The sequence below is a fragment of the Prinia subflava genome, chromosome 17 (genome assembly GCF_021018805.1).
Source record: "Prinia subflava isolate CZ2003 ecotype Zambia chromosome 17, Cam_Psub_1.2, whole genome shotgun sequence".
Taxonomy (NCBI): Eukaryota; Metazoa; Chordata; class Aves; order Passeriformes; family Cisticolidae; genus Prinia; species Prinia subflava.
Genome location: NC_086263.1, coordinates 6,828,958 through 6,973,136, shown reverse-complemented (window position 1 = coordinate 6,973,136; position 144,179 = coordinate 6,828,958). Strand labels below are relative to the sequence as shown.

The 144,179-nt window shown below is 39.9% G+C and overlaps 2 protein-coding genes and 1 non-coding gene across 5 annotated transcripts; all 3 read left to right on the top strand.

Moving 5' to 3' along the window:
- The first annotated feature begins 44,831 nt into the window (after positions 1–44,831).
- ERCC4 (ERCC excision repair 4, endonuclease catalytic subunit) lies at positions 44,832–60,253 on the top strand. Its single transcript, XM_063414320.1, has 11 exons — positions 44,832–45,054; positions 46,494–46,674; positions 49,122–49,317; positions 50,619–50,826; positions 51,911–52,091; positions 52,440–52,574; positions 53,150–53,260; positions 54,367–54,958; positions 55,678–55,770; positions 56,398–56,510; positions 57,548–60,253. Exons 1-11 carry the CDS (start codon positions 44,881–44,883, stop codon positions 58,279–58,281), a joined length of 2,718 nt encoding a protein of 905 aa, XP_063270390.1. The 5' UTR covers positions 44,832–44,880; the 3' UTR covers positions 58,282–60,253.
- Positions 60,254–69,870: 9,617 nt separating this feature from the next.
- Positions 69,871–139,167, top strand: MRTFB (myocardin related transcription factor B). 3 transcript variants are annotated; one of them, XM_063414834.1, is made up of 17 exons: positions 69,882–70,786; positions 73,798–73,842; positions 88,220–88,393; positions 112,215–112,280; positions 113,241–113,296; positions 113,855–113,930; positions 114,428–114,589; positions 115,118–115,302; positions 119,789–119,929; positions 121,386–121,633; positions 123,154–123,307; positions 125,446–126,468; positions 127,824–127,979; positions 130,292–130,450; positions 130,737–130,874; positions 132,024–132,084; positions 133,743–139,167. In XM_063414834.1, the coding sequence occupies exons 3-17, from the start codon at positions 88,240–88,242 to the stop codon at positions 134,279–134,281; spliced, it is 3,318 nt and encodes a 1,105-aa protein (XP_063270904.1). In that variant the 5' UTR covers positions 69,882–70,786; positions 73,798–73,842; positions 88,220–88,239; the 3' UTR covers positions 134,282–139,167. The 3 variants fall into 3 exon arrangements, with proteins under 3 accessions (XP_063270906.1, XP_063270904.1, XP_063270905.1); XM_063414836.1 differs by lacking the exon at positions 127,824–127,979 and having other exon boundaries at positions 69,871–70,786; XM_063414835.1 differs by lacking the exons at positions 69,882–70,786; positions 73,798–73,842; positions 88,220–88,393 and adding an exon at positions 98,530–98,867.
- A 4,216-nt stretch (positions 139,168–143,383) lies between these two features.
- TRNAT-CGU (transfer RNA threonine (anticodon CGU)) lies at positions 143,384–143,455 on the top strand. Its single transcript has one exon. It is a non-coding gene; the product is annotated as a tRNA-Thr (tRNA).
- The last annotated feature ends 724 nt before the right edge of the window (positions 143,456–144,179 follow it).

Below are 144,179 nucleotides of genomic sequence, written 5' to 3'. Positions count from 1 at the left end.
GTTTAGGACTCAGTTTTTCCATTTCTATGCTCCATAAGAATGGGGCAGATAATGTATAACACAAGCAAGGGAACCTCACAAGAGAAATGCATCATCATCAAGGAACAGTCACTGTTTGAGCCTGGGTTCTCACCTCGGCATAAACATAGTTCATCCTCAAAAAGTGCATTCAGTGTTGGAAACTGCTCTTTTCTTCCTGCCAAACACTCAGACTAAAGCTCACTGGGGGAAGTTTAACCAGTGCCCTGCACACAATCTGCCAAGTCCCCGTCCCCATTTGCTGAACACAGAAAATGGGGTTTGCACAACAGCTGTAGCACTGCAGCCAGTCTGGCAGTGCCATAACCATTGAGCTGTGCTCTCACAGGAAGGATGCAGAGCTCAGTGTCAGAACATTAAGACCATAATCATGCACTAAAGGAACCAAAGGGACTCTGGGTTCCTGTGTCATAATAAAATTGTTCAAAGTTACATCCATGCTGAGCTCTTTTCCAACTTAAAGTGAAATTTAAAATGGGACAGAGCAAGAATGAAACAACATATTAGTGTGGAAAAGTAGGGCACATCCCATGAAGAACTGTATTCAGTGCAACTGCTGCCCATGACCAGGAACTACAGCCCAGTGACAAGGCAATCACTCCCTTATGCCAAACCTGGATAGAGTGCATTCTCTTAGAGCATAGCACCTGAATTTTTAAAATATATAAGAGGAACTCTGCACTATATATTTCTGTGTAAAGAATTTTTTCCAGGTGAGAGAAACGTGAACACACCATGGTCAGAACCAAGTTGCATCCTATTCCTTCACAAGGGATATCATTATCTATTATTGGATTAGCTACTGCTAGATTACACCACGGATTAAAAAAAAGGCCTCCAAATTAAAGAAAAATTTTGTTCAATATATTTAGAAAAATGTGATTCCTTTGACTTCATCAGTGTGAAAATTCCTACTTATACATACTGGTTTGGCTAAGTTCTTCTACAGTTCAGGTACTGAAGAAGCCAATTTCAAAGCAAAAAAAAAAAAAAGAGTTTACACATTCAAAGCTCATTTGAGCCTACGTCCCTCCAGGTGGCAGTGGCATAAAAATCCCAAACTTTGGAAAGAAGTTAAAGTCTCTTTATGCCAGATATTCTGGTCACCATCTTCTTACTAAAATCATGGCTGGAATTTAAGTCTGTCTTGCAGGGACAGAAACAGGCCTGGCCTAAGTGGCCAGAAACCAACCCACAGCTGCCAAGGCAGGCCTGCCACAGCCACAGAACTCAGGGCAGCACTCGGAATGGCCGTGGAAACACAAACTCCTCACCTCACCTGCTCAGCTGCCCACAGTGCAGAGATCTGAGTAACACCAGAACTCTTTATATAACATTCAACTAAATACACAAAGGATCAATTTGTTTATCTCTTCTCTTGCTAGAAAAGAAACTTTTCCTAGGTTTTTTATCTGTGGCAACGGTAAGCCAAGAAATTTTGCAGATGTAAGGATTCCATTTATTTACACAGAACAGGATCTATTTTCCACAATAATATACACTTTTCTGCCATTTTTATCAGTTTATGCTGCCTCTACAAAACCAGAGTTAAAAAATATACCCTGTTCAGTTCAAATCTCAGTGTGTTGCTCCATCACAAAAATATTCCTTCTACATGTCGTTTAGAAATATGAGTCCCAGTGTATCCAGATATATTAAATGGTAATACCAGAGACTGATGAAGTGATTCAGTAGATTTTCAGTCATCTCTCCCTTTCTCCTTTGCAGCAAAAGGATTTTAGCACTTCTTTTTGCCTTTGGTCATGGTGGTGAGGAATAGCTTGAACAATTACACCAAAATTAAATGCAATTTTTCTATCTGATCTTAGTGCCAGAGACAAAAGAGTTATTGTCGCCCACTTTTTACATCATGTTATTGTGGCAAGGTTATAAGAGGACTTAGTCTGGTCAGCACTTACCTTAAATACAGAACTGTTTTCTCAACCCTGAAAGAAGTAAAAAAAAAAAACCAAAACACAGGAACTCTACTTATCACTGAAAGTGGTAAATACATAAAAGGGGTATCTTCTTTAAGAGGATTTTGCAATTTTGATATTAGAAATCTTGATTAAAGAGTATGTAATCATTCTAATCCAGGGACTGCCTGATACGAGGGCAGATGGGATTTGTTAGACAGGACAATTTTCTGTTATTGTTTTGGGATTACAACAAACCTGCAGCTAAACTAATTGTGCCAGGATGGTTAAGGTTGTGTCAGCACTTTCCTTGTAAACCCCTTATCCAATGGATTTATTACTAAATAAAACGTTTTTCAGGGGCTGAAACCTGGCATGAGAGACTGCATTTATCTTGAGAGACTTGAAAAAGAAATTCAGCTTGTCTTAATGGAAGGAAGAAAATTGCTAATTTAGGATACATAACTTTCCACTGCTAATCTTACCAGCACCATGCATATTCTCCATGCTTTAAAAAATAAAGGGAAAAATACTCCACTGGTGTAGCTTCATTTCAATGTAGAAAAAACCAAAAATCCCATGTAAGCCACCTTCTCTTTTTATGGAGATTTTGAATTTTATACAACACATGTAATGGTTTTTCCCTGACTATCTAACACAGTGCCACAAACAGGCCCCAATTATACCCACTGGTCACACAAAAGACAAACATAGTCTATGAATAACCCAACACATATTTATTTTTTAAAAAACCCTCTTGTGATATGCATTTATTTTTCAATGGCAGCAATCACAGCTAGAAAGAAAGCCACCCTAAAAAGAATTTTTTAAAAGAACTGTTAAATGGCAATGAGAACAAAAAAGTATGAAGTCACAGGAAGGTTCCTGAATTAGACTAGGAAGTATCATGAGGCCCTTTAACTGTAATATCCCAGGATGGCCAAAGCAAGGGCCTGGCTCCCAACCACAATGGCAAAACCCAGTGCAGAAACAAGAGGCTGGAAGCCCAGAACTTCAAATACAGAACAAGCTCTAAAACATCCATTCTGCTACTCATCACACCTGCTCTTCAGGCAGTAGCTAAGGCAAATTGAATTTCATATACAGGTGAAGAACCTCTGACAAAGATTAGACAATGACAATTAGACACCATCCTTTAACATATCACATTATCTGAAGTTTGTGATCTTTGTACTTCACAGGATTTATTGTGCACTGGACTTTCAAAGGTAGTCAGGAGAGCAGCTCATCTTTTAAATAATTTTGCTGTTCTACAGGTATTTGACAGTAATATTGAATCATATCCCATACAAGCCTCACATGAACATTTTATCTGAAATTAGATTCAAAACATCTTAGATTCAAACACACTCTACACTGGAGACCTCAAATTTAGCTGTATTTTGTCTTTTTTTACAAATACCTATTGCCAGCCAACTCATATTGGATTAAACAGCCACTCTGGCTTTTCTCTCATACCCCCATCACCACCTGCAAAGGTCTGAGCCTCAACAAGGCACTCCTGGAAATTCATTATCTTTAAGGAATACACATGAAATGACAGTTTTCTCAGTATTGCTCCTTATGGGCAGGCTTAGTGCTTTCTATGCAGTGCAGAGTTGCAATAAACACCGATTCACCCTTCTGCATTGTGCCTCAGGAGGAGGAATCAGGTACGAGTAATCAAAAAGCTCTGGTCAGCACTTCTGCAGCTTTATCACTTCTGTATGCCAAGAAAAGTAAAAATAAAGTCATTTTAAAAATCAGCTACTTGAGTCAGTAATTCAGCAGATATAAACAAACAAAAGATCTGAAATGCAGGAGTTCAGTTTTAATAAAGACACCTCTTTTAAAAAGAAGTTGAATGCCGAGATCACCCATTTCAGCCTTGTGACCCATCTATTGGAACACAGAGAGGAGATCACAGCCCTTCAAATGGTTCAGCAAAGGCTTCGCACAGCCCCTTTTCCTTCAGTGAAATTCCTTTCTTAAAGCTTTATTCTTGTTCAACTAGATACAGGCTTGGCCTTTTTCTTTCTAACTTTTTTCTCCTCTCCTCCTTCCGTTGCTGTAAACACACATTTCAGAGAAAAGAAGACATTAAAGAGGGCCAACGGAGCTCACTACCTGAGCATTGCTTCATGTGAAATGATTTTACGAAGTCAGACAGTGCCTGTTCTCCTGAGTAAATAACTGGACCCACGCCACAGCACACAGGATATTAATGTTCTTTATGAAGTGGAAAAAGACTCAGATGAGGCAGACACAGTGCTACCAAAAGGAACATGCATTAGTTTTGCTTGAGGACAGCATGTCAGAATCTGTAAACTCCTTCCACCTCAAAGGGCATTCACCCTTCCCAGTCAGGACATGTGTGTTCAAGTCTTTGTTCAAATGCAATGTCTCACACTGTCTCTCCTCAGCCTTGTTTACCTACCTGGTGAGTCTCCTTTCTGCTCCATGCCCTTTTGCTGTACAGCATCTGCTCCCTACACCAAATTAAGCTTAAGCCTGTGAGTCTGCTCAACGAAGCTTGGCTCAGCTTCTCAAAACCTTCATACTGTACTCTTGTGCAATTATTAAAAAGTGTGTGCCCACACACATGCAGGAGCATGTCCAAGCAGAAGCACAGAGATGTCCAGCACAGCTTCACACTGGTCCTCCCACAGCACCCGAGCTAAAGGTTCACAACTACCCCTCAGCAACGCTGCCTTTGAGTGCAGGCAGCAAAGCCTGATTAGGGGCAGGGGTTGCAATTAACGCCTGACACTACTAATTGAAAGCAGGGGTGTTGTGGAATCCAACTTGAATTGGCAGCACCAAGTCATTGGCTATTACTGCACCTACTTACCTAATTCTTAACTACCTTGAGCTTCTGGAAGAATGCAAATTTTGAAATGCTTTTGTAGCACTGTGAACATCAAAATGACTGATAAGATGCAGGGAGTTATGAAGCCATGTGTAATGAGGCTCTGAAGATCATGAGAAACTGATTTAAGCTGCACCGTTTAAATGTCATTGGATTGTTTTTGACAGTTCTTTCTGATCTGACATGGTGAATTTGGGAGACACATTCATAATGGAGAAAATGTATGCATTATATATAAACACAGAGAGACCTTCCTACATATATAGATTGTAGTGCTCCCAGCTTTCTCTTGCTACTATTAGTTGTAGATGTATATCATTAGGATAATTTCTGTCTTTCAGTTTATACTGGTTTGCTAGGGGTGTAGAAAAAGCTTTTGCAGATACAGGACATCAGTATGGCACCCCAAAACATTAGCCTGGCATGTTAAAAGTGTGAGGATTACGGTTAGCACTTATAGCATGTTTGTTCTGCCACCACTGCTTCCATTAGAAAACAAAACACTGTTCTTGAGTTCGAGTGGGTGCTTATTACTGAGTTACAACCTTTGCATCCGATGTGCAAGACTATTACTGCTACAGGGTACTGTATCGGCTGTGGCTCAGTGAATAAGTGAAACTGTAGTTACTGTAAACCACATCATCTATCTATACAGTTGAAATGTGAGCAAGAGAATGTTGAGATGATATTTCACACATTTTTGAGAAGAGAGATACAGGTGTTTTCCCCTTACAGTTGAATTTGCCAGGAGTAATGATAGAGAGGGAACACCTTGCTGTACTCTGCCTTTGGATTTCTGCTCTGAAGAAAATATATCTTTCATTTTTAACATGCCACAATCTCAGACAAAGTTACTTTACACTGGAAGTATTCATACTTCGCTAACTGCTTTAAAAAGTCACTCAGTATTATTAAGTGCTCATTTAAAGTAATATTTGTGATCTGCCAAACCACTTAACAGCATGTAGTAAGAAGTTTTGAGCCATTATCAAGCTTGCAGTTATATATAATAAGGAGGATGGGTTTAAATAAAAATCACTTTCAAGTAAAGGAATGATTAATCATTGCTGTTCTCTCCTCCGTTTGTATTCTTAGCAAAAGCTGTCAACCTTTGTCCCAGCATTAATGGTGAGTTTTATGTGACTGTACGTGGTATTCTTAAACTTGATTAATTAGCAAGGCCACTTTTTATTTGAAAGTGCAGAATGGAGTCACATTTTTGTTCAGTTCCCTAGGGAACTAATTATAAGGTCTGCTCCACATACATCACAACAATATCTCCTATATGGCACAAGTAATTATTTAGATACTGTAAATATCCTTCCAAATACTTAAAACAGAACTGCTTCAGCTATTTTAAAGTTTCAGTAGAAACTGGTGCTAGCCTCTACTGGGAAGTTCCAAATATTTCCTGCTCAGGAAAAACAGCAGGTACTCAGCATCATGAAAAAAAGTAAACCCTCTAACAGGAATTTATCTGAACCAGTACAAAAGAAAATGAAGAAAAGGAAAACATAGTAGTTAAGACTACACAAATCTCCAAAAAAAATGAACATAAATGTTTAACAACTCAATAATGTTGTTTTTTCTCCCTTAACTCCAAGGCAGCAATCAATTCTTTCTATTCTCCACCCCCAGTACACTGACAGTTTTGCTGCATTAAAAATCAGAGTAGAATATGCAAAAGCCAATCTTTTAGACAAGGAAAAATCCTTCTCTCCCATCTTGCATTAGAATTGGGGCAGTGGCAGTGGGCTAAGGAGTGGGAAAGGCTGATTAGTCATATTCCAGAAGCTTTGGGAAAGAATCCCATCATACTAGATGTACAAAGACATCAAAAGAAGTTTTGCAATAGCACAAGATGTCTCCTAAACTCTACACCAGAACTGGAAACTCAGCTGCTACAAAACCACAATTCACCACTCGGAACACACACAGGGAACACAAACGCTGCCTTGGAAAGGGGCAGAGTGGCTGCAAAGTAGCTGAGGAGCTACACCAAGCATCAGTTCACTTCTTTTTTGGCTTGTGGAATTCTCGACTTTCTCAGGCTGTGCTCCAATTCCCAGGATTTGCCCCTAAAGGCAAATTTTGGGGGGGAAAAAAAAAGAAGGCTATTTGATTGGCTCCAAAGCTCTTCTAAATTGGATGATACAGTGCACATCAAGCAGTAGAACAGCTTCCATAGCAACACACACTCTCTGCTTAGTTATTTCTAGGGCATCTGTCAGTGACTCTGCTCCCTGCACACAGAGGCAGGGAGGGAAGGTTGCTTGCAGCCTTGTAAACAGCCGCCGTTATTTTCCAAGTGTATCTGTGTTATTATCAGAGTGCTCCTTGTGAGGGCAGGCAGCAGCAAACTGCTCTTCCAAATTGATTGTAATACAGATTTATATTAGCCAGCATCTCCCAAACAAAGACTTCAGTGCAGTCTACATAGACTGTAAAAAACACTCTGCAAGAGACCAGAATTCTAGATTAAACTTTCTGAAGCCAGAAAAAGAAATTAGACAAGATCATGCTATCTAGAAATACACTCCAGCTATGCTGAAGCAGGTGACAAGTGTTTCCACACAGGACAACAGTCTTAAATATTTCTAAACTTTTGCCCAAATCCACTTTTTCTGAAGGTATATCAAACAGGTGAAAGTATCAATTTATCTCACCTTCACAATATGGCAAAACCAACTAAGAGTATGCTGAAGTCCAACATGCACATCAAATCACAAAAATTTGTGCCATTATAATGTTTTAGTTCAAATTACTCTATTTCGTCTTTGAAGATTTTTTTGTATTAGGTCACAACTTACACAGTATCAGTATCTCTCCTTATTTCCATCACCTTGGAAACACCATTACATGCAGGAAAACAAATACCAGGAAAATAAATATGGATTTATTATTTATAATGCAAGAAATTTTTAATCCCAGATCTTCTATTTGATATTCTTAAAGAATTTTACAATAACTGAGACATTTTGTATCCAAGTAATTCCCTTCTGTAGCTGAGTAATAACAGTTGTGACCACAATTTTGAAGATTATGAGTATAGATAAATAAATGAGGGCTGATAAGCAACTACCATTTCCCTCAACAACAAAACCACAGGACTTCTGAAAAAAAATTGACCGAGTTCAAGAGAAGTGTACTTTTAATGTTGGATATTGCTTATTTTTAAAATGTGTGAAATGGAAATATAGGTGAAAAGAACAGGTACTACTGTTCTAAGTAACAGCTCTAGAAAATGTCAGCAGCTACTGAAATCATTAACAATTAACACTATAATTCACAGGAAGAAAATGTAATTGCTCTCTTATTATTTAAGATTTTGCTAAAATAAACTGATAGCTGGATTAGAAGGAGTTTGGTCTAGTTTTTAGTAAACACCGAACAAATCACCAAGAATATACATCAAGCACACAGTTAGTAGTTAAAAGCTTTTGTCCTTGGGGTATTTTGGAGTCCACTACCATATTCACTGAACAATGAGTCAGTGGAGAAGATACAAAATGCAGCAAACTTTATTTAGTTTTATTTGGCATTTATAAATATATTCTGTGGCATTTGGTAAGAGACAGAATTTGATGGGACTTGAAGACAGCAAAACTTTGTAGCTAAACTCTTCACCAATCTTTACTATTGCAATTAGTAATTTAATTTTTTACTCTTGCTTATGCCAGGATTGCTTCTATCCTTGGAAATGGTATTCAGGGTTCAGTAAAAGGGAGAACACCTGCAGAGCTAAGGAAAGTGGAGGACACCAAGTTTGGGGACCAGAGGGAAGTGTCAGGGAGAGAGACACATAAAGTAGTTCAGATTAGTCTTATTATGGTACCCACTAGTAAAAGAGTCTCTGAGTTAATATTATTTTGCCATCAATAATAACTGATGAAATCAGCTATAAAATGCAAGTCTCATCTCATTAGATTTCTGGCCAATTAAACCATTGCTTACTGCTCCTTCATCAGCTCCAGATGCAGAGGGTGTTGCAATGCCCTCTAATACATGGTAAATTAAATAGGTACTTAATCGAATTTGCGTGGTTAAAAAGGAGCACCTTCTGAAGTATTGGAAAATATAATCAAAGAGATCCTAGGGGGAAAGAAGGCTGTGAAAGCCACGCTTGTACAACTGTATGCCACCTTCATTCTCTGTACAACAGTATGCCAGCTCTATCAGCTTCCTGCATCACATAATATTCCAAGGCATCTGCTCCAGAGGTTTTTCCAGAAGACCAAATTTCCAAATGGCATTCAAGGCATGAGGTCACACAATGCTGATAATAATGAAGTCTGACACAGAATAGTTTGCTCACCATGTAAGCTTCATTCAGCCTCAGCACTGGCAAAATCAAGGTGGAAACTGTCTCTGATGAGGTCACTTGAGTGATTTATAAAGTGTTTTAGCAGCACTGCACAAACTCAGCCCAGGTCACTACTTGGATCTGTGCAAAGCAGTCCTGCATGTCCTCTGAATGTGTGCAGTGCAGAGCCATGGAAGTGGTTGCATCATCTGAGAATCCTACAAAACTCGCACCTTCTGGCTTAGCCTGAACCCTTACCTGGGGTCACATAGTTGTTAGGTGAAATAACGAAGAATTATTGCTATTATCTACCCTGGTTTGTAAGCACAGGCCAGCAGTATTGCATGTCCAGCTCTAAGCTTCCAGCAATCAGCTAGAGTCAGTGAGAGGAGCTACTGCAGAAGTGGGTAAAAGCTGGAAAATTGTGAGTCATATTTCAACCACAATATAGATGGTATAGAACCACAGCAGATTTGAAAGGCTAAATCGGTATCTGTTAGCTATTATTACACTCTGATTGCTATGAGGAAGAAAGTTCCTATTTCTCCTTTGCCTGTACCTTTTGCTGTTCCCTGTGCAAAGGCTTTGCAGCAAAAGCAGCTCACTGGTTCAGAGGAGGGGATCAGGACAATCAGTGTCAGTGGGGTGAGATCTGTCACTGTGCTCCTCTGCACACTCAGGGCACTGGGCAGCACAGCCAGCCCGAGGAAAGGGGCAGGACAGGGCAGCAGGCACTGCCTCAGCTCAGCTCCAACATCACATTCACAGCAGAACTCTACCAGAACTGACTTCTATCAAAAATAGTGTGATAGCACCAGAGAGCACATCAGAAGCATTCTGTTTCTTTGGGAAGAAAACAGGCAGCTCTTTCAAATGCCTACCAGTGACTTTAGTATTGAAATATTTTCCTTACAAAATCCAGCATGTAATTCTTTAGATCATGGCAGAGAGAGAAGCAGTAGAAGAACAAACCAACATCAATAACTAACGGGAATGTTTAATGAAAGTGCCATTTTCATTAACTGAGAGTCAGTCTCTGCTCTTTGTAGCTTAGTTTTCACTGCTAAGTTTCTGCAAACTAAGACACATTCTAAATTCACTCATAATTCAATACAAAGTTTCCACAGCAGGAAATTCTTCATGTAGTCTCTACATATTTTTTCTTAAATCTCTCTCAAGCTCTAAAATAATGCTTACAATGCAGCATTTTTGAGAGAATCAGAAAAGAAAGCCTTATATTATTTTTAAAAAATTGTATACTTAGAATGAACCAAATTATCTCATGGAAACTCTAATATTTCTTTTCTGTAGCTTCACCAGACATGTCAGAATCAGAAAGCATGCCAGCAGAATCAGATTCAGAATTGGTACCTCTCATCTAAAACTGATGAATCTGTATCATTTTATTCACCAAGACCCTCTATGTAAGGGGGTTTAGTCGATATACTTGAACTTAATAGGTATCAGGTGGTTAATGGATTATTTAACAAGTGTTTTTGTAAGAAGAATGTTAAAAAATAAAAATCAGCTGCTCCAGCTGACATTAGTTATCCAAAGCAGTAGTCAGGTTTTGCCATATCTTTTAAGATATTTTAATATATCAGAAATTCCTATTTCAGCAACCCAAGTGCACTAAGCTATCTAAAATACATCCAAAGTATTCTCTTTGTCATTAAATGTATGTCCTAATATATAATTTAGGATGATGGCCAAACTCTCATGGATGTAAGGTGATGAATATATTCTGTCATGAATTGTTATGCAGCAATTAAGCCTGCCCACATTTAAGCATTTATTGAAGGCTCTCCAGGATACTGGACATTGTCCTCGTGAGAGCAGAAAACATCATTACAGCAATCCAACAATGAGGCTTCCATGTAAAGGAAAATATTTTTAATAAAGTCACCCACAACACCTTTATGCAGTCAGTTACCAGCCCAAAGCCAAGATAAAGTGTAAGTGCAATAAATCAATACTTTAAAATATAGCAAAAGTGTTATGAAAAGAATTGTCACCTCTCTAATTCAGTTGAAATTTAAACCTAGAGAAACATACCAACAAAACTGGTCCTGGTGCAAGACTGACTGGGGAAAATAAACATATTTAGCTGCTACTCAAGTAGAGACAATAATTGCTCAGTAGCATTGTTTATAATCAGCTGCAAAGACATTAAAACCATCAGGGAACAAAAACAGCCAAGGAGAAACACTGCCCCAAACAATAAAACAGCACTTCAACCTGCACTGTTATATTTGTGTTTCAATAATTTTTGTACCTCACTTTGATTTAGAAGCATCATACACACAGGAACAGAGTCAATCAAACGACAACATTTAGAGGACATGAAACCACAGAAAAACCAAGTTACATGAATTTAGGATTTGGGTCACCAGTACGAAATGGAAACAGCAGCAAATGTCATCAATAACCAAAAAAATTGTCAGGCAAACAATGAAACTAAGAAAGGACGGCCTTAAAGCATCTTTCAAAGAAATTTCTTGTAACCAGACTGCAAAGATGAAAAGATTTTTTTCCTCCAATTAACTTGAACTGAGAGAGATGAAGGGGAATGACTTGAAATGAAAAAAAAGAGGGATAGAGTTCAGAGACAGACTCTGCTGGATACCAGTAACAGCGGAACAAGTCACAGACATTCCAAATGATCGGAAAATTGGATTTAGAAATAAGAGAATTTGTACTTGTGTTGCAAGTATTTCTGAACAGAAAGAAGCAGGATAAGGAGGAAATACAAGGAGAATTGACATTTTCATGATTCTTTCTCCAAGACTAAGTTTCTTAGTTATTTTGAGAAATGAAAAGTTCAATAAACATCAATTAGAACCTTTTAGCAAAGCTGTCCAGAAATAATCACTGTTTCTTGTGAGCAACTAGACATACCAAAATGGTCCCTGATATTCACTAAGTCTTCAGTACCCTAAATAAACAATTTTTATATTTTTACTCAAATACAGGCCACAGTCTCCAGGAGTGATCTTTATTTTTCCAGACTAAAAATCCAGTTGTAAAACAATTCTCCATCTATCAATAAGAGACAAGAAAAAATACAAATTTCCTGTGCTTATTTGAAGTGAACTAAATGACCTTGCTATTGAAAACAATTTGGCACATATATCCTGCAATTTATAACACCCCCCATCCACAAAACAAAGTCGAGGTGCTCCCAGCCATGGGTCTAGTCAGCAGTCTGTAAGTGACGTTACCCTGTCACCTCTCAGGGCCGTGGGGACACTCAGCACTGCCCCACAGGAGCAGCTGTGCAGCCACAAACTCCATCACTTACCCTGTAAATGCCCAGGGCTGGAGCATTTCCCGTCCTGTTTCAGCTGCAGTTCAGCCGACAATGGAATATTTTTACCTATCATGAGAGGAGACAGAACCTGCTGGTAATTTAAAGAAAAATTCATACAACACTTAAAAATCTTTAGATGATCAAAATGTCTAAAACTATTTTACAAAGGAAGTATTTAGAGAGTAGGAATGAAAGAAACTGGAAAGAGTCTGGCATTGTGATCTCACATTGCAGGCCATGGGATGTACCTTCCCTTCACTTTTGAACATCCACAGAAAAAGAACTCTTGAGACCAAGTGGCAGAAGATTAAAAAGTCATATTGAAAGAAGACATTTGACACTATCCCAAAATAAAGAAATAAAAGGCAGTTTCTTAACATGCTCTCTGATTTAATATTTCCCTTCTGCAATGTTCTGCTTCCCTGCTGCTGAGTGACAGAAAAGGAAATAACAAAAAGTCTTTTTGTGTCCATATCTTGCTTTTTTCCTACGTATTGTAGAAGAAATTATAGAGCTGATCATTAAAAATGTTACAATTAAGTCCTGCACTCACCAGATGTACAGCTGAAAAGTGCGATCAATCCCACTTTTATCACAGGTAAAATTACATCACAGGTAAAGAGAAAGAAAAACTGATGAATAAACTGAAGAAACCAATAGAAAAAACCCTGTAGCCTCTTCTGCTAGATTGGAGGGTGAAGAGGGAGGAAAAAATGCAGTATCATGTTTTTGGAGTAATTTCTGTTATGCCCTTTTCCTACGAAGATGTAACTGCAGGTTTAATGCAGGCTGTGACATAACTGATTGCTAATAATCAATTTGCTATTTATCCTGCACCTGATTAAACAATATAATAGCAGGAAATGTGTAAAATCAGAAAAATAGATCCTGACTGGGCACTCACATGTTTGACAGCAGACACTATGCTAGATCCATGGGAAGTGCTTGCTGCTCAGGAGATGTGAAAGCTCCCAGATAAACGAGGAGATGAATGGAGGCATCAGGTGCCACATGGTTTGGGGCTTTCTTGGTTTGTTACAGAGCAATTAAATAACATTTCTAGTACCCTCCATGAAGTGGTTACCATAGTTATTGAGTGGCTGCAAATGCAAATTCAGGTAGAGAGCACCGGCCTCTCCCCTCTCATGTGGAAAGTGAATGAGGCTTTCCCCAGCCCACCACCCCTCTCCTCTTATTTACTGTATTTCTTCATGTACTTTGAATTTTAAGTTGTTGTTTTGGAGTTTTGGAGTTACTGTTCTAGATTCCAGACCCTTATAAAATACATGGGGGAAAAGTACAGATAATTTTTGTTTGTTTGGTTGGTTGTGGTTGTTTTGGTTGTTTTTTTTTGTTTGTTTGTTTTTGGTTTTTTTTTTTTTTTTTTTGTTATCTTTCTATACTCTCTTTCTATACTGTACTATATATTGTCATTGATTTTTTCTCATATTTATATCATCTATTTAATTAATAAATTATTAAAAATGCCTTTTTGATAGGTAGAAATAGACAACTTTAACCAACTGAAAAGACAGAAAGATTCTAGAGTCAGAGCTGTGGTAAAGATCCAAACAGAAATCAAAATTCTCAGTAACTTGGTTTTGTAAATGTTTGGAATTTTGACTTCAAAAGTAGATCAAAAATAAATAAAAGAATTCCACACAGACTAGGGTGGGATAGAGGGACAGGGCACAGCGGGCTCCATCAACACAATGGAACCTTTTAGAAACCTTTCTTTAAATAACAACTAAAATGCAGAGCAGAGGGAAATACAACACACAATTATTCAAGGATGGGAAACTAAATTGCATACATTTTTCCAGCAAAAGGTTTCACCAGGAAGAAGTTATTCTAACTAAATGCAGATCTTTCAAAGTTATCAAAGAAATTATAACCAAAACAGGCTAACTTTGGGGTTTATTTTAGAGAAAGGTAAGAAGACAATAAACCAGGAGTCACATTTTCTTTAGCAAAGACTTCTTTTGTCATTTATCTTATTCTGAACTCAGTGAAGAAGCACAGAGGCTGCTGTGAACTACAGCCAACCAGATCAGAGGGAGCAAGGAGCAGAGGGAGGACTGCGAGCTGCGAACAGATGGAGCGATTAACTACACTGGGGGAATCCAGTCAAAGTAACCAGGAATGACTAGCAGGGAGCAGGGCTTTCAAGGGCATCTAACGGGACTTTTTTCTGCTTTTCTAACTTGGCATTTTATTGTAGTTTCTTTCTGTTGCCTGTTGCGCCTCAACTGTTTCAAATCCTCACCTTACTATAGCAAATCTGGAAAAAATGGTTATTTTTCAGCTGCAAGAAAATGGAAAATCCCCTGTGTTTCTGGGCAGGGGTTCAAAATTATATTAAATATTTTAATAAGGAGCCCTAAAACTTGAAGTGGTTCCCGTGTTGCTCTCAGTCAAGACCCTGATTTGTCTGACCATCTGCTTATTTTCCTGGTCTTACTGTCTTTCATCTATCAAACAAAAACCATGATCTTTTGAGGCACTGTCTGCATCTCCTGCTAATTTCAGGCTACATTTATGGAGCTTATGTGTTTTGGAGATCAGATAGAAATGTGTCCTAGAATTGATAACTGAGCAAACATGAACATTCACAAATACAGCATTTCATACACGTTTTCTGGCAATTTTTTTCAATAATGCTCAAACAGTATACAATGCAATAATTGCATACAATTACCTAGAGTGGACTCAAATGTATCTCAACATTTTCCAGACATGCAGAAAAATATACAAAGATATCAAAGTTTCCCAAATACAAACATTCAGCTCCTGGAATAATAATCAAGTTTAGCCAGATTTTAAAAGCATGAGAAACTTCTGCAGAAGTGTATTTCATAGAAATATTTGTGTTGTGCAATTTTTCAGTGGACTATGTGAACAAAATGTTGAAGTCATGCAAGAATCCATCAAAACAGATGCTGCACTGGGAAGAAGAATGCTTGGATTCTATGTCTTGGGTTAGGCAAGATCTCAGATAAATCCTAAATCTCTTCTTTTATGCTCATCATCTGTTTTGCCTGCTACAATTGCAGTCATCATATTTCTGCAATGACAACAGACCCTCAAACTGGCCAGAGTCTCTATTTTCTAGTTTGACATTAATTGCAGCAGTAAACCAGGTATCAAGTGCTGATGCAAAGGCAAAAATCTGTAGCTGCCTGGCCATCAAAAACCAATCTGAGTGTGAGCAATATTTTTTAACTTGCTGTGCTGCAAGTCTTGGTGAGATACTTGTGTGCACAATATGCAACACAGAATAATCTTCCATCTTACACATTTACAGGCTCCTTAATTCAAAAAGTTCCAAGTTTTTCAATTCTTTTTGCTATGTCAGTTTTACTGTGCGGAAAGATGGAAATTATAGTCTTACATAGAAAAGGTTTTTACTGAAGAGATAAAATATGCTTTATAGAACAAAACAGACTCATATGAGCTTTGTCTACTATTTTCTAATTAGATGTCAAAGCAATAACTGAAAGAACCATCTCAAGAGATAACTGAGGTTTGGACAGTGAAATGGTGAGGACAGACAATGGTTCACTAGGTACACGTTTTGTCAGCATTTTGTGTTCCTTTGATCAGATGTTGAAACAAAGCAACCCAGAGATTGATCAAGAGGGGAAATACTGTCCCAATAAATAAATTCCAGTGTCGGCAGGTTATCACATGTCTGAGAAACTATGTCATATGCAAAATCATCGCATATGAGGAACAGTGAACCTCACATTAAAAAAAATGAGATGACTCTTCTTAATTTGAGCAAGAACCCTCCAAATAATGGTATAGATGGCAGTGTGTATTGGGTTGGCAGATACCATAAGGATCTCTTTACACTGCAAGATTTCCCATTCTCCTGCCCGGGAAGAACCAATCAGAACAATTCACAGAATCTTTCATAATTTTTTTTATGATTAATGATCTTTTCTGAGGTTCCTCAGACCCAAGTGTTTGTTTTCCAGAGAGTGGGTGCTGTGACCCATTGTGAGGTGTATTTCTAAGTGACTATAGGGCTACATAACAAATATACACATCTTTTTCATCTCATGAGGAAATGTAAAACAGTTTGTTTTGCAGGATAACCATTATCAGCTAGCATGGTAACAAGGAAAAGACTTGAAGTTGTCCAGGGCAAGAGCTGGATACCCTGGGGCATCCCCAGCACAGCAGTAGAACAGTAAATATACTTCAATCACACCAAGTGATAGAACCGAGCTTTCTGTGGGACTAGAGTCACTAAAGGGTACTACAATAAAAAGTAAAGTTGAAGAAAGTTGTAAAGAGCAGGAGCTCGTTACAGGAGTCTGTCTTCTTGAATATGCATCCCTCCTACTACAAGCTGGCAAGTGCATTTTTTCTCACAATATGGTGCACCACATGCATGTTTTTCACTGCTGTAGTTTCCTGGAATAGCTCAGTGTACAGTAAGATATGGGCCATTGGCAAGGGAAGAGAGGAAAGAGGTCACATTCATAGGAATCCCAAAGTACCTTCACTTCTGTTTAAAATGCTTCAATCTATATTTCTGGAACTGGTCCTGCTAATTAGAAAAGAAAAGATAGCATAAAATCCACTTCGTATTTTTTAAATAACCCTTCTTTACCGTAGCACAAATTAATGCTCTTTAATACAGCAGACACTGCAAGTCCTTTAGATTATGTTATCAGGCAGACATAAATTTAAGGAGTTGATAAAATGTCCCCATTTCTTGGCCAGTTTACTACTGAATCCTGATCTCTTAACACATAAGATACTGTGTAACATTCAATTACACATGACATCGGTGGTACACATTAGCAAAAACTACGTATTGTCTTTCTTTTTTCTGTGAAAATGTCTTTATTTTTTCAGTTAAAATAAAAACATTATCATGACTCAAAGAATAATTTAATCTGAGAAATTTAGATCTAAACACACAATATTTAATAAACAGTGTATGGCTGTCTATAGTTCAGACATTATATCAACTCAAACTTTTGTTTCTCATATGATCATCATTTCTGCAGAGGAAATTGCACAGAGAGAAGGTAGCTCCCTGGAGGATTTCCTCATTTCTAGGAAGAGATTATATCTTTCTTTGAGAATAATATAAATATCACACAAAATTCATCTGAAAGAAACTTTGAAATTAAGTTGACACCAATGTCTGGGAAATTGATGTCTTACATGCTGTACCAAACACACCAAGGAAGTTCCAGCAGCCTAAAATGCCAGTCAAACCCATCTCAAGGCTACTTTCTATTTCAGGCCTATATTCTTGTTACATATATTTTGTAGATATATTTTGTCCTGGTTTAGATTGTGAAGGTGCTGAAGCATCCCACTGTGTGGCAAATGGCTTGCAAACCAGTAAAACTAACAATGGCTGCTAGAGCTAAGTTGGGGCTGACAGGTTATGTGGGGAATTGTACCTTTAAAACATTTATAGAAGGAGCCAGTACTTGACACCAAAGGAAGCAGGTGTTTCCATTATTAGCTCGGATTGGTTTAACAGGATCCTTTTGGGGCAGTTGTTTGGCTAAAACTGGAAAAGTTTAAGTTCTTCCAAGTTCCCTGCTGAGGGAGAAGCAGAGCACAGACACTAAACAGGAAGAGGGAACAGAACTGACAAAGAGGTTTGACAGAACACAGTAGGAGAAAAAGACCTGGTGCTTTGAAGGAACACTAAGGAAGAAGAAGCAGAATGATCAGAAAAGTGATCAGAAGTGATGATCAGAAGAGAAGTTCCTCTAGAGCAGTCTGATCAGTGTCCACCTGAAAACTGTACTTCCTACAGCTGCCTTATTTGAAGCCTTCCCTTCATTTATGTACATCATCACTGGTGCAATTAATGTATCCCCATTCCAACATACAAAATACATTGAAAGCACCCTAAATAAAAGTCAGTTAATAGGAAGGTTATAAAAAAATCTTATCCTAAAAGAAGCTGTCAAGCATAAATAGAGAATATAAATTCTAGGTGAAGTTATAAAGCTTTTGGATAATGGATCAGTTTGCAACAAGTAAAATTTCTCAGGTAAATTACAGAAGAAATGTAATAACTAATACATAAGCACTCACACAGACAAGCCTTAGAATGCACACACTAAGAACAAATATAACCAGCAAAGAAAACAACTGCTGATCTTAAATCTTGTTTTATTTTTTGCCAATAGCAGAATAATATGAAGGTGGTGACAGTCTACGAAGGTGTTGGGGGTTAGATTTGGTTTTTTTCTTCTCACAGAATTTTTTCCCATAAGTTTCCAAGAAGCCTTAATGACTACTTAGTCAGAACAAAAAGAGTGCTTGAGGGATATGGCAGCACGAAGCTACACCTATTGTTTTTGAGTCCCTGGGAGTGTCCTTCAGAGGGGAGAGATGATGAGCCTTGGGGAAGGCAAAAAAGACAGATCTGGGGGAGGGGGAGGCAGTCTTGCTCTCAGCGCCGAGGAGGACGGTCAGGCTGCACTCTGCCTCTGCCTCGTCCTGGGAAATCTATCGTCATCTGCTGTGTACCCGGGAATCCTGAACTCGCTTTCTCCAGCCTCTCCCCCCACCGCCGCTGCTTCTTCGGACCTTTGAGACCCTCCTGCTACTCTGTAGCCCTGCACTGCCCAGCCCTGCCGGGACACCCCTGCTGTTCCAGCTGCCAGCGCAGAGCTCCTCATCTGATCCACCAGCCCGGGACTTTTCCTTCCTTCCAGTTCGGCCTCTCGGAGTCCTGCAGGGGCATCCAGATCAAACTGCTCTGGGCTTTTGTAAAAGAAAGCCCTCAAGGTTCTTGGTTCTGTTTATTATTGATGCTGTAGTTGTTGTTTGTTTGTCGTTTTGTCATATATATATTAGTAAAGAACTGTTATTCCTACCCCCATAACTCTGCCTGAAAGCTCCTTTAATTTTCCTTTTAATTGGAATAATTTGGAGGGAGGGGATTTGAATTCTCCATCTCTAGGGAGGTCCTGTCCCTTCCTAGCAGATATCTGTCTTTAAACCAAGACAGATTATTGGCGCCCACTGTGGGGCTTGAGGGCATTGAGAGGAAAAGGAATAACAGTTCTTAAGTGACCTTGTGCACTGGGTATAGAAACCTCCCTAAATAGCATCATGTGGTCTAGCTTACCTTGGTTTGGGTGGCATGTGGTTGTGGCTGTGTTTCTCCCATTTGCAGGCCCTTATTTAAACATGGGCCCTATAACTAAGGCTACTGTGGCTGTTATCCAGTTTGCAGTATGGGTTAATAAGGTGAGGAATTCATGGATTTTTAACTTCCTCTGGAAGGCAGGCACATGGATACATGGCTATCACACTCTAAGTGTTTGTTTGTGGGGTTACTTTAACAATGGTACCTATTGTGAGGAAATGACACCAGGGGAAATTTTTTCCCAACCCTTTACTCAGCTCTTTGGGTCTATTCCACCAGTTTTTGAAGGGTTTAAATCTTCTCTGAATGCTAATGATATCATACAATGGCTAGTATTGCTCACAGGCCTATTCTATTTAATATTCCGAGATAAGGGGAGATTGGCCTGGATAACCACCCTGATACCTACCCCAGAGAATAAAGATACTGCCCTAGAGACTGAGGGTGCTGCCATGGAGCCTGACACTGCCCCACAGACTAAAGATGCTGCCCCACCACCTGACCCTGACATAAAGCCCACCTCAGGAATGAACCACCCAGATTGGGTGGGAGTTCTGGTGAAGGAGATGGGCAAGATGCTGAAGGAGCACACTTCCCTAGTGGTGGCCTCATTAGCCCCAGCTGCTGGCAAACCCTCCCCCTGCCCTGAAGAGGAAGAGTCTGAAGGTGCAGCAGTGGAACCCACTGACGTTACAACTGTCCAGGTTCCAGCTGAACCACAGGGGCAGTCACAGCCAGCAGCAGTTGCCCCTGTGGAAAGGAAGAAATATAAGGTGAAATCAGAGCACCCAAGTGATAAGGATAAAAAAGGAAGGCCCTCACAGCCCACAGGGGAGCCAGAAGTTGAGATCATCACCGAGTCCCTGTCATATGAAAATCTCCGTACTCTGCAAAAAGATGTTGCACGACGGGGACGTGAGCCTTATACAGCCTGGTTACTTAGGGTCTGGGACCTTATGGGTAGAGGTGTGCAACTGGATGGTGGCGAGGCAAGGAATATGGGACCCTTGACCCAAGACTCAGGTGTGAATCAGGTATTTGTAAAAGAGCAAGGACCCCTTCACCTCTGGGACCGGCTTTTAATGAGTGTAAGGGAGAGGTTTGTCCACAGAGACAGAATGCAGGAGCACCACCTTAGCATGCGCTGGAAGACTGTTGAGGAAGGGATCCAACAGCTGAGAGAAGTGGCAATACTGGAGGTGGTTTTTGGGAGGGATGGACAGCATAACAATGACCCCGACAATGTCAGGTGCACAGGGCAAATGTTGTGGAATCTAGCAACTAAAGGGCCATCTGAATATAAAACATTCATGTCAATGATTAATGCTGATACCAGCCGAGTGACTGTAGGTTCTGTAGTCAGCAAGCTTAGAAATTTTGACAGTATGATCAGTGGCCCAATACAGACTCAGGTCTCTGCCGTGGTTAAAGAACTCCAAGAGGAGATAAGGGAGGTGAGGGAGGAGATGAGGAGGAACAGTTCCCATGTGGCACCGGTGCGAGCCACAGGCCCCAGAGTCAGAACCCAACGTCCTTCAGCTAGAGAGAGAGAGTACATCCCAAGAGCTGACCTGTGGTCCTTCCTGCGTGACCATGGGGAAGACATGGGAAGGTGGGATGGGAAACCCACTTCTGCCCTAGCAGCACGGGTGCGTGAGCTCAAAGAGAGAAACACTAACCGAGGGGGTTCCACTAGAATGAAGGTAGCCTCAGCCTCCCATGACCAGGCTGTCAGGTATTACAGAAATGAGGATGCTCTGTCAGACCCCCTTGAAGGAACCTCTACTATGTATACACAGGAAGAGAGTAGTAACCGGTGCTAGAGGGGCCCTGCCTCTAGCCAGGAAGAGGCACGGGAAAACCGAGTCTTTTGGACTGTGTGGGTTCTATGGCCTGGCACATCAGAGCCACAGAAATATAAATCTTTGGTTGACACCGGTTCTCAGTGTACCCTAATGCCGTCAGAACATGAGGGAGCAGAACCTATTTCCATTGCCGGGGTGACAGGGGGATCACAAGAATTGACTCAGTTAGAAGCCGAGGTGAGCCTGAGCGGGAAGGAGTGGCAGAAACATCCGGTTGTGACTGGCCCAAAGGCTCCGTGTATTCTGGGCATAGACTATCTCAGGAATGGCTATTACAAAGACCCTAAGGGGTTCAGATGGGCTTTTGGAATAGCTGCTGTGGAGGCAGAGGGCATTAAGAAATTGAACACCTTGCCTGGATTATCAGAGAACCCATCTGCAGTAGGACTCCTGAAGGTAGAAGAGCAACGAGTACCTGTTGCCACCTCGACAGTGCATCGCCGGCAGTATCGGACGAATCGAGATGCTGTGATCCCCATTCACAAGATGATCCGAGAGCTGGAGAGCCAAGGGGTGGTCAGTAAAACCCACTCACCCTTCAACAGCCCCATTTGGCCTGTGCGCAAGTCTGACGGAGAATGGAGACTGACTGTGGACTATCGTGGCTTGAATGAAGTGACTCCACCGCTGAGCGCCGCTGTGCCGGACATGCTGGAACTCCAGTACGAGCTGGAGTCCAAAGCAGCGAAGTGGTACGCCACAATCGACATTGCTAATGCATTTTTCTCCATTCCTCTGGCTGCAGAATGTAGGCCTCAGTTTGCTTTCACCTGGAGGGGCGTGCAGTACACCTGGAACCGACTGCCCCAGGGGTGGAAGCACAGTCCCACCATCTGCCATGGACTGATCCAGGCTGCACTGGAAAAGGGTGAAGCTCCAGAACACCTACAGTACATTGATGACATCATTGTGTGGGGGAACACGGCAAGGGAAGTGTTTGAGAAAGGAGAGAAGATCATCCAGATTCTCCTGGAAGCTGGTTTTGCCATCAAAAAGAGCAAAGTCAAGGGACCTGCCAAGGAGATCCAGTTCCTGGGAGTAAAGTGGGAAGATGGGCGGCGTCAGATTCCCATTGAGGTCATCAACAAGATCACTGCGATGTCTCCACCGACCAGCAAGAAGGAAACGCAAGCTTTCCTAGGCGCCATAGGCTTTTGGAGAATGCACATTCCTGAGTACAGCCAGATTGTGAGCCCTCTCTACCGGGTAACCCGCAAGAAGAACGATTTCCATTGGGGCCCTGAACAGCAACAAGCCTTTGCCCAGATCAAGCAGGAGATCGCTCATGCAGTGGCCCTTGGCCCAGTCAGGACAGGACCAGAAGTGAAGAACGTGCTCTACTCTGCAGCCGGGAACCATGGCCTGTCCTGGAGCCTTTGGCAGAAGGTGCCTGGTGAGACTCGGGGTCGACCACTGGGATTCTGGAGTCGGAGCTACAGAGGGTCTGAAGCCAACTACACCCCAACAGAGAAAGAAATCTTGGCTGCCTATGAAGGAGTCCAGGCTGCCTCAGAAGTGATTGGCACAGAAGCCCAACTCCTCCTGGCACCCCGACTACCTGTGCTGGGGTGGATGTTCAAAGGAAAGGTTCCCTCTACCCACCATGCCACCGATGCCACATGGAGCAAATGGACTGCCCTCATCACTCAGCGTGCCCGTATCGGAAACCCAAATCGCCCTGGGATTTTGGAGATAATCACAAACTGGCCAGAAAGTGAAAACTTTGATCTCACAGATGGAGAGGAACAAGAGCAAGTGACACGTGCCGAAGAAGCTCCACCGTATAATCAGCTGCCAGCAGAAGAAACGTGCTACGCTCTTTTCACTGATGGTTCCTGTCGCATCGTAGGGATGAACCGCAAGTGGAAAGCAGCTGTATGGAGCCCCACACGACAGGTTGCACAAGCCACTGAAGGAGAAGGTGGATCAAGTCAACTTGCAGAACTCAAGGCTGTTCAGTTGGCCCTGGACATTGCTGAAAGAGAGAAGTGGCCAAAGCTCTACCTCTACACTGATTCATGGATGGTAGCCAATGCTCTGTGGGGTTGGCTGGAAAGGTGGAAAAAGGCCAACTGGCAGCGTGGGGGAAAACCAATCTGGGCTGCTGATGAGTGGAAAGACATTGCTGCTCGGGTAGTCAAGCTACCTGTAAAAGTCCGCCATGTAGATGCCCACGTCCCCAAGAGTCGGGCTAATGAGGAGCACCGAAACAACGAGCAAGTAGATCAAGCCGCCAAGATAGAAGTGTCAAAGATAGACCTAGATTGGGAACACAAGGGAGAGTTGTTCCTAGCTCGATGGGCCCACGACGCCTCAGGTCATCAGGGCAGAGATGCCACCTATAAGTGGGCACGAGACCGAGGGGTGGATCTAACCATGGACAGCATTTCCCAGGTTATTCATGACTGTGAGACGTGTGCTGCAATCAAGCAGGCTAAGCGAGTGAAGCCCCTATGGTATGGCGGGCGATGGTCCAAATACAGGTATGGGGAAGCCTGGCAAATTGACTACATCACCCTTCCCCAAACCCGCCAAGGCAAGCGCTACGTGCTGACCATGGTGGAAGCCACCACTGGATGGCTGGAAACCTACCCTGTGCCTCACGCTACTGCCAGGAACACCATCCTGGGCCTGGAAAAGCAAGTCCTGTGGAGACATGGCACCCCTGAGAGAATCGAGTCAGACAATGGGACCCATTTCAAGAACAGCCTTATAGCAGCCTGGGCTAGGGAACATGGCGTTGAGTGGGTGTACCATATTCCTTATCACGCACCAGCAGCCGGGAAAGTTGAACGGTGCAATGGCCTGCTTAAAACCACCTTGAAGGCATTGGGTGGGGGGACTTTCAAAAACTGGGAGATTAATTTAGCAAAGGCCACATGGTTAGTGAACACTCGAGGTTCCACCAACCGAGCAGGCCCTGCCCAATCTGAGCCCCTGAGAACAACAGATGGAGATAAGGTTCCAGTAGTACACATGAGAGGTATGCTGGGAAAAACTGTTTGGATTAATTCTGCCTCCAGCAAAGACAATCCCGTCCGTGGGGTTGTCTTCGCTCAGGGACCAGGATGCACCTGGTGGGTGATGCAAAGGGATGGAGAGACCCGATGCATACCTCAAGGAGACCTTGTTTTAGGATGAACTACCCACATCATGTGTCTGTACCCATATCTGTATGTATAGATGTATATAATTTAGGTCATGCATGTGTATATATATATATATATTTTAAAGGTTTAAATTCAATGTAATAGGTTGGTATGGAAAAAAATTCGGGGTGGATGATGTTGGGGGTTAGATTTGGTTTTTTTTCTTCTCACAGAATTTTTTCCCATAAGTTTCCAAGAAGCCTTAATGACTACTTAGTCAGAACAAAAAGAGTGCTTGAGGGATATGGCAGCACGAAGCTACACCTATTGTTTTTGAGTCCCTGGGAGTGTCCTTCAGAGGGGAGAGATGATGAGCCTTGGGGAAGGCAAAAAAGACAGATCTGGGGGAGGGGGAGGCACTCTTGCTCTCAGCGCCGAGGAGGACGGTCAGGCTGCACTCTGCCTCTGCCTCGTCCTGGGAAATCTATCGTCATCTGCTGTGTACCCGGGAATCCTGAACTCGCTTTCTCCAGCCTCTCCCCCCACCGCCGCTGCTTCTTCGGACCTTTGAGACCCTCCTGCTACTCTGTAGCCCTGCACTGCCCAGCCCTGCCGGGACACCCCTGCTGTTCCAGCTGCCAGCGCAGAGCTCCTCATCTGATCCACCAGCCCGGGACTTTTCCTTCCTTCCAGTTCGGCCTCTCGGAGTCCTGCAGGGGCATCCAGATCAAACTGCTCTGGGCTTTTGTAAAAGAAAGCCCTCAAGGTTCTTGGTTCTGTTTATTATTGATGCTGTAGTTGTTGTTTGTTTGTCGTTTTGTCATATATATATTAGTAAAGAACTGTTATTCCTACCCCCATAACTCTGCCTGAAAGCTCCTTTAATTTTCCTTTTAATTGGAATAATTTGGAGGGAGGGGATTTGAATTCTCCATCTCTAGGGAGGTCCTGTCCCTTCCTAGCAGATATCTGTCTTTAAACCAAGACAGAAGGACATCTCTTAGCAAATATAACAGAAAGAACAGGCTCAAACAGATGAAAAAGGAAAAGGTACACACCCTGTACCATGATTTTTGAGGAATGCTTTCTGTCATTTACTTCCAGAGCCATTTTCCACACATGCCCATGATAATATTCCCTAAATAGATAACGATGTAACTTTATAGGTAAATAACTTCAAGACATTTAGGAGACAAAATGGTTTGAGCCATTTTATATAAATGAGTGGAAGAATGCTTAGAAGTATTAGTTTCCTTCAGTAAAGTTCCAGCCTAAAACAACAGAAAATGGCACCTACATTATAAAAATTATAAAAGCGAGTATTTGACAGTAGCAAATTTATTAAATCACAGAGAACACTTTTCCTGATATATTATTCTCCTGGCTTTTTTGCCTATTTAATAAGGCAGACATTAGCAAATTCAAACAACACAAGATTTGGTTGGGTGGAAGCTGTTTCTGGGGGGGTTCCTTTTGTGGCTTGTGCATTATTTTTCTCAAACCTGTTACAAATATAAGCATTTTATGAATTTCCAAATGATTTGCATGCTAACATTACTGGAAGAAAACACTGATGACAAAAGGAATTTTCAAACAAAACCACATTGAGGTTAATCCTGAAGTACAAACACATTCATGTGCATCTCAGCAAATCCCTGTTCTGTTCTGAACAATTTGAGTGCAGCTTCTACAGTACCGTGTTTCATACAAAACTGTATTCTAATGCAGAAGGGTTGACAATCCTGTTTGTTTGTTTACCTGTTCCATCAGCTTCTCTTCTGATCATCTGCAGAGACTCAGCTTAAAATTCACAGTAAGGAAGAGGTAAGTTTAGAAACAACAGATCACACCCTTCTGTAAAGAGAGGAACCTAAAACCAGGCAAGGTGTTTAGGAGATAGACTTTCAAAACCAAGAGGTACCTGGATATGAAAGTAGCAAACTTACCAGTCACTCAGCTGAAACAAAAGAGCTAAACCAAAACCAACTCTGCCAGATGAACATTTGAGGACAAAGAAGCTGAAGAAAATTTAGGAGACCTAGTGTGGTGGCAACAGGAATTGAATACATAAGCAATGTCTGAGTGAGCTCAAGGATGATTTGCATTATCAGTTGCTGGTTAAAGTGTTTTCCACATTATTCTTTGATGACTGAACTATCAATAATTAAAAGACACAAATAGCCAAATCAATCTGAATGCTGCTCTTTCCCATTCCCTTCATATCAAGAATCACATACCACCACTGCAGAGGCCACTTTTCAGATCTGCAGTTCACCTGTGCTCACCTGCAGCAGTACACCTGCACTGTAAGAGAAAAACAGGTGCAGAAGTTAGAACATATCACAAAAGAGATTTAGGTTTCAGATTCATGAATGTTCCTGATTTTGTCCTTTCCCACACCCTAATTTCTTACCAGGAAAAAACATTAATAGTGACCATCATTGCCATTTCTCTACATGGATGAGGAAAATGTTCTTTCAAGAACAAATACATAGTAGATAGAAATAATATTTTTACTCTGTAAAATCATAAACTTTGTGTAGGTCCTTTATGAATTTTCATCATATTTAAAGAACTGAAAGTCACAGCAAACTGTGAGTGATTGAATCAGAAAAGAATTGAAATATTATTTGTTATATGATGTAATAAGAAGCACTGTCCATGTTTATGGGTAGCTTCAAATATTTTTACTAATAGTATTTATAAAGTAGACAAAAACAGAGCTTCTAGAGCTAGCATTAAAAAAACAAGGAAGAAAAAAAATCAAGTATTCCATTTTCTGAAATATTTGGATTATCAAAGCAATCTAGTAGCTGGTGGTTTTAATTCCTCATGTGAGAATTTAGAACCATGGAAATTATTTCATGTTTATTGACTTAGAATAATTGATATTCCTTTCTTCTGGAATCTGTGAAACAGGCTCTATTCACTTGTTTTGTTCCTAATCCCCTTTTTCAGGTGGCACCATTTAAACAGTGCATGTTTCACTGATATGTTCCTTCATGCTGTCAAGGAAGAAAGTTTCAGTTTTACTTTTTATTTTTCAGGTCTCCTTATGCTTATTTAATGAGGCATAAATATGGATGGCACCTTTTTCCTTACAGCAGCTGAAAACACAAAAATACATTCAGCTGCAAAAGCACCTCATTTTTAGCCAGTCTTTATATAGTTCCCTGGGTTTCCATTATTTTTACAGAGGCCTTTACTTCCCTCACACATGTGAGCCACACCATCTCCAAAACAACTGTCCACATAAACTCATCATACTGATGTCAGGAAAAGAAAAAAATATGTGGAAGGAACAGTCAGAACAAGAAAATCCTTTCACACAGAGGATCCGTATTACTATTAACTTCATTTTCACTTCTTACCAGCTGAGTGCTCAGTACTAAAGTCTATATGTCATTCTTTCCTCTTTAACTGTAATTAACCATACAAAGAGTCTGTCAGAAGTATTTTAAAGTACTTATTACTTAAAATACTGATCGCTGATAAGTTCTTGTCAAAATATACCTTGAAGTGCCAGAATTTTGTGTATGTGCTATTTTCTATTTCTGGATTAAAATCATTGGGTTTTGTCAGAAATATCTTGCCAAGCATTTCCTGTGCCAGTGCTATAGTTCAAAAACTGAGGCCACCACTGAAAAGTCAGAAAAGATTTTCTCAAAATACACAGCTGAAATGTCTGCAGGAGACAGACTGCGCATGTTTGGTTGTTTTTTGGTTTTTTTTCCCTTTAGTTTTCTAGACCTCTAGCTCTTGTTTGGTAAACATGTTATCTGAATGAGCTATTTCTTATTCTCCTTTTTCTTCATATTCTCCCTCCTGTTCTGTACCTCATGGCCATCATTTGTCTATATGCGAGGAGATTTTTCAGCAAAGAGGAGGACAAAATACAGAAAGGAGGGAGAGAAAATAAAGCTCCAATTAATTCATCTTGAGTGAACAGGCAAACAGGTGCAGCTGAGCAGGGATCACCCCTCGAAAAAAGTCATATATTCTTTTGGTGACATTTAATTATACTTTTCAAAATATCTCAGCTGTAAAAAACAGGCATTTCATTTCAAAGGAGAATGTAGCAACATTCTCTTATACAGAGATGAGAAAGCACATCTATGAATCATAGCAGAAAGCCAGCTAACCCTGCAGCAGATTCTTCTGCCAACCAAATCTAGGAAGGACAGAGTTTGAAGGATTTTTGCATTTACTCAAACTAAAACATTCATGAGCCTGCAATCTTAACACAAGCCCGCACTGATTCCCAGAGACAGAGCCCTGGTCCTCAGCCGGGACACTCCACTCCAAGCTGACACATTTCATTATGGCTTTGTTGTATTTCCAGACCCTTTTGGGGCACACCAGGGGCTCAACTACCAAGCTGATCAAGAATCCACTGTAGGGTAATGTATATTTTACAGCTGGGCTTTGTGAAAGATGATAGATTTTGTACACTACATGGATTCTAAAGAGTTCTATGAAGTGTGAAAGAGTGAATTCTAGAACCAGAGGAACAGGTTGTAGGACAGAGCTGTCCTCCAAGTCTCAGCCAGCAGAAAAGGAACACAGTGTTCAGAGTTCACAGTGGTAAGTGTAAAAAAAAATAGAGAGGAGAGATCCTAAGAAGTTATTTCATCCATTAGGCTGCAAATTGCACCATTTCTGTGGGAATATAAGAAATAATTAGTCCTGAGAAAATATTCCTCCTATTGAAGGACAACAGAAAAATTACAGGCTCTAGAATATATGTAACAATTAAAAATGTGTCACTTTATTCTTTCTCAATGCTTCCTTCTTCCTTTAGTATTTACCCCAGCCCAGACATTTTCATTACAGCTAATGTTAAGAACAGTAACCCAATCTCAATACTCACTGAGCAGGATGTTGTAAATCAAGTACATTGCTTCTCAAAAAAACCCAACCCAAACAACAGAACAAAATAGGAATAAAATAACCAGACTTCAGGCAAAAGCTCCCTGAAAGTTCTGGAAGAAGACAGAAAATCACTGACTCTATTTTTCTGTGCCACAGCATTTACTCTAATGCTACTTTTGGAGTAAAAGAGATTTCTCTCTTCACATGAAAGGTGTGTTCCTCGGTGACAACACACATCCCTGGAGAACCTACAAAGAGCACAGCAGGCACTACTCAGTTATGCTTTTATTGCAGGTGGAGCCTGACTGCAGAAAAAAAAATAGCTGCTCCACAACACATCAGACTTGCCTTAACTTAATTAGGAATGCCTTCAGTCTTGTCTTGGATAGGGAGTTATTGCAGATTAGTTACATTCAGACTAGGAGCTCTTTGCCTCTGTTCATTTCTACAGAATTTCAGGAACAATCTACATTGAACAAGTTGAGATGGGCCAGGGAGACTGAAATATAACTTTACATAAGAACATATCATCAGATCTCAAAGGTATAGGACCCAAAATTAACTTTCATTTACAACTGAATGAGCAAACCTCTTCATTCTACTTAGACAAACCATTATATTCCAATACACCATTTTTAGGCCCTTTGTGTACTTTTAATTATACAGCCTGATAACTGCTGAGATACCTGCAAAGCACCTTATAAAACACATGAATACTTTATTTAGGTGGATTATCATAGTTGATGTTTTCTACCCTTGAACTTTGCCATTCCCCATGGAAAATGCAAGTTTCAGCTTGAAGTGAGCCCATGGATAACGATTTGTTTGGGTGCCATAGTGCAAGGCAGCACAGTGGGTCTATTTTGGTGTGTTTGCTGCATGTATAAATACAAGCAGGAAGTACAAGCATTTTTCCATCCTCCTAACAAAAACAGCTTTCACAATTTATTATCTCTTACTAAAGCCTACTGTTGGCTTGATTGAAGTGTGTAGGTTGCACTGTACTTACCTGCAAATAAAGCACCTTCTTTTGGTTCTTAAGTTACTTCAGAAGCTCTCCCTGTTATTACATGCCTCCTTTTCAAATTATGAATTTCACACACTTCACTGCTTTTGTGTTTCATTTAAAGCCGTGTTTATTGGTGGCACAAAAGTAAAGCTTGACTAGTAATGCCTGCCTTTTTCTTTTCATGCTTTTCCTCATGGGATGCAATTCAACTCACATTATTGATGTGAATTATTCAGTTCTGAAGACTTTCAAGTAGGTCTGAAACAAGCAGGTTCCTATTTTTTCTACCCTCAGAAAGAGGGAAGAATCAAATTAAAGAGTTTCCATCTTCTCATACATATGATTTAATGACAGAACATACATAATCATCTTTCTCAGCAGATACTATTGAAATTAAAATCTATATCTAGACAGACAGCTGTGCCCAGCCAAAATTAGGTTTTCTGTTACAGGACCACAGGATTGCTTCTTATGACTTCTTCAAATGTAAGGTGGTCTTTACAAACTAAAGACTGCTACACCTCAAAAGGCTAAAGACAAACATGTAAAAAAGTAAAGTAGGTAAGCCAAATTACCTCTATGGTTGATCTTATTTAATATAAAATCAAAACGCATGGATTTGTTTTATTACTACTGAAACAGTTTTATATTCTTTAAAAAATAAACCACTCACTTTACCTACATTCAGAAATGTATAATTAAAGAAGAGACAATTCTACTAAGTTGTTTAATACCAAACTCTGTAAAAGAGTTTTTACCCACAGACTGCAAACTCCATAACTATATGATCCCCCTTGTTCATATAATGTTCAGACAAGCAATATTTATCTTTAGTCATATTTTCAAAATTAAATAGGTCGGTTTACTGTAACAGAGAGGACATCAGATCTTCAGATTGTGTGAAAACATGGTTGTCATCTGCTATCAGCTATTTCCTTCAGCTTTTCTCTTTTGGTAACATTTTTGCTACAGGTCAAAAAAAAAAAAAAAAAAAAAAAAAGAAGGGGGTAGAAAATCAACCCTGCTGGAGCTGGAACAAGGGGTGGATTTGGATTTGGGGTTTTTTTCAAAATTGGCTTGAGTTAGGAAAACAAACTGAAAAACTGCTAGATGGTCTGGTTTTTATCCTCAGGTACTCCAGGAGTGAACGTGATTTATATATCAGTTTCTATATATCCATATGCACACAAACCCAGAATGATGAGGACTCTCAACACTGTGACTCAGACACTAAGTTGTGCACATTGACTTAGATATGTGAATTTCTGTAAGTTCAGTTAAATGCAGGTTACTGAATTCCGACCGCTTATTTTGAAAATGACAAAATTTTGCTTTCCATGCTAGTTTTGCAAGGAAATAAATTACACAGATGCACTGCCAGCCTGTGTCTCATCCCCTCGCTCATAACTTTTGAATGAATTGGCTAATTTTGATCAAATTTGACAAGAGGACCCGGTCTAAAAGATTTGAAGTTCCAACAAGTTTCCATGAGAACTGACAGCTGAGTAGGAGATAAAGACTGACATGAGTCTTCCCAGTGAGGAAAATATTGCTGTGTAAGCTCAGCAATTATCTATTATGCTTGACATACCCACCAGTCGATGATTGTGTATCTCTCAGCCACACAATCTTCTTGCATGGAATTTGGAAGCAATTATAGGTCTCCCATTTCTCTGCCAGCCACAGGCTGGGAAGCAGAGGAGTGGTGGGCAGTATCTTTTGTAGGTTTTAGCAATGAAAAGTGAATGAAGAAGGGAGCTGTAATTTGACTGGACATAACCTCATCTGAAACCAAGCTTCAGCATATACACTATAATCAGACAAATTTTTTAAGTTTCCAAAGTGTTTATAATCATGATCCAAATCACTAGATCCAAAACAGTAAAAGCCAGTAACAGGTTGGAAACAGCCTCTGTACACTTACTGTGAGTTAACAAAGCTGCACACAAGTTGCTGTTTGCATTCTCCAGGGCAAATTCAAGGAGTACCTCGGGGTGCCAGCACTTGCTCCAGGAGGCCACAGGCAATCACAGCCAGTTTTGGCTGGATCCACAGAAGCCCTGCTGGGAATTGCCCAGTTGGCACTGGGGTTGTTGGTGACACATCCTGTGATAAAACTTGAGTAACCTGAATCTTTTAGAATGCTCAATACATTGTGAAAGAACTCTTGTACCTTTCCAAACCTTTGTCTGGATGTTTCTTGGCTCACATCTAGAGATTCCCAGTGATGTGCTGGTTCCTCGCCTCTGCCCAGTTCTGCTGATGGCAGCCCCTGGCTCCAAAGGTTATGCTGTGTTTCTTTCCTGTCTTCTCAGCCAGTCTCACCAAAGCCACCTAACAAGGAAAAACAAGCTCCCCTCAGTCCTTACTCCTGTTTAGCTCCCCTGCTTATTCAGAAAAAGATTGCATTACGTTTGTATGCAAAGGCATCACACCACGACTTGGTATTCTGTTATTTTTCTACTACTATGAATCCTTGATCTTTTCCAGTCATTGCTTCCAAAGACAGGATTGCATTCTGCTGATGAAGTACTTCACTTACATCTGCTCAGACCTAATAAACACTCCACAACTGGAGGTCCATCAGTGTTACTCAAAATACTTGTTTGAATTATCATTTAGGCAGTCATATCCCTCCCTCATTCAGATGTTGCAGAGCATAAATGATAAGAAACCATTCTAAAGAAATCTGCATTGCAGTCATCATCAAAGTGAGTAAATAAAGAAAAGCTGACAGGCCCTCACACAGTAGGCAAATTGCTGTGATCTTCACAGAGAAAGGTAATGGTTTTCTTTTTCTTATTTTCTTTTTAATACAGGTTTTCTTCTAGATTCAGAGGCCTTCATGTTAAATGAAATAATTTTAGCACCCACACGACCATCTAGAATTAAACTGCCGCAGTTCCTTAGCATCTGAGAAGGAAAGCAATGATAGATCACTGTGATTCTCCTGTCCTTGTACAGAATCAAAGACTCATTTACTGATAGACTGAATTGCTTCCAGAACCAGAAATCACACAGCTCCATCTTGTGGAACATGAGATTCCTTGTGAAATGTCAGCTCAGTTCAACTTCTGCCTTTGGTAATGATTTAGCCTTAGATGTTTTAACATATAAGTTTTACTGATCACAGATATTTCCTTTCATATTTGCTTTGCACAACTTCACCAAGAGCAGGAACAATCTGCCCAGCGTTTTTATTTATATTCTCGTTTTATTTTATTTACCCATAGCATTCTCCCAAATTGGTCCATACTTCACCAGTTTGCATTTGTACCAAGTGGTGCAGAATCAGCTATTTAATTTTCTTTCTATCCTCTTTCTTTGTCCTGTAAGAGCTTGAATACCTTACAGAAGCGTCCTCAGTGAACACACCATACGTAAGTACTGAATATATTTGATTTTCAGCCTAGTGGTACTTCTTAGCAGGAAACATTTTCAATACAGTTTGGATGACATAAAAATGCAGAGCAGCAGAGTTTGTCTCATTCATGTAACACAGAACTCAGACCTGTAATGTTGCCATAATCTAATGCCACTAGAGTAAACCAAGTCAGAATTATTTTTAGGTCAGAGGAACCAGGTAACTTTTTCACAACACTACAAGAAATGTCTTCCTGAATTCTGGAGACAACTGTGGAATTGATACTTATTTCCTTGTTACAGAATCTTTGTCCTCTTGAGATCTTTGGAATAGTTTGGACATCAAAAACCAGCACCAAAAACATGTACTCCATGTAAATCTCTGTGCCACATTATCAAGAAAAATGGAATGTTTATATTTTTGACTGTACATTTTACTTTGGGATAGCATACTAAACCACATGTACAATACAGGTCTACAAACTGAAATCCACCAAGGTAAAAGCTCCTTAGGCATTAGTATGGAACTCATTGTAAAACTTCACAACGTCTTTAGATGTTTCCAAAAATCCTTGGTGTTTGAAGAAGGTATTTGTCATAAGCTACAGTAAAATGTAAAACTTCTCTATCAGATTATCCCAGCCCACATTCACTAAAGTTTTCAGAAAAAGCAGCAGTGATGTGACTCATGGGACTACTCACAGATGATTCTGGGAACTTATTTCCCATTAATTTTCAACTGAAATGCATGAGTGGTCAAAAATGACCACAAACTTCCCTCAAGCCTTTTATGTTAATTAAAAGTATAAGTGATCCTAAGTATTTTCATCTTTTTAATTAGTTTTAAATTTATTTTCAGTATGAGAGCCAGAAGTCCTAAGAGGAAAGTAAGGAATTGCTCATAGAAACTTCTATCCAAATCTGCATGATGAATGTCAACACGATAAGTAAAACCAGCTGCTTATTAAAATACTGGTTTGCACTACAACAGTCTGAGGCTGTCTCAATTAATATGTATAGGCAAAAGAAAAAATTAAGTAGAGAAAAATCTCCTAAAAATCATCAAAAATACATATTTTTATCTAGCATTCTGGGGCCTAGGGGGGAAAAAATAAAATAGCATCCTGATTGTTTCCCTACAAAGGATATTCCATTGCCCTATTGAGATGATTCACCACCACTTCACTCCCCTGAATTCATCTTTCATACTGAGAAACATTATGGCATTCCTCGCTCCTGGTAGAAGTCAAAATAGCAACTTTCCAGATATGACTGACAAGAAAAATACCTGATCTCTTCTGCTAACCTTTTTTCTTGTATGAAATTTCAGGAAGACTATCAAATTGATTTCATTTTGTTAAGTCTTTAAGTGATCTTTGTTTCTCTCAGAAGTATTTGTATTACTGTGAAACACTAAAAACCAAAATCCACAAAACGTATGAAGAAGAAAGGCCAAAGGAAAAGACCTTCCAAGGTTCATACCCCACGCAGTAACAGCTGTCAATCCTGACAAAACCAGCTGCCTCTGAATGTGGGTGGGTGAGAGAGTTCATCTTTGTCCAAGCACTCTTTGGCCAATATTTCAGAATCTGACAAGAAAGTTGGCAATTAGTGCCAATCATGATATGTGATGTGGACACCTATTTAAGAGAAATTGGACTTACACGATCGAACTACTTTGCATCTGTATCTAAAGACCCTCTGTATGACTTTGCAGCCTTCAGTTACTACCAAGATTAGCCATGGAGGTATTGAAACCATTTCCCTCCATCATAAAAAGACTACATTGTGCAGTTTACAGCCAGAAGTTCTCTTAGGCTTTTTGAGAAGGTGCAAACAAACAACTACTAGAAAGACTAAGTAATTTGTCCAATACAGGCACAATTATTTCATTCCCCAAAAGCAGAGGATTAGAAATTATGTTAATTAGGATAAATACTGAGAAAGTATTAAAGTATTATTACAAGACAAACCAAACAACAAAAGGGTTGCTGACTATTACAACTGCTACAATTAATATTTAATAGTGATACACTGTGTTGCCTATGTTGCTTAGAAACCACATAATTACACACACTTAATCAGACTTAACCTATGTATTTTCATTACTTCGATGCATACCATTAAAATTAAAATATTATCAAAATATGGAATTAGACATAATTTGGTATTTCCCATTTTATATTGAAAAAAAATATGTGATTAAATGCTATCTATGAGGCAGGTCATTCTAGCTAAAAATAGGACAAAAGACAATATAAACAACTGAATCTGCTTGTTTCCCACTTTATCTATTCCTTTCCTAATCCAGGTGCATTTTGAAAAAGGCATTGAAAGTGTAATCCAAATTTCCCTGGTAAATGGGAGATTTGGCTGCAGGAGAAATCAAACATCAGCCTTAGAGCAGAGGGAAATAAAATGTAAAAAGCCTATAATACTTTGCAGGTAACCATTTTAATACAAAGGCCCTTGTTTTATTATGCATGAATAGGAGTATGATTCTTTGGATTCTAAAGTACTTCAATCAATGTTCAAGGGTTTTTAAGAGCTTCATTATGTATCTCTTTTATGGGATTATGAATATTTGCAAATGGGGTCATGTAGTAAAGCTTCAAAGGCTAAAAAGTTAGATCAAGATATATTTTCTAAAACTCTTCAAAATATTCCAAAATCAGATGAGCTGCCCAATATATATTGCCACATTCAAAGTATCAACCTTCTCTTTGAATTTTAGCAACATCTATGTTTCATATATATATATATATATTTATATTTATATATAAAACTGTTCTCCTCCCTCACTTTCCTCACAGGAAATTGTCACTTTCCTGTGACAACTATGATGTCTGCATCATTTTATCCAATAGTAGTAAGAGTTTCATTCAAATTTAAAAAAAAGGTACAAAATTAAAGCTCCATATACTAAAGACTGGGTTGATTAATTTAATTTACTTAGCAACAGTGTGCAAGGATTAATAAACTTATATTATGAGTGAGCACCTCTATGGCAGTTTTATAACTATTTCTTCTGAGGAGTTTTCTGCTCATTAGAGGAACAAAAAAAGTCAAAATGAAATAATTAGGATAGGTCTGCAAAGCCAGAATGGGGTTTGAGCAGCAGCACTGCTGAAAAAAGGATGTAAATGGACTCAGGACAGATTTTTTTCCATCTTCAGCTCTCTGTCTGTAAGTGGCACTACTGGAGGCTCTCTAGGAAGGCAAGAATCAGCGTTAAGCACATGGCCTGACAGCACAGGAGGGGCACATTGTAACATACTGCAGCCAAAAAAGCTTTAATAAGGGGGCACAGTGGAATCTAGAAAAAAAAATTTCAAACTTCCCTAAAGATATTTTTAAATTGCATCCATCTGTAAGGGGTGTCAGTCCCACCAGCTCTTACCTTTGTCAGCCCCTGGAGAAGGTCTGGCCTCTGTCTCTCAGCCCATGGGCATTCTCCTGTCCTGAGAGGAGCCCTGCTAGGCGTTGTGTTCAGAAGTGAAATGGATTTTGTACAGGGTGGAGAGCATTGAGGTCTGTGAGAAACCTCCAGAGGGGAGACAGTGGTTGATAACAGCACAAAGAAAGAACAGAAGGCAGATTTCGTACACCTAGAGTTTGTTAAAGGAGGCATAACAGAAGAAATAATACTCATAATGAGTTATTAATTGTACTGAAATTGTACCATTCATTTGCTAAAATGAATATGTTTGACTGTAGATTTTCTTGTCAGTCTATATATTTTGATTTTATGCACCACACAGCTCAGCAGTAAATTACTGCAATTAACTTTGATTCCTTAGGATCCACAGCAGTAGCATTTCCACATCTCGTGACTGAGTCTGGAATTCAATTCTAAATTCTTGTGTAAAGGGCTTGTACAAAGTAAGTGGTTACTTTATAAAGTACTGACAAACTTCAGCAGAAATTCTACACAGATCTATTTCTTATAAGAAATATATTTCTATAAAAATCCAAAATTTAGTTTATCCATTGCAGTAAAGTTTGAAAAATATCTGAACAGCTTGAGTTAATTCCTTAACAAACACCTTACGTATTCAGTCACCAGTTTTGGATTCCAAAGACAGACATTTCAATGAGAATCTTCGCTGACAGATAAGATGTTTTTCATGCTGTTCCTTTTAAATTTTAGTAGCACATCCACTGTGAAAGTAGCACCGTTCCATCTGTGCCACTCTAGAGAGTCAGACACTTTATTTCATAACAAATCTGCGTAGCTCGCTGGTTTTTGGCTGTATGAGTACAAAAGAACTTGACACAAAACAAACTGCAAATAATCAGACACAAGGTATAACTCTCTAGAAGAAAGTTAGAGCCCGACCTTGGTTAGGAGAAATCACAAATCCTGTGTCGATAGAGGGTGAGCAAGGGGAGACCAAATATTAGAACTAGGGGAGCTAAGAGATTACACAGTAAAAGATCTGCCAGGAAATAGTAAGTGATGGAACAACCTGTCCTCTGAATCAAATTTGACAAAGTGTAAGAAGTATTAGAATTTTTCACCTTTCTGATGAAAAACTCTAATAGTTTCCATGTATGACACATGCTCTTCTGGTTTTGTTTCCGCAACTTCTCAGTGAGCTACTGAATTCCTAGTGCTGAGTTATTTTCACTTCCAAAAGAAGTGATCTTCTTTGATTTGTAAAAGTCACTGTGTGAAATAATTAATTGCTGCTGTATCACTAGAGTATAATTCAGAAAATGATACATAGATAGTAGACGTAATGGAGAATTTTGTCATAACTTGGAAATCCTGTCAAGGGATCATGATCAAAAGGGCAAAAGCCAGCACAGAACTGGACCAAGTCTACTTATCAATACTTTCTTTTTATATCACAGCAGTCTTCAGGGGCTACATAGAGCATCTGATCCTCTTTTGGTAGTGCACAAACAAAAAGGATTCTACTACAAGCTAAGACACCACTTGCTCCATTTGACTCCACTCTGAAGCAGGAAAATTAAGCATGGGCACACAACCACTCACAGCTCAAACTGTGACTTAGCTGCATGAAGTCAATGCCCAGTGAGGTAAAATGGCTGTGGCATTCTCACATATTCCATTAGGCTACAAATGTGGGGAGATAATAAAGGTAGTTTTTAATTGCCAAATTATTCACTATGTTTTTGACAAATACCATGGCTAACGTAGCCAGTCCCTTTCCCAAAAGCACTCAACAAATCCCCTTGCAGCTCTCTAATAAAATTACCTTGCACCATTCACCTGGTAAATAAAAATCCTTGAAAAAATGGAAACAATGAGAAAGCAGTTCTGAACATATTCAGATAGTTGTAATTACTATGGAAACCATCTCTAGTAATAGTCTTCTCCTTCAGAGCATCAGAGGCAAATCATAATAAACTGACAGCAAAACAAAGTGTAATACTGCCTAAGACTTCAGAGTTCAAGATTGAGGAGAAAATTAAACCTCTGCGTAGGAGAAGCGTTCATGTCCTCCCATCTTTCAGGCTCCTTTTGCAGCACATCTCTGTGGATGAGCACTTTGGGATTGATTTCTGCCCGGGCTTCCCAAACTGCAGTTTAGGCAGCCCCTGGGGCTGGCAGCATCGCTACAGTCATCACAAAATACAAAGATACACTTTCTTTAGCCTAGAAGTGATCCTAATTTTATCGCTTGAAATTTTGGGAAACTTGAAAACATGTAACTCCGTTCAAGCAATGCCATTTTTTTTTTTTCAAACTCCAAAGAGACTGATAATAGGGTCAAAGAGGGTAATGGGTCTTGGATTCAGAGATCATCAACTATAGCAATTAGCTTTAATGGTTCACCCACCTAAACTAAGGTAGGTAAAATAAGAAGCTACTAATCTTAGACTAAAAAAAACCCAATTAGTTTAGAATATTGTATGCCTTGCTTTCATTTCTGTATATGAAATATTCTCAGTTTGATTGTATTTGTACTACACTAATGTGTTAATGGATAGTTCAGAATATTTTCAACATTTCATCTCCTTTCCTTGCAGCAGCCTACCTGCTCATACACCAGAGGTTATCTCCCTACTCTTCCTAATCAACCCCAACACCTCTTTCTGAGTTTCATCAGACCAACTCTCAAATTTGTTTGCTGAATAAAATTAGCCAATGCAATATGCATACATCTCCAAATTATGTCCAAAAGTCATCACTGCTGATGTGCCAGCCTTGATTCTCTCTAGGTACATCATTCCCAGAAAGGATACCAGCTCAAATATTACTGCAGAAGAGCACTACACTTTAAACACTCCCTTTCCTTCCTTCAGGTACATCCCATTTCAAAGTCAGCAAGCAAAATTCCACAAAAGTTTCATTTATCAACAGCTCACAGTAATAAGTCATTATTGTAGTTGTTTATAAGCAACAACTTCTGCTTTTTAAAAAGTTACTTTGGAAATTCCACACAGGTGCCTATAAATGGTATTTGTGTAATTAGGGTTTATGATAATCTGAACCTTGCCTTTCCCACCCTTTTTTTTTTTTTTTTAATTAAGGTCTTCTAAGCAATAGAAACCAACCAACTTCCCACAAAAAAAAAAAAGTCTAGGAAACGCCCACTTTCAATGCTACAATCAGTTAGATGGGAGCAAAAAACTCTATTTTGTCAAGTGAAGCACAGGATGCAAATTTGTGCTAACATTATTCTGAAAATCAGAAGGCAAACAATAACTATTCTCACCTAATGCCATTTGTTTTAGCACTAAACCACCACCATGTTCACATAGATGTGAACAGGCAGGACGTGAACCTTACAGACAGTTCTGTCCTGTGGTCACACCCTTTTCACGACAGCTACTGACAGTCGTAAAGGTGGATTTATCCAACCACCAAACCACACCCTGGGCTTTCAGAATAAAGAGTGACCAAAATATACAGCAAGTTACACAAACTGCTACACACAAACACTTAAACTCTTGTTCACAAAATAATGTTTGGTTCTAATAATTAGTTAAATAAAAAAATCCCTTTTGTTTATAAAACATAAAGCAATGTAACACCAATATAGCAAGGACATTGATTTGGCTTCTTTAAAATCTACCACTGGGATATCATCAGTTACCAAACTAATGTATAAAAAAAATGGCAGGAAAAAAATGACGTTTCTAATAGCACTCAGAACATTATGTTGTCATCATTTTTTTTTTCATTTAGCATCAGAAAACACAAAATCTCAACTAAAATTGAAAAAGCAGATTTGTATTCGCACTACCAAACAACAACTCTACACTGGTCACAGTGGGGCAAATGTTCCCCTTTGTATCATCAACTGCTTCTGCTTTTTTTAAAAACAAAGTAGGTTATTTGTAAAATTACTTCTATTAAATGGGCAGCTAAACATCAAGTGAATATGCCTATGGCCCTCAGAAATGTGTGAGAGACTCGAACATAAGTAATATATTAAAACATTTAATCTATCTGTCATTTCTATATATTGCTACAATAAAGAAACCTCACTGTATTTCATGACTTTTTAAACTAGAAATTACTAAGTTGGATATTCTACACAGTCACCATACATTATTTACATAAAACACAGAAATAGAAGGGGAAAAAGTCAAGGTTGTTGAGGATACTGAAGTACAAACAATATGTATCTTTAAACTTTTAAATCTAGGTTTGTTATTGTGGAGAAAAGTCCAGGTAATTCCAGGGTCTCCTGGTCTGGCAGCGCCAGTGCAGGATGAGAACTCACCTTTCCCTTGCTAATGTTCTCTGTCCATCAGACCACAGCACAAATCAGGGATTTTATTGCAGTTCATTTTTTACCCAGCAAAAATATGTCATATTTAATTTTTACAATAGCTTCATTGAAAAAGAATAATTAGATTTTCTTTTCTAGGGATAATATTTTTTAACTTATAAAGAATGCTCTGTATGTAGATTGCTGGAGAAAAATCTACTTCAGCCAATTACAGATCACAGGAAGTGCCCCCCTCAAAACCACATATTCTAAGAATATGAATAAATGAGGCTAAAACACAGGTTTTAATAAATTTCCAGATTATGGAACACAATTTTTTCAATTTCCAATGTATATTTAAACATAAAGACAAATACCAATACTTCTCAATCCAAACAACAAACCAAATCAAAGACACAATAAAAAGAGTTGGTAATCTCACCATGCTTTTACAGCTGAAAATACGGAATTTTACTTAAATACAAAAGTTTTACGTAAGTTACATAAATATTGTTTTGCTTCTCACAGAGAGTCCTCTTCAGCTCTTTACATGACCAGTAGTAAAAGCTGATGAATATGACACAAAAGTTACTCTGTTACTGTCTTCAGACAAAGCTGTTGTTGTTACCCAAATGTGCAGATTAGTGACTTAGTCATGATTTTTGCATTTTCCTCTTTTGCAGTAATGAGCAAGAACTTCTAAAAATTAAAATTTAAAAACAAATTAGTTGTCAAAAGTGCATCATAAAGATTAATATTATTGCTGATCCAAATAACAAGGAATGATACAAATACTAATCCCCTCTCCAGGGATGTGTTCTATTGCACTACCAGGTAATCAGCCCAAGTTTCATTCAGTGTTAATATGATGAAATAAAAGATCTGTTAATGCATTTTTAAAATACACAAGTAAATGTCTTTCTTGGGAGGTTGATAATGAGCTGTACTGATCATCTCATATCATCTATCAGTTTGAAAGTAACTTATAATTTGTGTGTGCTTACTATTTTATATGGAATGAAACTCCTAAAGTTACTCCAAATGTTTATTACACACATATATAAAACATAAGTTTTAATATGTTTAAAATTAAAAACAAACCTTGACTGCTGGATATAGAAATGTGTCCATGCACTACCCAGAATAACATTCTTCCAGCCTATTATTCCCAACTTTAAAACTACATAGTAATTCTCAGACAAATTTTATTTATCCTGTTTCTAGTCAAATTATTTCTTGTGTGTTTATGATTTTTTTCAATATTAATCTAGTGTTTTGCAAAGAAAAATTGCACAAAAATAAATTGCAAGATTTGGGCCTAAGTTCTGGTTTCCTAAGGTAAGAAATGACAGCCCTCTGCTGGCTACTAACTATGTACCCAAATGAAGGACATCTCCCAACAGCTTTACATTAATACTACATTTAGCAAAGTAAAAATATACTAAAATACATAGGAGTAAAAATAAAATTGTAATACAGGGGTGCCTAAAATATTTTATCTGGACTATTAGGAAACATTCTGTCTACTGCCTGTAGGAAACAGTAAGGCAAGGAAACGGCTGGTTCCTAAATTATATGGACAATTCTACAGAATACTTGATATTCCTCAAAGTAACCTTATTGGGTTTCAGTTTTCCATTCAGTATTTAAAAACAGTAATAAATGTTAATGGTAATCGTGTTACTGTGTAAGGCTTTGCTTTGTTCAACTAAATGGTCTGCAGTCCACAAAAATGAAAAGTTGTCAAAAATATATTGATTTTCTGACACTTTTATGGTCTAAAATAAGTTTTAAATGCAAACATCAGAGAGCTCATTGGCAGCCAGATAAAAATGAGAACCAAAACATGGTATTTAGCACAACAGTTAGCAATGTGATCTAACTTGCAAAGAAAGTATTCTTTAAGTATCAGCATAAAATTTTATAAACATGAGGATGTGTATGAAAAAAATCAAGACTAGTCTCCAAATTTTATTAAATTTTGCCTGTTTTCAAAGACTTGTTTTCTGCTTTGCCCTGAGGACCTGTACTGCATTTTAAAATACAAAGGTACATATTGTAAATAATCTGTACTTTTCCTACACTAATTTAAAATGTTCCACAGCATAATTCTGACTGTGTGGAAAATTTACAAATAATGCTTTGCAAAGTGCCTCTTCATTAACTGTGCCGGCTGGAACAAGTGTGCAGTAAAGGAACACCATGGCAGCGTACACTTTATTTTCCCGCATCAGAAAAGCACCGAAACCCAAAGGAACGCCCACTGCAGCTGCCCACAGGTGTCAGTGTGAAACAGAGAACTGAAAGTGTTTATTTGAATATATTTGCCCGTTAACTCAGCGCCCTGATAACAGCATTTTACCCAACGAAGACAATATTTACAGGGATACCTGGAATCAGCAGCCAGCACAAAGAGAAGTGATGGAACATTGTGCACAGGTTCCCAGGGTGGAAGGGGCGGGTGGTGCGCTGCCCCTCTGCCCCGCAGCCCCGCACACAGAGCTGCAGCCTTCTCCTTCCCTTTCCAGAGGGGGATTTTGACCCGCCCGAACCGGGCCACCCCGGGGCTCTGAGCAGCCTAGGCAGATGTCCCTGCCACGGCAGGCGTGGAACAGGGAGATGTGAGGGTCATTTCCATCCCAAACCCTTCCGTGATTCCATGATGCTCGGCAGAATGGCAGGGAAAGACTGAGGAGTGCCCTGCATTTCCAGCTGTTTGTGGAAGCAGTCTGAGGAGTGTCTTCACCCCTGGGGGCACAAACAGCCTTTGGGGCACTGACCGGGACAGGCACCAAAACAGCGAGGTACGATGCCTTGTGAGAGGAGTGATCAGGAGAGTTTGGGTTTGGTGCTTAAAAAATGCAACTACCCAGTAAAAAATAACGGAATCACAGAATACGCTGAGTAGGAAGGACCCACAAGAATCATCGACCCAACTCCTGCCCCTGCGCAGGACACTCCAACAATCCCGCCCTGTGCCTCACAGCGGTGTCCAAATGCTCCTAGAGCTCTGTCAGCCTTGGAGCCGTGATCCCTGCCCTGGGGAGCCTATTCAGTGCCCACCCTACAGATGAAAAACCTTTTCCTAGTGTTAAACCCAAACCTCGCCTGAGAGGACGTCAGGCCGCTCCCTTAGGGAGTGGGGCCGAGGGAACGGCCCTGACGTGTTTCGATGAACACGAAACAATTGGAGAAGACCGGCTACCTCGCATTATCACTTGGCACACACGCCCCGCTCGGGGAGAAGCGGAAGCTCATCTGGCCGCGGCAGGAGCCGTGTGTGGGGTCGCGTCCCGGCCCGCTGTGGGTACCCATGAGGGGACGGACATTCCCTGAGGGAGGCCTGGAGGACCGCGCGCGGGCCCGGCAGGGGGCGCTGTGGGGGCGCGCGCGTGCGCGGGAGCGGTGCCGCGATGGCGGCGCTGCTGGAGCACGAGAGCCAGATCTTCCTGGAGCTGTTCCACCGCGACGGGCTCGCCGTGTGCGCCCGCGGGCTGGGCATCGACCGCCTGCTGCTGCGCTTCCTGCGCCTCTACTGCGAGCCCGCCAGCCTCGTGCTCGTGCTCAACACCAGCCCCGCCGAGGAGGTGAGGGCAGCAGCCAGCGCTCGTCCCTTCCCCTCCCGGCTGCAGCGGGCGCATCCCGGGGGCGGCCGGCCGCTCTGTCGCTGCCCCGGCCGGCGGAGCGGCTCCCCGGGCTGGCGGGAGGGTGTGCGGGCTCCGTGAGGGCAGCGCGGGGGGCGGGCCGGGCGCTGTGCACCGGCCCCGGCACAGAACCACAGAATGGGTCAGGTTGGTAATGTTATAAATGCATACTACAGTGGCTTCCACCTCCCTGCTCAGGCAGGGTCATTCCAGAGCACACGGCACAGGGTTGTGTCCAGACTGCTCTGGAGTATCTCCAGCAAGGAAGGCTCCCCAGCCTCTCTGCACAGTCTGTCCCAGTGCTCACAGGGAAGAAGTTCTCCTCGTGTTCAGGTGGAACTTGCTGGGCATCAGCTCCTGCCCGTTCCTGCTGTGCCATTGCTGGGCCGCAGGGAGCAGGGCCCGTCCTTGCTCTGAGCCCTCCCTGCTTACACTGACAGACAGGGACAGACAGACAGACAGGGACAGACAGACAGACAGGGACAGACAGCCTCTCCTCTGGAGCCTGAGCAGCCCCAGCTCCCTCAGCCTTTCCTCACAAGAGAGATGCTCGGGTCCCTCCCTGACCTGCTGCCAGAGCTCTTCCTAATACACCTCAGGATCCCCTTGGCCTTCTTGGCCACAAGCACTGCTGGCTCAGCTTGTTGTTCCTCCCAGGTCCTGGGGAAGCTGTCAAAGCACACACATTCAGGATCATGGCACTTGAATTTCTATTCCTGCAGCACAATGAAGTCTTAGTAACACTAATGAGCTAAGGCAAGTACATAACGTATAAGTAATCAGTGAGGAGAAGTGAAACACGTATGTGGGGCTTGACAGGTTTGCCCCTAATTGTCGCTAAAGCTGCTCATTTTCTCTGGAATCTGGCAAATTTCCCATCATCAGTAAGGGGAGATTTTGGGGGACCTTTTTTAGCAACCATAGCTGAATAAAGATAACAGCTGTAGTTTTTAAGATTAAGCTTGGTGTATATGATCTACCTGCCGTAGTCATCTAATGACAGGTGAGGGCACTAGTTGATCTCTTCCCAATTCTCTGTTCTTATGGCAGTATTAAAATTGAATTTCCTCTGAAAATGAGATATTGAAATATAAGAAAATATAAGCTCCTTGAAGTGTCAGTTGCTCATTTTTATGTAAGTATTGTCTAATTACTACTGACTATGTAGATTTTTTAAAATCACCCAGATGTGTTTGAAACTGAAGAAAGTGTGTCAAAGAATTGATAATAATTCTGACTTCTTCTAGTATGTTCTACTATAATGTCTTAATCTGTTTTCAACAGCTCCTCAAAATTACCACAGTATATGTAATAAGGGGCTTTTTGGATCCCTTTCCCTGGATACCACAATAATGTCTTGTGTTTTATTGTATTTGGCTTAGGAGTATTTTATTGATCAGCTGAGGTCAGATGGAGTTGTTCATCTCCCTCGACGGGTTACCAATGAAGTTGCAAATAATACTCGATATGAATTTTATACACAAGGAGGAGTGATCTTTGCAACAAGCCGGATCCTTGTGGTAGATTTCCTCACTGACAGAATTCCTGCCAACCTCATTACCGGTAAGACTTAATGAACTAAACTTCTTACCTTTAGTTCATGGTGTTCTGTTTGAAAATACACAAAGCTTAATTCCATATGAAGAGTTCTACTAACAGATATTGAGGTTGAAGAATTATTCCTTTTTTTCTCCCACCAAGACTGAGCTAAAAGGAACAAATATGTAGTTCTTTCATATTTTTAATTTTTTTCCTCTCTCAACTTGTTTGCCTTATTTAATCATACAGTTTAAAAAGGCTTTCAAAGAAGAATAGACAATTGCACTTGGTGAAATAGTGTTCTGTGGTCTGTTGGACACTGGCCTATCATTAAAACTGATTTTAGATGTCATGCTTTATGAGCCATGCACACTACCTAGATTTTTGCATTAACAAATTACTCCAGATGACTTCTCATCAAAAAATACCTCACTAATCTTTGTATTGACACACTTGGGCACTATGCAAATAGCAGTATTACAAAGTAACATTGTTACTGTGGTTGTAAAGATTTGGGGAATAGCTTGCAACCTTTTTTTGTAGTTATATAGAAACTCATGGACGATGTGAGAGGTACCCTTCTCTTGTCAGTTCATTAATGCTGGAGGCAAAGAACACCAGATTTGTCAACTCTGATATTTCTAAGTTCAAAAGAAGTAAATAGGTTTTCTGGGCAACCTGTGGTAATTTCTCTCTTTGCCTTGACTTCTTCCTCTCTACCTTTCTACCTGACCAAACAAGAAAAGAAAAAAAAAAAGACGAAAAGAAGAAATACAGTAAAGTTTTAAAACTGGTGCTGTCCCACAGAGCTGTGACAGGTTTTGTATTGCCACCAGAGGGTGTGACAGCAGCTGCCATTGACTGGTGCCTTCACCTGGGTCTGTGTGCCTTGTCTGTGGGTATGGTTGTACAACAAAATCTTGTAATGTTTCACGAGGACATAACAGCAAAAACCTTTTTAGGTGTTAACGATGTTATTTGTAAAATTAATGTGGATTAACACCCGATGAACTCATAAATCCAGCTAAATGAGGATAAGAAATTATCATTGCAGTAAAGAAGAATTATTCCTAGTGGTTTCAGCTGAGTAGAAATGATGTACTTGACAGCACAGGGAAACTGATGCAAGTTGGTGTAATAAAAAGTGACAAGTTGTTTCTACCAAGGCTTACAGAGCAGGTGAGAGCTCCCTTCATAAGCAGATATATGTTGACTAAAAGGTGTTATAATAAACACACTCTTACTGACCTGTTAGAAATACTGTCTTTCCTGTCATGTCCATCTGGGGTCACATCTTGATAAACTGGAAGTTGCTCAAGATTACTATGATCATTATCACGTACTGAAACATTTCCTTCATAGGACAGGTCTAACAATACTTAGATAGAAAAATACCTTGTAGTGGATTATTTCAGGACTTAATCATGAATGGAAAGCAGTTATATGGAAGTCTTTTTTTGGATGGTTTTTCATTTAGCAAGCAAAGTCATGTTACGATCAATGGCTGGGTGCTGAGTTGAGGAGACTTGTCACAGAAATTAAATGCTCTGTAAGTTTTTTAGCTGATGTAGGCACAAGGTAAAACCTGTGATGTTTGATGTCCTTTGGTTCCATTTTAGAAAGTCATTTATGATTCCACTAGAAGCTGTGAACAGATACACATAGGCCTTACTTCAGTAGGGGAGAGGGAAAACAATGCAATGTGCTGTTTAACATGATGAGCGTGAGGGGAAAACAAGCCTTGGTTTAGCAGGTCTTGGCTGAGAGAACTGTGAACTCCAGAAGTGTTCGTCTCAAACACGTAATTAAGTTAAACTCTTGTTTAATTTCTCTTTATTGAATGTGCTTGATAGGTTTTATTCCTACTACACCCATAGCCATAAAGAAAATTGGTGGTGTACTCATATATGTGATAATACTTGCTGTTCTTGAGTGTGAATATGACTGTCAGATGGGAGAGAAAAGCAAAATAAATGTTTTCAGAAGTTCTTTGATTATGGAAACACTTGAACTGTTACCAATGAAAGTTACTCAACAAGTCTGTAATTCCAGAATTTCTCTTAGTAGAAGAATCCATCACAGCCTCAAACACATCAAACTTACTTTGTTGTAACAGTGTGTTATGTCGTGCATTTACTTTTTCTGCTTTTAAAAGGCTCAAGTTCAACTTATGCCTCAGGAGTAAAGACTTTTCCAAGCTAGTAAGTCCTGCCACCCATGCACAAGTTTGTTTTTTTTCTGTTGAAGATGCATTATTAACCCAGTTCTGTTATATGGCAATTCCATGGTATTGAAAATGTGGAATCACTCGTTTCAACCCCAGAAAGTTTGTTCAACCTTCATTTTAGAAGACTGACATTCCTGTAATTAAAAGAACAGTAGAAGAGTAAGACAGTTGTGAGGAAAAATCTGTACAAATCTGGACCTTTCTGTATTTTTTTTAACTTGATTTTTTTTTTTTTTTTTGCCAGGCATTTTGGTGTACAAAGCACACAGAATCATTGAGTCCTGTCAGGAAGCATTCATCCTGCGGCTTTATCGCCAGAAGAACAAGCAAGGCTTCATTAAAGCTTTCACAGACAATGCAGTTGCATTTAACACTGGCTTTTGTCACGTGGAAAGAGTGATGAAAAATCTTTTTGTTGGGAAGCTTTATCTGTGGCCAAGGTGAGGCCCTTCTTTCCTTCACTGGAGAGTTAAACTTAGAGGAAAGATGAAGGATGTTAAGTGGGTCCCTAGGAAAACAAGGTGTATTTAGTCACACTCTAATCTGTGTTACCTCCTGTATTCCCAAACAAATTTCTTTTTCAGTTTTTGACAGAAGTGGTCTTAAAGATACAGAATTTCTGAGAGTATTTTTGAAAATAGACTCAAATTGACTCTGTTGAGGGGATGAAACTTATGTTAGAGCTGTCCTTTTAGTCAAGAGAAATCACAGCAAAAAGTGACACTTCTCTTACCAAACACAAGAGTATTTAAGCCATGTAATGACAGGGAAACAGTCTCTCAGTTCTGCTATTCATGGAGGTGTTTGTTTCCAGCTGAGATGAAACTCCATGCATCTCTTTCTACATGTCAGGTTTTTTTAAACTTATACAGTCAGTTGTGTATGAAGAACATTTCTTGATGAGTGTTAAAAAGAAATTTCCCAAGATGTGGCATGCACTGAGTCTTCCAGGAGCAGATCCACAAATGGAACTGGACACTCTCTGATGACCCAGGCAGTGCCCTTGCCCATTTGTTCTCTTAGTCTGGGCTGGGAACTGCTTCTTACTGAACTGTTCCTCTGCATTGTAAATTCCTTAACAGTCTTTCTTTCAGTATCCCTGGGAAGTAGAACTGGACATACCTAGGGTAGGAAAGGTTGAGTAGAAGCTCCCTGGATTTCCTTCCTTGTCTTCCATGAAAGGACCTGGGGCTGCAGGCTGCAGGGAAATGTCCGTGGGGTTGCAGAGTCAGCAGCCATCGTGTTCTCTGAGCCTCATCCTGACAGGAACAGTCGGGTGACATCTCTGGATCTGTGCAGTCAGAGTGGCTCCAAGGGCAGGGTTCCAACAAGGACCTGCAGGTTGTCATTGCAAGCTGGGAATGTCACAAAATCTGCTGGTGCAGCTGTGTGATTTCAGAGAATTTATGAACTCCTTCCAGTTTCTCCCTTATAGGATTTTTGGGCTTATTTTAAAATTTGCTATGTGTGATGATGATGCAGAATCCAGTGCAGTAATTTTCCATGGATCATTCACCAGCACTACAGGCTCACATGACTAGAATGACTACAGTCATAATTGTGGAACAGATGGTTTTCCAAGGCTGTTCATAAGATTGCAGTCTTCACATCAGTAGAAACTAATTTTGGAATTAACTTATGTGTTTACATTTAAAACAATTGTATTTTATACAGACTTCTGAGTAATTCTAAGTTAAATAAAACTATCCATGTAGATCTTACAAAGCTGTTTTTCTCTTAGATTTCATATAGCAGTGCACTCCTTTTTAGAGAAGCATAAACCTGAAGTGGTGGAAATACACGTGGCCATGACCCCTGCTATGCTTGCTATCCAGACTGCAATCCTGGACATTCTGAACGCGTGTCTGAGGGAACTCAAGCGTTACAACCCAGCTCTGGAAGTAGAGGATCTGTCTTTAGAGAATGCTATTGCTAAACCTTTTGACAAGGTAACTATTTTGATTGTTCTGCAGTGTCTGAGTAATGGGATATAGATCTCCAAAGTGCCTGCCATGCAAACAGAAATGTTTGCAGAATAAATAACCAGCAGCAGCTGAGTGGTGTTCTCCCATGACATGTTTATTACTGGTACAAAGGGGTGTAATGGTGATGTAACAGTTTCCAGGAGGGGTTTTGATGTATAGGTATTATTGTTTTTCCTTTATTTCCAAAGTCCCAACAGTAAGAACACTCCAATTCATGGTTACAATAATAATTGTTGCTGCTGTTATTAAAAAGACAGTTGCAACTTCAGCTCAGAATACTTTGGAGATAAGCATCAGTAATCGCCACACACGTACTCCCCTTTCCCTTTTGAGTTTCTTGCTTTTATTTTTTATTTTCTCTAGTAGGAGAAGCACTGTACATAATAGACAATATGCACATGCACGCATCTGCTGTATGTTTAATCATTATGTATGTCAATAACTTTGTGTTCATTGTTATTTTTGACAGATCTGTTTGGCACACATACACTTTTGTTATGGTGAAATCAACTGTCATAGTGCAACACAGTTAGTGGTTAACTATGATTTAATCTGGATGAGAGGCCTTCTGTACTTTAAATATTTGAAGGCTTTTTCTTGGTCTCTATAAGTTGCACATCTTCATGGTACCTATCTGATTTTGGAAACTATATGACATGATAATGGTTTTTGCTGTACCTGAGTAAAGGACACTAGATACTAAATACAACAGGCCAGTACCAGTAAAATAAGGATGATTTTTTATAATTTTACCAGGATTTTTTTTATTGGATGGAAAGGAAAAAATTTCTGAAAGTATTGAATTATATACATCTGCTAATTGCTGAGATGTTTTTCATAAAGACATCTATGTTATGTTAACTTTGCTAAAATATGGTCACTTATATCAAAACAAATACTTCACCAGTACATCTTTATTTTGGTATCTGTAATAACTTTGGGAAACCAGAGCGTCCCCTGTAAAGTTGAAGTGCATTCTCAGCTTGGCTAGAAGCTATAATGCAGTACTGTATGTTTGACACTCCAACTTTCCAATTTTGATTTCCAGACAATACGTCACTATTTAGATCCTCTCTGGCACCAGCTTGGAGCTAAGACAAAGTCTCTGGTCCAGGATTTGAAGATCCTACGTACTTTGCTGCTGTATCTAACCCAGTATGATTGTGTGACTTTCCTTAATCTCCTGGAGTCACTGAAAGCAACTGAAAAAGCTTTTGGTGAGAATTCAGGTAAACACAGAATAACCATACAAGTTAATGCATGAAACAATGTAGTGTTGATGTTTTTAATTATCATTCCCAAACATATGAAGGTATCTAATTAGGTTTTACACAACCAGCCATAAGGACGTAGGTTTTTATTGACAGATAATTCTTTCATCTTCCCACTTAACTGCTGTTACTTAACAGTGTGAGATTTGCATCACATTTCTGTCTTTTATTAAGCTGGTGATTACACAGCAAGCAGGTAGGGCAGGTATTCCAGCTGAAGGTCTGGGGCTTTTACTGCAGAGTGTTGGAGCACATGCACATTGCAGATGTCAAACTATTACTGCTTCCTTCTCATTTCCTCTCCAGGCTGGCTGTTCCTTGACTCCAGTACCTCAATGTTTGTGAATGCTCGAGCTCGAGTTTATCGCATTGCAGATGAGAAACTGAATCAGAAAGGCAAAGCCTCAGGCTCTGAAAAACGTGATGTAAAAAAGGAAAACGGTACTGATCATTCCTAATTTTAAGTTTCAGAGTGTCACACGATTCCAAATGCTTTGCATATTATTACTTGTGCTGTGGTTCCCTGCATGAACTTCCACAGCTCAGGATCTCAGTCTGTTAGCTGGGATAAATTGAGACATAATCTTAGTTCCAAAAGAACATAATAAACAACATATAAGAGTCACGAAGTAGGGGATTCTCCTAAGCTTGCCCAGCTGATTATTGGGAGAGCTTTTGTGGAATTGTTCTTGCATTACATTGATGTTTAGCTTCATCTTTATTATGGTATGTGAAAGTGTAGGAGGCTGTGGTTGCTTTTATTAAAAAATATATTCAGGAGTTTCAGAACTGAAGAATGAGTGAATATTTCAGGGTTTTGCTTCACAAAAGCACTTATCTCCATTTTTAAATTTAAGAGTGTTCTCCAGCTCATTAGCATAACAAGTTGCATGTGTAGGCTGTTGAATATCATATGTGACAACAACCATCACACTATTGACATCTAACCACTGATTTAAAGTCTGAAGGATATTTTGGCTGCAAGAGCTGCTATGTTCAATCTTACTTTGTTTCAGAACTTAAAAGGGAATTGGTTCTAGAAAGTAACCCGAAATGGGAAGCTTTGAGAGAAGTACTGAAAGAGATTGAAGATGAGAATAAGAACAGTGACAACCTTGGTGGCCCAGGTGAGAGAATACTAAATGATGTAAGTTTTCCAGTACTGCTACTGGTTTGTACTTCTGCTTGACCTTGGAGAGGAGGAACTAACTGTTCTGTAGTTTTATCAAAGAGCTGGTTTAAATTTAGTAATTTGTGGCCTTAAGATGAGGAATTTATGTATATTATGTACATAAGCTATGTAAATTTAGATAGTTTTACATAAACTCTTATTAGATCTTGCTCTAAAAGAGAAATGCTGTTCATTCCTACAGTGCAATACTTTTTAGGAAAGAGCCTGCATTATTCTGAAAAAACAATTTAAGTTGCATTTCAGTACTGACTGATAGCTTAGTTCCAAGCCAAATAAAACTGATGTGGAAATTTATCATGATCAAGGGACCATTTACTCATTTCTGAAGTTTGGGGTTCCGTCTTACACCCTTTTTAAATTGCGCATTCTTCTCATCCGCCTGAAAATTTGCTTCTCATGAGTTGCATATAAATGAGGTAAAGATTAGGAGGCAGGGAGGGGAGTCTAACTGCTTTGCTGCCTTTCCTATTTTAGGGCTTTTCATTCCCTTAAAATTTAGCAAGTTTTATTTTCAGATATAGTAAGGGTAAAAAAGCGCTCTTTTCTCCCACCCACAATGTTCTGACTCTGGGTAAGAACTGGCTCTCTCACCTAGTGCTGTAGGAGTTTATCTGAGTCAGCTTGCAGAGAATTGTTATTCACAAACGTCAATAATACCATGTGAAACGTGTTTTGTGGACTCTCGAACACAGCTGACAAATTGGAATGGTTAAATTAAGTTCTCTCTTATTCCACATCTTAAAAATGAGTAGTTGTTCAAATATGTTTCCACACATGGTCAGAAGAAAAACTTTACAAATTTAGATATTGTAAGAAAAAGGAATGTTGAACTTCCATTAATCTTCTCTAATTTTATTTGGTACAAAAAGCCGTGCAGTTTAAATTCTTTCAAAGTGCAAAGTGACTGTGGCAGCCAATGTGAAGGCATTTGGCAGGCACAGTGCTGGGACCAGTGCAAGCCATGGGCTCGGGAGGTGCTGGTAGCTGGGTAAGACGCACAGCATTACAGGCTGTAAACATGGGATTGTTTCTTGACTGCAGGGCAAGTGCTCATTTGTGCCAGTGATGACCGAGCCTGTGCACAGCTCAGGGAGTATATTATTGCTGGAGCAGAAGCTTTCCTAACAAGACTATATAACAAAACCTTTGGAAAGGACGAGAAAGCTGGAGAAGTGTGGATTAAGGACAGAAAAGCCATCAAGGCCAAAGGAAATGCCAAACCAGACACAGGGCCTCAAGCCAAAAAAGCCAAACTAACAGCTTCTTCAAAACAAAATAAACTCAAGAAACAGCAAGACCGGACTATACTCCAGATGATAGGGAAAACTGAGGAGGAAAAGAGAGAGGAAGTCGAGGTGGAAGACAACGAAGAATTAAGTGGTAGCCAAGAAAGCAACACTGAAGAGACCATTCCTGAGGATTTTGATGTGAACCTGCCCTCAGACTGTTACTATGGCATTTTCAAGGACCCGCTGACCATCATCCACCCGCTGCAGGGGTGTGGGGACCCCTATGCGCTCACTCGGGTGCTGCACGAGGTGGAGCCCAGATACGTTGTGCTGTACGATGCAGAACTCACTTTTGTTCGGCAGCTGGAGATCTACAAGGCAAGCAGGCCTGGGAAGCCTTTGAGGCAAGTTGACCTGGCCAGGGTAATTCTGGTCTGATTGGAAAAATTAAAAGTGCACTGTCAGCAGGCAATGCAGAACATGCTGCTGTTCATTTTCAACAGCTGCCTTTCAGTTCCTGTTGAGCCCTTAAGTTTAAACAAAAGCATAATGTCTGGTGTAATCAAAAGATATTTTTTACTTTCCAGCAGGTATTTAGACCCTTAACAGCAGAAGCATATCTTTTAAAAAGAAAAACAACCAACAAAAAACAATTCCAAGACCTCTGCTTCAATCATTTGTGGCAGTAGATCATTTTGAGGTGGTGTGGTCTCATTTTAAATCACCTCTGAAGATACGATTTTTAAACAAATGGATTCAATTTGGGTTTAATTTTCACATTTCCTGGAGTTCATCATGCTGAAGACCAGGAATTCAGAAACTGTAACAGAGAAGCAAGTAAAGGAAACACCATAAAAAATTAGTATTTGCAGTTATAGCATTTGCTGACAGAAATATCACCACATTGGGTATATATATTTAATACACCTGAAAATTGCAAAACTCAGTTCTATGAATAAATGTCACATACTAATTACAAATATAGAAAACTTAAAATTTAATATACTGTTAATTAACTTGTCAGGCACTTACTGCTACTAATCTTAAATTTATTGGTTGTGGATTTTTAAAACTTAATAGAAAGTTTTGTGACCTCTTTTTTTTTCCTCTTTTATACCTCCAGAGTTTATTTCCTGATATATGGGGGCTCCACAGAGGAGCAGCGCTACCTCACAGCTCTGAGGAAAGAGAAGGAGGCCTTTGAAAAACTCATTCGGTAACACAATTAGTTTAGCTGCCTTTATAATTAGTGTTTCATGTAATTCCCCAATATGCTTACATTTTAAATAAAGTTCTTAACTGTGTGAAGGCTTTAAATAAACTTTTAATTCAATTCTTTGTCATATGTAAAGACTGCTTTCCTACTGAGAATCACCAAAAAGTCAAAACTTTCCTTTTCAAAGCACCTGGTAATTTGTTTAATAATTTTAGCAGGATTTATTATTAACGTAAAGGCTAATCAGCATCACTTGAATTTTTTCCTCATTGTCTATGAAGATCATTTGTGTAATTGTGTTTTTGCAGGTAACATTTCTTGTAGGATAATTTTGAAGGCTTCTATAACCTAAGTCAATTGGAGAAAGAAAACAATTATTTCCTTAGGCTGTATAAGATTATTTTTACTGACAGTGCCTTCTCAGTGGGTTACAGTACTATTACTACTCATTACTTCCTTTGTAAAAGGAAAAACCAAGAAAAACCCAGTAAATTGCATTTCTGATCGGGTTTGCTTTTAGTATTAAACTATATATAATTTTACATCTGGATGAAGGGTATTGAGGTATTTCAATCTTCTTTACTTCTGCATTTGCGGTTTTTAATGTGTTTGTTGGTGGTTCCTTAGAGAGAAGGCCAGCATGGTTGTTCCTGAAGAAAGAGAAGGAAGAGATGAAACAAACCTAGACCTCCTCAGAGACGCCAGACCTGCCTCTGTCTCTGCTGACACACGCAAAGCAGGTGAGCAGCTCCTGGAGCTTTCCAGAAGTCCCATAACCATTGCACTTTAAATCCCCCTCAAAGCCTCTGGGGCAGAGACGTGTTGAACATTGGCTCTGCGGTCTTTGTGCTAAAGAAACATTATTTCCCAGTGACAATGAACTGTGGTTTCCTTTGAAAATACGGGTTAATGAAGTATTTGACCGATAAGACAGGTGCCATTTGAATTGTTTCTGGTGAGATCATTGAGTATGAGGCTGTCTAGTGATGCTTGTAGGAAGAGAAATTAAAACATAGAAACTGAAGTTTACAGTTGGTCAAAGGCAGTGTTGTTCTTGAGACAGTAAATGTTGTGGACTTCTTTTCATCTTTGCAAAACGTGCTGCCTGGGAAAGCAACTGCACAGTATGGGTTTGATCACTCCTTTGCAATAAAGTATCCTTTTCCTTGTGTTGCAGTTCTAACCATATTTTTGTTCTTTTTCTCGGACATGTATGCTGTGCTCCTGCCTGGTTTTCTTTGCTGTCGTTTCTGTAATCCTGCTCTCCTTTGCCATATGCTCTCTAATCTTTGCTATTACATCTTTTGTGGCCTTGGTGCTGCAGTCTCTATGTGTCCTGCAGATCTGTAGAGGTCAATACATAATTCCTGCAATAAAGTGCTGTATTTCTGTGGGAAACAGCTGGAAATAAAAGGGATCAGCTTCATTATCTTGTTTTGCTGGCAGCCTTTTAAAGATTTCCCTGATTCATTTAAGGAATTTTCATCTACAGCATAATGTATTTCATTGTCACCTACACAAAGCTTACAGCAAGTAGCATGGTAGTTCAATCAAGCTCCACAGCATGCTCTATAAACTACAGTATATATTTAGGCAAGAAATGTTTTTCTCCAACAGTTAAAACTCAAATGGAGTCTGGATTTATTGTACTGCTGAATTTGAGGTATAACTTAAGATGAGGAGTCCATCCAATGCAGAGGTCTTGGCAACACACAGGAAAACAAGCAGAGCAGGAGGCGCTGAGTATGGAGGTGACTGTGTTTGTTTTGCTCTTTAGGGGGACAGGAGCAGAAGGGTGTTCAGCAAACCGTAATCGTGGATATGCGGGAATTCCGCAGTGAGCTTCCATCTCTGATCCACCGCCGCGGGATCGACATTGAGCCTGTGACCTTGGAAGTCGGGGATTACATTCTAACCCCTGACATCTGTGTGGAGAGGAAGAGCACCAGCGACCTCATCGGCTCCCTGAACAACGGCAGGCTGTACGCGCAGTGCGTGGCCATGTGCCGTTACTACAAGCGGCCCGTTCTCCTCATTGAATTCGATCCTAACAAACCCTTCTCCCTGATCCCGCGAGGCTCTTTACAGCCAGAGATTTCCAGCAATGATGTCACTTCTAAACTGACCCTCCTCACTCTGCACTTCCCAAAGTTACGAATCCTGTGGTGCCCCTCTCCCCACGCTACTGCCGAGCTGTTTGAAGAGCTGAAACAAAACCGTCCCCAGCCCGACGCAGAAACAGCGATGGCCGTCACCGCCGATTCCGAAATTCTCCCCGAGTCAGACAAGTACAACCCTGGGCCTCAGGACTTCCTGCTGAAAATGCCAGGGGTTAATACAAAAAACTGCCGTGCCTTAATGACCCACGTTAAAAGCATTGCAGAGCTGGTGACACTGTCCAAGGATGAGCTGTCCAAGATTTTGGGTAATGCTGCCAATGCCACACAACTCTTCGACTTCATTCATCTGACCTATGCAGAGGCACTAGCCAAAGGAAAAAGCAAAAGATGACTCATGAGGTTGTTCAACATGCAGCACAGATAAGCTTTTATGGCACAGTACTTTGGCAAATACATGAAATATTTTAATAAAGGCTTCCTCTAAGGTAACCAGCTGTTTCTTGCTAATGCTGTTTCATCAGTTCTAACATGTGAGTTAATTATTACTGAGGGCAAGTTTCAAGAGGAAAAAATATTTTTAATAGAGAAATGTGATTTTTTTAAATTCCTTTTAAAGCACTTTAACCAATTCTGTAATACCACTGAATTAACTAAATGAAGTTTTTCACCAAGACCATAAGAATTAAGTGCTAAGACTAACTGATAAAGGCGTTTTCTTGTGAAAGTTATGATGCCTTGTTCAAGCTAAAAATGTGCTGTGTTTTGGTTAGTCTGTGTGACCTGTTGCATGAGACAACACTGCTCTTACCATTTTTAATGTCTCACTCTCTGGCAGCTGCCTGTTTTCAATTGACAGTGATGGAGCTATTTGAAACACTTCTTGGTCTTTGCTCAGGAGTTTGTTCAGAATATACTGGGACTGAATCCTGAGTTTTAGAACATGACCATAAGCTTTTGGCACAGTAAAATCCATGTATGCTATACTCTACATTTGCTTGCTTACCTTACTACCAGTTACACTTTTACCATTCCAAAGCTAGTACAGCTCTGCCTTGCTAGATTTTGCAAATTTTCCTTTGGTGTGACTGGGTAGAAATTCTGTGGTGCCACAGTGCAACCTAATTTCAAGTGTGCCTTACTTATACTTTTAAGAGGCTTCATTTTTTACTCAGTTTTGATAGCTCTTTCACTTGAAAGTGAAAACTTTGGGTATACCATTGGCACTGTGCCTTTATACCAAAGAATATTTCCTCTTGTAAAATGCAGTTGTTTTCTAAGCAAGGTTTTCCAAAAATGTTGAAATTTCTTCCAATATTGGCTTCTTTTGTGTCCTATTGCTCTTGTATTTTTATGTCTCAAATCAATTGTCTGCCAATTAACTCAGTAAAGCCATTGTCATGTAGAAGATAATAATTTTAGCATTTTGTGTAGCAGAAAAGAGGGAAAAGTTTGTGAAGTGAATGTGTGCATTGTTAAATTATATATTGTACATTGAACTTTGATACAACAGTGTACCAAACTGCCTTTGCCAAAAGGGTTGGTCCAGTGTTATTCCATGCTAATGTATTTACATTTGCTATTTACAAAACGTATATCTATTACTTGTACATGTATTTATATGATTCTAATAGGAACAACAGACCAATATTATCTCCTTCGTGAAGGGAGAAAATATTTTTTGTGTCCAGTAAAAACTGTACTCTGCACTTTCAGGTAAAATGTTTGTTGTGCATTTTAAGTGTGCATTATGAATTGCTAACTTTAATCTATGGCTGAGCTGTGACAAATTTCAAAGGGAACATTTTTCTGCAGATGCAAATTTTAGTATTTAATGCACCCATAATAAGATTAAAAATTGTTAATTATCTTGGTTTTCTTTTGGCTGTATTGATAGCAGAACATTTTTATTTTTAGTGTGTGGTTTACAATCCAGATCTTAGGGTTTCTATTGCCCTAGATTCTAGTTTATTTGAGAAATCTTTCCATGAGACTTTTGCTTATTCAGACTATTGTTATCAGGTGTGCAGAGTGTGGAGAATGTTGTAAAGTGGTGCTAAGAGAATTGAAAATCAGAGGAAGATCGAACTGTCCTGAGTGCATGGCTTGTAGAGCCTGATTCAGAAAAGGGCAGCTGAGCAGCCTTTGAGAACACACTTTGCTTGTGCACTGGGCATTAGGGTGCTCCATGAAATGTGGGTTTGGGGTTTTCACAGAGCTCCTCAGCTCTTCAGTGAGATCTGGAGTTTTTGCATTGATGTGTATGGGGTGAAAATGAAGGGTATAGTAACAGGTGATGAAGTTGTAGCTTTGTGTTGTATGCTAGATCAAAGTTACATCATGCAATTAAATAATTATTTGCTAAATATTTTGATGAAATTGCATTTTGCTTTTACATGTGGAGTTTCCGTAAAGCTTTTTCCTTTTTCTTTCTCCATGCAGGATTTGCCCTTTTTTTCTAGAACAGGCAAAAGTGGCATTGTTGCATGTTATTATTGCTCCTGTGCTTTGGCATTTTACTCTATTAGGCTCGATTGCCAGTTAGAGCTGTGGACTGTGCTTCCAGGTGGGAGAGCCCCGTGTCTGAAACCACTTATCCCTGGAATAACAGAGCCAAAGGCTCTGCCTGAATGCAGTCACAACACAAGGCTGGGTGAACGATGAAAATCCTCTCTTTGATCAACAGTCATGGAATTTGTACACCTTGTCATTTCTGATGTTTTCAATTTGGGCTATTTTATTTTGAGTACAAAATGTTAGGAGCTCATCTCCCAGACTTTTCAGTATAAATAGGCTGGCCATTTTTTACTTGAGTTTTTATCTGTATTTTGAAAGCCTCTCCTCAATAAATTAAAGGGAAGAAATATCCTCAGTCACAGTCTTGAAAACAGGAAAGAACTGTTAAGTAGCTTTGCTAGCCAAGACTTAGCTGAGAGATGAATTCTTCCTGAAGTTAGTGAGGGTAACCAGGGCTGCCACACTGCTATGGTGATTTGTTGTCTAAACAGAAGATGTTGCTGCAATATATCAAAATGGGCCTGTGTATGTTCTAATTTTAGTGTCTTTTTTTTAAAAGCATGCCAAAATGACCTTAATCCACAACTGCTATAAAGCAGTCTTCCTAGGAATATTTAATCAGGTCTAAATAGATACCGTTTTCTCAGCTTGCATTTTACCCTAGTTCTGTCTGTGAGAGCTTCCCACTATAAATAAAAGCATAGTTTTCATTTCTAGGGTCCTCAGTTCATCACTGTTACTTCTTTTTTCTTTCACCTTGATCATCTCCATCAAAGAGCAGGAGCCTGGAGTTATTAAACAGCTGACATTGCTTCCAAGCTGGCATTATTAGTCAGCAGTGCAATCTTGTTCTTGCACTCTCAGCTTCTTCCTCAGCTCTCAAAATGCCACTTAGACCATGCTTATTTTTATTCTTGTTTGTTTAGGGTAACACAGTGGCTATGTGGCAAAAATTTTTGGAACGGACTTGCCTTTTTTAATGTAACCTTTCTCCTTTCTCGTGTAAGTTCATATCACTATCAATAGTGGAAGTAAAACCACACATGAGATGCTAAGGTTTACCATGAGCTAGGCCCAGAGTTTCAGAAACTGTTAAGCTGGGACTGCTGATTAAAGGATTTTAGCCAGGAGCCAGAGAGTAAGTTTATAATTTTGAGGGTAGAATTTTCAGAATCGCTACTAAATCTATCACATATGTACAATACATTTATAAGGGTTTTATTTTAAAAACACCATTCATATCCTTAGCTGCACTTTGATAAAAATTTCATCCACCCGAACTTAGAAAACTTGGAATTTTACATAATTGAATTAGCAAGAAGAGAAACAAATTCCCACAGGTAAATTCAGTGCAATAGTTCTGGTTTCTGTCCCCTTAGTGGCTATTACCATTTGTCCACAGAAAATGCTAACCTTCCAATTTCAAGCACGTACAAAACCATCTTCCAAGGGATTCAAAGCCCAAGAGTATTCCCAGCGAAATTGGCACATGAAGCCTAAACTTGACAAGGCTGCATTTCAGCCCCCTAAAAATAGGCAGCATGGTTCTAATTTGGGCGCTTTGCACAGAGTCCTGCAGTCCCCTGAGGATGCACAGTGGGACGTGTGCATTATCCCTCCTCTGAACATCCTCTTGGGGAATGGAATATCCCAGCAGTGTCCCAGCTGTGCAGCTGCAGTGCAGATCTGTGTGTCCTGGATGTGGAGGGGTGTGTGTCTGTCATAGCATCATTTAACACTGAATTAAGTAACATTTTACAGTTTCTTCATCACTTTTTTCTTGTGAAAATGTAAATTCTTGTGAATTTACATTATTCTTGGATTCTCTATTCAACTCATCTTTCTTCTATTTTTCCTCTGGAATTTTCTGATTTATTTCTTTTTCACATCCCCTATCCTAACCATGACTGTATGTATTCTTTTCCTTTTGTTTCCCTTCAAGAATGCTGCCTAAGTATTGTGGCAATTTGTGATGTCTGTTGAGCACAAACAACACTGAATTCTTTGCAAGACTGGCTGCACTGGAGCCTTGTCCAGTACTTACTATCTAAGGGCTTACATCAAAAAAGGATTGTACTTTGTTTTCATTTTGGTCCCAGACTTGAGGCATGTCACACTTGGAAAGCTGACACTCAGAGAAAAGGGAGCAGCAGGTTGGAAGTTCTTGCAACATTTAATTGTTGGTTTTGTCTTCGATTTCTTTTTTAAAGCAGTCCAAAGACACAATAAAATCATAATCAGTTGATTTTATAAATTTTTCCCACCCTGGCAAAATTTCAAAATATATTTTATGTGTCACAAAATTCTTGGAATCTTTTGCATAGATAGCAGAAGTTGCAAATTTTCTTGTGGCATTTATATATCCCACGACCATTTTTACATATTGCAGTACTACAACTGGCAAGTTCTCAGATCCTGCAAAAACTCTCATTACATGCTTAAGCATTTACATTAGGATGTGGGAGATCTGCAACAGCAAAAATATTAACTGCATGTCCTCTACTTTTGTCTAATTTTTCTTTATTGAAATCCCCCTCTCTATCTCTTCTCATTGTTAAAATATACTTTGTTTCTGCATCATCTTAAATCTCCGAATGTTAAGTGTTGGGAAGAACTACAGTCTTTAAAATCAACATATATTTGTGTTAAACTATCACACGATTCTAACTTTTGAAGTCTCTGTAGTGCTCTTGTTTCATTTGTTACAGATGCGTTTAGAAATCTATCAATCCACTTTCTCTACAGCTTACACAGTGGCTTTCCAACACTTGCAATGTGGTGGCAAGGACAGCAGACCCTCCTAACAAAAGCTGGCCAGGGTGTAAATGTTCAGATCACCTGCAGCAATAGCACAGCTGCAAAATCTAGAGATCCTTCAAGAGAGGTCCTGCCCATACTACATATGAAAAAATACTTCAGATCTTCAAGGCATGTCCTGTGCACACCTTGGTGCATGAGGTACTGTCTGTACACAGTCATTCAGATAATGAAGATGTCTCAGCCAAGCCTTGAGCTGCAGCAATAAATCTGCTGTACTACAGTTCATATAACTGTTATAGTAAGTTACTGTTTTCTTAAATATTTGCATTATACTGCACACCACTCACTGACAGAAGGCATAATCAAGTTTTTCTTGTTCGCTTTAATATTTATTTGACAGAAGGTCGGAATCACATACTAAGTTATCTGAGTTCTTTTACACAAAGTGCTATTGGTATTAAAATGTAGAGATTTGGGTTTTTTTCTGGTCAGCCCCACCAACTCCTTAGGGATCACTGACGTATTTCTAGTGGCTAAATAACTCTTGTGTTATTACGCAAACAGAGGAATTTCACTGGTGTCCACCAGGAATGTCTGCCTTTCCTTGGGCCGCTCCAGCTCCAGCCTGTGCTGTCCCACACCAACACCTGCACTCACACACAGAGTTCCTGCAGGGGGGTGAACGAGCCTGCAAATCTGCAGTGACCCTGAAAACGCCAGCTAAGCCCATCCCTGCTGCTATATTTAAAACTGTTTGTTTAATTGGTGGAGTGCACCAAGAATAAATAATGAGCTAATTCTGAAGATCATTCCCAGAACAGCCAGCTCGGGGTTTTTTTCTGCAAGTTAGAACTCTCTCCTCTCCTTTTTCTGGGTTTTCTGGATTTTGGTGTTTTTTATGGTTTCATTATCTGACAGTGAACAGCTTTATCTAAATGCAATTGTAGGAACAGTGCAATATTTCAAGCATGAAGCACTCTACATGGGTGAGGTTTTGAAATGTTTGTTTACTGAATATAAAAATAGTTAAAAGTTCAAATTCTAAAACTGGATCAAGGATCCTAACTAGATTGGAGATTAAGTTTCTTCCATTAAAAAAAAAAAAAGGGTCACTTAAGTAATACTAAAATACTAACACCAGTTTTTCCAATTTATTGTAGACCTTCTTTACCTTCCTTGATAACAGTTAAAACAAGGAACTTAACTACACATTTTATCATAGAAAAGAAGAATTTAAGAAGATTTAAACAGATACAGTAATTCCTTTTTCAAAATTTTCACTAACTTTTTAGCTGTAATAGGTTATAAAGATTTGATAATAATTTTTAAAAAACCAACCTCTTCACGTATTTTGTTTTGTTCTAATGTACCAGCAGTGTCCACAGGTCTCTTGTGTCTGGGTGAGTGCACAGGAAGAGAGATGAGATACAAAGTAACATGCAAAGTTCAGAGTGCAGTGAAATGACTGTCCAGTAACAGAATAGAATTGCTCATGGACTTGATAATTAATAATATTAATACAGCAATTGTCCTTTTTAATGACTATGGACATAAGTGGATCTCATGTGTCTTACTGTGGTTGAAAGAATACAAGTTTTAGTCAAATCCCAGCCACACCCTGTGAGAAGAGTGCTGTGTCTCTTTGCTAGGTTATAAAATAACAAACTTAATTCTGTCATGCACTCGGTGTTGCATTCATTTTAGCTCACAAGTAGGGAGCCAGAAAAACCCAGCTAGCTAAAGGTAAAGGGTTATGCCCAAGCTGATAAAGCAAGTCCATGATGAAGTGTGAAACTCAAACTCACCACTGACTCACAGGTCAGTTTAAACCTTAAAATATTATCTTTCATATATTTCCATATGCTTTTTCAGCTCTCATATGCTGTTGTTTATTACCAGTTTCAGATGAAATACTTATTTCAGTAGGAGTGGATTGATACTCTGAGCAGCTTACACTGCAGTTTCTCTTGATTCCGAGCACTGATGCACCGATTCATCCTGTCACATGAAAAACATTCTGCCACCTCCAGTACAGCTTTGGGACCAAATCAAGAACCTATCCCATGGCACGAGCTCACCAAGAACATGTCTAGAAGCCAGTTGAATCTTCCCTTCTGGGCTGTGTCTAACTAGCCAAGACAGGAAAGCTGGGGATTAAGTGGTAGCGTGGAGTCAAGAACCAAGAAGTTAGTGTTTGTTGCTAGAATTTTTCAGTTCAAATCCTTTTTCTAAGAGTGGGGTTTAAATACTCAAGAATACCAAGAAATTCAAGCTGGCAGGCAGAACCTAGTTCAGACCTGGAAAATCTGGATTTCTGAGCAACTGTAATTAGCTTGACCCTTATTTTTAGGGTCACACTGCTTAAACTGGCAGATATCAAAATAGGCTGAGGGCCAAATCAGTTATGATCTGGTTTTATTTATCTAAGTCTCATATGGACCTAATTTGCTATTTTGTGTTAAGAAATAATAAGTAGAAAGGATTATGAACACATGTTTGGCATAGAGAGGAAGAGAGAATGCAGCCGTAAGTTCAATTTTGGAATGCCTTACTTCATCGTAAGCTTAAGTTTTAAGGCTGACACAGGGATTTTGGTACATAATGCCTCATTTTCAACTAATTGCATCTTAACTGAACATTGAAACCTTCAATTTGGAAGCTCAAATTAGCAGCTATATGATGGTAGTTTTTTCCTCAGCTCTGTGCAGATGCCAACTACAGGATCTAGGCATATGATCAAGTCTTCAAATGCTGTTTTATTAAGTGATAAACATAATCAATATATGGTGACAATTTTTACAACTTCTTATAGTCTGCTGTCTTATCCCCAATCAATATCTTGAATAATTCACCCTGCAGTTTTCTCAGCACTCTCTGTAGAGTAAGCCAGTACCCTTCCTTGAAAGTGCCTTGTTTTTCAGCTAAATTAAAAAAACAAACAAAAAAATGTAACTGTTCTAGGTAATAACCTATGCTACATTGTGTAAAAACTGCATTTGAGAAGTTGAAGTTCCCCCAGGGAAAAGTAAATACATCTCTGGTGGCATATACTGGTTAAATATGAATGCAAATCACTGCTTCTTTAACTATTTACGTAAATGAATCTTTCAGTTGGGTTTGAGAGGTTTATACTTTACCCCTACCAAGCTGATTAATGACTTGGTCAACATAAGCCTTAGTTCACAGGGAAGGCGTCTGCAGATAAATAAATCAAATACTACTTGTCAATTATAATATTATGTTTATACTTCTACCCTGTGAATGCTGACTGATGGCAGTGGCACATGAGTCAAATGGCTACTTCACAGCTTTGCAAATGCCACAATCTGCCAATTTCATTAGCAATACCATAAATTAAATTTTTCAATCTGGGAAATTTCTTAAGGAAATCCAATTTAAAAGAGAAAAGCCACCCTGTGCTCTTTAAAGTATGAAAAATACATATGAAGTCAAACTGTTGGAGAAAAGGTGTGAGGAGCTGCAGAGGAGGAGTTGCACCAAGGGTTGGTGGTGAGTGGCACTCATAGAGACAGATGTGTGTGCTTAGTGACACAGCCATTCCCAGACACTCCTCATGTGGTGCTCGTCCTTCCTTCCTCCCCAGACACCTCGGGGCCCTCTGCCCTGGGGACCAAGAGGCGTTGTGGACAGCACAGTGGGACAGAACTGGAGAGCCCTGAGCCAGAGCTCTGCAGCTGCATCACTGCTGCGTCTGCATGAGAACCGGGGATGACAAAACTGGGTTACGTGGCTGAGCCATCTCACAGTCCTCATCCCAAGGAACAAGCAGAACAGAGGAATGAAAAGGATGGAACTTAAAAGGTAGAATGAATATGTATAATTAATTTTCAGGGACTGCAAGATGATGTGATCACCTTCAGATTTTTCCCATCTGTTGCTAAGCAGCACTCTTAAATCACAAGCTTTGCCTTACAAAATGAACAGCAGTCTCCTCACATTTTGCTATTTTTCCATTTTACGCTGTTCTTTTGCCAAGCTTGCATTATAACTATATTTCAAGATATAACTCTACCTGGCCCCACCCATAGTTATACACCCCAAACTTGAAACAGTTGCACTGTTCTGCCACTAATTATGCCATCACTGTTTTGGCAACATTGGCAACAAGTATTGCTTATTGAAAAAGATTTTTGTTGCATGTAGGATACCATAATGATTTATATTGCTTATTTAACCTGCTAATTTAACCTGTAATCTGGTAAGAGGTTTTATCTCTTTTTTTTTTTTTTTCCTTAGCTATAATGCTGGTAAATGCTGTCTTTTCCTCTTTCAATTTTCTTGTCAAATAAGAACTGGTTCTGTGGTTTACACTAAAGGTCCGTCTAGTCCTGCATGTTCCCTTGAAGAGCAGCCACAACAGGATACCTCACAAAGACGTTCCGCTCCTTTGATTTCTGCTGAACTCAAGGAGTTGTTCCTCTGTGAGAGAACCACCCCTTGTTAACCACACTGCCATTTTGTAACTAGAGTGTTTAAAGCTTGTACAAATCCAAGTAACTCTGTATCAACAACTTATCCCCTTCCCCTTAACTTACACCCCTCTGGAGAAAGCTCTGTGGAGAAAGTAGTTATTTCTTCCTCGCATAACATGTTTTGTCAATCTTTTGATCTCAGGCCTTTAAAGAACATATTGAAACATAATAATTACAAATTATATGACTCTAGGAAAAGCTGCAGTAGTTCTTGCCCTAGTTTCAAAGTAGTTTGCTCAATGGTAAACCAACTGCACTATTCTGTAATCCTGCAAGTTAGGTGGCAAAATTGTCGTCTTTACTCAATGAATTTTATCTAGAAATTTAATACCCTCGTTGAATATGTAGTTGACACTACTACAGAATATATTATTGTATGTTTTAAATAATGAACTGTCTTTATTAACAAATCAAAACAGTGCTTGCATCTCCAGAATAATCAAATTCTTTATATAAAACCTATACTAGAACTGAAAAGCATAGGTAATTTCTGAATAATTCCTAAAAGATGTTTGTATTGTTTTATTAAACAACCCTTCCCTAAAATATACATCTTACAATTGCATGATTAAATACATATTCACTATAAATCACAACAAATATTTTTATTTGTGCATTAATTGGAATAATAAAATGCTGATATTGTGTCATTTATCTTCTTTTCATGTTCAGCACTTTTTAACAGCAGAACACTGGTTTGAAAGTGAGAGAGGGAGAGTTGGGTCCATCGTTTCACTGCAGATCATTGCATTGCTCTGACAGCTTTAGCCACTGTACCACTGCTTCTTATCCTTATCCTGTTATAAAAAAAAAGGGAATGTAGAATCCGTTGTCATTCTTGGAGGCACATGCCAGGAGCTCTTGTTGAACTATTCTGTAAGAAGAAGGAAGTGTTGTACATGTCCATGCCCAAGACAGGAAAGGTGGTGCTCAAAAGTCAAGAACAATTGTGTGGAGCTGGACAGTTTCCATAGAGGGATTTTATGGAAGAAACTGTTTTAAAGAGGCTATTTGCTGCTTTAAATGTGTCTTTTTCATCGACTCCTATCACCACGTGGTTTCATAAAGCACAAATGCCTTCAAGAAATGAGCACCATCTGTGTTTAATGTCAAACCCTTTAACACACCTTTGTCTCAGACATCTTTTTTCCAGGCTTTTCAAGTTCTAGAGTATTCTTTAGCAAGGAATACTCCACGAGTTCTGCAATATGAACCATGTCTATACCCTTCTAACCAATGACTGGGCAAAGCCCACTAATGCAGCCATTGGAACAACTAGAATTATCTAGGCTGCATTGTAACATGAAAGAGATTTACACCTCTTGCACAATGCTCTTGTACATTGTTGTTTTTAGTTTTCTTCTGGAATTGGATAAAATCTGATTAGCTAACTGTAATCTAGCAAAATATAAGAGAAATTTACTCTGTTTTACAAACCTTAAGAAAAAAACAACCTTCCAATCTATATAAAACAATTTGAACAAATAATTCTTTAAATGTCAAAGCATTAATTTGTAGTGAAGTGTATTGGGATGTTGTCTTAAAATTGTAAGGAATTAAAAACTGGCTCTTTTTTTGTGCCTGTGGTATCACTGCCAAACAAGTGCACTGAAAAATTCTTTTGGAGCAGGGAATCGTGTTTTGCTTGGTCAGCATGTAGCATAAGCTTGATGCAGTCTCTTAGCAAGATCCTGAACATCAGCAAATTGCAAATAATAAAAAAGCTCTATTAGACCATTGCACCAAGTGGCAGCTTAGTCCTTAAACTGTGAGCTAAAAAAAAAAAAAAAAATACAACCCAAAAGAAGAGTTGCATAATACTGGGCCTGATGCAGTCTGTGCTTACAGAACAGGACTGGCTCAGTATTAGTAAAAGTCAATTTATTAGATATTTGCTGTGAGCAGTGTTGCACAATATGTGCAATAAATTACTGAGTGCATGCATGATCATATTCTGATCACTGAATAAGTGCCTGTGTTCTCGATTGCACATTCTCAAGTGTAAATCATCAGCTTTCCAAAACTTCTTTGAAGAATATTTTTTCCCTCGTGATTGGTTTGATGTTGAATCAAGTTCAGTCACCTCAGACACTGACAGCTACGCCTGAAGGTGAAATACACGAGGTATGAGTCCCATCTTGTTTGTGAATGTTTGCACAGCCAACGTTTGAAACCATACCCAATCCATTGGCTTCGAATTCCAAACCCGTGTGAGTGCAGCACCCCGCGGAGAGCGCTGAGGGGCCGAGCGCTGCTCACCCGCCTCGGCCCCGCTCCGGCCCTCCCGCCACGCCCGGTGCCCCAGGGAGCGGCGGGGCCCCGAGGCACCGCTCTGAGGGACGGGGCCAATTGCCTGGGCCTGGGGAGGGACCCCAGAGAACTTTCCAAAATACCAGCAAGGACAGGGGTAATGACTGTCCTGTACTTGCACTGGTGAAGGCACAGCTCGACTGCTGAGTCCAGTTCTGCACCCCTCAGTTCAGGGAGGACATTGAGGTGCTGGAGTGTGTCCAGAGAAAGGCAACAAAGCTTGGGAAGGGTCTGAAGCACAACTGCTATGAGGAGCAGATGAGGGGGCTCAGCCGGGAGAACAGCAGGCTCAGAGGGGACCTTAAAGTACCTCAAAGGAGGTTGTAGGGGTAGGGGTCAAACTCTTCTCCCAACTACAGGACCCGAATACACAGTCTTAAACTGCGCCAGTGGAGGTTTAGGTTGGACGCAGGAGGAATTTCTTTTAAAGGGTGATTAGACATTGGAGCGGACTGCCCAGGGCTTAAACACCTCCGTCCCTGGAGGTGTTTAAGGACGGGCTGGACGTGGCCCTTAGTGCCATGGTCTGGTTGACACGGTGCTGTTCGGTCATAGGTTGGACTCGATGATCTCAGGTCTCTTTTCCACCCTTCCTGGCTCAGTGACCCCGCTCCGGAGGGAGCCCTGCCCCGGCCCCCTCAGCCTGGCTGTCTGAGGGAGCGAGTTCCCGGATGTGCCGCCCCGCCTCCCGCACGTGCGCGGCGCCAGCGCGCGCCGCTCCCCCGCCCCCGCCCGCGGGCCAACCGCCGGGGCGCGCGCCCGGGGAGGGCGGGCCCGGGCGCAGAGCTCGCGAGAGGAACATGGCCGCGGCGGGCCGGGGTGAGCGGGGCAGCGCGGGCGGGGGGCGCGGGGAGCGCGGCCGGCGCCGCCTCACGGGGTCCGCGCCTCACGGGACGGCCGCGCTGCAGCGCGCTGGAACGGGCCGGGCCGCGCCGCGCCGCTGCGCGGGACCGCCACCGCCGGCAGCCGTCGCCGCCCGGCCCCGGGGTGGGCTGCGCGCCGCCCCGCCCGCAGAGCCTTCTGAAGGAGGTTGAGGCGGGCGGGAGTGCCGAGAGCGGCGGCCGCCCCCTCTCTGCCGGGGGCGAGCAGGGTCCCCTCAGGGCCGCAGCCGGGGACGCGGGAGGGGCGGGCCCGCAGCCCTACCGGGCCGCTCTGGGCCCCGAGCAGGTGGAGGTGCCGGTGCCCGCACCGCGCCCTGGGACGCGGCTCGCAGCGGCCCGGCCGCTGGTGGTTGTGTCCTGTGTTATTATTTGCTAGTGAGGAACACTCGCTCCCGGGGGAGGTGCGGGGCTGTGGGCAGCAGGGCGGCGCTGCGGGCCCGGCCCGAACCCTGCGGGCGCTGATGGGAGCGCCTCGCCCGGGAGCCGCTCAGGGGAGACCCGAGCCCTCCGTGGCCACAGTCGTGCAGCTGCCTCGGAGGTCACTCGAGCTGCGACCCTTAGACCGGGGGCTATTAACGAGTTCGGCTCGTTTTCTGCGACATGCGGGGATTTAGATGGCACTTGGTTAATCCATTTTAGCGTGGTCAGGCATTAGAATAGGTTGGTGGAGTCACCATCCGTAAGGCGTTTAGAAGGCTGGATGTGGCGCTGGGTGATGTGGTTTAGAGGTTTCAGTGGCAGTGCTCGTTTGATGGTTGGACTGGACGGTATTAAAGGTCTCTTCCAAGCCTGAGGATTCCATGATTCCAGAATCAGCTTTGTTAACGTGTGTATCCACAGCGCCTGTGTGCACAGATCCCCATGGCGGGTGCGGGTCACTGGGCTGACACTCGCGGCAGTGACATTCTCTGGGACACGGGGAGCCAGGTGCAGAGCTGCCCTGCCGTGCCTTTCTGCCTTTGTTCCATTTATGCCGGTTTTGTATTTGCGTGCAAGTTGCAGCAAACTGCTGTTAGTCAGTCTCAGTGCAGTCGAGGGATACCAGGACTTCTGCCTGCCGCAGGCAATTAGCTGAAATAAAGACTGCAGGATTTAAAGTAACTTGTTTAGCTATGAAATAAATGTCAGGAAAACTGTTTTTATGAATGTTTTGAAAACACTCCCATGAAATCTGGTATGTCAGCATGTCTAAAATACTTAAAACTTAAACATCACTCACCTTTTAAGAAAAAAAGTCAAGCTTACACTGTTCTGTGAGTACAGCATGTTCTGAAGTTCTTGTTTATGGGAAGGTGTTCACACTTCTTCCTCACACTGCATCATTTCCTTTATGAGAGAAAAAATGCCCAGGTTTTGAATTAATCGAGGTTTTAAAGTTCTCAGCTAAAACACAGCTGGCATTTCATAAAATTATTCTCTTAATTTGTGACATTTTATCTTGTTCCTTCCTAAAGCTTTCTCTCCTGTGTAATTACTTAGGGCAGATGTGACTTTGTGGTATAACTTGCATTTAAAACTTGACAAGATTGCTGTCTGGTAGTGACATCAGTTGTTAAGCAAATAAAAACATCTGGAAGCTGAAGATCCTTAGTACATTATTGGCAGTGCAGAACATCTTTCAGGATTTGGCAGTATTTGGAGAAGTGTAGAAAACTGAACTTAATGCAAATGAGTTTTTAGATGCAGTCATACAATAATGTGGAAATCACCTTAATATTTACCTTTTCTATTTGTCAGATTCTGTTGAATGTGGTATTATAAAACACCTCTAATAGTGAGGGTTAATACATAGATATTCAGACAAATTTAGTGGTTTATGCACATAAAATACTTTAAACATTGGAAATTTTACTTGTTAGCCTAGCAATGAAATTAGGTAATTGATGACACAATGGATTAATGTAGTATTGGATAGGGAATATACTTAAGTTGAGGTTTGGGGTTTTTTAAACAGCGTTTAGATTACTGATGAAATTATTATTGAAAGGAAGAGGAAATATATTTTATCATAGGCCATTTTTTTGTGGGCCTTTTTGGCATTTCCGTCTTGTAACCTCTTCCTCTTGTGTTTTGCTTTGTTTTTTTACATGTTCAGCTTTTAACCTCTGTCACTGATATGTACAGAAACCATAACATCAGCTTCAGCCTTTAAAAGAATGAAAAATAATCTGTTAGGATTCATCGCTGGGATCAAAAGTAAAATTGTATGGCTGAGCAGTGTCTGGGACATTTTAAGTCTAGTTCAAAGCCAAAACTGGAAACCCCATTAGTGTTACTGGATGAAACAGCATTTGATAAATGCCAGACTTCAAAAATAACTGGGTTTTTTTTTAACTTTTCTAAATACAGTGTTGCAGTAGGCTTCTATTGACTTAATCATATGTGTCTGTATATGTATGTATGTACAACATACTCTAATATTCTAATAAATGAAATGCTTGTGTTGGAACAAGTTCACTTGAGTTGCTGACATAGCAAAAAGCAAATGCGGATGTGAACAGTTTTCTTTTTTTTTGTGAATGTTCCATTGTATTGGAATCTATAGAAAACTAAAATATATTTCTGTTGTATAATTGGCACTTCCAAGTGTGAAGACTTGAAGGAACTGAGGCTAGGTTTGTGTATTGCAGTTAAAAGGAGCAGATGATGCACCTCTGGTACTGCTGTTCTTGCCAGAGGTAATTGAAAGACAAATATCATCTTAGAATTTGGATAGGAATATGAAAGGTGTTAAAAGATGCACATAGTCTATTGAAATCACTTTACTCTCAGGATTTTAACCTAATAAAACACTTTAACGTCTGAAAACTGTAGAAACTGAGAAAGCTAGACTAGTATTCTTAAGGCTTTAATTTCTCAGATAGAACAAAATATCTAACTTTTAAAATAAAGAATCCTTGAGACATCTTTGTGATTGTTGTTTTTCCTTTTTACTTTCCAACCAACCAGGAATGTGCTGAAACAGATATTCTAGAAGGGTGCTAGAGATACAAGGTAAGTGCTATATCTTAAAAAATTTTAACTTTTTAAAAAAAAATTCTTTAATAAAGCTGCTGTGCTATTTTTTTTAGTGAGCAGTGTATCCCTTTAAGTTGTGCTGGTTTTATAATCCTGTTAAAATGGAAGGTTTTCCAAGAGATCTGTTCCTATACAAACAGAAATTTGGTTCTATGTAGTACTTGTGTTACATAAACTTAAGAGCAAGTTACTGTGATTTTATGCTTTGGCCTTTGATATGAGTGGGTTTTAATCACCTCTTAAGATTATGACTTAAATACTCATATGCTGATTAAACAATATTTTCTCTTTTTAAAGGACTGTCATGCTTGCAAGCCTTCACAGATGTTAGATGTTTTCCAAATGTGAATAGTTTTGATATTAAAACTTTGGCCTGTAGAGCATTTTGTTTATTTTTAACAGTTTTTCTGCAGTGACTCAGGCTTGTACCAGCACAGCATCTCCAGAGGGACTCCAGACCCCGTGTGGTTTGGTTAAATCAATCTGGTTATAGATGAGGAAAATTCTCTCTCAAAGGGAGTAACCAAAGGTGTTTAAAGGCTGCTGGAAGTGTTTCAGGGGGTGTTAGGAAGGGAAGTCAAGCAGCTTAGTGAAACAGGGAAACTGGGTTATACTGAGTAACAAATTCTCAGGTACTGCGTACTTCTGGTGTTCAGCTGGTCCTTAAATGGTGAAAACTCTCGTCCTGCTCTTCTGCATGGGAAAAAGAGGGTGGGAGAGGTTGCCTGATTTTCAGGATAACCAAGACAGAGCATCAAACTTAAAGCCTCTTGATAGTTTCCACTGAGGCCTCCTAGATGAACCGGAGCATTGGTTCCACCTCTACAGAAAAAGCAGACACTGCACACGACTCTCATGGCTAAGAGCTGCTCCAGGGACTGGAAGAACAAGATGTACAGAGCTGGATATACACAGACGGGGGTATGTATCTGTAGCATTGATGTATTCCAACAAACCCCAGAACTGTGTTAGGCAAGAAATCCCAACTAGAAACGCTTAAAGGTAGGGGAGCTTCCCCTAACCTGAGGGCGAGGTGTATTTAGGGTTGTGTGCAGGCTCCATGAGGAGCAGGTTTGATTAGACTTGGCAAACCAGTTCACTTTGTGTCTTCTTTTGATAAATCTGCAACCTTTGATTCTTACTGTGAATAAATCTGCTGTGTTTTTAGCTGCATGTCCAAAAAAATGGACAAACGACTGAAATTAAGACTACTTGCACTTGACAGGCGTGAATGTTTCATGTTTGCTTCTTTAAATGAAGTTAGTCCATGCAGTGCTGAGGACAGGGAACCAATATTTCTGGCATTGTTTTTAAACCTTTTAGCACCTAAAATTCAAGAGGCAAAATTGCCCAGTGTTAGTTACAGAATACTGTCTTTTTCAAACTTCCCTTCTGTGGCAAAGATTGATGTCTAGCACAAAAATCTTCCATATCCTGAAACTCCAAAGCAAATGCACATTACAGAATTTATCGAAATGTTCAGATTACTGTTATTAAATCCAGATGTTAATGTAACAGTTTTACACTTGTGCAATAAACTGGATCTCTTGATTGTTGACTCAGTAGAGAGTATTTTAAGATTTCATATTTGGTGCTTGGCTTAAGCCATTAATTAAATGTTTGAAAAGGGGCTTTTACCTGGGTATGGTGCCAAAAGCAACAAAGTGAGAGAGAAGTTCTAGTTACACTCGGTTTTGATCTTCGCACCAACTAGTGAAACACAAATTAACAAAACAAAACTAAAAGGAGAACCACTGGTTTTCTACCCTTTTAAGTGAATTTATGACATGGGTAGTCCTAGAGAAGGACTACTGCTTACCTGAGAAGGACATGTAGTTGTGTTCTTATTTCCACATTTTGTGTCTAATACTGGAAGCCTGCTGGAAGGCTAGGGAACAGTTGCTGAAAACTTGTTTACAAATTCTAGAGACATTAAAATTAGTTTCTTAGTCATTCTGTAAATGTAAAAGAGGTAGCTCATAAAAATTCAGCAGAGAAACTCATTGAGTACAAATTAATAGTGTATTCGGTAAAGTCCAATTAATACCCAAAAAAGGTTCTTACATCTCATGTAGAGGCAAATTTCTCAATATTTCCTACACAAAAAAGATAGAAGAGACATAGAGTTTCAGCTACTGAAATTCTTTTTAGCTACATTGCTGTAGTGCTTAATTTTGTTCCCCGTATTTTTCAAATTGAAAATGTATAGCCTGGTAAAGTTGAAATCCAGTAAAGCTTTAAGCGTGTGTTTCTGACACCAAATGGGTTGCACAGAGTTGAACACACACTTAAAGCTTTTCATGGTTTAGAAGCACATTTTGTAAAGCTTTAGGAAGGTAATGCTGTGGCACAGGCAGAGCAGTGTGTGTGAGTGTGGCTGTGGTGGCTGCACCCTCACAGGTGCAGCTCTGTGTGCGGGTCTGGCTCACATTGGCAGGGGTTTGGTGTAAGTTGGGAACCAGGGCTTTGTACCTGGGCATTATCTTAGAGAACACCTGATCTGATCTAAGATCACTGTTAATCTCACACTGTTAGAAAATGCTGCACGAGCTGTGTTATGGTTCTTTTGTACATTGTGCATTGGCATCTTGGCACATTCCCTTGTAAATGAGTGACTGGAAGTGTGAAAGCAAAGGAGCATTTGTGCTTTTATAATCTTCCCTTGGTGCTCAGGCAGGTGAGAGTCTCAGGATTGGTGTATTCTGAGAATGGAGCTTGCTGAGTATACGGAGATGGCTATACTGAAACTAATCCTGTTCATTATGGTTGGCCTGAATTGTACCATTTGTGTGTTATTTTAGGAGTTTTTGAATGGACTAATAAATCTCTCTGAACTATTTTTAAGTGTGTTTTTTCATTATATCACTTGATGCTCTATTTTTGGGGGATTTCATCTTTAAAAATAAAATTTTAAAAGCATTCTTCCATTGAAAGTACAACTAAGAGAGCTACCCAAAAAGAAAAGCCTTAATGTTTTGTTAATATTTTTCAGTGTGTAATTCGTACTCTTTGTACAGCTATACTCTTTATAAATAGTATATTTGTAAGGTTTTTGTTAAAGACTTGCAACCTGTGTAAATTAGGAATTTATAGAAACAACTGGAAACTTCACCATTTTCTGCTTAATGTTTTGAACACTAATTTAATTTGTAGTGTCTGGACTGCAGAAGGTTTTTTATACCCAGTTTATGAGGATAGAGCTCACTTACGGTGTTTCTAGTAAATGCTTAATTCAAGAGAAGTTACTGTTTTATTTTGCAGTCTTTATTATTTCTGAATTTTTATGGGTTAATTACAGTAATGCTTCTTTATGTTAATGTCAAACAATACAGCAGCACTCAAATACAAAGTAATGAGCAAATACTGTCAGTTTTTACAAAATATAAACCATTTTTATGGTTATGGGAATTGTAAGTCTTCCAATGTGAATCAAGCCCTAAATAATTGTCTCTACATCTCCAGACAGTTCTAACCAATTTCTTTGCTTCTATGAATAACAGAGTGTAGTTTATGAATTCTTCTGGAATCAGATCTTCCCTCCTCTGCCAGACGTTCCACCCTTCCTCTGTTCTGCCAGTTAAACCATTTGATGACTTTTACCAGGTCCTGCATCAGAAGCCTCATTTTAAAAACTTGTCATGCAGAATTGGTAAAAGAGGAAGGCGGAATCTCTTGGAAGGGGGCAGTGGAGGTGGTGAGATCCTGCTGTGGCCCATGGTTCATCCTTGCAGTCCTGGGAACGCTGTGGGCAGGAGCACAGGGGGAATGTGGAGCCAGCCCCGCCATCGGACACGGGGCACGGGTAAAACACTGGGGCTGCTTCCCTTTGCTGCAGAGTAAACCACACTCACAGAAGAGCCTTGGACACAGCTCTGTGCCACTCTTCCTCAAATACAAGGGCCAGTTGGGGGCTGGAGGTGTCAGAGGAGAATTCCATAGTGTCTCCCATCTGCCTGGGGGTTCTTGGCAACAGTGGTAGACTTTGGAAAGCCTAAGCCAAGCCTTGTGCTGGCTGGCTGAGAGCATGGTCAAGAGAAGGTTATCAAGGAAGGATGGTATACAGAGCATTTCTGATGGGTAAAGCTGAGTTGAGGTGATTTAGTGATACATGGAGGACAGAAAAAATAGAGAATTCAAGAATAGAAATCAGGAAAGTGACTATTAAAGTGATCTGGGGAAAAAATAACTATTGTCTGACACCAGAAAAAGAACAATGAAAATAAACCAAGAGGAAAAAACTCCTTGGCTACAGTATTTGTATCTGACCAGATTATATTTAATGAATATCTCGTTTTCATTAGATAATCAGAATTTTCCAACAGAGTTTCTAATAAAGCATTGTAGTATCTTTTTAAATATTTTGAGTGCTGCTCAAACGACAAGAACTACAGAAAATAGATGTGCGACAGCTGCAAAGTGCAGAAATTTGTAATCTACTGTAAACAATTTTATGTTACCATCTATTTCTTATTTATTTTTAAACAGGATCTTTGTATGGAATGAAATATTGGAACACAATAGTTTAACAGATAAGACTTCTTTGAAACTGGCCTTAGGCAACATAAACTCTCCTGACCCAGAGTTTCTGCCCTATTAGTCTTTAGCTAATTTCAGTAGGGAAAATGGAATTCAAGTTCATTTTAGCTCTGGAGATCGTGAGAAATTGGTTCTTAAAGCACTGAGGGCATGGACTGTGGATTATAGCATTAAACTGTTTAGAACATCAGAGTTTTCAGGCACCATACTAATAACATACTTTTTCTGATTATTTTAGAATATGGGTGTTGATCTGGAGATTAAGCTACATCAGTTACAATCTTGGATCTGTATTTGTAAAGAAGCAATAAGTGATATTGCTTCCTGTGGTCTTACCCTGTTCCTTGTTAGAAGAAATGTGTTTGATTAAAAAAGTACAAATTTTGCTTTTGTTTAATGAAGAGTGTAATTTTGTCTTTAACAAATTATTTATTATGCTGCTAGTAATAACACTATGTGTGTGGTATATCTTCATGCTTAATTTCCAATGTTAAGAAGTCTCAGGGCTGGGATTTTGTGGTTGTTGCGGGATTTTTCTTCCTGGAAGTGTGTTTAACTCCATGGAATTCATTCTTTCAATCTGCATCCTTGTTTTTTCTATTAAAAACTCCCCTGCTTTAATTCTTGGGAAGATGCTGTAAGGTGTAAATCTAGTATAAATGATATACTTGCATTCAGAATTTGACCTTTTGTGACTGCGGTATAAAAAATGAGGCCATGTATCAATGTGGGATTTGAAGTAAGAAACAGGAAAGAATATTGTAGATGGACTCTAAGCACTTGGTGTAAATCAGGTAAAGAATGCACAGTAATAGCTGCTGCTTAAGATGTGCTACAAATTGATTTTTGTATTTTTTTAATTAAACATTAACCTGTTACCACATAAGTTTTCCTTTTGTCCATTAGCAGATTAAATATTAAAAGTTTCGTTTTCAGAAGTTGGGAGCAACAAGTTGACTGGTTTCCAGGGGAGCTAATTCAAGTTACTGTTTGCATGGTTAGTACCTTGAAGCCTCTGTGTTGGTCCAAGGCAATACACAGCAAAAGGTTTGTGAGAGAGATTTTCTTAGCTGTCCTAAGGTTGTGAGTAGGGACTGCTTAACTGAGGGCCTTCTCACATGTCACTGAATGTCAGCTCAGACATAATCATTCTGATTTTTGCAAAATCCCCTAAATTGAAGTTGCTCGTAATCTCTAATTATGCTTACATTATTTTGAATTAATGTCTAATTAGCACTTAGTTTCTTGCTGAATGTAAATAATATGTTAAATTCTGTTCAATAGTTGATTGTATTTTTTAAGAGAACACCAAATATTACAATAACAAAACTTTGCTAATCTCTTTAAAGTGTGTAGATATAAAAAGAAGCAAAGTATAGATTTTTCTCATCTACTAGAAGTGGTTGTGCAATGTTCAGTCCCACTTCTGGTAGGAGGTAGAAAGCAGCACGTTCAACAGGAAGCAGTCCTGCAGTTCCTTCCTCTTTGATTTGAATCCTTGTACTTTCCTTGCTTTGTTCAGTTCAAGGGCTTGGTTTACAGGCAGTAAAATAAACAGAATAGCACCTGCAGCTTAGTCATAAATGGGAACATCTTGCAGTATCCAAGCAAACAAATGAAATCATGGAGTCATCTAACCTTTCCTGAAATGCCTTAAGAGCTTTACCAACATTCACTTGTAAGATGCACCACTGTTTGGGCTATCAAAGGTTTCTTAACACATAGAGGAATTGGGAAAGATTATGATCTAATTCATTGATAAAAGTTATTAATTATTGTCTGAGCTATCAAGTGCATCTATAATAGCAAAACAAAGACTTGGGTCTTGATTTTTTCCTATGCTGGCAACTTCAATTACAGAAATATATTCTGGCTACGCTTTATGTCTGCTGGCCACAGAAAATCATGGAGCACATGGGATCTTACTAATTCCTTCCACCAGAAGAACTGAACTTGCTTTTGGGGAGGTTGATCTGAGCTGATCTTGCAATTACTCAAACATTACTGCAAAGCACTTCATATTAAAACTGAAATTAAGAACTTTGGAATTTTTGTTAATTGGAATTCAAGTAAGTTGCTTCTGAAGTCACAAGTCACTATGCTTCACTGTAAAAAAAAATTATTTAAATATGTAGACATTTATGAGGGTGAGAAACTAGAAGCATTATTTCTTTGCACATCACACTTATGCACACAGCTTTTTGTGGTTGTTTGGTTTGTTTCTGTGCCGTACTAAATTTAGGTGTAAAACTGACCTTGTGTTGCTTTGTAAACTCAGCCTAAATGTATTTGTTGCCAATGTTAATGTCAGATTTTTAAATTAGAGTATTAAAGCAAATGTAGAATATTGACAACCAACATTTTCACACACTGAAAACTAGGAATGTCATATTTAGGTTTTTCTGACCATTTGCACACAGTATATACAGTAACATCTAAACAAGATACTACTTCATGTTTTGCGTGTTTAATTTTAAGTATTTTTATGAAGCTCTTTATTTTAATAGAACTAGTGAGGATATGTGCTCTCACAGCTCTGTATTTATTCAATCAAGTGGAACCATCTGAACAACTTAATGTTGCCTTAAGAGGAGCATTGTTCATTAAGAATATCTACAGAAAAGATGAAATTAAATCAAATTATATCTGCTTATATGGTGATAAAAAGTAAAAAGTTGTTGAGGACTGTGCCTGAAGTCCTTCACTTACAACAAGTTATGGGACTACATTTTCTACACTTCAGGTATCATGGCCAGAATTCTGGTTGCTGCTGAGTGCTCAGGCAGCAGCTTAGGGAAGATGAACATAGGTGTAGATGAAATATTTAAATCACCATCCTCTTGTGATTCAGAGTTTTCAGCACAAATCTTTATGAACTCTGCTGCAAACACTGCAAGTTAACACAGCGTAGCTTCTGCTTATGAGGCATTGTGTCAGTAGAAGCTAAGTTGAAAGCTGTCCTGGGTTATCAGGATGGGTTTGTGGATATTTGTTCCATGCCTGGTCTTTAACAGCTCTCTAGAAGTGAGCATCTCTTCTCACAGGGTGGAGTAGCAGAGGAGTTCAGACTTCTCCTTAAAGATGAGGTTGTTGACTGTGTGTTACCTTTAAGAGGCAGCTAATTTTAGACTTTACTGTTTGTTTGGTCCCTCAGACCGATTTATTGATTTTGGTGCACACTGCAGAGTTTCACAACTGTTTCTTAAAGGAAGATGACATTTTTGAGCAGTTTTATGTATTGGTAAACAATTTAAACTTCACTTTCATCTGAAGGTAAAGGGTTTATTTCATTGAAGAATATTGTGCATATTGAACCTTTGCTTGCTTTTCTTAAAATATCTAAGTTTAGCATTTTTAATAAATTCTATTATTATAATTTTAAAGCCCTTGAAATAGGAATACAGAAGATAGTTGTAATATTTACAGCTACTTAAAATATTTGTAGGAGACCTTAAGGTATTTAAACACTAAGCTTCACAACTTTGCTATGAGGTAGATTCTTCCCAGTGCAGGTTTATGTGTAGCCCAGATTTCACCAAGTCTTGTTTGAACAGGTTAGTTTGAGAAGGCAGTAATGTGAGAATAGATAAATCATCTCTATAGCCCTACACAGCGACAGGGTAGGCTTTAGTTTCCCCACACTTTAATGGAGCTGTGGGAGGCTGCCTTTATTCCTCACAGCCCCACACTGCCAGGTAATTCATTTGCACTTAGCAGGGCACAGTTCCCATTACCAATTACTGTAATTTTTTTTTCTCCTGCCTGGAGGTAGCAGTGGAGGGAATTTATCATCAAGGATTCTCCTGACTCATCCCCAGCCTCTGTCCAGATACAAGTAATTCTCTACACATTACCTCATTTATGATGTGCATTTGCCACTGTAGCTTATTCTGCATACCAAAATATGCAGAAGTGTTAAATGAGTTTCTGGAGGTCTTCTGGTGTCCGTTCAGTGGTATTAATTTAGAGCAGACAGTTACAAAAATTTGATCTCAGTTATGTAATAGAAGTGGACATTTTTCTGCAGTAGTGACCAGTCCAGTCCAGGAGGGCTCTGTGCTCCTGGAAGAAACATGTTATTCCAGGTACTGGAACAATGAGAAGCGTGACAGGACCTCAGTTTAGTCAGATACTTCTGCACACTGTTTTTAAAAGAAATGAATAGTAATAGTGAGTTTTTCATAATGCATAATCCAAGGTGATTACTCATGGTTAGTCAGCTGCTGATATTTCTCATCTTTTTCTGCTTTTGTATAATTATCTTTATTAAAATAGCTGTATGATTTAAATTCTTGTTGCTCTGTATTTGACCACAAAAGTTAATTAATTAAGTTTATCGACACTGTGTTTTAGCGATAAGATTGCAGTTTCTCTTTCAATATGGTAATAAATGTCAGTTTTCATGTCAAGGTTCAGCTGCTGCAGTAAGATGGTGTCTGTAGGAAGGGCGGCAGCACAGCAGAGGTGAGGCTTGGTCGGGGCTCATGCCCCCACAGCCCTTGCTGGGTGTCTGAGCTGTGGCTGGGCTGAGGAGCCTCACCCCCTTTGGGGCACAGCCTCCCTTTGGTGTTGCTCCAGGAGCTGGTGGAGATGGAGACTGCAGCCAAGGCCAGGGTTTGTTTCTGTGTTTCTCTTTACCCCTTGCTGATAGGCAGCATGCCGAGAGGAGCCATCCTTTCAAACCCTGTGTCTCTCCCTCTCCCTGGAGTGGGTGTTCCATCCCCAGGGCCTCCGGGAAGTGACTCCCGTAGCTTCCAGTTACCGGATCGTTCAGTGAGCTAAGTGTTCCCGACTACTTTGTTTATGTTCAAGCCTGATGTGTGCTGGTCCTTGCAAGGAAGGAGAGACTGAGCATTCCAAGGGTCTGACCACTGGACTGAACTAATCTGTAGCCTAGGAAGGAGGTTTGCTGTAGCCTTGTGCAGGCACAGGTAGGGTCTGCTGCATTCTGAAAGCACAGTCCTTGCCCTTCTTCATGAGAGGGGAAGGGGAATTGCCAAGTCAGTCTCAGATTGACTTTTCACATTCTCTCAGGTCCAACTCATTAATGCCCACTGCTCAAATAGAAGGAATATTTAAAACTCTAACAGCCCCCAAAGAGTTTTTTGGCCTCAGTGTCAGAAATCACTGTTCCCACTGCACAGATCTCCAAGTCTTTCCAAGCACTGACAGGGAGACTAAAAGCTTAATGCAATGGCCTGCCTTGGCAGCTGTGTAGTTAACCTACTGGATCTCACACTTTTTAAGGATCCTTTTTAATGTTTTCTGATACACTGAAGAAAAAGGTAAGAAAAAACGAACCCAACATTTTACATTTTGAGTACTCTTTCCTCTAAAGATTCTGGTCTATTACAAACTGCTAGAGTTTTAAATTTTACTGAGTTTTATAAATGGAGGAAATGAGTGCTCATGTTCACACCATGGTTCTGTAAATCCTGGAGCTGGTATTGCTAATATTTGATGACTGTTCAATACTGTACTGGGTACAGTGACCCAGGTTCTTTGCAGGTGTGAGTGAGTGAGCAGTGTTAACGTCAGCCAGTTGACTTGGCCAAAGCTTGAATGCATTGTGATTCTTGAACTGTTATTTTCTAGCAGATCGCTAAAATAAAAGCTGATTTACTACTGAAGTGTCATCCAGATTTCAGAGCTTGTGCCAAATAAAATACCAGTTCTGGTGTCTCAAGTAGCAGGGAAATATGTATTTCCCCCCCCTTTTAAGATTTTTCCAAGGAAATACATTTTGTCTTTTGAAGATAAAATGTTTAAAAATAAAAGGAGCGTTTGTCTTCAGCAGTTAAGAAGATAGCAACCACCTACAATCTGTGAGAACACTTACATAAGGTTCATACATTGTACAGGAGTTCTGGTTTGCCAGTGCTGGAACACTGTTCCTGTGTACTTGTCAGGGAAATGTGAACTGAAGCCTCCTAGCAGTGCTGGTGCAGATTCTATTTTGATAATGTATTCTAAAGGCTAAGTAGGAAAATAATTTTTTTCTAGTTTTCACTTTACTACTCTTAAACAGTTTGCTGCATTGTATGTTAAAAAACACAAACAACCACAAAAACCAGCCACCTGTAATCATTTAGGACTGTTGGAACAATGAGTAATTTTATTTTTAGTTTCTAGAAATAAATTGGTATTATGCTTTCCAACAGTTCATAAGCAGGAATGGTTTTCATACCTAGCAGAGCGATGGCTCACACAACTTTAACTTCGGATGTCTTTGTTTCAAGGAAGGGAGTGGAAACCCCCGGAGTGACAACTGATTTTTGTCAGATCAGCCTGGTATAAAAGGTGCTTTCTTGGATTATGCAAAGTAGAATTTTGAAACTTTAATGGAATGGATTTTTTAAAATTGTATTTTTCCTGTACATGTTTTTAGTGTTGAGTTTCAGTTATGTTATTAACATACTTTGTGTATAGGTCTGCTTCAATTCATGGGTTACACAGATAATGGTTACCATCTGTAAATGCAGATGGCAAATCTGAAATAATTCTTCAGGATCGAGGAGGCTTCAAACAAATGAGAAAGGGGAGGCAAATTGTTGTCTTTAATATAAAACAGAGTATCATGGGCTTTACATTCTAAATCAGAGGCTTCTCAGTTTTGCACATGGTTGCTGGCTAAAGCGTTTACTGTACAAGGTTTGATTTTAAACAAGGTGAGCAAATGTTTTCTACTATTCATTTTTGTGTTTGAATTGTTGATGTACAAACAATTGGTTATATTAGAAACATCAGAGTGAAATGGCTTTTGAAGACTGAAAATAGATGGGAGACATTCTGCATATCTTAATTGAGTTTTATGTGACGTGAATGCTGCTGGCTGTAGCCTGCACCTGATGCTGAAGCAGTTGTATTCATCTAGAGCGGTTAAAATGAGTGCTAGAAAATGGTAATGGTTTATTATACATGCAGCAGTGTAAAAAGATGTTTACAGAGATGTTTACAGGATTTATTTTTTCTGAATTTATTTCTTTTATGTTTGGAAAGATATTTATAAAAGTTATTTTTAAGTTTCCAAATTAGTTTTTCAATTGATAAGGAAAACCTTATGCCAAAGACAAACCAGTAATTTCATGGACACCAAGTTCAGGAGTTGTCTTCAGAAAGTTGAACAGCTGAATGAATTCTTTATTAGATTCTAATAAACAAATCAATTGTTTATATTTTATTATTGCAAGTCTTCAAATTTTCATATTTATAATTTTTTTGAAGTTCTGTTCATTGATTCAGTAAGGAGCAGTTAGGATCCGAGTGTGTCTAAGCCAGATGTTAATGATGTAGGTCACTGAATTTTTTCTCCCCCTACAAAAGAAACCCTGTAAATGTTGGATGGGGATGTGTGTTTTCCTTTTTGGGGAAGGTTAAGAGAATTTGTTGTTCTTAGTTCAGAAATATTTCTGTAGTCTGATACAGCAGCAATTCATAAGTACTAATGAAAAGAAATGGGAGCAAAATGTAATTTGAGATATGGGTAAAGAATTAGAAGAATTTAGACTTTCTGGGAATTCTAGAGTGTCTTTTGTTCACAGATTATGTAGCAACAGTAGCATTAGGATTGTTCTAGTGTTAAAGGATCATTTGAGAACATACCTGGGTTTTTAGCAGCCTATCTAAAAGATTCAGGAAAAGGGAAATGTAATGTCTGGGACTTTACTGTGAATTAGAAAGTTTAAAATGAGAGTTAGAGTTCTGCACTGGAGAACTTAGGATTTAGAGGTTTCCTGATGCTGACATTCATGTACTGTATGAAACCACGGTGAAAATGGGGATGTGAGAGTCATGATCAGCAGGAAAAGAAATTAGTGTGAAGAGAGTGGACGAAGCATTCATAGTGAGGTTACCCACAGGTGGTGAAATCACCTTCTTTGGAGATTTTCAGAAGCTGACAAGGCAAGTTCCTGAGAGCTGGTAATCCCATGGCACCGGGGAATGGACTGGATGACCCCCAGAAGGTCCCTTCCAACCTGACCTATTAATGTTCAAACCACTGATCAAGCACATTTTGTGTGGGAAGTCATACTTGTTTTGAGCTGTGCTGCTGTGCTGCAATCAACATCATTTAATTGCACGCTGTGTTCTCAGTTGGATCTGGACAATAAACCCACATTTCTGTACATTCCTGAAACACAGTTGAAGAGATGGACATGTTACCAATTCTGCAGGGCATTGTAGAAGTGGTGAAAGTCAAGCTGGTTTCATTCAAAGCATGATGTTTACTTATCTGACATGGGAAAACTTGCAGCATAACAAATGCTAAACCTTTAGTACAAGAAGGTGTTTCTATTAATTTCATCTGGTTTGAAAGCATGAGTACAGCTCATGTGGCTTAATCTCTTTGAAAAGTGGCTCCAAGGCAACCAATAACTAGTAAATTGTGGATAAAATGCTGTGAATATGAACAGATAAGCAGCTAAATTTTCACTTAAATTCTGCTCTGAAGAGACCTGCTTGGTTAATAATGTACTTAATTTGTATGGGTGAGTGGGAGTTTGAGGAGAGTGTAATGTCAGGAAATCGAGTGAGAGCTGAGTAAATTATGCTTCTAAAAGCTAAGAACAAAGAAAAAAATCTTGCATAACAGTAAGTTAATGTGTCTTCATTTAATGTGAAAGCACCAGTTGGTAACTAGGGAAAATAATGAAAAATATGCACTTAACCATGATAATTGTTCTATTTAGGTGCATATCAAGCAGTCCTTGCTTATATTTCTTATTTTTCAATTCACACTTTCGGAACATGATTCTCTAACCTTCTGTAGTGTAGGCTATTCTTTGGTGGTCATGATAAATTTTTGTCATGTTGGTTTTTTAAATATGATAACATTTGAAATATTTTGATATTGATCATTGAAACATTGCATTTTAAAAATTCTGAATACACACCCCAACACATGGTGTTTATACTCAGAATATTTGAAGTTTAAGGCTGAGTAGGGCAAGCAGTTTTGTTTCTTAAGAAAAGTAATGAAAAGTTAACAAAAAATCTGACAATAATATGACATTTCTTCATTTTTGTGTATCTTTCTGAGCTGTTAATATTTCATCTCATTCAAGTTTCCAAGAACCCAGAGGTAGGACTTCATTGAAGTCCATAATGATTTATTGAGACTTTAATGACTTAATAGTTCAGTGAGGTATAAAAAGCCTGTACCAGTAATTCATACTTCTGTCTCTCCGTACTGTAGATTAAGTACTACACTAATGGTAGAAAGGAAGGAAATAGTAAATTGGGAGTTTTATTCAACTATTCAATAAGTAGCTAGTGTGCAGTAAAGTTAATTTTAAAATATTCATGGCCAAAAATCTTCCTTGCTGGAGAGACTGAGGACTAACTCATTCTAATACAGTCCTTTGGTGGTGTGAAGTCCTGAATGAATACTGGCGTTGATTTGGGATCTGAAGGAGAGTTGTGCAGAGCTTCAAAATTTTATAAGCCATTTGTGTGTTAGCACAATATATTAATTCAGCATTCCCTGGTAGAGTATTGGAAAAAAGGGATATACGCGGGTGGGGGCACGGAGCTTCTGGACATCCATCATGAGTTTTAACTCTGGGTGATGTTTCTGTCGGTGTGAGCGGGGAAACTCTCTGCTTCTCTGTTAATTGCCTCTGAATCCATTCCCCGATTATATTTTTGCCAACCCGTAATATTTGTGGGAAATCAGTAGGTGATGTCCATAATTCTAAAGCCGAATTTCGCGCGCGAAGGAGCTGCCCGAAGCCCAGCTGTGAGGGCAGAGCAGTGTCCGCAGCGCCTGTGGGTGTTGGCGGAGCAGAGAGTGACCCGGGCCGCGTTGTTTCCGCAGAGCGCCGAGGCGTGCCCAGGATGGAGCCCGCGGGGCCGGCGGACGGCGAGGACGAGCCCGGGCCGCCGGCGCGGCTGGCGCCCAGCCCGCACAGCGAGGCCGTGGCACACGAGCTGCGGGGGCTGTCGCTGCAGCCCAGCCCCTGCCTGCCGCCCCTCACCGAGCGCAAGAATGGTGAGTGAGCGCCGGGGCCGCGGGGGCCGGGAGGGACGGGCCGTGCCCGCGGGGACTCTTCTCGCTCGCTCCTGTCACGCCCGGGTGCTGCGGGATGCTGGGGACGCTGTCCCGGGAGCTTCACCCGCCGGGCAGCCCTTGGAGCAGCAGCGGCCACTCTGGGACATAGACTGCAGCTGGGGAGATGTTAAAGTAGTTTTACAACTACAGCTGGTGTATACTACAAGTATTGATGAAATATTTTTGAGAGTTGTATTATTATCAGACAAAAAGGGATAATTTTCAAGATTTTTTTTCTGCATAAATAATATATAATTAATGTTTTGCATTCTATCTCACAAAGTTAAATTCAAAATGAGTATACTTCTGGAAATTTTGGGTTTTTTCATAATTTCCTGTAAAACCAAAATGGATGAGGTGGGTATGTTGTGTCCTGTCAAACCCCCAGAGCAGCCAAACTACTGCACATCTGTAAGTTCAGATTTAGTAATTTTGGTTAATTTGGTTAGAAACAATTTTCTGTAGAAATTATGAAAGTCAGAAGAAAATTTGTGAAAGTGAACTTTGAACTTGATGGATTCAAATTAAAAGTAGTTTTAATAATTTAATATTTTTACTTTTTACCAAAAATTGGGTATTTGCAAGAGTATTTTAGCATGTCACTACTGTATAAAGTCTATAAGCATAAGAGATTGCAGTTCACAGAAATACAGTGGCACTTAAAAAAATTCTGAAAATTTTAAGGGTATTTTTTTTGTAGGCTATTTTTCTGCAGGAAGCATTATGCTTACTGTGAGCTTTGGTAGTGATCCTTTAAACCTTTTGTTTACTTGAATGAGTCTTTGGCAGTAGTACTGTAGGAGGCTGAACTGTTCTAGTGTTGTTCTCAGTGTTGTTAAGTTGACTTGCACGAGTTAGTACAGAAACTGTGTTTCCAGCTTTTCCAATGTCACTGCAAGGGTAGAAGGCTTCTGCTCTGGTTTGGTTTTGTTTACCGTGGAGGTAATCACAGCATGCCTGGTGAGCCAACAGTCACTGGAGCTGTTACTACCTTCTCATTTTTCACATTTTCCTCCTCTCCCCTGCCCTCTGTTCCAGAGATCCCAGCCACAGAGCAAAACAGGCATAAGAGTTTGGGTGGGCAGAGCTCGGTGGGTTTGCTGCAAATTCTCATGGTTAGATTAAGCTCCAGTGGAATTATTGTCCCTTGAGTTTACAAAGGAACATTTATATGCTGTGCCAACTCTGTCGAAGAGGTTTTAACTTCCAGCAGAGGATCAATAACAAAACAGTTGGAGTGCATTAGGAGCTTAAGATTTTCTAGTCACTTATTACATGCAGGTATTTACTCCCTGAACAAAGAGAAATGGATAATTTTGGGAGGTGGATGTTGTCCTGGGCTGTCACAATTGTAAGGTTCTCCTGTTTCATTTGAGCTGTGTTCAAGTTCATGGCTGTGGGCAGTACTGTATTGCTAATGAAACTAATTTCAGGTTCCCATTAGTCTGCATCTTTCTGGATAATTAGGCAGTACTTAACAGTGCATTGATCATGTAAGCCTGTCCTCTCTTGTATTGTAGTGGTTTATCGTGCCTGTCCTCTGGAGGCCAACTCTTGCTCCACTTGCTAAAAAGCAGCAAAAGTTCCTATTTCGTTGGTTCTGCTCTTCATACTTGTCACCTCCTGGCTGATGACAGAGCTGTGTCTGTGATTCTGGCAGTCTCATGACAGCCACGGGTGTGCAGTCCCTCTCAGGAGCAGTGGGGCTGCACGCATCCGTGGAGTCTGGGAAACAGGCGCTGCGTTTGCATCCCTGCCTGAAGGATGCCACGTTGGGTCCAGTGCATGTGCTTCTTAGGCAGGATGCTGTGTCCTTAGGGAAGACAGTCTGGGGGAAAAGGGACCTGAATGAGGCTCTTGGGAAGCAGGAGGGAGAAGAGTGATGCCTGGGTATTGAGCTGGGCTGCGGTGGAGGAAGGCTGACAGGAGTAGCAGCAGCGTGGCACAGCCCAAGTACCAGTCAGAACAATGTGCTGCCCACACACTGCACCACAGTTTCACGAGCTTCTGTCTGAGAGCCAGGAGGTGGCAAGGGAGGGAAGGATAGGCTGTCTGCTGCTGACAGCAGGAGGGTGGATGGGAATGATGCTGCCTGCAGCTTTCCAAGCTGCTGTTTTAGAGCCAAATGATGGGAAGGGATTGCACATGTAGATACCATCAAAAAAAGGAAGCAGTGCATGACCAGAGCTTTTTGCATGCTGAATTAGTACTTTTCCAGAACTGGTGAGCATGTCACTTTGGCTGGAAGAGGGAGCTATGAAGGGCTGGGTGTGAGGAGCCACGCAATCATTATTTCAAGGTACATGTAAAATAGAAAGCTCCTAGCTTGTGTTTTACAGCAACCTCTCTTGACTCTGTAGTGGCTTCTTTGACTATTTTTGTGCCATTGTCACTCTTCTTGTGACAGTGGCTACTAGTTTCTGAAAAAGAGACATGCAAGTTGCTCTTGTGCAGTTGTCATCCACAGGTGGGAGCCTGGTGATATTCTTGTAAAATGGGTGGATGAGTGGCTGGCACCTGTCTGGGCCATTGACTGCCCTTCAGCTCTGCATTTTGGCCCTAAATCCTGTCAGAAGGGGAGTGTGCCCATTCCCTGCCCTTTGTGTGGTGTGGAGATGCAGTTCTGTTCCAGGCAGTGGGGGCTGTCAGGTGTCTGCTCCTCCAAACTCACAGCCAGTGAAGGAATGGGATTGCTTCTGCTTGTAGGAATGGGACTGCTGCTTCTCTTTGGGGTTGTGCATCATGAACTGGAGGAAGGTAGAGAAGGTGGTGCTGTTCCTCCCATGGCTGGCAGCAGATGCTCTCCAGCAGAACTGGGCTAATTGAGAGAAGAAGAGCCGAGAGTCTTGGATGTTTTGTAGGAAAAAAGCCTTGGGACAGTGAACATGTTAAAGTGAAAGCAAGACTGGTAAAATCTCATTAGGAGAAAGCAGCCCAAGGAAAGCAGTGCCCCTGGCTGGGTAAGAACAGGGACACTCTGGAGCAGAGACCCTGAGGTACCAAAGGCCCAGTGAGAATTGCAGCTTCCTGTGGGGCTGGAGAGTTTGTGGGGAACTGTGGGGAGTTCAGGAGAAGATGGAACACACAGACACGAAACCCAACCCAAACCCAAACAAAAACAAATACTCCAAATGGTGTATATTGAGTCCTCCTAAGGGACCAGTCGAGTCAGCTGGGAGGCACAGTTCTTAAAATAACTGAATGAAATCCACATCCCACTTAACCTAATGGCATTACTTAAATAAATTTGATGATCCAAGGGATTTTTTCTGGCATCTAAAAGGCTTGTGGTATATTACTTTGCCTGTTATCTCTTATCTTCCACTCCCTCAGTATGCAGCACTGGTAACATGCATTCTTGGCATAGTTTTATGGCTTCTGAACAAATTCTTAATCCTCTGTGCAATTAATAGATTTGAACTGCAAATTTGATATTAGGGAATCAGGTGAGATTTGGGACATTCTCCTTTTCTCCACTCCTCTAAGATCAGTAATTAGGTGTGGTTTTTTTTCCTCTTGTAACAATATATAGGTAGGTCACTGTGCTTAGAATTTATTTTCTTGAGAGAGCTAGGAGAGACACAGTGTAGAAAAGATGGCTAGTGGAAAGACTAGAGAACAACAAACGGAAACCTTAGTTCTGATTAAATAGCGTGGCAGGGAATAGAATTGAAGATGTTGTCTTAAATTCAGCAGTTTCATAATCACTAATCTGAAAGTGGTGAGATCTGGAAAACAGCATGCAAATATTCTGATTAACAGCACCAACAATAACATCAGCAAACCAAACATAAAAATCCCCCAAAAACCAGACCTCAAAGGAAGTGTATCCTGAACGACTTATCTAGATAAAGTGCACAATTTCTGTAAGTTTACAGTAGAAATGTGTGTGTGCATTTATGATGTAGGGCATAAATAATGTGTGTGTGTGCAGTGATGGCCCAGAGAGGCTGTGGAATCTCCACCCATGGAAATACTAAAAATCAGACCAGGCACTGTCCTGGGCAAGCCTGTTCCAGCTGACCCTGCTCCAGCAGGGGATCTCAGGAGGCTGCTGCCAGTCTCAGTGATTCTGGGGTTTGTAGTTCCATTAAGGTGTTAATAGCCCATGGAACATCCAGTGCAAATATTCTACTAAATAATCTTTGCTAAGAACACACAGCATATTGTAATTAGTATATATTTGTCTCTATGCTTTGTGGTTTTTGGGAATGCTCTGTTTTTTGGGTGAGTTTGTTTTTGGGGTTTTGTTTGGTATTTTTAACATGTCAATAGAAAAAACAAATGTCCCTTGGTCTCCCTGTAAATATTTGAATGTCGTCCTATCTGTTCCGGGAGGAGAGCACAAACTGAGTAGGTACTGCTTTCCCAGTAAGTCTGTCTTTGTCATTGGTACTGCCAGTTCCCACAATCCTAGCATTCCCAGGCCATCAGTCAGTGTCTACAAGGAACAATTTTCAAATATTAAAGCATGTGAAAAGACATACAAGCCAAAACTCAGAGATCTCTAGGGACTGTGACCTCTTAAATGGAATATATTCTGACATTTTCACAGGCTACATGAAAGAATTCCAGCAGGGTCATTCCATTTGGTAAACTTCTAAACAAACATTCCGTCATTTTAGTTTGATTTATAGACATTATTTTTTTTAATTATCTGCTTGTTGTGAAGAGATTAACACAGGAGACATGACCTGTGACTGACTCAATTCAAGGCATCTGGTATATATGAAATCCTGTTTGAGGGCCTGGCATTTGAGTGATTACAGGAGATACAGAAAGCATGTTTTCCTTTAAAGAGATCGCTTGATCAAACTTACTCAAATCTTATTCTGACCTTTTTCCTTGAAATTCTTTGTGCGTAACTTAATGCATAGCTAGAAAAGAATGTCAAGTTAATTTTAAATTTCATTGTGTAATTGTTTTAAGTTGTTAGAACGCAGTCCTAACTGCAGATGTTGAAGTGTCAGCTTGTGACAGAGCCACTACAAGAGGGTAACGCAGAGCAAGCAGAACTGGTAATTGGTGTGCAGCACTTATTTTAGGCACCTTTACAAATCAGAGGTAGCACAGTGGATGACTAAATATTGTCCTCTACAGGATATATATATGCAGTTAAATGTAGATCTGTGTAAACATATACAAAAATACATATTTTATGTACTTTACATACACATTTTAAAAATATTTATTAATTTACATGTGTATATGGGCAAGACCAAATGGAAGGTAGTTTTCATTTAAGCAGTGAACACTGCATATTCCTTGAAAGGAATTTGTGTGGGTTTTAGTGGGAGAAGTAGAACATGCAGACTTATAAATTTGATACCACTGTAAGTGTTTGTAAGTGTAATTTTTCTGGGAAGGGTGACTGAGGTAGATGGTGACCATTATTTCATTATTTGTGTTGTTTGGGTCTTTGTTGCCACACTGGTAGAGAATACAGGCAGAAGAGAAATCCCCCAAAACAAATCCCCTTAATTAATAATTTGAAGTAATGTTCTGAGTGTTTATGGAAATAATAGAATAAATTATAATAGGGGTTATATAAACTGATGCTTTAGTTTGTGTAGTCAGAGCACTATTTTCCTATGTGAAGAAATCATTACACCATGATCAAGAACTAGATTATCCTAACACAATATTAAGCACCAAGATATTCATCAAGGTGTTTGTGAAGCCAAGGTGAAATAGATATTTGAGTAATTAGGCTTTTTTCCCACTTGAAAATATTATTGTGGTAGTGAAAGAGTTTAAACACCCGAGGGCGTTTGGTTTGGTTTTGTTTTTCTTTTTGATGGGATTGCAAAGGAATGAGTTCCATATGATGTGAAGAGTTGGAATGCACTGTTAAAGCAGTTGTTGCTTAGTTACTTGATGTTTAATAAGGCTGGGAAGCAGCTCCCAGTCAGTGATGTCACTCAGCAGATCCCTGAGGCTTCACCCAGATAAGGGCTCTGTTGTGGGAGCACACAGGCAGACACTGGGACGGTGCCTGAGGCTGCACTGCTTCCTCCTGTACCCTGGAATTTTGGTGAATATCTGCTAGACACTTCCACTTTTTAAATAACACTTGTGCTGTAGGCTGAAGGTTGGCAGAGCACTGGGAAGTCTGTGTAGCAGGAGAATGGAAGGAACAAGCACTGATGACCTTAGGTGTAAAGCAAATGTTTATGAAAATCTTGTGCAATACATTGCTATTAAATGAGATGTTACTGGATTCTGGTTTATGGAACTAACATAGGTGCTCCATTCTGAGGCCTTTTTTCTTCATTTCACCCACTCTTGTGCAATATATTCAACTGAAATTGAAATTCAAATGAAAGATACTTCTGCCCTCTGAAAGTAATGCAAATTCTAACATTTAATTTTCACTGAAACCAAAAGTTTCTTGTGTGTCTTCTACTTCAGCCTCTGGTTTGGATACACTGATGCAGTTTGTAACAGAGTGTAAACCACCAATTCAAAAATACAACATGCAAAGACTCGAGATTTTCCCACCTGTAAAGTCACCATTTCTTTTAAGATAAATATGGAATTAGGGTTCTTTAAAACCAATAACAAAAGTAACTGAAATAAAAAGCAGTTTTTATCTGTCAAGACAATCTCCAAGGCAGATACTGCCCAAATATAGGTAGTGTGTTTATTGTATCAGTGTGGTGGTGATGGCTCATGACAGAACTTCTGTTATTTCATGAGAGCTTAAAAAATGACCATCAGATTTGAAAGGGAGTAAATCTGAGGAGTCATTGTGGTGCTTTAGCAAAGGTACGAACATATGGGAAGCATCCTAGAGGATTTCAAATGACAAATGAATTACAAATTTATTTCATTTGGCAGAGGAGAGGGAGTCTTTGGCAGGTGGGCATAACAGGCAGCTCTCTGCCTTGGTTCACATGGGGCCTGCTCAGGACACCTTTGAACACCTGGGTATTGGTAGTGAGCAGGTGAATTTAGTACTGGAACATGCTAACAGTGTTTCTGTTCCCTCTAGTACAGCTCTTAGGAATGTGGACAAAGTCCATCATAAGAACATGCACTTTTCCCACATTGCAGGGAGTTGTGAGATGCCCCTGGGTGCCTGTGGAACTGTCTCAGAGTTTTAGACTTTTCCAACAGACATGTTGGATGATGATTAGTTCTTCTTTGAAGCCTTATCACTAAAAATACAAGAACTATATTGTGGCACACTCAAGTAACCAGTAAAACCAAGTTATCAATTGAGCTTGGATTAATGTATATTCAAGACTGCTGGGAAAACAAGAGGTTGCTGGAATAGGAATATTTTTTCATGATGTGGGAGATAAATGTTATTCTTCACGCAGGGATTTAAGAGAAACTTTACCCTGAGCAGAATATCCAGATATTCTCAATATTCACAGGGTAACTGAATCTGGAGCAGAACTCTTTCCTTCTTCAAAGGCATCTTTTCTTTGTCTTCATTTATAATGTCTGCCCTCACCCAGCTATTCTGTGTTGTATAGCATTTATTGGCAACAGCAATATTGGTTACATGAGAAAATACACAGCATCATTTTGACCATTCATCTCTCCGAGTCTGTACAAGAATGTCCTCATTCTTATTTTTCATGAATTCAGTGATTCCTGCTTTTCTTACTAAAGATTTTGCATGCTACTTTTGAGATTTTGATCAGACCTCTTAAAGGTCTTTTAAAATTTTCATCTCTGTGTTAAGCTTGTATTGCACTGAGGTGAAATTGAAGCAAAATACAAGGTATAACTCCAAGTAGCTGAAGCAAAGCGCACTGATCTGTTGTGGGGTGGCTACCCTTGGAAAGGGGGAGCAGTGGATGGCACGAACTCCTGGCTGAACTCATCTTTCTGAACAAGAGAAATGCTCCTGGAGGCTTGAACTGCTCCCACCCAGCTGCTGTTCCTGTGATCAGCTTTCACCTGAGCACTGGGCACTCGCAACTTACATAAAGCACTATAATGGTAGGAGTGGATAGAACTGCCTCAGAAATATGGTGTTTGAAGGAAATGTCTTCCTCTGGGTTCTTTAATTACACACTTCCTCATTAGAGCATGGAACTTTTAAAATTTCAAAATACTCTGTTTTCTGAATCATTGGGAAATCAGAGAGTGTGAAGTGCACTGTACCCTTTCCATAAAACAACTTCTGCTGTTATATATTGTTGCACTGTTAGAGTATAATTCATCCACCCAAACCATTACTTCTCTCTTGGTACAAGAAAAATGTGGAGTTATAATCTGTGGTATCAGCAAGTGTGTAAGATTCTGTTTATTGACTGTGTCAGAGTTTAATGGTGTTTAAGTTTAAGCAGTATGTGTTTGTATTCTGCTTGTCTGAGGTTTTATTTTCTGAATGTGTGGAGTTTCTCAACAGTAATTTTGTTTCTTATGCACAGTAAGTGTTCAGCTGCAGGCAGTGAGGAAGTTAATTTGATTTATGAAGGAGCTTTTCCACAGTATTTTTTCCTGTGTTCAGTAAAAATCACTGCAAAAGCAAATGCATTGGAATAGTCTGTAAGTTGTATTTAAGTAGAACATAATTTAAACTGATAATTTTTATACAAGTGATGTTCAGACAACTGATTTTTAGGCTGGGAAAGTGGCCTCAAATCATTCATGCTGCAAAGAGTTTTTTGCCTGTATTGTCAGCTCCTTACATGTCAGGAGGCTGCTGGAGCCTGGTGAGCTCGGCAGGCTCCGAGGCTGCAGTCGGGAGCAGATCCAGGTCTCCCTTTCCCAGCAGCGGGCAAACAGGGAGAGCTTCCAAATCCTACCGGGGTCAGGCAGCTTCACACCCCGTGGTGTCACTTGTCCCGGGAGTGCACTGTCAAGGTGAAGAGTCAGTGCTCAGGGCTTGTCTGGGGGAAAGATCCTCTTTCCAAAGAGGAAAAGATGGGGTTTTTTCTAGTTTCCACTTCTAGAAATTCTGTATCTCAATATATAGAGATATTTTCAAACCTGATTCTAGGGAAGTGAAACATTTTATATGAATGGAGATGTCCTTTATAATTCCAGGTTGAAAGATTTAAAATACAAATTAGAGATGTGGAAAATGTGTGCAATGACAGCATTTTTAGGCCAAAGGGAAGGGAAAATACACCTGCCAGAGTTCCTGGTTGACATGTAGAGACTCTTTAACATTATATAGAGTTTATTTTCTCTAAGTACAGAAAATTAAATGCAGACTCGTCTGCTGTTCCCTCATGGCCAATGCCAGGTAATTAGAGGGGATCCATTTCCCTGAAATCTTCCAGGTTGACACTGAAGTTGATGACTCATGTAAGATAAATGGGCTATGGTGCAGAGAATGGCAGATCAGAAGCTGTGGGAGGAAATACTCCTGAAACTGCTGGGAATAATGAGATGTGTAACTAATGTGAAAAGGAAAATAATAAAATACTCGGGCTTTAGTTATTTACAACAAGGAACAGTCTCTTGTACTGCAGGGAAAAGGCATGGAAGTAATCACTCGTTTTCCCAGTTACCTGTGCTAGATAAATGTCTCTGGAACCAGACCCGGGTTGGGTGGGTGGGAAGGTTCCTTAACTTTTCAAACGCACCGTGCAGCTTTGTTTACTGGTGAAACTTAATGAGTAATGAATGTGCCGGTCAGGCAAAGATGAAGAATTTCTGCTGCCTGCAGCAGTGTTCCGAGGAGTGGGGGCAGGGAGAACGCCGGGGGAAAGGGAGAGAGCCCTCAGCAGTAGTTTGTCTTAGGTATCAGCGAATGCTGCTCCAGCAACTGCTGGATTTATTTTTAACCGCTTGACTCATTCTGTGTCAGATGATTGACCACCGAGCTGCAGATTGAAACACCAATGTGCAGAGGCAGCGAGCGGAGCTGAAGGCACAGGGGGAGTGCCTGTCTGGGAGGGGAGGCGGGCTTTGAGAGTTCTGCTTCACATGCTCGGTGCCCGCGCTGAGAGCGGGCTGCGCGCTCGGAGCGGCCACTGCGAGCCGGGCCGAGCCGAGCCGAGCCGGGCCGGGCCGGGCCGGGCCGGGCCGAGCCGAGCCGAGCCGAGCCGAGCCGAGCCGAGCCGAGCCGAGCCGAGCCGAGCCGAGCCGAGCCGAGCCGAGCCGAGCCGAGCCGAGCCGAGCCGAGCCGAGCCGAGCCGAGCCGAGCCGAGCCGAGCCGAGCCGAGCCGAGCCGTGAGGGGCAGCGCCATGGGCGGCGCGGCGGCGCCGGGGCTGCTGCCGTAGGACTCGGCGCCGGGCCCCGCGCGGAGCGCCCTGCACCGCTGCCCACTGCGGCCTGCGTTTTTTCGGTGCTGGATGTTGCCGTTCTGAAGGATTCCCACCATGATCGATAGCTCCAAGAAACAGCAGCAGGGCTTTGCCGAGATCTTACCTGCAGGAGATCTGAAGCCGCTGAAGGAGAAGGAATGCCTTGAGGTGAACAGCCAGAAAAGTCTCAAGGAAGGTCAGTCACTTGCTGGTTGGGGGACAGAGAATGCAGGAGTCCTGGGCACGTTCAGTTCACAGCATGTCTGATGCTGTAGGTCAGGAAGAGTTTTTGTACCTTAAATGAGGTATTGTTTTCCCTCTGAAAAATAACATCTAAAAGCTGAATTTAAATTTTACCTGAGACTCGTAAAATAACGATGATGATAGCTTGATAGGAACTGTATGAAGAAAATGAATGATCAAGTAGTCTTTTCAGAGTATCATTTAGTGCTGAGTTAATGAAGGACTCTGAACTTGTCCTGCAAATACTGCACAAAGTGCTTCAAAATGTCATTATTGAAATAAATATAATGAAATGTCATTAAATACAGCATGTCAAAATAAAACCCCTCAAACCTTTAGTCTTAGACATATTGCTACCTCATTTTCAACACTGCTTTTCTCACCTCTTTTCTTTCTTTGGAATTCCCTTCTCCCCTCATACTTTAAATAAGATTAGATTCTGCTTTTGAGACGTGTGCTTTTCAAACCACATTATATCTTTTTAAATGATTGGATTTCAACAGGGCATTAAATTGATAAAATGTACAAGCATTAGTTTCTAAAATAGCAATCGTCTATTTGTGTAGATATATATATAAAATAAAGGTGACAAACGGAACTATACAAGATTGATGTAAAGTAATCTTTGTTAGGCTGAGGCAGTAATGCTGCTGAGACAGGGAATAGTTTCACTCCTGGCGGGCAGGATTTTCCCAGCTGGCCCGGGCCAAGGAGGAGGAGACCTCTGGAGGTCTGACACTGCTAGGAGTTAACACACCAGGCTCTCGCAGCTCTGGGCTCAACTCCAGCTTCTTAATCAATAGGACACAAACTGTATTTGTAGTAGACAGAATTCCTGCTTTCCTTTTACAGCACTCTGCCTTGGCTTTTCCTCCAGATAGCTCTCAATTGTCTGGTGGTTCAGGGATTTTTCCCTTGGTGTGGTGGCAAGAGTTACACATGAGATCCTGCTTTTCTCAGAATTTAAATGCTGGGTTCGTTTGGGGGTTTTTTGGTGTGTGTTTGTTTTTGGGTTTTTTGTTTGTTTGGTTGGTTGGTTTGTTTTGTTTTTTGGGGTTTTTTGTGGGTTTGTTTGTGGGTTTTGTTTGTTTGTTTGGGGTTTTTTTGGTTTTTGTTGTTGTTGTTGTTGTTGTTTTATTTGGACATTAATAATGTTTTAAATGGCAAAAAGATAGCCCATATCTGGTATTAAATTCAGTACCTGACAGGTTAGTTTCAAAACCCCATTATTTAGCTTTAGTTAGAACTAGACAAAACACTGATTTTTACGCAATGTACTGATACCAAAGGTCTGTTAATGATTACAAAGGTAATAAGAGGTTGGGTGTTGCTGCATGTGGCCTTGGCTGAGGGCAGAACAGTTGTGCTTCCTTTGTGGCAGGAAAGCACTGAAGGAAAGGGCCAGCAGTGTGCTCCTGCTGGGGAGCTCAGAACAGCCCGGTGAAAGCCCTGCTGCCCCGGGGCTCTGGGGACAGCAGCGGGGGACAAGGGAGGAGGGGCAGAGGAGTGGGCAGTGCTGTAGGAAATAAAACCTGTCTGGGGTAGGCTACCAGGAAATAAAGGGCAGAAGAACATGGCAGAACCCGGCCCGGTAGTGTAGGTGTGCTAATGAGTAACCACGGTAATGATTATCTTCAGGCCTCTCCAAGCATGTCAGTCATGGAGAAAGTGGATGAAAGAATGTACATTACAGTAATGATGGTCTGTCAGAGCAGCAAAAAACCTGCAATTATGGGACACTCTGCCAGTCTAATTTCATTAATATTTTAGAGCTTAAATTATTCAGTGCATAAAAGAAGATATAATTGTTTTCCATAATCACTGTCTTTGCTTCCTTTTCTGTGTTTTAGTACCTGTTCTCCATTTTCACTTTCCCCAGTGAATAATGCTTATCCTTTTATCTCTCCCAAGTTTGGCAATGCAATGATTAAAATAATGAACCTCTTCTTGAGAGTTTGATTGACTACAGGATCTCGTCTTCCAGCCTTTCCTCTTTCCAAAGCTTAGAAAAACAATAATTTTCTTTCTTGTGGTATATAGAATGAATTATTGAAAACACTTCAAATCTATTTGATTTCCATCTAGAAAGATTAAAACAGAGCTTCACGTTTCCAGTTTATAATGTTATGAAATATGTAGTTCAGATATTTTATGGATTTTTAAAAATTCAGTTGCAGTTGTTAGTTAATCCTATTTAAATAATACTACAGGTAGCATATCTTACTTTGTTAAAAACATAAGTTGGAAGACATCTTATTTTACAGAACAGTATCTTCTAAATTAACTTTTGCCCTTCTGTCTTTCATTTTTTTGCCCTCCTCTTTTCTCCTCCTTTCTTTTTCCTTAAAGTGATGTGGCTAGTTTTGCCACATGAATTCTCATACATTTCCTCCTTAGGACACAAAAGTACTTAAAAATATGATATATGAATTGTAAAACTTGCAAAAATTAAAAATGTGATTGTATTGGCAAACCCAGCTGAAGTATGTAGAGATCCAGTAATTCAAAAGGTGCCTTTGTTTCATAAGCTGCTTTGCCCAGGTTTGATAAATCTAAAAAGCCTTAGATAGTACAGTGCTTCCTTCAGCAGTGAGTACCTTACGAGAACTGTGGGGTGAATGCTTTTTTAACTTAGTATTTCTTTATAAGGAAAGAGATTTTTGATGGAAACAAAACCCCTAACACTGTCTTTGCAAATTAATATTAAGGACTTCAGCAGTTTAGGTAGCGAAACAGAATTTTTTTATTTGCTGAAGCTATTGATGCACATTATAGCATCCTGTAGCATGGGAGGTATTCCTCTTAATTGCCCTACTTTCCTGTAAACAGCTCAGATACTATTGTTGCATATTGCTTTTTTTGTGAGAACTGTTCGTACTTTTATCTGTCTGATCAAAATTACCTTTTGTATGAGCAAGGAACAAAGATATTTTCTGTCTCTGAGGTCAACCACACAGTGCTAACTAAACAGCTTTTTCAGAAATTCCTGTACCATTGACTGTACCTCCTGCAGCATCTTGTAGCACTGTCAAGTAAGCAACCAAAACATTTGGAAAATTCAAGTGAAAAGCCTTAAATGTGCATACAGTTGCATAAGGAAGATTTAGTGTCATCCAACAGTGCAGGTATTACAAACTGGGAATATATCTGGACTGCAGATTGAAAGGTTTCTAACAGCACTGGAGAGAGTTGAGGAAGTCTTCAGTCTAAAGATGGATGAGCTGTATGACCATGCAGAGCTCTTGAAGACACAGTATTAAACTGGTGAAACAGATCAGTCTGGTGCTTAGGTGGGATTTAAAAGGAGCTTGGATCTCTGTTTGCACCATATTTTTCATATGATAATCTGAGTTTCAAAGTTACCAGTTGCCTGCAGGCTACTCTAAATAAAATAAAACCTACCCAGGAAGGAAATTTTATTTCCACCTTGAAACATAATTCCGGGTTTTGTTTTGCATTTTAAATTTACTGGTTTGTGAGGAACTGGAGACTGGCAAGTGCTGGAAACAGGATACAGGGGTGGAATGAGTGGATTTCTCAGGTGTGCACTGGAATTGTCTTTGTGCTGCCTGAGAAACAGATTACCAGGTGTAGTCAGGAAGGATTTCTTCCCCTCATCCCTTGCAATCAAATCCGTGTTGCATGAGAACTGTTTATTCAACAGACTTCCTGCTATTGCTGGCATGTTGAGTATTGCTGATACTCTTGACCTCTTCTGCTCTCCTGCCCTGGCATTATAAAGAATCTGCTCTTGGTTTGTTGGGGTTGGTTGGTTTGGGTTTTTTTATAAAGAAAAAGCTCTAAGTTGTGTTATCTGGTATTTAGAGATGTTTTTATGCCCCTTACCAGTGGTAGTCCGTCAGGTATGTTTCTTGAGACACATATAATGAGAAAAAATACAGGTGAAAAAGGTGTTATTCCGTTGTTAATAAAGGAAGCACTGTAAATTCCGTGTACTGATCCTGCAGGGCTGTGCTAAACTCTACCATAAACAGTCTCTTTAATGTCAGGGGGATAATTGTATGTCATAAAAGTAAATCAGCACTTACTCCACAGAATTTTCTTCTTCAGTGTAGCACTTAAATGAATAATAAATATATTGCAATACCATTATAATAAACACATGCTTAACTACTTCAATACACCAAGACTATGGTGTACTAATTTGATTTTGTGTGTAATCTATATACAATTAGAAGATGATGGTGGCTAACCAAGAGCTTTTAAAAAACTTGCTCTGGCAACAATAAGATTTCTGGAAGTTTTTCTAAAAGGTTAGGATTAAGACTGGTGCCAAGAGCCAGGTGTATCCCCATCCTACCCAAGCCCTGCCCTGCTGACTGCCAGCCTCTGTCTCGTGTTGGCATTGGGAGCCACGCAGCCCGAAGTGAGTGGCAGTGAGTGGCATCAGTGGCCAGGAGTGCTGAGGAGCCCTTATCTCACGGTGCTCCAGGGCAGGGCACAGGCCTGGCAGGAGGCACCTCTGCAGGGTGAGAGCAGCAGGAGCAGCTGGGCTTGGAGGGAGTCACAGGCCATTGGCTTTTCATAGGTAATCCTGTGTTAGATCATACTGAGTTATGAAACCACACTCTGAAACCACTGTCTGCTTTGCTGCCCTGCTGGGGGTTCATCTTTCCTGTCACGTCCGACACAGCACGAGTGAGCCTCGGTCTCTAGTGCAGGGTCCTCCCTAATGCAGCAACTTCCCGGTGCCTGTGATCAGCTGGGCTCACGCACTGAGCATCTGCAGGCTCTGGGGCTGTGTGCAGCACATTGACTCAGTCCCATGCTCACACCCCCGTCTGCCGTCAGGCAGCCAGTGCAGTGCACCTTCCTCTGCTTCGTGTGCAGTCTGCTGAGCTGGAGAATCTGCTCCCGTGTGCGTTTCGTTTGCTGTGCCTGGGAACAGCATGGACAATGGAGGGGGCTTGGCTGCAAGTCATCTGTCAGCATTCCATGTAATACACTCCGACTTATCACAAAGGAAGTTGTAATAGGTGTACAATTTACACTCAAGTTTCACGAGTCCCTTGACAGTACACTTTTTGGCTAATGGTGGTATTTGAGAAAATGCAGATTATTTTTAAAAAATCAGAGGTCTGCACTAAGCAGAGTAATACTTGCAGATTTATAAAATGTTATTGTTAATATACTTGTTATGCAATTTTACAATAAATATAAATATAATCTTCAGTTAATTGAGACTTCTCACCCAAGATGATCATGATTTTTCTCATTTTAAAGATTTAAACAGAATCATGAAAAGTATAGATTTTGCTTTTTACATATCCATGCATATATATATATATATATATATATATATATATATATATATATACACACACACAAATTCATCCCAGCAGACATCCCAGTAATTTGTTTGGAGGCTTGTGTATGTTCTGCCTTGTTTCTAAGCAACATGTTCCATAGCAATAGGATACAATACAGATTGTCCTATATCCTAGTCATTTAAGCCTCTCAGCTAATGATATTGTTACAGTTCATATGTTTGTTTGAAATGCTGAGTTTACATGCAGCTCTTTTTGCCATCTAGGTTTTTATTTTCTGCTTTCAGAGGATGCTGTTACTGCTGGCAGCACTTACCCGAGCGTCAACACTGGCTAGAGACAAAAGCTTTAAATCACAGTGGTATCATTTCAGAGAATTGGAGGTCCTGCAGGGCTTCCCTCCAGAATTCTGGAGAGATTATCTGAAATGGCCCTCAGTAGTCTCCTCTCACATACTTTACACTTACACAGTACATTTCTGAGCTTAAATGGAAGTATGACTGAATAATTGCTTAAAATGAATACGCAAAAGAGCTGCTTCAGCTTTTCTTAATTATTTTGGATATAGTCTTAGCAGAAAGATTGCTTATGAATAATGAAAAAAAATTAAAATTATATAACAAGTAAGTAAGGATTTTTTTTAAAAACAAAAGCAAGTGAAACTAAGTAAAATAGTTTCTTTTTTAAATTATATCCTGGAATGGAAGTTTTGAAGGCATTCACCCATGATTAGATGATGTCTGATATATTTTACAAGATGAATTGGTGATGAATTATTTTTTTTTAAAACCGAGAGTTTTTAACATACTGTATTACCATCTTCAGGCTGATGGGGAATGAGTGCTACAATTTTAAATGCATTTTATCTTTAAAATTCCATACAGCTTACTTAGAATAATTTCCAACAAATTAAGGGTAGCTGTTTTCATGGTTTTTGCTCCTTTCCTTTGACATGCCATATAAATGGAGTGAACATTATATTAACAGATTTCTGACTTTGGACTGGTGGAATGTGTAATACCATGTGCAAACTACCATATTCCATAACCTTCCTTGCATATCACCTGCTCTTTTTTTTACTTACTGTACAAAATATACTTTCTACTATTTTTTTTTTTATTCACAGAACAAATATTAGTGGGAAAAAACCCCATTTAAAATAAATAGAGTACAGTACTTCATCATAGAGTTGAGAGAGAAGCAATCTTCACTTAGGAGAAAGCAAAATTTATCTCTGGCAGATTAACCTAGCATAAAGTTAGAGTGTTTTGAAAAAATGAACGTTTGTATGTGAGCAGGCGTGGTTGGGGGTGCAGGGTTTGAGCTGCACAGAGAGCGCTCAGTGCCGGGTTCCGCAGTCTGTAAGTGCTCCCTGTGGGGCTGGGCCGCGGTTCCGGACAGAGCCGGTGCTGGGATCGCTGCCGGGGTTCACCTGCTGGAATTCTGTGCGCTGTGCCCTGCCACACGCTGGTGCCACTCACGCTGAGGGCACAGCTGCTGCAGCCCGGCCCAGGGGACAGGGACAGTTCCGTGTCCATCCGCGGTGCCCGGGCCGTGCGGTGCCCGGGCCGTGCGGCGCCGCCGGGAGCCGCTGCCCGCTGTGCCCGGGCCGTGGCTGCAGGAGGGCTGTGGCAGCTGGCACCGAGCAGTGCAGGCGCTCGCTGTAAGCTTCTCGTTCAGAGGAAACGGCCCCGCTCCCAGCACTGGCTGTTTCCATGGCAGCCAGCATAGCAGCCTGCGCTGGAGTTTCTGTGCTCTTGGAAATTTCCAAGGGGGCATGCAGGAATGTTGGACATTGCATTTTCTCATTTTTACTTGCAGTTTTAAGAGTTTAAATAGGTAATATCCATTGGATTTTAACTTTGAGAGAATAATGAGGTGATTACGTATAGAACATTTAAAAAATCTTGATGCATTGTTTTTCTTCTTGCTGCCATTTGAAAGGGCTGTGTGGTGTCTGCTGGACCCCTTGTCCATGGTGAAGTGTTTGTTTCAGCTGTGTAATTGGGAAATTTACAACAACTATTTACTGTTTCATACTACCTTCTATAATAAGATTAACATTTGATCATAAATTAATAGGCGATGTAATGAACAGTGTTAGATGTGTAATTATGAGTGCTGGAACTGTGCACAGTATGTGTTCTGGTTTTTTTCAAGGCAAGAAGCAGTGGTGAAAGCTTGTCAGTCAGTGGAGATAGCATTGTTCCTGCAGGACAACTATCAATTTATTTTTGGCCTCTTTACATTCCAGTGCTTGTAATTATGTAGTACTGCTTTGAGACTGCTCTTCTATAGGATACACGTTACAGACTCATAACAGGAATCACTTGCTCAGCTCTGATAAAAGCTGTTTGTTGTAGGTGATTTAATAATACACTTTATTTCACTCCTTCTGCCACTCACAGCAAGTAAGACGTGCCCAGACCACGGTGTTTGCTGCCTTCCCAAGGCTGATACAGAACGTGCTGTGCCTCCTCAAGGGCCTGTGTGTGGCACTTCTGCTCTCGCCCCTTGGGCGCCTCTGGAGGAGACTGAGGAGCTGCTGGTTCTGGTTATGCTCAGTCTCTGCCCCTTGGGGCACCGTGTGTGTGACCCGAGCAGGACTCCTGGAGTGAGAACGGGGCACTGGCTTTGTAAAAGGCGCTGCTTTAGGGAATACACTTGCACATAACCAAGGGCATGGGTTAGCGGGTGAGCTCCCCTTTCTGCGCCATCATCTCCGTTCCCTGGCTCAGGGAAGGGTTGATTCCCTGGTGTGCTAACACTGGAAGGAGCTGGGATTGTGGGAGCACCAGTCTCTGGCACTCAGCTTTGGTGCTGGCAAAAAACTCTGCCTCCAGTGCGGTCACAAGACTTCTGCTGACTCTGAGAGTCAGATAACCAGATGTTCTTACTGTGAGGAGGGATTATGCTTTTTTGTTTTGTCAGTAAGTATTAAATAGGCTATTCAAGCTTTAACGTTCATTTTATTGACTTAAGAGAACACATGAAAATTTTGGAATCTCTCCATCTGGTGTTCAAGCATTAAAATTGTATGCTTAGTTGAAAATAAAAAAGAATATCCTCCCTTCTCCCTCAGTCAAAGCAGGAATTTGACTGACCTCTCCATGCATGGCTTTTATTCAGAAGCAGTTCACAGACAATTTTTAGAATTGCAGTGGTGTGAAGGAGGATGCCTGCCAGATAATGTGAAGTGCAAAATATTTGTACTGTCTTCTAGCAACTACATTTTCTCAGTGGTGTTAACATTGCCCTTTTTTTGCACTTGTACTTTAAATAGGAGGAACAGTATTAACATTAATAGTTTATCAACATACGTAATATTTGTTAATTTTGTGCCTTTATTTTGGAGATTTCTTATGATTTTAGATGTTATGTAGGTAACTGCCTGGTTTTAAAAGCATAAAAATGAAAGGTAAACTCTCTGGCAACACACTGAATGGATTTACCCTGATAAGAACCATCTGTCAAACACAATATTTGAGTAAACACTATTCCAAGGGGAACTTTGCTTTGTAGTACCTCCACCTCCTGTCTTTTCAAGTCTCCCTTCCTCACATGCCATGATGACTTGTCTGTAAATCGTTCTTTAAAATAAAGGGGAGTGGGAAAAACAAAAGAAGGAAAAAAATCCAAACCCTGATCCACACTAGAACAAGTAGTTTTTTATATATATATATATATACATATATATATATATAGTATTTGGGTAATGCTTCAGTGGTTTTTAGATTTTTGTTTTTAGGCTGTGTCCCCTTATTTCATCCAGCTTTACTAGATTTACCACTTTGTGTGTTACTGACTGTTCTAGGAATCTCTTGCTCCATGGATCTCCATATACATGATAAGCAAAGTCTGTATTAGCTTTAATGGCTAATTAAATGGCTATTTAATGGTTAGATTTAAACCAACCTGCATTCTCTTCTAGATAGTTTCTCACAGAAATAAATGAGTGATTCTCTGCCATAAGTGCAATTCTCAGATGGCTCATCCTTGTCTCTGAAGATAATTTCATTATATTTTCCTTATTGAAGATGTGTGATTTAGTTTCCATGACTCCCATCCTCCTGTCGGGCTGGCTGTTCCTGGAGCTGTCTCTTGTGAGTCCCCATTTCCCTCTGAGCTTTTCTCAGACCTCAGCACTGTTCCCTTCCTTCACAGCCACTCCAGGTCCCCTCCAGTGCAGAGGCAGTGGCAGGGTCACTCCTGGCTGTGGTGTGACCGCTGCTGTGACACTGACCCTAACCCCGGTGTGCTCTGACTGCCTGAGGTTACACAACTCACACACAGGCCTTACTGCTTCTTCCTTAGGAACACCTCTGCTTTTTGCTTTCTGTCACTGGAGGGGCTGAAAGTATTTTAGATCCTCTAGATCCTTGTATCTCTTTTAGAGAGATATCAATATTGGCTTTTTTCCTGATGGATTTTCTTTGAAATAGCAAAACCTTTTTAAGTTTCCAACTTTAAAAAACAATATATTTAGGGGTTTTATTCCCAATTACTTTCTATTTGAAAATTTTCTATAATAGTGCATTCAACTGCTCAATATTTATCTTTTTAAAAAGTGTAGATAGGAAACACTTTTTCAGCCTTAGCTTTGGAGTTGGTTGCAAAAGCAAACATCTGGTTTTCATCCAGCTTGGTTTCTGTTTAACCTCCTTGCTCTGGTCAAGTCAGAATCTTCAGTTATTATCTTATACCATCTCTCTAACTATGAGTCATCTCTTCTTTAGCATTCCCCCTGCAGTGCTTTCCTATTAGTCATGCTACAGGCTGTCCTTTCCTTATTATATAATGTATAAGTGCATGATATTTATTTAGTAAGTGAATAGCTACATGTTCTATATTTTCTGTGTCTCTCATTTTCTCAGTCTTCTCACTGTTTTTATGACTTGTCCAGATACAGATGGGACAAACTTAAAACCCCTCCCTTACTGCTGTGTAATGCCTGGTGTAGATGAACAGATGATGGGCAGACCAGGAATGTTAGGAGAGACAAGAATGGTTTGTTACGTGTTTTTCTTAAAAAATGCTAAACCTTCACACATGAGCACATAAGGTTTATGTGTAGGTACATTCTTACTGTTCTCTCCCTTTTGCTCTAATCCACTGCATATTCTCTTGTTGCCCTGTATGTTGTTTAGGACTGGCTCAGTTTGAAGTCTTTCTGCAAAGCTTAAACCAAATATCTGACCATAATTGAAACCACAAATCTTAGATACATTCCTAAACTCACAGCAGGGCATCCCATCATTTATATTTAGAAATAATGTTCAGTATAATATATTCAATAATAATGTTCTTTCCCACTTGTGATTACTAATACTGAAAGCATAACTCTAGCAATACTTAGGTAGTTATAGCTGAATCAGCTACACCTACAAAATGGGCTTTATGAGAAAGCTTAGTGAAAAAGAAAATCTGAATAAAAAAACATATTAGAAATCTGGAATATCACCATAAATGCATTATTTCTTAGTTGATTACCTGCCTATGATATGTTGGTATATGAGTCACAGCAGTACTAACATTCCTGCACCTGCTGTGATACTGCCAGCATTCACTTACTGAGCCACTGTGTTTCAAGTACTGGAACTGAAAAAGAAATACTAATTCTGGTTTATTTACTTTGCCTGACATATATCAGCTCTGCTGTGGACATCACTGATGTTGGAGCAGATCATTTTTCTTGAAGACCTTGGGCCTGAAATAGAGGCATGTGTTTAAAAGTGATCTGTAGCTAGGTAAAGATTTGGTAGGCCCATCTGTCATTTGCTCAGTATTTCAAGAAAGTCAGATTTAAGTGTGGTGTGAATTTGGACCAAACAGAGCTGTTAGCATGGATGAGATTCCTGCCCAGAGCAGGACGTGATTTTCTAGCCATGTAACAGTCACCTTGTAATGTAAAAGAAAACATAGTTTAAGCAAAGAACAGAAGAAGGACAAGTTTTAATCTACTCAGGACTAAAACACTGGAATACAGTAATCTTGCTATCCTGCTTATAAATTTGTCTTTCCCGTCATTTAGATGGGTAAAACTTACTTAAGATTTTTTAACAGGATTGCACACACAGTTTTAAGGCTGACTCTGAGCTTTCTTACCTTACTGATTGTAAGCAAGGAACATATCAGAGTTCTTTTGCATTCCTGTAAGCACCATTGCAGTCAGTGAGTTTCTCCATGCTGTGGGCTTGTGATGTACCCCAGGGTTAGAAGATGAACATCACAAAATTATCCTGTATGCTTGAAATGCATTGGAATGATTTCCTAATGCACATCTGTCCAGTAAAACTGGTGCAGGATTCCAGGCAGCACAAGTTTGCACCTACTGGTGAGGAGAGGTCATGGCTTACCTGGAGCCACAGGAAATTAAGGAACACAAACCCAAACTATTATAAAGTTATTCTTCTGTTGACTTCTCACAATTAATATTATTTGGAAAATACAATGCCCTACTTAAAGCAGGTATTTTCAAGTTTCCAGAGGAACTCAATACCTTTTGAATAACTTTTCATCAGTTTACATTTTAGTGTTGTTCTTTTGCATTCTCACATCTCTGTCCTTTGTGATTCTTGTGTCACAATATTGTAAAGTCTGAACAGATCTGCTGTGCCACAGCCCTGAAATGTTTGTATTTGAAGTCTCAATGTTTGTGTGACACAAGAAAATAATGTCCTTGTTTTCAGGACTTGCTATTCCCGGTCTTAATGCTTTAGCCAGAGGAATATCCTTCCTGTACTGCAGAACAGGAAATAAGCTGGTTCCTTTTAAATACTGGAAACAATGAACTTAGTCTTTAGCTTAATTTTTTAGAAATTACATTCCTTTTGATGTTTTGGACAATGCATTAGCTTGTTTTGCTTCCTTGTGAAATACAATAGGAACAGCATACCATAATCATACACCCATAATAACCTCCCAAGTCTGAATTTCAGCATGTAAATATTACAGCTTTAATCTATTTTGTCTCTTGACTGTCCCTTGTTCAGAGGATGAAACTTCACGTTGGGGTAGTAGCTATATGTGTCAAAGAGATAATGAAGCACTGTGATAAATTGATAGAGAAACAAGGGGAAGGGAGGAGTAGAAGAAAGAAACAACTCTCATTTTTTTCCTTTTTTTTCCCCCCAACAAAAAGCCATAGTCTCTGAAAGTATAAAACTTCTATGTCGACATCGTCCCCCAGATTTTGTGGTTTCTGGTGTAGTATTTGATATATGCCACACTGGTTACCCACAAAGGACCAATGAGAAACTTTTTATTAAATGTAATTAAACATAAGAAGTTACCTCAAGCTTTATAAACTTTTTTATAAACTTTATAACACTTTTGACAGTATTGGATTTATTTTGTCCTTTAAATAGTTATGATAACACGTATCTCAGTCAAAAATCCAACATTTTCTGATGTTCAGAGAGGGAATAAGGTGTGTTCCTGATTGTAACACTTTATTGTTTTTAAATAAGGCAGATAAAATCCCACTTCTTTTCAGTTTCTTGTGTTTCAGCAAGGTTTATTTAAATGTACAGTCAGAACCCTTAAGGAGAAACAATCAACAAGACACAGCTTTTCTTCTAAAATGCTCTGCAAACATCATTTGTACTTCAGCACAGTGAAATCATGTAAGATTGGCCCAGGACACGCAATAAGGTGCTCTAATCATTATGGGCTCCAGTTTATGGTTTAAATAAACTCTTTTTACCTCACTGTTCTCTTGGTGTAAGCTCAACACTCCTCACGAGGCCCGGCTGATAGGAGAAGTGGGTGCACGTGGGACATCCAGTCCTGGCATAGATGAGATGGAGAAGCAGCAAGCTCCGCTGGAACTGGGGATGGAAGCAGTCCCTGTGCTCAGAGCAGCTGCTCCTAGGGTGGCTCTGGGGGTTACTGTCAGTCTGAATACACAGCAAGAAGCATTTCTAGGGTTGCAGTACTCGGTATCTTTGGAAGGGGGGTTTGCACTTTGTGAGGAGCCTGTGCTCACAGGAATGAATGTTTTCTTTTGTCAGTACTTCAGCTGAGGCTGCAACAGAGACGGACACGAGAACAGCTGGTGGACCAGGGCATCATGCCACGTAAGACTCACTTCTAGGAATTCGTTTTTCTGGAATGTTAATTATGAATACAATATGTAAAATACTAAAGATAAGCGTTTCTTTGAGATCATTAAAAATAACTTTAGCATTTGGAAAGACTCATGGGTTTTGATAGCCTAAGTGAGCGTGTAGTAAATTCATCATGCTTACATTATGTTTCAGTTAAAATAGCCATTGTGATGAAAATGCAAGGATTTGTAGACATAGTCTGAGTCTGCTTTTATGTTCTGTATTTAAATAATTATGACTAATTTACTAAGTAAACTGGATTACTTAAATGAATGGACATTAATAACAAAACCAGCAGTTTTTAAAGAGTAGAATGACAAAGGTTGCCAAATGAGGGGCACAGGAAACATGGAGAATCTCTAAGTGGATAGCACTGAGATGGAGCACTCTATAATTTATGTTATTTCTAGGTGAACAGTGTTTTTTTTACTCTTTGGTTATTTAGGAGGTAACCATTCTTCTAAGATGAACATTTAGGGCCTCTACATTTTTCTATTTTGTTTTTAAATCAACACATAGTTCTTAAGGGAAGGCCCAGTTCTCTCTAATAACAGCAAGTGTGATGTATGTACAGCCAGAAAATTCTGTGCAATAAATTAAATTAAATTGGCATTTTGGCATTCTAAACATTATCTCATAAAATTTCCACAGTGGGACACTTGATAATAAACAAACATCTTTGTACATAGCAAAAAAGTTAACATTTCATGGTAATAATCGGTTAAAATCAAATATTCCAGGTATTTATATAGGAGTATTGCTCATCTCTGCTAAATATAGGTGGATACAAGTAGCACGAATCAAATGTAAGCCTGGTCAGATGCAAACACAACTCTGAGGTGGTGTTAAACACCCATACACACATTCTGGTTAGCATATTTCTTTCAAAATTCGCTTTCTGTCAGTTTAACTCTTACTCTTCCTTCACAGCTTTGAAAAGTCCAGCTGCATTCCATGAGCAGATAAAGAGCCTGGAGCGAGCCAGGGTAAACTACTTTATGTAAACTTGTAATTAACATCTGGAAATGGGGAATTGTTTTTTTGTGATACCAAATTCTCTGAGTACATGGAAAAATTCTTACTATTACAGTAATAATGTGTGCTTTTATTTTGAGAGAATGTATTAATATAAAATATGTGTGTCAAATCTGAGAGGAACTTCTCTGAGCCTTCACAGATCAGTTTGTGGGGTCAAACTTACGGGGGGTTAACTCATAGCTGCCTCCACTTAAGGATTGGCTACTTGGGGAAATTCTGCTTGTGCAGTTTTTCTATACCAAATCTGTACTATTGGGATTGTGTGGTGGTGTGGGATCAAATCCAGAAGCATTCCCCCTTGTTTGGGGAAGCTGGAAATCCATCAGCCCTGCTTAAGTGCTAAGAAAACAGAGCAAAGCAAGAGGAACCCCTCCACTGCCTGTGCTCTGACAGTGCTGCCCACCCATTGAATGAAGCTATTCATTGACTGGATGCAGGTGCTCTGTCAGACTGCTCTGAGATTTTAAGTGACCAGTAGTCCATGGTGTTTTCTCCTTTCTTTTAAGACTGAAAACTTCTTGAAGCACAAGATCCGGAGCAGGCCAGACCGCTCGGAGCTGGTCAGAATGCACATCCTGGAAGGTGCGTGCCAGCGCTGGGCCAGCCCTCAGCTGGGGCTCGGTTGTGCTCTCAGTTGTCTCACTGAATTACACTTGGATGGGAATTATTTCTAAGGGTTTATCTGCTCTGTTTCTCTACTTCCACAGTGTCTGTGGTAGTCTGTACTCTAAATCCATATAGTAGTAGATCCATCTGTGGCACTGAAGGTATTCTCAGCAGTGTATTTGTTTGCTACTGCATATTGTTCTTAATCTATAATGGTAATTATATCATGGGGTATGTACAAGGAGTGTTTCTATTGCTTCAGTTTCTACTCCTGCCCTAAAATAACCTGACAGCCCTGTGCTTTCCCCTGGCCCTAAAGAACCTTTCATAAATGTGACTGTTACCCTGTTACCTGTTATACTTGACTGCTTTTGATATAAGTGGAATGGTTATTGCAAAGACAAGACAGTGTTGTTTGTCATGAAACTGGGGAACAATTGGAACAGAATATTTACATCAATAAATCCTTTTAGAGACCTTTGCAGAGCCTTCACTACAGGCCACTCAGATGAAACTGAAGAGAGCTCGGCTGGCAGATGACCTGAATGAGAAGATTGCTCAGAGACCTGGCCCTATGGAACTGGTAGAAAAAAATATTCTTCCTGTAGACTCCAGTGTGAAAGAAGCCATTATAGGCAAGTAGATGTCCCACAGCTTCTGTTTGTGATCTGTGTGGCATTGTGGAAAATAAATAATTTAACTCTTAAGGGTAAAGATCACTAGAAGATAACACAGGCTAAGTTTATTACTGCTTTTACTCTTTCAGCTTCTGAGACCTAGACTTTGTTATCATCTAAATAAACGAATCCTATTTTTATGTGTAACTTTGAAAATACTTGTTTTTTAATAAAAATGGTTACAAAGTAATCAAACATCTGTGGCTATTCCTCAGCCTGTTGTAGGTGTATGTGTGCACGCCACGTCTGTTGAATGTACCTTTTAATCTCTTACTAAAACCACTTCTGCTCCACAGTTGTTTTTATTGATTCCTTGAATATGATTTAATATGGCTCTTATATTAATAACACAACAAATACCTAGGTACCATATGTTTAGACTGCTGAGAACTGATCATTTTCCAGCAATTAGTTAATTCTGCCATGAATGTCTAAATTTGTGCAATTAAAAAAACAACATTGTTTCTTTCTATGTAAACATTTTAGCAGTTGGACAAGAGAATTACCCTCAAGCTTTGGATGATTTCTCATTTGATGAAGACAGCAGTGATGCTTTATCACCAGATCAACCAGCCAGCCAGGAATCCCAGGGTTCAGCAGCTTCCCCTGGTGAGCCAAAAACAAGTGACTCACCCTCACCTATAACCCCAAATGCTGCTACATCAACACAGGTACAGTTTTTAAATGTTAAAATCTTCACAATATGGTTTTGGTCTTGCACTGTAGAAATGGGGCATGGTTTCACACAGAATGAATACCTCTGCTGCTACAAAAGGGTATCTGGGACTCTCTTTTCTGGCTGGGAGTGCATAGAGTGGCAGTGATGAAATTCCCATAGGCTGCAGTGAAGCCATAAATTCCCTGAAATTCATTATGAGCCATAGAAGATCTGCAGCTTTCCCAGAAGTTGTTTAAAAGGTCATGGCCACGGTTTACACCAGCTGTTATTGATTACTTAATGTCTGTCTTCCTTCTGGGCAAGGTCTTGAACTCAGAATTAAACTTAGCTGAAACAACAACAGTTGATGTCAGTTCCATTATCTTCAGAAAAGTCCATTAAAATGGTTCCCCACATAATTTAAATATTCTTTCCTACAGTTTTACAATTCTGCCTAAGCAATTTACTATTTAAGAAATCAACATAACAGTTACGTTGATTTTTCTTTGAGGTTTTTAGTATTTCTCAAGGTACTTTCAAAGAAAGGAAAATAACTGTATCATGGCAGATAAAATGTTATCTTTATAGCAGAGTATTTAAATGTGTAGGATTTAGAGAGCTATGGATTTGCTCCTTAGTGCAGGAAGTAATGTAAAAGTCAGCTGTTAAATAAGTAAAAAAAGGACAGCTCTTGTTAATGCTCCAACAACTACATTGTCTTTATGACCATGGACACTTGACAGTGGTTCAGGATCTGGTGTTACTCTCCTTGGTTTTCTTATTACCACAGTAGATAGAAAAGGTATTGCAAAGTTCATATTCAGAAACAATGTTGGACACAAAGTACAGCACGTCCATTTTATTTCATTGTTCCCTAACACACAAATTAAGATGTGTGCTGGGTTTCACGTTGAGAGAACATAATTTGTGTTGAATAAATTGAAAACAAACCACATGAAATCAGATTCCTGAGTAAGGAATTAGGTTCCTAATGGAGAGTTAAATAAAAATACTCAAAGCAATACATGCCAAAAGCTTTCCAAGTAGGAAGTATAAGAGAGATCTGTGATTGCAGAAACAAAAAGGCACTTGAACTTGATAGAAAAAGGGCTTCAGATAGAACTTCAAGCCTTTGCTTGTGGATTTCATATCACAGCCACTTCTGTAATGTAACTTCTGTAAAATGAGAAGCTGCTTTTCTGCAGAATAAAACCGATGCTCACCTTCTGAATTAAAGAATAACAGCACAGCAGTTCTCTACAGGAGACGTGTCTGGGAATGGCTCCTTTATTCTTTTAATTTTCTCTGATAAATTTTAAATTTTATTACAACAAAAAACTAGGAAGACTGTTTTGAATAAAGCAAAGTGCAGCCAGAGTTTTTTTCAAGGCTTCCTCCTCCACACATTTCCAGACTTCAGAGGATGTAACATAATTTTGAGAAACTTCAGCTCTTGTTGACTGATGACCTAAAACTTACTTTAAACCAGTGTACTTGCATCTGGTAAAGATCAGGCATTTTAGTCATGCTCCAAAGAGATCAAATTGGGGGATTCACAGTTCAGAAGATATTAGACAGTTATCTTCAAAACAGCTGTTTTGAAGAAGAACAGAAGAATTTTGCTTGATTGCACAGAATAATTGTTTTCTTAATACATTCTCTGTAGCTTGTTGACCTGCTAGAGTCTTGTTGGCATCTAGCAGAAAAGGTGAAGAAGTGATATTATTTGGAAATAGAGATCTGTTCAAATGAAATAATTTCTAGTTTATGAAATAATCAAGTTAAGAAGTCAAGGCCTGTGAAATCCAATTTTTTTGCATTTAAAAATATATAAAGTAAATTGCATGCACAGTTCATTGCCTCATCTAACACTTGCAGGTTAAATTGGGAAGTCTGTAAAAAGCTCTGTGTGTAGGTTAGGATAATGACTAGTGTAAGGAGAAATAATTTACTCTCTGGCAAGAGGAAAATGTTTAACACCGTGATTTTCACACAATGTGAAAAGAGGTAATTTGGGGTTTTGGTGGTTGCTTTTTTTGGTTTTTTGGTTGTGTTTGGGCTTTTAAAAAAATTTACTAACTTTCCCACTTTGAAGAGTTTTGCTGTGCTGTCATCATGGATTTGTTTTCCTAACCTATAATGGGTTACTAAATAGTATGTTTGAAATCAAGTTGTTTGGGTTCAAGAAGGATCAGAATAGTACAAAACTATGCAATGAATAAGTGAAATAGCAAACATTTAAAATGACGTTTACTTAAGAAATAGTGAAAATCATGAGGTCATTTTAATTCCTCTGTGCCTTGTGGTAATATGGTACTTGATACTTTGATTCTAAGACAAACTAAGTGGTTTTTAAAATTTTACTGCTGTAACTCGAATAAGCCTTTTAAACTGGATAGCAACAGGGATGCAATATGTTGGAATACAGCATGCACAATCCTTTTTTAAAGGCTGAGTCTCTCTAACCTCCCCTCCCAATTATTGTGCAAGTCCAGCAAATAACAGACACTGCAGATATCAGATGTTTTCCAGAGCAAACATTCTGCAACTTGGATATAAAAATAGAAGCATTTGTATCTTTAGCATGCCACTGTAAAGTGACAGGAGCCCAGGACAGGCATGTGCACAGTGCTGCAGTTACCAGGGAGGGCATGGTAAATCTGCTCTTTAGTAAAGCAATCATTAGGAGCTGCAAGACAGAGGGATCAAACCCACTGGTGTTTTGCTGGGTTATGGGAAGGCAGCTGTAGTTGCCTCTTGGCAGAATGTCTAAATGAAACACAAAGATAAAATGGAAATTTATTACAAATTAATTGTAAGCAAAAGTCAGAGAGCTCTGTTCATGCAGACTGGCAGCTGTGGAACTGCTATCCCAGAAATACAAATGAACCAGGACACAGTGTCACAAAATATGTACCAATAAGTCCCTTGTGGTGCAATCTCATCGAAAAATATGGGAAAGGTACAGGAAGAAATGAAACAGGAATAAGTACCTGTTGGACTTAATTAGAATAGAGGTCTTGGAATTAATCTGGAAGAGGCAGGATGCTTACTGATAGGAATATAAAGAAGGGGCTTTTATAAAAGGAACAGTGTACTAGGTGATCTAATTGCTTTCTTAAACAATGGAAGTGCAACTGATGTCATCTGGCTGGATTTATTACTGGATGATATTAAACATTAGGAAAATGAGGATGTAGATTACCAGAAATGAGACAGAAAGGGAAGTCCTGGACTGAGAGGGAACTTTGGTACCAGTGCTCTGTGGGAGTTGATTTGGGACATTCTGGTTTCATGTTACCGTTAACAAGCTTGACACAAGAATGGGTCACCTAACAAAAGTAGGAAGGCGTAGTCAGCACACAGTTGGATTGTTATTATGCAAAAAGAACTGGTTGATTTGGCTTTTAGGAAAGAAATGCAATTCCAATAGAATGAATAGTGCTTGGAAAGAAAAATACACAACGCCCTCCTTCCCATGACAAAGAAATGTGGAAACCTGGGGACTCCTGACTCAAGAGAAAACTGGGAAGGAAGAGAGCTGGGCTGCAGTGTTCAGCAGTGCAGCCAGGGAGCTACTGTGGACATCCTCTGTAAAACTGTCAGAAGAGATGACTCCAGTAGAAGGGCTAATGCCACTGTAAGGATGCAGTGAGACCCTACATGGAATATCCTGTACATTTTCAATTACTTGTATCCAAGAAAGACTGATGAAAACTGTTAGCACAGTTACCTGTAACAGGTAAAGAATGAAAATCTGTTTGTGAGTAAAGAGTAAAAATTTCTTTGTGTATCTAGGAACACAAGGACTCAGATCTGTTAATGTAGAGTCTATATTCCAACAGAGGGATATTCACCACAGAAGGAAATCATAAGGTTTCTGTAAGACTTAAAATCACAAACCAATTTCAGCACAGTAAAAATTGGTATGACAAATTTAAGATGAGCAAAGTTTGGGTTTGCACTTCTGCTGGCATAAGATACAGAAGAAATCCACCTCCTGGCACAGTCAGAGGTGGGGTTCTGTGAAAATGGCATAGGAAGGGTGAAAATACACCTCCTGTCCTGTTGCATGATCATTCTGAAACAACAAGTTTGTTTGCGTGTGTTGAAGCTTGACCTTTATGAAAGCAATGCTTTTCTGACAGTACTTGTTTGGGTGGTAAGACTCTCTGTGTATACACAAAAATCTGACTCAACAGACAAAAAATACTGAAGGCCTCAATTTTATAGTAATAAAGCAGTGTTTTCTTAGCTAATAAGAAGTCAAAGTAAGAAATCATTTTCTTTTATTTGCTATATTTGAAGAGTGCCAAAATGTACCCTTTTAGAATACCTGTACACATGTACAGGAGTTCTGTTTTCACCATTCCTCCAAAAATTATTTTGTGAATTTGACATGATAGTAAATTGTCTTAACTTTTTCACATTTTTTCCAGTTACTCAGGTGGTCGATGTTTTTAATGTTTCTCTTTTTCCTTATATCTTTTTAATACTAGTATCCACCTTTAACCTCTCCAGTTCCTGAATTCCTCAAAACTCCCTCTACCATCGAACAGCCCGTGACGCATTCCACTGCTGCAACCACCCTGACCACAACCACTGTATCTGCAGCAAAGCCTGGGCCAACGTTAGTGAAGGTGGGTGCCTGAACTGTGGCCCTGAGGACAGCATTCTTCATCTGTGTGTCCTAAACACACAGTGTGTGCTTAGTGGAAAACTACACAAATAACTTACAGTGCCTGTAGCTAACAACTTCTGCTGGTGTGCAGGGGAGCATTCTGGTGACTCAAAGCTTTTGTGTGCTCAGGTGAGCTGTAACCCTTGTGGGGACCAGCTCATTATTCCAAGAGGGCCTTACAGTACAGCTGAAAAAAGTTTTCAGGCAGAATTATACATTACATTGCTATGGAAATTTTTAAGAAATAAGGACAATTAGGATTTTGCAATATAGAGTTTCTGCTTTCTATTTCTATCTGCCTTCTAATCTAGTTTTGTATGGAGGATAGTTGAGTAGAAAGGGAGTCACTGCATGCATAGTCTGCTTGTAACCAAAGCAGTGAAGAGCATTGCTCCTTTTCCACGACGATTTTTGGCTGGTTTAATGTATGAGCAGAATGCATTGTGAGGGAGAAGTTGCTGTATCCTTGTTGAATATCAGAAAACCTACTCAATTCTCTTTTCTGCACTGACTTAGCCAGCAGCACTGAAAACCCTTTCAAATACAGTTAGAAGGGGATGTCTTTTAGGTGTCTGTAATGTTTCATTTCAGTAACTTCACTGTCTTCAGCTGTGTTTATGAATATATGTATGTAGACTACATGAATATATGTACGTAGACAACTTACCTGCACGAAATAAACTCAGTTAAATGTATGAGGATGACCTCTGGCAGTCAATTTCTAATATAAATTTGGCTATATCCTTTCCAATCACTGGATTTGTACCAGCTTACTTAATGCAGGACCTCAGTGACAAATTCAGATACACCCCAAAAGAGGCTGTCTGTGTAGTCAATGTGCATGGATCAACACAGCATTTCTGCTTTGATACCTTCTGTATGATTAGGTAACTGCCTTCAATTTTTCCCTCAGAATAATTTCAAAGAGCTTGTAAGGTAAGAGAGTTTGACCACTTGAGGGGGCATTGCTAATGAAGACGTTGCTGCCTGTAATTAATAGTAATGTCCATCCATGCTTTTAGTCCAAACCTCTAAGTACCTTCGATGTTTACAGAGGGAATTTAGAGTTCTGGCTTTTACTTCCACAAACCACTAAGTGGCTTTCAGCTTACCTGCTTAAGAGGAATGCCTCTTTGCAAGGACAGGTCATTTCTAGTTGAATTCCTTAGCTGTGCCACCTTTAAAAAACCATTCACAAACTGTGATTTGATGACCCCTACTTGTGCAAGGGATAAGCCGGCTCGAGTATGTTACCCTTCCAAGGATGGTTCATTTGGGGGTGTTTTCAAGGACAATTGTTTTCAGCAGCTCTCTACAGTAAAAGTGCTCTGGTATGCTGCATCTCTGAGCCATGCATAACTGCTTTAAGTGACATCTGTTGTGGTTTTGTTTTGATCTTTTCCATCCGTAAACAGCAAAGCCACCCAAAGAACCCAAACGATAAACATCGGAGCAAGAAATGTAAAGAACCAAAGCCAAGGGTGAAAAAGTTGAAATACCATCAGTATATTCCACCTGATCAGAAAGGTGAGAAAAATGAGCCACAGATGGACTCCAACTATGCTCGTCTGCTACAACAGCAGCAACTGTTTTTGCAGCTGCAGATCCTGAGCCAACAGCAACAACACTACAACTACCAGACAATTCTGCCTGCACCGCTGAAGTATGTGAAGCATTGTTTGTGTCCTTATAGAAAAACATATATCAGTTAGAGGCTTAGGGCTTTAGAAGTAAACGTGGTTTGCAAGCATTAAAGAGACAGTTGGAACCCAAGAAAACTTTAAATGGCATTGTGCATCACTGTGGGTATTATTATTTCTGAAGTCTCATAAGCCTTGAAGTGGTCCTAGTTATTTTTATGTGACCTGGAAGCAGAACATCTTACCTGTCAGATGCATTTTTCCTGACCAAATGCATATTTGTGAAACTCAAAAGCATTTGTGCAAAATCAAAGTTTTGACACCATTTTCACTCAAATGTGACATAGGTAGGCAGAGCAGGAGAGAAGCTTGCAGACCATGTCTTTAACAAAGACATATGCTATTCTTGTGGGTTTCTTTGTTTTACATCAAATTCACAAACCACATTTTTGCAGTTTACAAATAACAGTCATTTTAAATTTTATAAGATCTGTCTGTTGTTTATAGCCTCATCTCTAATGCTTATATGAGCCCCTCATTAGTACTGATCTTTAGCACTTTTAACAGTGAGAAGTACACTCACTGATTTATAGGTAGAACCAGTCAGAAATAAATGTTTAAAGAGTTGCCAATACCCCATAACAAAACAAGAAGTTGACTATCTGCAGAGTTTCATTCTCATCCTCTAAGGCCAATCTTTTCCTAGAAGTGCTTAAAGTATAACGTGCCACAGTCACACAACCCTAAATTCAAATTGACTTTCAGCTGGTTTTTTAAAATGAGTTTTCACTGAGTTCTTTTTCTTCAGCAAGTGAGGCTAGAAAAGTTGAAGCTACCATCTGTGGTTGTATTTATAATTACCATGTATCCTAACATTTGGACTGGCGATGTTTCTGCCTGCTTGCCCACGCTTCTTATGTTCCATTTAGTGACATTTCAGAAACATTTCTTCATAAATCAGCTGAACGAAATAAAAGAGCTGACTTATGGTACCTAGTGTAAATGGTGGCATTTTTAATTTTTTACAATTACTTCAGAATCCTTATATGAGATTCTTGAGTGCAGCTGATAAAAATGCATCATCTTCAAAGTGAACTGCTTTATGTCAGTCCCATACTGTGTGTGAACATTGGACATCTATGGAAGGGTTGATACACAGAGTTCAGTATTGGGGGTGTTTATTGATACCAGACAAAAAAACTGACTAATTGCCCTGGCTGGTGATTAATTTGTGTAAACTGAGTTTGCAGTCCATAGTGTTCTTCAAGGATACCATGACAATAATCAAAATTATGAAGCATAAATTGGTATGCTTAACTCCAAAACCAAAACAAAATAGCATCATACTACCCTCTGTTTTCTTGTCTGTTTGGTTTTACTGAAAATACTTTACAATAATGTGTTAGATTAAGCATGGATTTGTAAAAAAGTTAATTTGTTCATTAACTTCCCAGACATGAGATTGAGAATCACAGCCTCTTGATTGAAAACATAATATATTTAACATTGACATTCTTATTCCTCTTTTTCCTGTTACTTGAAGGCCACTGAATGACAAACAGAGCAACAATGGGAATTCACCACTGAATACTCTGAACAACAGTACCCCAACATCAGCTGCCAGCTCACCAAGACAGAACAGTAATGTTCCCAGCAGGAAACCAGGTCCTCTGCCTTCCAGCTTGGATGACTTGAAGGTAAAAGATAAGAGAATTTCTCCATTCCTGTGCATTACTGTAATTCATAACTTGTGAACTGTTACTGTCGAGAATATGCCTGGTAATTTGTACCAATGAACACTGTCCTTTCCTCCTAATTGGTTAGAATAAGATTGTCAAAGTTTTCATACACAGCTCTCCTGGACTGAAATATTTGATTCCTTATATGCATATATTCCAGAAATGACATTTCTTTCCCAAAGAATTAGAAGAGGAGGAATTTTAAACACATTGTATAGGTCACTCACTATGACACCTTAGATAAACTGTGAGGTTCACTTCATGTGAAGTTTCAGCTCAAGCAGATTTGAACACTGGAGCAGTAATTTCCTCATGACAATTTCAGTGAAGAGGTTTAGTTAAGCAATATAAATTAAAAGATGCCCTAATAAAAATATATTCTGAGAGGTCACTGCTATAAATAGAAATAAGACTGTAAAAAAGAGAATAGGAAAGATCTTACCAGAGTTCAACACATCATCTGAAAATGAAGACTAAATTCTGAAGTTTCTTGAAGTTACTACAAACTGTGTAGTGTGTTCAGGTTGCACTGTGAGGGCATTGCAGGGATCTTCTTCCTTCTGAAAGACATTAGCAGGAATAAAGACTGAGGGACGGATCTGAAGCAGCTTGTGGGGTTTAGGATTCAGCAGCTGCAGGAATGTGCCAAATATCAGCGGCAGGGTAGGGACATCTAGTGGGCAGTTAATTCCTTTCTCTCTGCCTTTACCAAGGTTTGTGAGGGGTGGGAGGGAGAGAGGGTTTTTTTAGATTTGAAGTGATAAAAAGAAGAAATTTCGGAAGATCAAATTCTTAAGACAGTAATGTATTGTCCTAAGTTGAAGCTAATCTTTTAATATGAAATAAGTCTATAAGATGCAATTCAAACAACAGTGTTTGAAATAAGTTTTCCAGTCTTTAATTTTTTAACTAAAAGCTTGTAAAGATATTTAAGTTAATACCTGAAATTGTGCTTTGCAGTGATTAAAGCTGTTCACTTACCTATTTCTGCACAATGTATTGGTATTCTTGCTGATGTGGTAACACGAACATAAGCCTTCCTTGCAGACCTGCTGGTGGTGCTTTTACCACTATATCAATAAATCCATTCTGATTAAGAGTTCAGAACTTAATTGTTGAAAAAGAGAAAAATTAGAACACTCTTTCAAGTGTAGAGGGTACCAGACTGGGGGAAACAGCTGATAGTCATTGGCTAGAGAGTTATTTAACATAAAATTGCAGTGGGTTTTAGAGATGTATTGCTGTGACTTTTCATCATTTCCAAATAAAAAACACCTCCAACTTCAATTCTAGGCCAGCTGAGTACTGAAATACTGCTGAGGTCACTACCTTTTGTTCTATTAGAGGCAGCTTTAACTGCAGAGAGCCCCAACTCTGCAGTTAACTGTGGTGCATGTTTATGAAAATAGAAGCATTCTTTGTGATTGCTTTTCTTTAACTGATATTTTGAAGCACAGCATTAGTTTACACTCAACATATTTTCACTTTACTTTGTGTTTAAGCTTATTGGAAATAACTGAGAACATTTTTCTGTCAGAAAGTAATTTTGACTGCTCATGCTGTCTGTGTAAAAGAAACCCACATAGCACATAGGGTAACTGTTTGGTTGCTAATTAGCAGAAGAGCCTTTTGTGTTTGATGGGTCTATTGACTCATCAACTGACCTGATACAGTTTCTCAGAAACAGATCTGTCTGTCCTGATGGTGTAACAAAGGGGCTCAGCGTGCTGCTGCTCACTGCTTTTATCTGCACTGCTGCCGTTGTCTGCCTGTTTGCTTCAGAGGTTTTTAGCTCAGAACTGGAGCTGTAGGTGCATTTTTCCATGTTGAATATTTATTAAAAAAGCATCATCAGTTTGCTACTATTCACTGTACACCTGAACACTGCTGAGATTTTAGCCACCTAAACACTAAAGTAAGTAGGAAGTCATGGAAACGTGTTCATGCTGTCAGAACCCAGAGGTGTAATAAATAGCAAATATGCTAACGAAAATAATTTTCATTATTAAGATGTAATAAGAATGCATATCAGTCACTTTTAATATTTTCCTTTTTTATTATAGTGTTTTATTTCATTTTATTTTATTTTATTTCAGGTAGCAGAGCTTAAAATGGAGCTGAAGCTGAGGGGATTACCAGTGTCTGGAACAAAAACAGACCTTATTGAGCGTCTGAAAACCTACCAAGATCTTAACAACAATGGGGTTGCTACAAGTACCTCTGTGACAGTGACCACTTCTAGTGGGGCCACAGGTAACACTGGGGAAGTGACTGTGGCATTTCCTGTTGCAACAGTAAATAAACCAGTGGCTAATACGACACCCAGCTTCCCTCCAGAAAAAACATCCACTGGATCTGGCAGCAAAGCAGTAAAAACGGAGAACATCAACTCTCCCTTGCCCGTATCTCCCTCTCCTTCCGAACAGTCGAGTCTAAGCACAGATGACACGAGTATGGCAGACACTTTCCCAGAAATGACCATGATGTCACCGTCCCAGTTCCTAAGTACTTCACCACTGAGAGCAAATACAAACGAGGACAATCAGAGTCGCAGCAGTGGAAGCATCTCAACCATGGAGTTTGATGTAGCAGAAAAGGACCGCAAGCTTCAAGAAAAAGAAAAACAGATCGAAGAGCTCAAAAGAAAACTGGAACAAGAGCAAAAACTTGTGGAAGTATTGAAAATGCAACTTGAGGTTGAAAAAAGAGGACAACAGCAACAGTCTCAGACTTTTGGTAACTCAGCTACTTTGGAACAGAAGCAGTTTGGTGCTGCTGTCAAAGATGAAACTGCTCCTGCTGACTGCTCAAGTACAAGTCAGTCTGTACCTGTACCCAGCCATTCCTTAGGACAGTCAGTGTACACCGCTGGCCAGAACCCAGTTGCCAAAAAGGCGGTTGTTATCAAGCAGGAGATACCTGTGGCCAAAGCTGAACCCCAGAATGCCATTTCTCAGTTTTATGTTAGTCCACAGAGGCAGCCACAAACTGCAGTTGTTGCCCAGCCTCAAGCTTTATTAACTACCCAAGGAACTGCCCAGCTGCTCCTCCCACTGTCTATCCAGGCACCGAATGCTGCTACTGCAGTGCAGTTACCAGTTGGAAATATCAAGTTGCAGGTAAGAGTGTTTCTATTTTTTTATCATGTAACCTTCAGGGCAGTGTTTCATTACTTGGTGTAATAGGTAAATAGGTAAATGTGCTGCTTGTAAGTATTAACTTAAAAATCAGGCTTAGCCTTTTTCTGCTTAAGGGAAACAGTAGAAAAGCTTGAGCCAATTTTGTAATACCTGCTTCTAATACTTGTTTCTCTGCAACTTTTGTTCCCAGTTACTCTTTCCTGAAAAGCAGTTGTCTTACCATGTACTGCCTGCATGCAGAATTTGATTTATAGTAGCATATACCATCATTTTGTTAACTGCAAACTGTAATAAAGAGCTACACTGTCAGTACTTTGTTTTGAGATAGCCCTGTTTGCAAAACATGTGAACTGCCTTGTGTGGTGGTGCTTCAACATATTTTAAAATGCGAATGCCAGGTTTGTAGAACTCTCCTGTGGACTTGGAAAAAGAAACCATGGTTATTATACAAGTATTATTTCTAGGCTGATTACAGGTAGTGAATAAATACAGCCTAAACCAAGACAGGCTATAAATACAGAGGTGTAAGAGTAATCTGACCAAGCTGAGTCAGTGTAACTGTTGGTCTGAGGTAGAATTAAGCAGTAATGCACTTCCCAGTGGCATTGCTGGAATTTCCACTGCCACCCATCATGGCAGCAAAATATTCTTCCAGCTGCAGTGTGTCCGTGGCTGTTGTGCATGCTGTGGGCCTAGCTGCAAACCTGTGCAGCAGCACGTGCAGCAATCTTTATGAGGGGTGGAAAATTCTGGTGAGGATGGGCCCCAGTGTGCAGTGCAAGAACTGTTCCTAGGAGTTACACACCCAGCTCTCCACGTAAATTGTTCTAAAACCCTGCTAGAATTCTCTAACAACCTTAAGCAGCTTGTCCTGGTATTTTACTTCACCGATACTCCAAAAAGTTTTCCACTACATTTAAATTATTTTCATGAGGTTGGACACACTTCTGGCTGTTCATTGGCCATTAAAAATTACCATGGTCTTAAAAGCAACCTTTTTCTTGTATCATCAGGTTTGTCTTCTGGTTACTCAAGACAGTTCTTACAGTCCTTTCTTATAGATTTATGCTCTCTCTGTCCCCTGTTATTTTCATCACTATCTGCTGGGCTCCCCCCAGTTTGTCTTAAACTCCGTTGGCACAATAAACATCACCTTTTAGCTGGGAATTCCCCAGTACCAAACGCTGTAACAGTTTGGTTTCCTGTACAGTTCACACTCATCCCTCCCAGAATACATTTTATTGCTATTCTGCATAAGGTGTGCAACAGATTTTTACATGATGTAACTTACTGTGAGATACAAATAATGCAAATATTTTATCTTCATCCTTTAGGCTCAATCACAAGCTGGAATACAGACCCCATCACAAATACCTGCTCCTATTTCTTCCTCTGGCCTGGTGCAGACAGCACCTCAGATGCATACTCCACAATCAAAACAAAATACCAGCATGCAGCATGCACTTGGTCAGACCCAACAAATCAGAAAGGTTTGTGGACAGCAATAAACATTAAGATAAATAGTTGTATAATCTAGTTCTAGGTAGTGCTTTCAGAATCTTTTATGTGTCAGCTGTGTTACATACAAATGATCAAGTCACCGATACCTGTACTGTGTTTTTCTGTGTGGTACAGTGGGCTTGTAACCCCTTCTCTTTCCAAAATCTTAGTCTGTGCAGGACTTGATTTTTCAGTTGCAAATAAATACATTGTCTAAAGACTTTTTATCTTAATGGTACACTTAGGGCATGACTCTTTCTACATCCTTACTCACGCTTGGCACAAATGGTGTGTACCAGGTATATTCCAGTCAGTTTCTCCTACTTGCCTCTGGCTCTAAATGGGAGATTCTCAGAGGCAGTTCTTAAGAGAAAGCTTTTACCTGTGACTTCAGAGATATATTCTTTTATAGAAGTTAATTTTGGTTTTCTTACTTTCCTTGTTGATTTCATCCCTCCTTATGAAGAAAGCTGTGGACTCAGATCCTGAGGATGGTAATTCCAGTCAAAACCCTACCATACCTCTTCCTAAGGAATGCAGGGTGTGATTCAGAGAGCTCCTTCTCTTCCTCTCTACTGCAAACAATCAGTTCTGTAATGCCCTGGATGTTCTGTTGTGACTGCCACTCCAGTCATGTTCATATGGGAAATGATATCAACCCATCAGCACCAGTCAGCACAAAATAAAAGGTTTTCTCCTCTGAGCCTCTTCCAGGCTGACCTCTGTTATTAAGAACATGGAGATTAGTTTTGGACTTTATTGTATCCTTATCAGTATTGCTATTGTAGGGCTCCTGTTACTTAGGACAGCAAGGCTTTTCAGCCTGCCCCTAGTGACAGATAAATCACAACTTAAATTCCAAGGTAAAGAGCATAGTTTTTACAGTATAGTATGTAACTGCTATATTTCAGCCTTCAGAGTTCTTATTTCATTTTACAAAAGTGCATTATGAGCCCCATGTTCTGCTGTGATTTGGGGATTGTACCTGAGCAGTGTCACCTTGTCTGCCTCTGCTTGGGCTCTTGTTCCAGATAAGGCCTTAGAAGATGCACAATTGTTCTTTGCCATTCTCTAGAGAGCTGGCTAATAAAGGGGGGGACACAGCTAAAGGAGCACCAATACCCTTCAGACTGCTTGTTCAATCTGTTTCATTTCATGGACATTGAGGCTGTCCTCCAGAAGTCAAAACTGCATGACATACATCCAAAAAGCAGATTTCATGCAGGTTCTCTGTGATTTGGTGAAGGGCTAATCTTACCCTGTTAATTCACCAGGTCCTATAGAGAAAGTTTCCAGTCATTCTGAGGCACGTACTTGTGCCAGAGACTGGCAGTGTGCTGCCACTGCAGCCACTGCCGCATCCAAGTTCCTGGAAATGTCTGCAGGACATAACCAGGATCTGTACCCTCGGCTCCTCCCCACTGTTCAGATTGGTTGTCATGAAATCCACAGTTCCCAGCAGAGTTTGCAGCCTGCATTGCATCAAAATGAAAATATTGATAAATACAGCAGATCAGGACACTGCTCATGCCTTCAGCATTAGATCTGCCTCTCTCCATCCATGACCTAAGATTTGTCACCTTTGTCATAAAGGTGTTTGGGGGTGATACTGAATTTAAAACAGCCTTCTGTGCTGATGGATTCATAGATTCTCTTCATCTCCCTTTAACTCAAAAGTATGAGAAGGATACTGCTGGGAATCATTTGCAGTAAGTATGTGGACTAGCAGATGAAGAATAAAAAGTTTAATATACCAGTAACCAAACTTATAGTTGATACCCGTGTTCATCAGTTTTATCTTCTGCCTCTCCCTCAGTCCTCATAGATACCTGTAGTTACTTCAAAAAAAAAATAGAATTATATGGCACAGACAAACCATTGTGCCTTAAAACCAGCAGGAGAGGGCAAGTGTGGATACAGGTACAGTTAGTATCAGGTCAGAAATGAGCTCATGTTTATTGACTGTCCACCAGGTGGGGAAATCATGGATATGCTATTGAACTGTCCCATACACTTTCCTCATACTTCCCAGAAAACTACAGGAAAATATTTTTAGTAATGAGTGATGAATGAAAGTATGTCAGAGCACAAAGCTTTTTTCAGAGACTAACTGTTCTGAATTTACCAATTATTCCACTGAAAGGAAAAATCAGTTTAAATAACATTCATTTAACAGGGAATTTAAACAAGCAAGTATTTTAGAAACAAAGGTGTTATATTTCATTAATGTAATTTATCCAGTGTTACCTTTTCTTAAAAATAAAAACGCACAATCTAAGACTGACCTGTTAATCCTTTTCAGGTTTTTCCACCTGCCACATCAAATGCAGTATTTTCCTATCAGACTGCACCAGTTTCAACACCTTCACAAACTTTTATTAATAAAACATCAAACTCTAACATTCACCCTGCTGGTAATCAGGTGCTCTCTGTGCAGAATGGACCTGCTGCTCCCAGCAAGGTAAGGATATCCCAACAATCTTCCATAAAGCTCAGGTTTATATTCTTATTCTTACATAACATGCAACTATTTACATATGGCAGTTCCCTCAAGGAAAAATGTGTCATAGATTTTAATAATGCCTCTATGTGCATATGTGTGAGAAAGGGAGAAAGAAACTTATTTTATCCCTCTGATTACGCTAATACATAGATTGTTGTGACACAATAGAATAATCTGTAGCGTTTGATACATCCTGCATTCACTAAATCACATTATTTAGTCATTATTTTGTTCTTTCTCGCAGCCTGGGTCTCCATCTCAAGCCCAGCCTTACATTGTTCAGCAGCCCCTCTTCAACAGCACAGTGTCCAAGGCTAAGGATCCTCCTCGTTACGAAGAGGCCATAAAACAGACCCGCAATATTCAGCCATCACACCGTGAGGTACTGGTTTTCTTCAGACTGTTAAAAACAGAGCTTTTCTCTACAATTACCAAAAACATTGCTTCTTTTAGGGTTTTTTGAGGGTTTTTTGGTGTCAAGATTTTCTAACGTACCCTGTTACTAGTTTCATAACTGCCTTTAACTACAGGAGTCCTGTTTCATTATTCTTTTACTAAAGCAGCATATATGTAAATAAGTCTTAGAGTTCCCAGCTGGTGATACATCTAATTGGGATAATGCTGCTATTGCTACTAACAGTAACTAGCCTTCAGATGATTTGTATCAGAGGAAATTTATGAACAAAACTAATGAATATCCCTAATTTCATGCATTTCAGAACTATGCCAAAAGATAAACCCTTGTAGCCCCTAGTGTTGGTTGGATTTTTGTGGTGGCAGATCTCAGGCACAGCTAGGGGTGCTTAATGCCCCTTCCTGTGTCCTTGCCATGTGCAGAACATCCCCACAGTGAGGGCACACAGGTCACGCTATCACTGCCAGCCAGGCAGGGGTTCCCCACTAGATCTCCTGAGGACAAATCACTTCCCATCCCTGGAGTTTAAGCAATGGTTTAAAACACTTCTTCAGACCTTCATCAAAGTCTCCACTTTTTCTAGACTTGTTTTTGAATGAGTGAATTTGTGGGGGGTTTTGTTACCTTTTGCTTAGGGTTCAATTATTTAGGCTGTTTAAAACAGAAATAAGCCCCCACTTAAAAAAATAAAAGAACATAAATCTACAAATTGGGAAAAAGCCCCAGAGATAGCTAATAAAGTGCATCTTACATGATGGCCATTCACAAGCTAGTTGTGAGACAGCAGAGCAGGGTTTGCAACCCCAGAGCGCTGCAGTTATTGTTACCCTGGTACAAAGTGGGGTCAGTGACTCTCCTGATCCTTAGCTTCCTGCACCTCCCTCCTAGGTTGCCTTCATTAAGTCTTTGTCATGCTCTTTCCCTATTCCTCTGTACAACCATAGAGATTGCAAATATCTGTCCAAAGTATCTGTTTTCTAGATAGACAATTTCATATTAAGCATTTTAGCCTTTATCATAGGTTAGTACTTACATCCTGTTGGGAGAAGCTAGGAACAATGAGCATAGGAAAGAGTACCACATGAAAGAGAATAACCCTGTTCTCCTGCACTACAGATTTCCAGTGCACACAGCCAGCAGATGGATGATCTGTTTGATATTCTCATCAAGAGTGGAGGTAAGCTCATTGACAGCTGTGTGATGTAGAGATTTAAAAACTCGCTGCTATAATCAAATGAGAATTCTTATAGGAACAGGAGTTAGAAGCTATCCAGTCTGTATGAAACTAAATTTCTGAAAGTTTGCTTAGTTCCTTATTAAAGAAAACATTTACCAAAACACATACAGTCAACCTGCTGTGGAACTTCAATGATTGCAAATTAGCTCAGGTAGACCTTTACAATAATCTCTACAGCATTCAAATGATTAAAATAACACTTTAGGTTAGCACAGACATACTTTATCAAAATTGGAAAAATTGAGCAAGTCCATAACATGTTTATTGAGATTATACAAAGAACAGAATATGGTAAGAGTTAAAGCATGTTGGCAGTAAAATTTTATTAAACGTAACCATGTGTTATCAACTGTGAACATCAAAGATACATTATTGGGAAAAGTGTGCATGAACTACATAGAGACACTGATGTCATTTCTGTCAGTTAAAATAAGGGAGCTATGAGAAAGGCACTGAAATAACTGAAGTAATAAACAGAGTAGCTCAGCAATAAAAGAAGGAGGCTTTCAGCCATAATTAGGCTTAGTAGACCAAGAAGCCATTACAATACTGGGAAATGCTGTGATGCCAAGTGATTCAATTAACAGAATGGTCTGTAACTGCTGTCATGTAAGGATCTTGACAGGAGTGAATGCCAAGGCAGGCGTTCTAAGCTACTGGAAGACTTCAGCCATATTCTAAACATCAGAGTATTTTTTCTTTTTCAAAGCAAATTGCAAGGTCACCTGCAGAAAATGTCAGTAGACTGACATAAGTAACTTGTGTACTCAACAACTCAAGCTAAGTTAATGATAATCTTTATGAAAAAAATGAAATAAAACATTCAGGGCTCTTGCACTTAATGTAAGTAAGCTCTGCACTGAAAAATGTTTTGTTTACTAATGTACTTCAGGAGAGTGAGAAGGATGTGGGTTTTTCCTTGGAAAACCAGCACAAAATATGTTGTCAGGTATGTTTTTGCTGCTAGGAACATCACTTGTGCTAGAGGATTTATTTGGATATTTGTCTGTCTTATTTTTGGGCTTTATTAACATCTAAGAATAAATTGGAACTTATGTTTTATATCCCGTTATTGTTACTGCCACTATTTTACATGCAACTTCTTGGCAGAAGTTAGTTTTAGATTCTAGAATTGGAATAAATGCTTCTTAATCACATCAGTTCATCTCATGGACTTCTAATTAATCAATGTGGACTGTGCTAAACAGGGATGAAATTGAAAATTGGTTTGGGTAATCTCTAGACAACGAAATGTGTTGGTTCCATAATTATTCCAGTTAATGAGAAGAACTATAAACATGAAGGAGGTTAAGGTAACATCTAGAAATACATTCCTTTTTTCATTAATACTGATGTGAATTGGCTGAGCTATCACTGAAAGCAGATTTGTGGGACTTTTAAACAATACTCTCTTGTTCATGGAGGCCTTGCCAGAGTCTGATGTGTGTGAGTATGAGTGGGGCAGCAAAGTGACTGTTACTGCACTTAATTCACTGTGGATGCATCCCCAGGTGGGCAAAGAAGGGCTGCAAGTTCTAAGCATGAGAATATTATGTGATGATCTTTTTGAATTCAACAGTGAGGTTTTTTTATTACAGAGATATCCCTTCCAATAAAAGAAGAACCATCTCCCATATCTAAAATGAGACCAGTAACAGCCAACATCACTACAATGCCAGTGAACACAGTGATATCCCGCCCACCTCCACAGATCCAAATGGCCCCTCCTCCTGTGTCCTTAGAACCAACAAGCAGCTTGTCTGTAAGTCTGGAAAACCAACTCGAAGCCCTCTTGGATGGAACTTTACCATCAGGTAATGAAATTCCTCAACTGACAAGCAGTAATGAGGACAGAGAGTCATTTTCCTTAATTGAAGACCTCCAGAATGATCTGCTTAATCACTCCAGCATTTTAGATCACTCCCATTCACCCATGGAAACATCTGACCCACAGTTTACTGCTAATAATTCTTGTCTGTCTCTTGACCTTCCCGATACAAATTTGGACAATATGGAATGGCTGGACATTACAATGCCCAGCTCCTCATCTGGACTCACCCCTCTCAGTTCTGCTGCCCCGAGCGTGTTTTCCACTGACTTTCTAGATCCACAAGATCTACAGTTGCACTGGGATTAAGCTATAGCCAATGAGAACACGACCTGCAAGTCTCTTTACAGCAGAGGTCCATTATTATACCATTCTGATTGCAGTTAATATCAATTAGGACAGTAATGTTTGGAAGAACAAATGCTTGAAGCTAATTCCTTATTGATTTTCAAGTTTACAACAGTGAATCACTTTATGCACCTATCAGTAATGCAGATCAAGGCCCTCTGAAAGCTGTATTTCACAAGGCAAGAAAGGATGATTGTACTTCGTGATTAAAAGTACCCCAAGGTAAATGTTCCACAAATATTAAAGAAAGAAGTTAACGTCTCCGACTTTGTAATGCTTAAATGAGCAACACAACATGACTAAACTTAGAGTGAGATGTCAGTTCTCTGTATTGACCCAGTGAGCAAATGTCTGGGGGAGGGGAGGTATCACTGCACTTCATTGTTCCTGTGGAAAGCCTGAGCCAGGTTCAGAACTAATTGTGAGGGCAAAGGCAAGTAGAAGCACTGGCTGGTTCAGTGACATTTCATATATCTAGTCTCTTAATTTGTTCAAATTGTTTTTATATTTTGCTTTTGTGGATTTTAAAACACTTCTCCCATTCTGTAATCATGAGGGAGGAATTTAACTGCATCCAAAGGGATATTAAGTGTAATTGCAAGAAATCCACTGTAGCTATGCCAGGTAATATTGAGAACACTGAATTTTCTATAGCAATGCTCTGGATTTAATAGCTAGGTTTTAATGTGTATATCAGACAGTTATTTGTATACTCTTTTAACTTTATATAGCTTATTTTTGTGAACAGAGGGGAACACAGTGGTCTTCAAACAAGAGATTACTATAATGGAAGTAAATATCCTGTTCTGCTTTGTGTTTGAGGATATTTGTAGATCATTGAATCCAGTATCTCAGCATATTAGAAAAGTTTGAGGAAGTAGAAAAGTTTCATTAATAGTGTTGTACACTACAATCCTGCAAGCATCTATGCAAGAATAGTCCCAATGTCCTCAATAAAAGATGTTTGTAGGATGAGATCAAGTTGCTGGGGACAGTACTGACAGAACAACCATCATTTCTTAATGAATACTTTGTTGAACAGCTTTTGTCTGCCACTGTATAACATCAGAGAAACCAACAGAGAAGCTGCTCAGTGCAAATCCTAAACACCAGGATCAGAATGTACTGTTGATAAGAAGGCATATTGCATATCTCAAACAGAGAATAGCAAAAATTAAGCTCTTACCTCACAGCACAGCACACCATGTGAATATTTGTTTTGTTTTAAAGCCCTTAGTTGTTGTTTTCAGAGCCTATTATGAAAGCAGTTAGAAAAACAAACAAAAAGTTCAAGTAGAACTAATACACTTTGACATTCTATGGTTGTCTCTCAGGTAATAGCTGGTAAATGTTGCCATAGATGATGGAGGTTGATAATCAAACACAAAATTGGAATTTCCTATTAGGGGATGCCTAAATTAAGATAAAAGGAAACATTTCCTGTTTCCTGAAATAGGGAAATATTGTCTGTTTTCTAGTCTGAAAGCTGATTATGTTGCATGGTTCTTTCCTCATCAAGTTACAAAAATAAAGTTCTGTAGGATTGAATGAAAAAATGCCCCAAAGCTTTTACCTACTTCTTAGATTAATGATATGTATCAGAGAAATACTGAAAACAGTAAGTAGCTGTTATCCACTTAGCCACCTTCATAACATTTTTCAAAAAGAAAAACACAAAACAATCATGTTAACATCAACCAAATACTTTGTCAGAAAATGTTAGGGAATTACCTGAAAATTTCGATGTCCAGATATAACATGGTCTGGTTTACTGACACGACAGAATTCCATTGGCTTCAGATAAAATAATGGATTACATCATTGATTCAGGGTTTGAACTGATACCATATGTTTGCATCATATCAATTACAGCACTTTAAATCATTATGTATCTTCACTGGTTTCACTGGCCAAGAATTACTGTAATATGAAACTAAGTACAAGAAAACAATCTTTGGAGATTTTTACTTCACACAGTTGAAAGACATAATTCCTTATTCCTTCTTGCTGTGCCTACAATACTTGAGTACAATATTACATGTGGACTGTTTGCCTTAAGCTTTGATGGTATAGGACTTTTCAGTAACAGTGAACTCTTAACATTCAACTTTTTGCATTCCTGTTCATCATCCTGTCTTGGGAGCTAATACTCTGAGATACGAAGTGCCCTCAGCTGTTATGAGAATAAGAATTAAGGACTCTTGGTCTGATAGGAACAACTCTGAATGAAATTTAGTGTTCTGCAGTACTGTCAGTTTATTATGTGTGATACACCAGACATCATACAATATATGTGTGGTTAGAGTTATCCCTTTTTGACCCTGCCTCCTGATTAAATGAGAGGCAGGTAAATTAATTTTTAGAGGACAAATTAACCTAGAGCAACTGTACTGTCATTTTTGATATGCATGTAAATAGAGCTTGAAACTGGCAAAGTCATCTTGCTACAAAATTACCCTTATTGGCAGTGTAGAATGTTAATTAATCCATAGGAATCTTTGTGCAGAAATAAACCCAAACAGTTGAGATGTCTTGTTATCAGTACGGTATAGCTTTCTGCTCTGAACGTCTATTTGAAAAAAAAAAAAATTAAGGGATCATTTTAGTTTCTCAAGTACAAATATTCTAGTGTAGGGAATGTGTGATTACTTTTCTGTACGTTTCAGAATTGTGTATTAAACCTGATATAAAATGGTTTGCTTTAGACTTTGTTCTGAAATGTGATATGTTTGCCATAGTTGTATATGCCTGTTTATGGCAGAAATAGGTTTTGCTTAGACTTTTGTGTGTGCATGTTTTACATGAAAATTTTTGTAGCACAAATACAATACATCTTAGAAATTTAACCATGACTGGGCAGTTTGACTGCACAGAAGTGAATCTTTCTCATTAAGAGAACAGTTGCAAAGGAATGCACTGGCACTAAATTTGCCATTTAATGGCTGCAGTATACTAACAGAATGCATCCTATCAAATGTGGTGTTAGTGGGTCCTTCAAAGTCATTAGGAATAACTTTTAATCAGTGTGAAAATCAAAAGTTGGTTGTTTACACATCTAGACAGAGAGAGCTCAGACAAGTTTTAGAAGGCTCATATTACTCAAGAGGAATCACATCCTGTGTTCAGTAGAGAAATGGGATTTGTTACGCACTTTTAGTGCCATTCAGTATCAGTTACAGCAAGAAAGTTTACAGGCAAAATTTTGTTTAACATTAGAAATAGTTAAAAAAGCATTGCCATCTTCTCTCTGACAATAAAATTAATTTGTGGCAGTTTTTCTCTACAGAAATTTGAGGTGTAGTCTAGCAACGTGGACTTGCAGACCTGCAGAATCAGAACTTACAAAGCTGAGGCCACAGCTTTTAGAGATAATCACCATTTAATACTGACACTTATTTCCCAGGTATTTCTAAATTCACCAACAGGAGTCATGTTCAGAGAAGATGATGACCCAAACAGAAATGTCAATATTAAACTCTTCTGTTACATAATCTCAAACATTCAGATGCCTCAAAAGTGTAGGCACTGTAATCAGAACCCAAGCACAAACTGCTGAACTGTTTTCAAGACAGAGGGATTACAATTACAGATACAGTGAACTGGAAGGGCATTATCTAATCAAAACACAGGAAAGCTCACCGATGTAAACAATTATTATTTGGATGGCATCTTAAGTGTATTATAAACTTAAAGCAAACTCTATTAAAACTGGAAAAAAAATCTTCCACTTATCTCTAGTAAATGTTCTGTTGAAACTCTTGGTATTGTGGTCTATGAAATCAGCTTTCAGTGACTTCTAGACCATACCCCAGAAGGTATTTCATGTGACAGCTGTGGAATTGAGTTACATATAGTATATACATGGCCAATAAAGAACATCCATTAAAACGTGAAATAATCTCAAATATTACTTTTATACCAGTTTGCTAGGAATAAAGTGCAAAAAAGAGACACCTACATCATTCTGTAGTGTCCAATACTGAATATAAAGTGTTTTTAAGTTAAAAGTGCATAAATGTATTTGTAGAAATCTAGCCAAAAAAAGCCATTCTAGCTGTGAGAGCAAATTCTCAAAAAAATGCAGAGAATGGTTAATAACTATATAATCATACTATTTTTATAAAAATAATACTGCTCAGATATTCAAAAGACAGCCTAAAATAAATTATAATAATATAAAATTTAAATAGGAACCAAAGCATTGCCATTTATATTGCCAAAGGAGGCACTTTGTATTTTAAAAAATAGGAAATTAAATCCCCAGAAGTGTTATCCATACTTTTTTAAAATTAAGGATGTAGATATTTTCAAAGCTGTTTTTGATGTTTAACAGTACAGATTTGTTTTTGTTGTTTGAGAAATTTGTAGTAGGTAATAGCACAGGCTTTTTTTCCAGATAGGATTTCCTTCACAGTACGGCTTGCAGTAGAAATAACGCTAACCCTAGTAGGTGTTTCTCTTCTCCTTTTCATAGTCATAATTATGTCTTAGCATCTCATTTTGTGAAAAGAAGAAGATAAACATCTGTCTCTGGGGTCCTCTTCATTTAAGCACTACTTTACTAAATGCAAATTATGGCAATCAGGGCGTCAGTTTATGTATTGCCTTTCTAGAAGAAACCATGATGCCTTTGTATTTGCTGTTTGCACCCCTGAAATCAATTCCATATGTTTGAATGCCATATGTTTTGCACATTGTACTGTATATATGTAATGCATACTGTATTTTTATATGTGTACTACATTTATCAAATATTTTGTACATAGTGGCAATATTGTAGCTACTGAGGAAATGTTTGATATTTCAGCATTTTTGCTAAGTGTCTCAAATAAAAAAGGAAAACTGTTCATTTGTCCATGGTTACTATTTAAAAGTGAATGTATCCTTCTGACTTCTATGAGTCTGAAACATTTGGCCTATAGTCTCAGTACCTTTCCCACACAAAGGAGTAAGAATGAACCTGCACTTAGACAAACTCCAAGACAATTATGGTTTGTCTTCAAAATCAGAGACAAATTCTGTAAAAACAGAGACTTCCTGAACCCTCAGAGTTTAGCTTTGGACTTTCATTTATTTAGCAATTTTTTATCTAGAATCATTTACTCATAGAATGGCCTGGGTTGGAAGGGCCCTTAAAGCTCGTCTTGTCCCTTGCCATGGCAAGGACAGCATTCACTATCCCAGACTGCTCCAAGCATCGTCCAGCCTGGCCTTGGACACAGGCAGGGTGGGGCAGCCACAGCTGCTCTGCGTCTTTACTCCTCACAGTAAAGACTTTCCTCCTCATAGCCAACCTAAACCTGCTCTCTTTCACCTGGAATGCGTTCCCCCTCGTCCTCCCACTACAAATCTCTTGTCATGCACTTTAATACATGACCTTCCCAAATTCTTCCAAGGTTTTCAAGATGTGTTGGGTTGTGAGATTTTGTATTTTTGATTTGCATTTTGCTCAGCTTCTAGAATACCTGAATGCATTTTTTCAGGAGAATGAGCTATGAGCTGTTTGCACAAGCTTCTTTTAAGGATAAAGCTGTTTCATGTAAATATTAAGTGTTATACTTCCCCTTGTGAAGGTAGTCCTTCACCCACCCTTTTCCTCTTTAAAGTCTGTTCTATAGTGATACCATCAGAACTTGGCCAAATATTAAAACCTCTGTGAAGTAGTAAGTAGTCATTGAATAAAACTGAATAAATTAAGAAGTACTAATAATCACTTTAAATTTCATTAAATACCTTTTCTCTATGAACTTTAACCTTTGTAAAAGTTTGTAGGCTATATGTGCCTCCAACTTACAGATATCACACACCAAACACAAATATTGCAAAACAAGTGCAGTCCTTTTTGCCCATGTATTTGTGCATTACATAAATTATAGCTGGAGAATAACAGAGATCAAGCATTTGTTTTGGTGCCAGCTGGCAATCTGGGGGGTTGATTGTTTTACAATGGCAGTACAAACACAACCCTTCCTCATAAGGTGTCTTCATATTAATACTTGATGTAAACACAAAACAAGGCTTAATAAAACTTGAGATTTTGCTGAGTGAACTTTTTCCACAGGCTAAACCCTGATTTCCAATAAAACCTCAGTTTATTCAGACACTTTCTACAGATGGCCATCAGCAGGTCTGTCTTTACTCTGTACCACATTCAATGCCATTTGCCCCTGCCTATTGGCTTGTTGTAATTGTACAGATGTCTAGAGGGGATGTATTTCTTAGAGTATTTGTACTGTCTCGAGTAGGAGATGTTTCTTTGATGGCAAAGAAGTCACACAGATTTCCCCAAACCCCAAGGTATAGTCTGCAACCTTACCAAGACATTCCTAATGCAAAATCAAAGTAACAAGTTAGAGCTTCTGAGAGCCAACAGCCAGAGCTTGGGGTCTTTTCCTTCAAGTGTTTATCCATAAATGTAACAAGTAACTCTGAGATAAATACTTCCCTTCATGTAAAAACCTTACCTGAAGTTGAGTCTCGAGTCTTCTCTGCAGAAGAAGGACTTCAGAGCCACTGTGCCATCTCCTGTGCCATTCTTGAACCCCTCCATGACAAGTGCCGTGGATTAGAAGTTGAAATAGTGAACAGAAACATTCTTTCATACAGCTAAGACAAAGTCAAAGCTCAAGTAACTGCAACGGAGCAGCATTCCAGCTCCTTGGCATCCCATAGCAAGTCCTTATAAAACTCAGTTGCACCCAACCTACATAAATAGGGTTGTTCCCCTGTATCTCACAGGAGTCAGGGAATGTGTTGAAAGGCCCGGTTTTGCACATGAAACAGACACCAAAGCCTCTCCTAAAGCAACACCTCCATCTCATATGTGTGAGGATAAGGAAAGAAAGAAAACCAACTGATTATTTCTCCATCCAGCAAAATCTCTGACAGTGTCTTTTCAGCAACAGAATCCTCTAAGCCTTCCCTTTTGAAAAGTCATGTTGTGTTCAAAGCTTGTGTCAGGAGAGAACAGCCCTTAATGCACGGGGAGGACTCAGCCTGGGGGAAGGGCTTTCACACCGAGCTCAAACAGGGTAAGGGCCAGCATAAAAGACAGTTCCACACAAATTATCCAGACCAAAAGGGCAATCACACTTTTTAAAATCAAGTTAACTTTTAAATTATAAAAACTATTGCGATAAATCAGCTCACCATTAAACAGCACTTTGTTTAGACAGAAACAGGTTCTCCAGACACACTAAGGAAGTTAGGCTCAGAGAGTACACAAATTTTTTAAACCAAATCAAGTATTTCCTCTTAATCTAATTAGAAGATCTTAACGAATTCAAATTGAAGTTTCCATCTCCCCATACTCTTAAGGAAGATCTTGATCAGTAGAAGTTGATTTACCATTAAAGTACAATTCCTGAAGCAAATACATTTATTAAAATGTAGTGTATCTCAAGACATAAAATGCACATGAACTCCACCAACAATTCAAACAGCCCTTGCACTCACCAAAAACTTACCTCTCAGCTTACAAGGATCCAAAAACATTAATAAACTGTGATGACAAGTTACAACTGGCAAATGGCACACATAAAACAGCAAATTTTGTAACAAGCAAGTAGGCCAGAAATCAAAATCATCAAACATGATTGATTAAAACTGAACTCCTTTCTGCTGCCAGCCTGGTAATACTAAGAGTAACTCCTTCAGCCAGGGGGGTAAGTGGCTCTCTGAGGCACCCAGTTCACAGACATTACCGATGTGAGAGGAGGGAGGCAGCTGCCACTCCTGCACACCATCACACTTTGAAATGCTGCAGTGATTACACTGACAAGGCAAATGCAGAATACAACAGTGCTATCCTCATTCCCAGCTTTCCCTAGTGCAGATGAGGGCATGTGATGAGCAAGACCAGCAGATAAACTCCAGCAAGCATTCAGATTGGCCAGGCCATTGGTTCTGCCCATAGTGGTGACTGGAAATCAGGTCACTTTGGGGGCAGCTTTTCCAATGTTGCAGCAAACACACTTAACAAAGGCTGACTGTCCCGTAAGGTAATTTAACTTAAACACTTTTCACTGCAGGTCAAGCTAATTCAAATCTCTCTGTTTCAACACAGGCAGGCATGGAGTTATCACAAACTAACAAATGGTAACTTTTAAAGAACTAAAATTTTTTCATACAGTCAAGGCCTCAAGCATGATTTTTCATGACGAGTGTTCAAAGAACATCCCAAAAGGATACATAAGTATTTCCCTGCTCACTGCAGGGTGGCTCAGCTAGAGGACCTTTGAAGGTCTCTTCCAAGCCCAGCTATTTTGGTTCTATATAAACCTTTTAATGCACCTGTATTACAGCACTACCAAATCAGTAACAATTATCTCAACCTTTACAATGTAACCTCAGTAATGTTTACCTGCTTCTTCCACAAGGAAACCAAAACCACACCAGAGGGAATATAAAACTTGGATATCAAGCAACAGTTTCATGGAGAATATAAACAGACCGCCAAAACAAACATTAAATGAAAATTAAAATTAAAAGCTTTGTTTTCAGGTCACACTTGTAAAAATCTAGGAGACCCAGTCTAGAAAATATCTAGAAAGTATCTTTTCTGCGTTTCAGAACACTGCGTTTTTTGAGGGAACAGCTACCAGGCAGCAAGTGTATTTAATTTAGTATTTACCATTTAATTACCCCAACATCTTGCATTCCTGCTTCTCTTCTTGGAGGAAGACAGTTTTAATGCCGCTTTTCCCCCGCTCTCTCAGCCGTTCTGGCCGGCGTGAAGGAGCCTCTCGAGTGCCATCTCCGGGCACCGCACCCTCACAGCCCCGCGGCGGCGCGGGCAGAGCGCGCTGCCCTCAGAGCGCCTCCACAGCCGGAGGAGAGGCTCCTGGCAGCTCCCCGAGCGCGAGAGAGACGGAGACGAAGGGAGAGCGAGACCGGGAGCGGTGGCAATCCCGGTCCGTCCCTCCGTCCGTCCCGCCCCCTCAGCGCCTCAGGGCCGGGCGCCCCCGCCAGGTGGCGGCGCAGGCGCGCGCGAGGGTGGGGCGTGGGCGGGCACGCGGGAATGGCGCCGCCGATAGAAGGGCGTCAGAAGAGCCCCTCAACGCAGGCGCGGTGGCCAAGTGGTAAGGCGTCGGTCTCGTAAACCGAAGATCACGGGTTCGAACCCCGTCCGTGCCTTGGCGGGTCCGCGCTGGCGGGAGCTTTCCCCATCATTTTTAGGAGAAGGCGGAGCCCCGGCCCGGCGGCCGCAGCCGGGACCGCGGCGGAGCGTGTGACCCGCCCGGCCCGGGCATGGCGGCTCCGCAGCGCGCCCGGCAAGGGCAGAGCCGCTGCCCCGCAGCGCAGGTACCCGGCCGAGGGGCCGCGCCGGCGGCAGCGGCCGCTCCGGCCCCGGCGGAGTTCTCGTGAATGTCCGGGCAGCCGCGCCTCCACCGCGGTCATCCCTGCCCTGCTGCGTGCCTCAGCCGCTGTGTGACCGTCCTCCTCTCATCTGCAGCAACAGAAGCGTTTTTCTTCCTTTTCTCTTGGAGCCTAATCCTGTTTACAGGAGACTCTCAGCTCAGCCTGAAGAAACAAAAAATAGTTTGAAATGTGAAAGGCCAAGGTTACTGTTGAGGCCGAGTGGAAGTTGTGTGATGCTTATTCTACACGGGCAAGTGCTGGTGCCCACCTTAACACGGAATCATCCCTGGGAGGAACATGTGGAGCCTCTGCAGGGTCTTGTTTGAGGAGATCCTCCAGCTCCTTCAACCTCTTCTTTGAAGAAAGTGCCTTCTCCAGAGGCTGCAGCTATCAAGATCATCCTGTAGTTCCCCAGGTCCCTTTCACTGATTCCCCCCCAATATGCCATCATGTAATTAAGTATTTATTAATTTGGTTCCATCTTCTGATTAGTAAACCA

Excerpts from the sequence above, each read along its gene's own strand:
- ERCC4 (XM_063414320.1), top strand. The coding sequence starts at position 44,881 with ATGGCGGCGCTGCTGGAGCACGAGAGCCAGATCTTCCTGGAGCTGTTC. Across the intron at positions 49,318-50,618 it reads AAGCTTTATCTGTGGCCAAG|ATTTCATATAGCAGTGCACT; the intron begins GTGAGGCCCTTC and ends TTTTTCTCTTAG. Across the intron at positions 50,827-51,910 it reads TTGCTAAACCTTTTGACAAG|ACAATACGTCACTATTTAGA; the intron begins GTAACTATTTTG and ends TTTGATTTCCAG.
- MRTFB (XM_063414834.1), top strand. The coding sequence starts at position 88,240 with ATGGAGCCCGCGGGGCCGGCGGACGGCGAGGACGAGCCCGGGCCGCCG. Across the intron at positions 113,297-113,854 it reads AGAGCCTGGAGCGAGCCAGG|ACTGAAAACTTCTTGAAGCA; the intron begins GTAAACTACTTT and ends CTTTCTTTTAAG. Across the intron at positions 121,634-123,153 it reads ATTCTGCCTGCACCGCTGAA|GCCACTGAATGACAAACAGA; the intron begins GTATGTGAAGCA and ends TGTTACTTGAAG.